We start from the raw sequence: 144,179 nt of genomic DNA, 5'->3' as shown, positions 1-144,179 counted from the left end.
TATGCTTGTGGGAAAATCACGTAGAATTACGTAGACAAATATTTTTGTAAGTATTTTTTGTAAATCTACAATACTAAAAATATATTTTTGTACTCCCGTGATTGAGTAAGATTCCAAATTCCAAATTCCTAAAAAGAACCATTAACCACTAAAAATGAACCAATTGAAAGAACCATTCATGAATTTTACGACGCAGACGGGGTGCAGACACTTATAGAATCCTAGCAATCTAAGAGTTTTGTTGATCGTCGATGCGATACCGTAGTGACGCAGCTGGGGGTGCGGACAATCTCGCGTCATTCGTCATCTAGTGACGTCATCTAGTGAGCAGCCAATTATGAATTTTGCGACGCGCAGACACATACACAATCCTGCCTATCAATGACCTCCGGTCGAATAAATAATGAATGTTGACAAGTAAACATCATAATTCCTTAAATTAGGGCAGATTTACAATGTTGTTTCAAAAGAACACATCCAATTTTAAGCTCATCCAGCAAAAAATATTATTTAGTCCAGAAATGAACATCAACATCTTTTTCCGACCGCAAATTACTGATTAATTTTATACGGACACCCTTATACATAACGGAGAGTCCATTGCAAAGTAACAATAAAAAAATCTGACAACTCCATCTATATTTTTGGCTAAAAGTTGGCAAGCCACTGACTCGCTCAAGAACCCTGATTTAAAATTGTAGCTTTGTTCTCCTACTGCTTAATGATAATGTTTTCACAATTATAAATCTTTTGTTTAAAAGCCCAATAAAACAAGAGTAAAGATCTTTTTTTCAATTTGCCTTTAAAAGGTAATAATGTAAACTCAATACAATGCATAATTTTAGATATTTGTATTTCACACCACGATTGTTATAGACTTTTAGCAGGTGTGACAACCAACCTCGTTCTACCCTACAACCACTACTGATAATTGGGACACGAATGTACCATTAGAAACTTAATTAAGTATATATCACAAACAGTACAAATAGCAATTACACATATAGAAGCATAGACTTATTTTTTAAAAAAGGAAAATGATTTGTCATTATTAATACAAATTGTGTTTGAGTTGTTGTCACAGAGCAAAAGTGCATACCATACCAGGTATAAGAATTATTATGAGACTTTCAGCAGCATATCATTGACATCACAATCATTTAAATGACTATAAAGGGTTATTCACAATCAGAATTGGAAAAAAACACAACAAAGAAAAAATGATTGAAAACGGCTATACAAAAACTGCATTAGAACCTTCTCACTCAAAAGTCAGGAATATTGCTGTTGACACTCATTTGTGCATGGGGTATTGAGTTGTGCAAATTTTTGAATTTTGAAAAAGCAGTGGTTATTTTGGCCTGACTGCGTTTTTGTTTTAATTTTCTAAGTCAGTGGTGTTCGTACTATCATTAAATTTCAGTCAGTATGCATGAAACAAGTACTGGATCCAATTATTTTTTTAAGTAGCGGTCAAATGTTTTTACATGTTTGCTATTCATTTTAATGCATTATTAAATAATTTTCTCATCATTTTCTCTCTTCTTGTTTGTTTCTCACATCTTCAATTTTCTAAGTCAGTGGTGGTTGCACGATGATCAAATGTCAGTCAGTAAGCATGAAACATGTTCTGGAACCAATGAATTTTAATATTTTTGTCAATTCTTATGACCACCGCCTGATCGAGTAAAGGTTTACTTTCCTGACTTTGGTGGGGCAGGTGTGGGCTTGGTTCCTATGATTGTGAGTGTGGATGGCCGTTTGTCTCTCTTTGTGCCCTACGACTGACTGGCGACCAGTCTTTGGTGTAGGAGGATGCGTGGTAGATGAATGAATGAATTCTTAAGAATATCCATGGTACTACAAAAACTAAGTGTTCAAATACTTTGGCTGATTTTGTGTACATTCATTTTTATGTGAATACTGCAGCATATTCAGTTATATCTAATAATTCTTCAGGTGATTATTACTTAAAACAGTTACCCAAGCAAATAATGCATTCGCTGTATTCCCTTGAGTACTTATCACAGACATTTGAGGTTACCAGGAAATGAATACAATCGCCCAAATTGGAGTTAAGCCTCTAAGTACCCTGGGTTACCACTGTGAGGGTTGGAACTCAGGTCCGACTCCATCTCCCCGGCACCTGCACCGTTTCTACCTGAAAGCCGGTCCACAGAGCGGGGTGAGTCATTGCTAGAACGTCCATGGCGGCAGCACGCAATCACGTCCGCCAGGTCAGCTCGGAAGGAAGTAGTGTAGAAGCCATAGATGATGGGGTCACAGCATGTGTTTAGATTTCCAAAGACAAAGAGTATGTGGTGCACATATTCTGGAGTGTGCTTGATCATGGCTGGTTGAAACCAGTACCAGATCCCCAGAATGTAGTAAGGGGTCCAACAGATGACAAAGGAACTGACAATCACTATTGTCATCTTGAGGGTTTTCATGCGGGCTTTCGGGATCTTATCTTTTCCACTACGTCGCAGACATCGCTCACCATCTAAAGACGTAAGAAATGAGCAATTCTTACACAAAGTATTTATCTCAACTAAGATGTTCAATACAAGTGATCAGGTGTGCGGATTTTTCTAAATATAAACTGTCAATCTGTGGATTTTGGAATTTTAGATTAGACTAAATTATATAACTTTATTCATCCCGTATTCGGGAAATTTCACAGTAGCAAGAGGGTGAGAATGCAGACACAGGAAAATACATTTTAGACATAAATAAATAGGTAATAAGTAAGTAAATAAATAATAAATAAGTGTGTTGTGTGAAATATATATATATATATATATATATATATATATATATATATATATATATATATATATATATATATATATATATATATATATATATATATATATATATATATATATATATATATATATATATATATATATATATATATATATATATATATATATATATATATATATATATATAAAGGTTCAGATATAAGTAGCAGCATTTGGGCAAACATTAAACCATTAAAAATGTTTAATTCTGCCTTTAATTTAAATCAAAATTGGAATTTCTAAGCAAACAGAAGAGAAATTCTGTTATATTTTGACGGACAATACATCAATACAGACATAAATTCTCTATCCTCTACACTACAGCGTTTTCATACCAACTGATTAAATTAATCTTGTTTTTTTTCAGTGTAATCGCTTCATTGCTATCAGGCAGTGCTTGTTTCAGAAGAAACCTCATTGGTTTCATGTGCTGGATCAGTTGGAATAAGAACCTGCACCCTTTGTGAGTAATTTGGCTCTACAAGAACATCAGAAAAAGCCATACATTGAATTCCAATTATTATAATTTTCAACAGTTTTTGTTTTACCTTTTCACTCTATTAAGAAACTGCATTTCAGAAAGGATCAAAATGCAATTCCGAAAATGTTATTATTTGAATACAAAATGATTAGCACCTTTGAAAGGCAAACATATGATAAACGATCTTTAATTTCAGCAAAGATGAAAGACTAAATTGCTCCCATTACTTCTGCGTTCTTTTCTCTGGGTACATTCTATTTAGTACTTTAATTGAATTGATCCCTGCAACTAATGAATGTCAGTCAAAATTGTCATTTGTCTTTACAATATGTACCCAAAAATTGACCATATCTTTCATTACAATCTACACATTTCTTTCAAAATTTTGAAACACATCTTAATTTCTCCCACTTACTATTTTGGATCTGAATGATTTTTAAATGAGCCAACGTTCACACACCTTTGCTCTTGTGCATCTGCCCAGTTATCTTGGTGAGGATGCGTGTGTAGCAGAAGGTCATGACAAGCAGAGGGAAGACATACAGTGTCACAAAGTGAAACATGTTGTATGCCGTCTCCTGCCAGAAATACTGGAAACTCCCATGGGTCACACATTGAGTGAAGTCCACTCCGTCCGCTTTAATGGCTCGAAAGATGAACAGCTGAGAATGAGAGTGAAAAGATGAGGGATGTGTGCAATCTCCAAAAAAACGCTATAGATCAGGGGTCCTCAACTCCAGTCTTTGAGGTCACCTATCCAGTCTATTTTCCATGTCTCCCTCCTCCAACACCCCAGAATCTAAGGATCAACTCATCACTAAACTATCCAGAAGTTTGATTATGATCCTGATTATTAATTCTTGTGTGTGGGAGGAGGGAGATGCAAAAAAAGAAAAACAGACTCAAAGGTACCCTCAAAAACTAGAATTGTTGATTCCTGCTTTAGTTGATAGTCGTTTGGTTGCAGTAAACAAATGTGACATTTGTTTATTTCATACAAATGTCAAAGAACTTTGAAATCAACAGTTCTTTGGTCCAGTATTATGCATTAAATCCCTTAATGCACCACTTAAATGGTGAACGTCTTAAATGTACAGGCACCAGGCAACAATGAAAATATGAAGAAAAAGGTAGTAAATCACAAGGTGGTACAGTGACCCTCAATATTTCAGGGGATACCCCATTGTCAATATAGAGAGACCAATATATTAAAAAATAATAGTTATTTAATAGCAACCTATGTTTTGAAACATTAATCAGTTAAACTTTATGTAATCTTTGTGAAAGCACCAGGATTGCAGAAATCAGAGAATAATTATTTAATTCTTTTCTTTTTTATCATTTCATAATGCATTAATTTTAAAAAAGTGAATATTTACTCATTGGTTTTGTGAAATAAAAAAAAGAAAATTTAAATAACAATTAAAAAACTGATATTTATAAATAATGTTTGTTAAACATACTACAGTGGTATTGAATTGAATGCTTTTATAGTTTTTTTTATTGTATAATATATCCATTGCAGATTACGAAACACTTTGTCTGTAAATAGCCCACTTCCCAACTCTTTATACTTTCATAAATAAGCTAAACTAACCTCTTCATAAGTCTTATGTTTGAACTGAGGTGTTTTCTATGTTTGTTTGGTTCGTCCTTGTGACGTCATTTTAATGGCTAAAAAAAATACTTATACTTTTGCTCTTTTTTGCATATATAAAAACATTGACATTATTTATTTTATACATATTTCGTATACTTTTGATAGGTTTGCCAATGGGCATTGCAAAATGCACGCACAAATGTAGAGAAAAGACAATCTTGTGGATTTTTCATGCAAGGAGAAATCGAACCGATCTGGTCTAGACCCCGGTTCATTCCGGCGTCACACGCTTCTTTTCCTTGTTTATTAACTTCAATGACCCTAGTTACAATGGACATCTCAACTCTCAAGGGGTGGGAAACAAAAGTGAGACGTCAAATAGTCAAAACAAATGAAGGTCATGTGCAGCCGAAGTATTTTCTCCACATTCCAGCAGCAAGTGGATTCAGCTTCCCTTTTGTTTACTGTAATTAAGGAGCAAAGCATTTTCTTTGCTGCAAGCCGGCATTGTAGATGAAGTAAGCAAAGCACTTTCTTCATTGAAAAATATATAACAATGTAAGACTAATAACCCTCAAAACTTTTGTCATTTTTTAAAGGGTTTAGGGGCGAATTATTAAAGACCGTGAGATGAATTATCCTAATTCAATACAAAGTAGGCTTCTATTTATGAAAATTCAAATTTATGAAAACACTTCTTGAACGAGCAACGTGTGGGATGTAAGAGGTGGTGTGACTGTGTGCTGGGCTTGGGTCTCAAAGCTGGGAAAAAAGTTGCTTAGGAGTCGCAGCTCAGTCGGTATAGTTGATGAGGGACTGTATTCTCTGCCACTTCGTTCGAGGGTTGTCAAGTTGCCCTGCTAATATCCCCTTGTAATCTGCTTTGGCAGACTTGGTGCCTCTCAGATTGTCGCAAGCTGCACTGTAGACTGCCCTGTCGTCGGATCTGACCAACTAGCACCAGTTTTCACAGACATTTTCAACCTATCACTAGAATAAGCCACCTAAAATCGACCACCATCATCCTTGATAGGTTCATTAGCAATTATACTTTAATATAATTATTAAAACACTGCAGGCAGACATCTGATTTAATTATTGACATTTAATTAAATAGGCATCTATGATAAGCAACTTTATAAGGGAAGATACATCAAGACTTCCTCCCGGTCTCCGAAGTATCTTCTCGAACAGTAATTTCTCGTACGGCTTTAAAGCCATAAATCAAAACAATTATACCGGGTTACTGATTAATCCAACTGCGTAAGCAAAAACAACATCGACACAACAATTCCATAAAGAAGCGAAAAGGGCGTTACGATGTAGGAACACTATCTGAGTGTTCCTGGAGGTGATTGTTGATATCCATCTGCTGGTATCAAGAGTCCTTGACGACTCTTCACTGCAAACCCAGATCAACAGCCCGGGACAGGGCGAGATGTCAGAAAAACAAATATCTGCTGATCTCACTTGGGCAGCAAACACCACAGCACTCGTCAAGAAGCCACCGCAAGGCTACATTTCCTGAGAGTACTCAGAAAAGTGCAACTCAACACCAACCTGCTGGTGACCTTCTTTAGGTCAGCCACTAAGAGTATGCTGACCTACGCTGTCACAACTGTGTGTGTGTGTCTTCCTTGTGTGTGCTGGTTGAGGGATTGTGTTTTCACCTAGTGTCCCTCCAGAATTCCCTTTCTTCTTGTAACCAGCTGTGTGAATTTGGTAATTAGCCCCTTTCTATGTATTTAAACATGTAAAGTTTCTTCCTAAGAGCCGTCATCGTACTCAACTCGGTCAATCAAGAATATCTTGCACTGCAGTAAAACTCCATAGACTGTTAACTACTTTACATGAACACTTATTCACTTATTCATGTTGACTACGACTTATTTATTATGTTGACTGTGACCTATTTATTATGTTGACTGTGACTTATTTATTATACTCCTGATTTATGTGTTACTTATTTATCAAATATTTATTTATTAGTATTATTTGTTTGTTCGTTTGTTGTTTGTTGTTATCACTATATATATATATATATATATATATATATATATATATATATATATATATATATATATATATATATATATATATATATATATATATATATATATATATATATATATATATATATATATATATATATATATATATATATATATATATATATATATATATATATATATATATATATATATATATATATATATATATATATATATATATATATATATATGAAAATGAAAAAATGAAAATCAGACATAGGCATTGTCGTCATCATTGACTTGACAAAAAGCCTAGTAGTCATCATACCCTCAGCAGCGTATGACGAAATTGTATAGTGCTTCTCCACAAGTTCGTCTTCCCAGGCCAGACACATTTATGACATTTATTTATGACATATTCATACTTGTTAGCTCTCCGCCTTGAGCGCCATTTTCCGGCGACTACAAGTTGCCTCACCGATGCCAACAAGAATAAGATGGATCACTTACCTCTGTCTTTATACTTACCCTCCCTCAGTCATCCTGTGGAAGGTAGATCTGCACCAAACAACCTTCCTATATATATATATATATATATATATATATATATATATATATATCCTATATATATCTATATATCTATATATATATATATATCTATATATATATATATATATATATATATATATATATATATATATATATATATATATATATATATATATATATATATATATATATATATATATATATATATATATATATATATATATATATATATATATATATATATATATATATATATATATATCCTATATATATATATATATATATATATATATATATATATATATATATATATATATATATATATATATATATATATATATATATATATATATATATATATATATATATATATATATATATATATATATATATATATATATATATATATATATATATATATATATGTAATTGTATATTATGGGTTTTTCTGTTAATAAAGATAACAGTAAAGTTGGATTGAAGAAGCAACAACAAATCACTGTTCTGATTATTTCTCCCTGTGTTTCAAGATAAAATGCAGGGTGCAACAATGACATTCAATTCGATTCAATTCAATAATAGATTAACACTGACTACTTCTGAAATGTCCTCTTATTTTGTCATTCTTCAGTGTAAGTCATTTGGGATCACGCCACACAGTGGGTATGTTGTTTCTGAGCGGTGCCTCTTCTGTCCTAAATGAATTAAATTAAAGACAATCACAAAGGCCTGTGACATCGCTTAACTATTGTGCTTCATGGTGGTATTTATTCACACAGACAGTAAGCCAAATGTAAACTCCTTGTCAGCTCATTATCCAGCATTCTCATCTATCAATGACGGAATCTGCCTTGGGCTTCAACAAGCTGCTCACGGTCTCTATTTTTAGCTCCTCGCATTACAGAGGTGGCTGTGGTGAACAAAGGCTGCAGAGGCGATGTGTCTTCGCTTGAACTTTTGCAGATATACACTTAGTCATCTTTCAAGTGGCTCTGGTTCAGACTTCATTTTTACAATGAATATATATTAGCGACATAAACCCAGTACACATGGAAAATTCATTGTTTCTAAAAAATTAAGCACCAAAGTACTTATTATCATACTTCGTTCATAATAATAATAATAATAATAATAATAATAATAATAATAATAATCAGACATAGGCTTTGTCAACATCATTGACTCAACAAAAGCCTAATTGTCATTATTATTATATATATCAATTGGAATTATCAATAACCTTCCGGGCGACCAAAAGACCGGCGACCAAAAGATCGGCGACCAAAAAATCGGCGACCAAAACACCGGTCGACCAATCGTCCGTGTACCAAAACCTCGACTGCAGCTATAGCCACGACACAAAAAATAATCAATAAATCAATGCACAAAAATGTGGTAAAATCCACTTTCTAGCACCATTTAATGCTTAAATACGAATACTGGAACTTTTAAGACATTACAACCGGGCCAGGGGGGTGAGTTTCCTGGGAAAACACAGCGATGAACGTCAATGGTAAACCGGCAAACATTGCCCGAAAATGGGGTAAAATCCACTTCCTAGCAGGATTTAGTGATTAAATACAAACACTGGAGCTTTTCAGATATCAGAACTTTGTCCACATTTGAAATATTATTTAGGAATATAGACATATTTTACTCACCAAAAATTCTTTTTAACTGTACACAACATCCAACCTCATTTCTCTCTTCCTTCTTTTATATCTTTATCAAAGCTAATGCTGAAAGTCGAGCCTGTCCTGTCATATTTCTGGCATAGTCTGTCATGAAAATGGCTTTAAATCAACACAATAATATATTTGATTGTGCAGCCTGCTCCAAATACAGTTTGATAGCTCTGGCTAATGACTAGCCTCACAGTTGGTGAAAGCGATGACGTATACCTCAGCCTGCAACAAGGCAATGACGTAGCCCTACGCCTGCGTCAATACATTGTGGTGTTGCCAACTCGAAATCTAATTGGTTGAAGCAACAGTCTTATCGACCTCTTGTTTAAAGCGGCAGAGCCCGCAGAACTGATTGTGAAGGCTTTGAGGCAGATTTCTGACCCTGGCAACAAATAATGGCTGAAATGTGATTGGTTAAATGTTTCAATATGAAAACACACATCTGGAAGCTGTGCAACCAGGGGGAAAGGAAGCTAACAGACAATTTGGAATCATTTAATATGTATTGATGGACAAAATATAATATATGATTCAAATATTTCTTAGGCCAGCAAAGAAGGCCTTGAAGGCCCCAATGGCCCGCCATTGCGATTATAATGATAACGATTAGCTCTCTAGGTAGATAGAAGGGCCTGCACCGTATCGCCAATAGCTCTAAATCCGGAGAGCAGTGAGTGTTAATGATCCTACTGTCGCAACACCATTTTCCCTGTTAATTATTTTGAACGATCATTTCGAAAAAGCATTCGAGTAGCGAGCGATATCGCGGCGTCAGGGATTTTCAGATGTAGCCACGTTTCCGTGATGAGAATAATGTTCCAGTTCCTAACAAAGCTGTTGGTAGCAATCTGAAGTTCCAAGTCATCCATTTTGTGGGTGATGGATCTGGCGTTGGTCAAAAAAAAAACTCGGAAGTGGTGCCCGGTGTGGTTGCTGCCTTAGCTTAGTAGCTAGGCCTGCCCGGCATCCGCACTTGTGCTTTCTTTCCCTTCGCCACCTCTGATGTACTCTGAGTGGGCTGACTATCCACGGAGATCCCAGAGGTCTCGAGATGTCCTCGGGGATATCATACGTCCGTTGGTAGTCTGTTGTGATGGATATATCGCATTTCCTTCCGAGAGTAATTAAATCCTGGCGACTGTAGAAAAAGTTCGCCTCGCAGATGTTAGTAAATAATGAATGACACCAAACTGGAGAGCATAGAGCCGCTGCACCCGTGCGCACCGCCATCTAAGTATGTTCTCCCCGGCCTGTGTGGTTTTCCTCCGAGTACTCCGGTTTCCTCCCACATTCAAAAAACATGCATGGTAGGCTGATTGAACACTCTAAATCCCCCCTAGGTATAGGTAGTGTGAATGGTGGTCTGTGTCCTTGTGCCCTGCGATCAGCTGGGTTCTACTCCAGCACCCCCCCTGACCCTAGTGAGGATAAAGCATTTCAGAAAATGAATGAATGCATGAAGTATTTTGTAGATTGTGTTCTGATAGCCAACATTACACCAATAAACGACTGATTGTAACATACCTGTGGAGAGGCCAGCAACAAGCTTAGTGTCCAGGCTACCAGCAGCATGCGCTTGTTCCTCAGGCCGGCGTCCAATGAATCCAGTGGATGAAGAATGGCACGATATCGATCGAGGCTTACTACGACCAATATGAATGCGGCTGAATGCATTGCAAATAGTTTCAGGAAACATAACAGCTTGCACATGACGTCTCCGGCGTACCACTGCACGGTGATATTCCAAATAGCATCCAATGGCATCACCACAAACGTCATCACTAAATCTGCTGATGCCAAGCTTGCAATGAGAGGGCGCAGGTGGGCTGCTAGGCGATATCCCCGACCCCAGCACACACTAATCAAGACTGACAGGTTGCTGAGGGCGGCAAAAACAAAAAGCACCAGTGTGGCAGCAACTCGGCAGCGGGCGGCGACAGTGAAGGATGGTGCTTCCCAGTGTGCAGAGGTGGCATTCAACAGCGAGGAGACAGAGCTGTTGAGTAAAGGATAGGCCGGCGACGAAAGGTTCCCGGCCATCTTGGGAGTATGACTGTGACAACAAGAATTGCATATTTTAAAATGAAATCATTTTGTGCGCCATTTTTGTGTTTTGTCTCCATGAGAGATGTGATTGTATCACATTTTTACACACTGATCATATGATAGATAATCTTACACAATAAACGATAAAGACCCACACAGATTCATAAGAGTTGAGTGCGGGATTTAGGTCAACAAAATATATGGTGCGCCAAATCTGGTTGACGCCTGGCAGAAATTGCATTCCTCACTGACTCATCTGGGAATATTTTGCATCTGAATCCTGAATTGTGGATTATTGACCTGCCTAGATACTAGTTTGTGTTCCAAATACTGCTTTGAATTTTGATAATAAACTATAACTTTAAAGTCTAAATTTTTCTTTTTATTTGCATATAAAGAAAATTTAAGAATAATATATAATCTAGTAGGGTGGCGAGAGTGTTTAGCGTGTCGGCCTCACAGTTCTGGGGTCTTGACAAAAAAATGACAAAAACAGGCAACATATTTTTTGACATTTTAATTTTTTTTCATTTTAACACATTTTTAAAATGGAAAAAAAATAAACATTGTCAGAATTCAATTTGAATTTTATCTTAGCAAGAGACACGAAGTTTGTTACATATTCTGCCTTCGTGGGTTTCTTCCGGGTACTCCGGTTACCTCCCACATTCCAAACACATGCATTGTAGGCTGATTGGACACTCTAAATTCACCCTAAGTATGGGCGTGAGTGTGCATGGTTGTCCGTCTCCTTGTGCCCTGTGATTGGCTGTTAACCGATACAGGGTGTCCCCCGCCTTTGGGCCGGTTTCGGCTGGGATAAGCTCTAACACCCCCTGCGACTCCAATGAGACTAAAGCTCTTCAAATAAGGAGATGAGATAATCTATTATTCAGTTATACATTTGAGAAGAGTTATGGGAGTTATGCTGGAGTCTATCCCAGCCAACCAAGGACATCCCAAATTTATTGCCACCCAATCGCAGGGAAGAAAAAAATCAATACAATCAATGACTCTCACAAAAACCCAGTGGAAAATGATCCGATACTGCCTACAAGAAAGTCAGGCGGAAGAACCACTGCACTATCAGGTGTCTATAATCTAATGCTATGATATTGTAATATTAGAAAACTGCATTTTCCATTTCTGCAATGTTGCAAAAATAAGACCCATCCTACCCACAATAATTCAGGCATTTGTCATGTTCAACCTTGACTATTGTTATCTATTGTTCACGTCCTGTATTGAGTATAAAAAAACCTGCAAATGATACAGAATTCGACGGCAAGGCTTTCGATGGAAACAAGAAATGTTTATTACTTCTATACATATCATGTAGTGTGGTGTGGTGTGGAGGCACGAAAACGGGGTTGGATCCAGTTGCAAGGGAAATAGGGGAGGCCAGGACGGTGGTGATAATTCAAAATGTTTCATTTAAGAGACAAAAAAATGCAGGGAATCAAAAAATATTAAGGTTAGCTAAAAGCTACAGAATCAAACATATATGTAAAGGGCTTGGATACACATCTAACACTGACATGACATTGACAAGAATGCAACCAGAAATGAACAAAAAAGGGGACTTATATACACAGACATGGGTTAACAAGACATGGAGAACAGGTGGGTCCGGCTCCTTGTGCGCTGCTAGTGGCTGGCCACCGGGTGAGGGTGTCCCTCGACTGGTGTCCGAATTTAGCTGGGAAAGGCTCCAGACGGTGGTCCGGAAAATAAATGAATAAATCAACACAAAACTCGAAAAGAACACAAACCTCAGAATACAGGGTAACTTTCATTGACTACCAATTCCTTTACGGCACAATTTCAAGGTCCTATTACCTCCTATTTATATTCAGTTGCCTTTGAATCTTGCTGACTCGTCAAGTTAGTCAGTTTTTTTGGTGACATGTTTGCCAGCCTTCTTTGTTCAGATTTCCAGAAATCTGGAACACTTTACCCATCAGTAGAAATATTCAATTATCACCTTCAAATTGGTCCATGCAATCTGGATTGTAATTAAACTCGTATGTTGGCCTTGTTCACTGCTGCTGGGTTTAAAGAACATTTGTCCCAAAAAGAAGAAACATCCATTGGGCCAACATGCCTTGTTGAGGCTGGAGATCAGAGGAGAATGATTTGAGCTGATCGAAAGCCAAAACTACTTCATATAAGCAGGTATGCAGCATCTCTGAGCACATTAAATGTATAGGCTTGAGGCAAATAATACCAGAATTTGGTCAGGCTCTCCAAATTTGGAGCATAGAAAGTTGGAAAAGCATCGCCTGGTCTCATGAGTCTCAATTTTTGGATCCAAATGCATGCCTTGTATTAACAAATCAGGGTCTTGATGGATGTGTAGTAGTCTGATAAATATTTTCTTGGCACACTTGGTGCCAATTAAACATGATTGGAACACCACAACCTGCCTGAGGATTGTTGCTGACCATGTCATCCCAGATTGTGACTTCCAGCAATATATTTTGCCTTGAATCATCTCAGATTGCATGGTTTCATGCACATGAAAATGCATTCTCAGTACTCAATTGGCAATATTGACTAAGCTATGCGAGACTAAGCAATGATGATTGCAGTACCTTGTTGAATCTATGCCATGGCGGATTTGGGCAAATCTGAAGGCAAAAGGCGGCACAACTAGGTATTAGTTAGGTGTATATAATAAAGGGACGGGGACTCGAAGAATCAACTTCTGCTTAATTGCAACACAAAGTCAATTGTCTTTCTGCAGATGGTTTTATGTTTTAAACCAGGGATGGCCAACTCCAGTCCTCGAGAACCCCTATCCAGTCTGTCCGTCCACCAACACATCGGAATCAAATAATCGGGATCGGTTTGGAGCTTCTGAATAGCTTGCTGGTGAGTTGATCATTTTATTCAGGTGTGCTAGAGGAGGGACAAATGGAAACAAACTGGATAGGGGCTGTCGAGGACCGGATTTGGCTACCCTTGTTCTAGAAATAACAAAGGTATAATAGCGCTCTCTGCTGGCAGACTGCAAGATGTCCCAATGCGCCAAAAGAAAGCACACGCAGTTTTCTGGAATGTAGCAAATGTACATGGATACGTCGATGAATCCTTGTAACAAAAAAATAGGTGCATGACACCCATGCGCTATTTAACAAACGGGAAACTATAGCCTAGGAACCGAAATGACACATTCTCCTGGTATTACCACTTTTAGGACGTATGTAAATTCAATTGTGTTAACTTACGAATCCTCATCTCGCAATCGCCAACTACCGTGGTAATAACTGAAATATTCTTACCTGTACAATTATCTTTTGGAAATTTAGTGGCGGTGAGGTGACGTGAACACCTTCGGGAATCCTATTCCAGAAAGGTGCTGTCCATGGTTCTGAAGCATCACTGTATCTATTCTCTATTATGATCGGCCAATCTGTCGGATGTAAACCACCTCTTAAATCATTCGAATGTCATTTGTGATGTTATTTTTATTGTCTTTCCCACCACCTTTGTGGTCTTGGTCGTCAAGACCGCCTTCGGGCATGCGTTGTGTCCCTTCTTGCGAATTCATCGTGAAAGAGGAGCCTGGATAGTTTCTGATTGGTTAATTGGGCTACGTGACGTGGGGACTGCTGCAGTCTGGGCAACCAATGTGACACATTAAAGATATCCAATTCCTGTATTGGGAATATCCAAGAATATTGCTGCTGTTTTTAGGTAGGACAGTAGGAAAGACTGCATCAATAATTCATTCACCCTTTTGATGTAGAGAGACAGACGGGTGCATCCAATGAGTCACTATGGAATACAGCAGTGGTCTTGAACCTATGGCCCACAAGCCAACTGAAGCCCGGCATCCAGTTATCAATGGCCCACAGCAAATTATGAAATCATCATTAAATATGGCCCACACACTAAGGTTGAGTTCAGACACCATTCGCTTGCGTTAGCCAGCTTCAACTGTGGATAGAGTCTCTTTGGACCTGCACTTTTCCCGTAGTTTGGGGGTCAAAAGCTGGCTGCGTGTTAAAATCAATGTAGGAAACCATCCAATAAGAATTTCCGTATTTTTCCCATATACTAATACAAATATAAAATAATCCATTGTCTTAAATGTGTCATATTGAGCGTTGGCTGTAGCGAAGTTGAACCCAGGATGCAGGAAAGAAAAGATGGTAAAAATTGGTGGTGAAAAAAATGGACTTTTAATGATAAAAGCTCTATATCCAAGTGAAAAATAAACAGAGGCAGGAAAGCAAACCGACAAAAAGCAAAAACATGACTTATTGGACAAGACATATAAGGTAAAGGTAGCAATACTCCCACGCCAGACGTCACCAAAAACTCTCCTCGTATACACATAAAAGGCTAATCAGAGAAACTGAACACAGCCTAACCCTAACCCAAAACTCAAACAGTATATAATACATTGACCACTACTAAAATTTTAGAAGCAGAACTAAATTACCACCTAAGTCTGTGCACAAACAGCTAAACTGATAACATTAACAGAGGTGTACAACTCAATGCAAAACAAGGACGTTAAATTTACTCATCTATGCTTATTTGAGTCCCTCAGCAGTCTGGAGCTGAAAAATAAACAGTAACAGAGTATATAACACTCCCGATGCTCCCTTTCCAGCCTGGTAAGCGCCGACAGCTCTTCCATCTTATCGGGGAGCGATCTCACTTTCAACATAATAATAGATGGAATGATTGGTTTGAAGTGTCGCTTCTTCTCCTGGCACTTTTGTCCAGTTTGGGATTTCCAGTGACATCGAGGAGTTGCTTTTTCTTCTGCGTATTGTTCACAGCTAATCCCATGTGTATGACAGCGGAAAGATGGCTGAATGGTTCCAAAAAAGAACTAGCAGAAAGAAACTAATTGTACAAAGAAAGTTCTGTTAAAGCACCTAAAGTCATGTTTTACTTTCACTGTATTTTGAACAATGTGAAATGACAGTGAATTATTGATGAGCAAGAAAAATATATGCAGTACCTTGTATTTTAATGCAGTATTTTCAAGATATTTAGTCCATCAACTTCAACACAAGTTTCGGCCTATATAAACAACAGTATGCTAGATGTAGTCGAATTTTTGTTAGAGGTAGCATTAGCAGGCTAGCGGGTGGATTTTCAGATACCGCCGCCAGCTGGTTTTGGCTCAAATCTTTCCAACTTGAATTTCAACTGAAAAGCATCAGACTATAACAGCAGTTTGTGTGTCTTTCAACACCTTTTTATTCAGGAAAAAAAGTTTAATCAGGGCGGCCCAGCGCTTTGTTTTGTTGCGCAGTAAAATATTATTATGAGGTTGATAACTGCTACTTTATTTTCTGGACGAACTTAAAGGTTTCGTTAATTTAAATTCAGGAAGCCCAATGTTGAAACAGGTTGTGACGTCACACCTAAGAAGCGTGAAAAAATCAATGTGATGAAAAAAAGCGTCGTTTTTCCTCTGTTGCCAATTTTTGGGAATATTTTTACGATTAAAATGTAATCGTTTTTAACTGCAATTTTGCTGTTTATAATATCATTGTTTGGCGCTAAACTTGAACTCGCGATCAAAGAGGATGACGACCAAAGAGCGCTCTTTGGTCTTTGATGTCAACCGGAGAAATGAACAGAAACCTCGGATGAAAATCCGTCAGATGCAGCAGTACTCACATCGGAATCAGCAGAAACTACTTGGACAAGACTTTTCTAACATGGAACAGTTAGCTTCTCAAATTATTGCCATGATTGAACGAATAGGGGGTAAGTTGAATTACACTTGCATAATTTTCCAACAACATAAATGCAGTTTAATTTATCCGAGTGACGGAGGCAAGTTCACTTTTTGTTGATGTCAGTAAATGCTACTGATGAAAAACTGACTTAGAAATGTCCAATTGAACTTGCCAAGAGAAAACGAAAAGTTTTTGCTATCTTTTCAAATTGGGCTTTTTAAAATATTTTTTCTGACAATGCATATCATATTTAGTGTGTGTGTGTACATACACACATTTACATACACACACACACATGTATTTATATATATATATGTGTGTGTGTGTGTGTATATATATGTGTATATATATATATATATATATATATATATATATATATATATATATATATATATATATATATATATATATATATATATATATATATATATATATATATATATATATATATATATATATATATATATATATATATATATATATATATATATATATATATATATATATATATATATATATATATATATATATATATATATATATATATATATATATATATATATATATATATATATATATATATATATATATATATATATATATATATATATATATATATATATATATATATATATATATATATATATATATATATATATATAGATAGATAGATATATACACATATATATACACACATATATATACACACATATATATACACATATATATATACACACATATATATACACACATATATATACACATATATATATACACATATACATACACACATATACATATATATAATTCATGATATGTTTTACTTTATTTTCTAAAGAGGACATCATAGACCCTGTTGAATCAGAAGATTATCTTGCCATAACGAAATTCGAAATGGATGTCATTCCCGACACATTCAAGATAAACACAGAACAAAAATCTGCTTCCAAAAAAAGGTATGTGGCTCATTATTCATTTGTGAATTTATTAATATAATTTAATGGGTAGGATTTTTTCTTTCTTATTGATAAAGAGATTTTATTATTTGCTGATGAATAGAAAATGATGTCATTGCCTAGAACAGGGGTAGGGAACCTATGGCTTGGGAGCCAGATGTGGCTCTTTTTTATGGGTGTATATGGCTCTGAGCTAAAATATGGAATGAAAGAGAGGAGTCCCGAATGCACCAATAGGAACGGCATGTCGGGACTGTGCCATTGATTTATTTTTTCATTAGTCTTCTGCATTCATTCTCTCATTAATACTCATCTAACTCATTGATATTCATTGATTAGCATCAACGTAAAACCATTGCCAAAAGAATTCAGAAACTTTTTGTACTTTACAAGTGATAAAAAGACTAAAAAAATACATTTTCGTGTAGTTTGACTCTTAAATTGAGTATAACATTTGAAAATATGAATTGTTTATGGCTCTCTCTTTCAATAAGGTTCCAACCCCTGCCCTAGAATAGACTTTATTTTGATTTTTAAATGTCCTCACTCGTGCAAACTTAAGCCTTCTTCATTTTTTATCATTTAGGTTTATTGTGGCAGAGCTGATTCAAACAGAGAAGACATATGTGCGAGACCTGGGCGAGTGCATTGATGTGAGTTTCTTTTCTGTTTCCATCAATTTAATTTTAGACAATCTCTAAACAAGTGAATTATTGTGATGTCATTGGTAGATTTTCACATGGGAGATGCTGACCAATAAGAGCCCTCCAGGAATCAGCAAAATGCAGCACGTCATCTTTGGGAACCTGCTGGAGATCTATGAATTCCACCAGAAGTAAGTAGACAACCTGACCGTTCACAAAAAATGAAAACTAAAACCATAAGTAGCCTTTTATGTCAAGGTTTTGAGTGTTTATGGTTTTCAAACAGAGTAGACCAATCTTAACAAATAGACTCTTCTTGGTTGATTCTTAAAACATTGCCTTTCCCGATAGAAAGTACCAAAAGTTTATTAAGATGAACGCTTTTATTTAATCAAATGAGACACATGTAAATCTTTGATGTTGACAATGTACACCATTTACTTTTTAAAACTTTTTAAAATGTATTTATCAACCATCTCTTTTTCAGCATCTTTCTCAAAGAACTGGAGAAATATGAACACATGCCTGAAGAGATTGGACACTGCTTTCTCACCTGGGTATTTATTGCTTTATCCATAACTACTATTCTGCTGAAAATTGACCCATAACAATTCCCTAACAATTTATCTTGTTTGTAGGCTGGGAAGTTTCAGTTGTATGTGGATTATTGCAAGAATCATCCACGATCCTCTAAGCTCATCATGGAGCATTCTCGGAACTACTTTGATGTTAGTTAAATGTCAAATTTATCAAAACTTGACTTCAGGACACATATTTTCATGATCTTACGTTTTTTTTCTCCTTTCTCTGTGTGTGTTCAACAGAAAATTCAGCAAAAATACCAATTGCCAAACACGATCACCTCCTACCTGTTGAAGCCTGTAAAGAGAATCTTGCAATATCCACTCCTGCTCAAGGTATGTCCAAAAAATGGTTGTAGGAATTTAGTAATATTTAGTAAACCAACATTAATTGCATTCTTAATATACTCATGTGACAATCAGCAAAACTTCCACTTCCAATGCTGTCTGATTAAAAAATAATACAGTGGTGGTACCTTGAGATACGAGCTTAATGCGATCCGGGCCGGAACTCGTATGTCGATTTACTCGTGTCTCAAATCAGCGTTTGCCATAGAAATGAACTAAAAACAAATTAATTGTTTCCAACCCTCTGAAGAAAACAGCAAAAACAGGATATTGGAATGGAAAAACATTTTTGTTTGTTCTAATTCGCCATCTATTAACAGACTAACAAATAACTAGTGGTTATAATGTTTAATAGTACTAAAATTAGACAGATTTTGCGGCGGGGAGAGAGGGACACACTGAGAGAAACTTTTTGCACGGCAACACGCTCGTAACATTACACATATTAAATGAACTTGGATACAGACACACTCAAAAATAAATTTAATCTACCCTTACACCAAACTTAATTATAATTTTATTTTAAATTGTTATACCTTTCTTCTCCCGGGTTGGCTCTATTTGCCCCTCCTCCACTCTGACTTTCAGCCAATATTTAAAAAGAATATATCAACGGTTGTTTGCTTTTGTCTTCCCTTCAAAATATTCCAAAAATTATGCACACAAATGTCCTCACAATAATATGCGCATGACCAGTTGCCAATTGGAATTAGTATACTCCTCTCATATTGGCGAGCAAGCTCCGCCAGGAAAAAAAAACACTGAAAAAATGCAATGCTCCGCCAGGAAAAAAAAACACTGAAAAAAATGCAACGCTCCGCCCAGTGCTCGTAAAGACATTTAGATGAGGGAGTTGCGACGAGATTGCCTCATAAGTAGCAGGTGTATGCTCGTATATCAAAATTCCTCGTAACTCAAGGTAAATATTTGCTCGAAATTTTACTCGTATCTCAATTTGCTCATATCTGGGGGCACTAGTATGTCAAGGTATTAATGTATTAATAAATCAAATGACTTTACTGTTTTATGAAAACAAGATTTTGAACAACATGTAGGCTTTAGTTACACATAGAAATTGGCGAACTGAGATTCTGTGGAAGCAATGTCTTAATGCTCTTTCCATTTATATAGAACCTCCTGGAAAGTTGTGAGAGCAATAGTGTGCTCCAGGAAGCCGTTGAGGTGATGCTTAGCATTCCCAAAGCAATCAATGATGCCATGCATCTCTCCTCAGTGGATGGTAAAGGAACACTTGGCAAGATGGCCACACATTTGCTTTTCATCGATGTATCATTTTCTTACATTGCCTACTTTACCCTTCTTCAGGGTTTGACGAGAGCATTAAAGAGGAGCTACTCATGGAGGAGTCCTTCAAGGTGTGGGATTCCAAGTCACCCTTCCGAATGGGCAGAAAAAGATACCTCTTTCTCCTGGAGAAGACCTTGGTTTTCTGCAAGGTGGCCAAGGGCACCAAGGGAAAGTTCAAATACATTTTCAAGAGACAATTTAATGTGAGTAATCCTTTACACCATTTTTATATGTGAATCCAATATGTGAAAATGATAATCCCATTGCCTCCTCAGCTCTCCGAAATAAAAATGATAGAGAACGTGGAAGGAAAACCCCGCAAGTTTGCACTTTTGATGGGTTGCACATTGAACAACATCATTGTTCTCAAGGTTAGATGCTCTTCTCTCTCTCTCTCTCTCTCTCTCTTTGAAAGTAAAACAGAAAACAAGTATTGTAACTCTTACAGTAATTGAAATTCCAGCGAATAGGATAGGATGCTTATGTGGTTCTCAAGAGTGGTGCAAAAGGCCACATTAACTTTTGCTTGTCTTCCAAATCAATAGGCGCCCACTATTAAAATCAAACTGGAATGGATCGGGCACATTCGAAAGCTAATCCATGAACAGACCAACTTCCTGGGGGCGGGACTGAAGAAGCCTCTTTATATTCCTAAATTCAGCACAGCCACACTCTGCAAGCACCAGAGGTATTTAATTACACTCCTTACAATATACAGGCACTTTTTGGTTTGAGTCTACACACTGGAAGTGGTGCAATGAGTCATCACTGAGTCGACTTAAGTTTTTTTTTTTTCTAAACGAGCCATTATGTTACTTTTTTTTATTCTTTCAACTTGAAATGTTAGCACAGTGTACTTGACCCAACTGGTTCCACGATAGAAAATAGTTTGGTCAAAAGTAAACAGCTCTTTAAAAACGTATGTAATGACTTGTTATAATTCCTGCATTCCAACCTATGTGTCCATTTTGGATAAGACACATTCTTAATAAAGAATTGAAGTTATTGCAGAACTGCCTATTTGCTTAAATCAAACCGGAATTGTCAAGATTTGGGACTGAGATTTTTGAGACTTGACTTCATGCTTAGAGTTTTTCTTAATCATTACAAAACCTTTTTGTAAGGATTTCTAGAGGGCCGCCCAGCGGCCTCATAGTTCTGGGATCGAAGTTTCGATCCCAGGTGGGTGCCTACTGTGTAGAATTGTTCTCCCCGGGCTTGCGTGGATTTTCTCCGGGTACCCCGATTTTGAATACTCTGAATTGCTCCTAGATATAAGTGTGTGCGTGAATGGTTGTCCGTCTCCATTTGCCCTGCAATTTAGGGTATCCCCTGCTAGGTCCCCATATTTAGCTGAGATTGCTCTAGCACCCCCCTTGACCTCTGTGGGGATAAGCTATACAGAAAACGAAATAATTATTTGTTCTAATTGTGTTTTAAGGGGTGAAGAACATTTGAGAGTCAATGTGAAAGCGGTGAACTACAGTGGCCCAGAGCAGCTCGATGAGCCCGCATCCAATAAGATTGGGGATTGCCACGAGATGACACCCAACCTAAACCTTGCATCAAGAAACAGATGCATTCTGAAAGTTAATCAACCAAACAAAGAACATTCAGAAAAAAAGAAAGTCGCCTTTAAATTGATTTAAATACATGTTTGTATTTTTCATATTGGAGACTTGTAACTTATTGCTCTTGGACAGTCACATGTTGTTAAATATATTTGAAGCATATGGAACAAAAAAAGTCACCTTTTAATTGAATATTTTTGTATTTGCTTCCCCCTATTGTACAGTTCTTATGATTGTTTACATACCTTTGTATATAGTTTGATATTTTTACAGAATTAAATGTATATTATATTCGCAGAATGTTTTGGTCTTGTTATTTATTTATTCATTCATCTTCCATACTGCCCATCCTCGAAAGGGTTGCTGGGGGACAAAAAATGACAACACTTAATGCTTGTCGGCAGTCAGTTTTATGTTACACAGAGACAAAAGTACCATCCGTGCTTTCATACAAACCGCTACTAGCAGGAATCTAACCCGCGCTTTTGTCCACTGAAGTCGGGCAAGTGAACTTCGACAACACAAGGCGGCTTCCGGGTTTAATTATTAGTTTGCAATTATTGTATTTGTTCAATCATTATGTACATAATTGTGAAATATTTTAAAAGAAATGTGGGCATGAAGTGGTAGGAAGAATGATTTTGATACTATTTGTTTTTCTTTGATGCATTTAATAAAACTTCTCCAAACTGCTGTTCGACATTCATAAAAGTGGAAGAGATAAAGACACCCTGGCTTGTCGTCCTAACAAAAGGGCATGCTCAAAATTCGAACAGAGACGACCAAGATGTGCTGGGTTACTACACAGAATATTTATTCATAATATAAAAATCCAATCCAGAGTCACTCCTGTTAGACTACAAGCCCTTATATTTGACTCTACCTGACTAACTGTATAACATTTTCTATCTATACTAAACTATAGCAGGCTTGTCGTTCTAACAAAGGGCATGTTCAAAATTCGAAGAGACCACCAAGATGCGCCGGGTTTCTCCACAGTGTATTTATTCCTCATATATAAACAATACAGAGTCGTTTCCCCACACCGCTCTGGGTCAAAAGAACAACCCCACACAAGTTACAAAGCCTTTTCAATACTTGATGTTCCGTGATGGTCCCAGGGCTCCGCCTTCTCCGGCGACCGTCCAGATGTCCCGGCAACACTGCGCTCGCGCATGTACCACTAATGCACAGGTGGACGTGCCGGCATACATCAAAGAAAACAAAGCCCCGCTTCACAAAAAAAGAACAAAAAGAACAACTCCAACACAAGTTACAGTTTTTTTTATATGCTTGATGGTCCAAGACAGTCCCAGAGCTGCGCCCTCTCCTGCGGTCGTCCAGATGTCTCAGTAACACGGTGCTCGCGCATGTACCGCGCATGTACCGCGCATGCACCAATGGCCGTGCACGCATTCATCGGTGGACCTGCACGCATGCATCAAAGGAAACACTCGCGCGTGTTACCAAAGAAGCAAAGCAAAGCACTTCCCTTGGATGATTTGTGGGCTCAGCGGAGGGTGCAAAGGGGTCAGTTTTGGGACACCCAAGCTTCACTGCAATGAACCAAACACAAGATTAAAACGTCACAGTTTTCAATATGAAATACATATATTTTTCTAGTTCATCAATGATCCACTGTCATTTCAAATTCTGGAAAATACTGTGAGAGTAACACAACGCTTTGTTGCTTTGACAGAAAATGCGTTTTTTTTGTTGCGCAATACAATATTCTTTTAAGATAATTGGCTCTTTTATTTTCCCAACGAATTCAAAGTTTCATCAATCTAAACGCAGGAAACGCAATGTCGAAGCAGGTTGTGATGTCACATTTAAGGAGCGTGAGTAATTTATTGTGATGGAAAAACATTGTTTTTATCTCTTCTGCTCCTTTTGAGAAAAAAAAATATTGAATTAATTGGAATCTTTTCTTTTTAAATTGCAACTTGACAGTTAGCAAAATCACCGTTTGGCGCTAAACCTGAACTAAAGATGAAAGAGCATGACGTCATAAAAGAGCGCTTTATGACCAACTATGTCGACAACTGAACAAGCAGAAACGAACTGGACAAGGAAGAGTTCACACGTGGAACACTTCGCTTCTAAAATGTTTGCAACGATTCCACGAATATGAGGTAAGTTGAATTACTCTTGCATTATTTTCTAACTATATTAAACGCTGTTTAGTTTAGCCAACGAGTTATTGAAGCAAGTACACCTGTTGCTGTTTGTAAATCCTCGTGATACAAAAACGGACTTTGAAATGTCCAGTTGAATGTGCTAAGAGCTAACAAAAATCCTTTGCATTCGTTTAATTGTGGGCTTTTCTAGTAAAATTAAAGAATTCTGACAATGCAGATCATTCTTTGCGTCCTTCTAAATCAGGGGTGGGGAACCTAAGACTCGGGAGCCCTTCCCTGGGATGATTTGTGGGCTCAGCGGCGGTGCAGAGGGGTCAGTTTTGGGACACAAGCTTCACTGCAATGAACCAAACACAAGATTAAAACGTCCCAGTCTTCAATACGAAATACACATTTTTCTAGTTCATCAATGATCCACTATCATTTCAAATTCTGGAAAATACTGAGAGTAACACAACGCTTTGTTGCCTTGATAGAAAATGCGTTTTTTTGTTGCGCAATACAATATTCTTTTAAGATAATTGGCTCTTTTATTTTCCCAACGAATTCAAAGTTTCATCAATCTAAACGCAGGAAACACAATGTCTAAGCAGTTTGTGATGTCACATTTAAGGAGCGTGAGTAATTTATTGTGATGGAAAAACATTGTTTTTATCTATTCTGCTCCTTTTGAGAAAAAAAATGTTGAATTAATTGGAATCTTTTTTTTTTTTTTTAAATTGCAACTTGCCAGTTAGCAAAATCATCGTTTGGCGCTAAACCTGAACAAAAGATGAAAGAGCATGACGTCATAAAAGAGCGCTCTTTGACCAATGATGTCGATAACTGAACAAGCAGAAACAAACTGAACAAGGAAGAGTTCACACGTGGAACACTTCGCTTCTAAAATGTTTGCAACGATTCAACGAATAAGAGGTAAGTTGAATTACTCTTGCATAATTATCTAACAATATTAAACGCTGTTTAGTTTAGCCAACGAGTGATTGAAGCAAGTTCACCTGTGGCATTTTGTAAATTCTCGTGACAAGAAACTGACTTTGAAATGTCCAGTTGAATGAATGTGCCAAGAGCTAACACAAATCTTTTTCTTTCGTTTAATTGTGGGCTTTTAAAAAAAAAAAAAAAAAATTCTGATAATGCAGATCATTCTTTGAGTCCTTCTAAATCAGGGGTTGGGAACTTAAGATCCGGGAGCCATAAGTGGCTCTCCACTGGCCTGTGAGGTAAAATATGGAAACCACTGGTGAGAGAGATGTGTCTCAATATTAGCAACAGCATAACAATGTTGTCAAAAGAAAAGAGACTTTTTATTCTTCAGAAGTGGTGAAATGACTACAAAAAATCCCACTTTCATGTATTTTTGCTTTTCAATTCTGAGGATGGCTCTCAAGAAATAACATTAAAGAAAAAGAATTGTTTATGGCTCCCTCTGTCCAAAAGGTACCCGATCCCTGTTCTTAATTAAGAACAAAATAGCAACTTGTTTACCCTGTCAGTAGATGCCACAGAAATCATTATACTAATTCATGATGTTTCACTTTATTTTCTGTAGAGGACATCATAGAGCACCCTGCCGAATCAGAAAGCTCTTTTGACATACCGAAATTTTAATGCGGTCAAGCTCGCGGACTCCAGCGTTTTCACGCTCAAATGAGCGGACGCTCAAACAACTCAACCCCCTTCTTGTGCTCGTAGCACAGTCAAAAAGAGCACAAAATAACCCCAGCGTTTAAATGACTAAAAATGATACAATATGCTATGATTTAAACATACACACTTGAGTTCGACTACAATATAATGTGAATCCTCCGGAACGGTGGGGCAACATCTTTGTGACACTGTAATTTAAGAAGTCTTTTTTTTTTAATTCAATCCTAGTTGTACATGTTCCCGATGACTAAGATGTAAAATTATGCAATTTCACAGGTTCGATTAAAAAGTTGCCTCATGCGTCACTGTCTTGTTCGCTCCTCTCATTTTTGTGGGAGAGTAAATAAGTGTTTTTATAGTTTCCAGACAAGGTGGGTCAATCGTAGTAGCATAACTCTCTGACTACTCCGAAACTCAAATTATGCAATATCACAGATTATAATTGGATAAAATTAGAATTAATTTTGCTATGTACAATTTGTCCAGGTTGGTCCCATTTTCCTGATCTATCATGGTAAATATCACTTCAAACTAAGATAATTAGGATTTAAATTTTAATATTTAAACAAATTTCCCCTGAAGTAAATCCTGCTTCTCTACCCCTGTCTGGGTGATTAAAAAGTTGATGAGGTCTGCTTTGATTGTTGCTCGAGCATTGCTCACCGCCATGGCCCATGTGGATTCCCTACTGTCGAGAAGGCTCATGGTATAGGCAACGTGAGCGCGGTCACTCAAAGGCGAGTGACTGCTGGTCCAAAATCAAGGACCACTGGTGCAAAAATTGTCTACACTTACCGGATTCATCGCCATAAGGGTGGGTTTGGGGTAAGGCTGGCTCCTGAATAAAACGCTTACAGGTTCAAAGGAAATGTAGTAGGCTGGCTAGGTGTTTGTGGGTTTAGTGAGTGCCCCCGCTTGCATACGGGACGCAAGTCTATGGACCTAAATAGATAAAGCGTCGATCATGTTTATCAATTTGCACTGTCAAGTTTTTGTGTAATTCCCTCAATTTTTGCCCCAACTAGAAAATGGCCCCGCTCCTCTCAATGCATGAACAACTCGTATGCTTTCTCCATTTTAGAATTTCATTGTAGTTTAGGGTGATAGGAAGTGATTAGGTTGAAAACCATAAATGAAGGTGAAACAAGGAAGGATCCATGGCAACTGTTGGGTCTTAAGTTACAGATTACCATAGTTACCAACCGTGCACAAAGGAAGAATGAGGCAAGGGACAGTGCTACAGTTTAATGCAACCGCGGCTGGGAGAGCAGGGAGACGTGAGTAGTTGACACTCGCTCGGCTCTGTGGAACTCTCTCACTTCCCAAGTAACAAGTCGCTTTTATTAAGATTCAGCATGATGTAATGTAAAAGTACAACAGTTGAACAATGACGTGTTAAAACAGAGATTATAGACAGGATGCTGTTTTGTCATCTTGAATTTGTAGGTCACAAAACCTTGCACACAACTTTTAATCCGTGTCACAGCCATGTCATAGAAACTTTCAATCCATATCACGATCAGTGTCGCACCATCATAGGTGTCACTGTCCGGCTGCATCTTTGTCATAGGGCCATGCATCTTTGTAATAGGGAATATGTATGTTCTCTGAGGTGCACATGTTATTGAGAATTCTGTTTTAAGCAACTTCACATTCCCTCCTGTTGTGGATTTAAAAGGACATTAGTAAATACTAAAACAATTAAGTCTTCTCAGTATTACTTCATTAATAGATTTACAACATTTGAGCCATTCTCAGGAAATGGCGAAAACCCGTAACTTGAAGGGGCAAAATTCATTTACTCCCCCAACCGCACGGTGACGAGAACCTTTTGGTCTGAGAATGGAACTGACTTTGAAGTTAGGGAAACACAATAAGATGAGGGTCACACCTTTGTGTCGTTCTCCACAGTGTCAACATAATCCTCTACGGCAGTGTATTTCAACCTTTTTTTGAGCCATGGCACATTTTTTACATTGGAAAAATTTGTGGCACACCACTAACCAAAATTTTACAAAATGACACTCTGTATAGTATATTTAATTACAATATAATTTCTCAATTTATTTATACTCAGTCAGTGTGAAACCTGGGCCTGTTTAGATGAACACAAAGCCGATATCCTGGCAGGAATAGCAGACACACACGTAGCTCTTCTTCAACAGCTCTCAGTCTCTCTCTGTTTTTAGTTTTTATAGCAGTTAGGTTTGAAAAGCTCAGCTCACACAGATATGTTGTGGAAAATGGGAGCAATGTCAGAACAGCTTTGTTGGCCAGAATGGGGAACTCCTTGACAGCAGTCAACCAAAAACCGTCCAAAGGAAGATCAGCAAATCTTAGTTTTAAACCACGATCCTGTTTCAGTTCAGTTAGTTCCTCCTGCTCTTGTAAAGTCATGTCCTTTCTAACAACTGATGCCGAGCCCTAACCCTAACCCAGTCAAAGCATTCAGTGGAGGCTGAAGAGAAATAAAATGACAACTTCTCCTCAAGACTTTTCAAATGTTTACCTATTACCTCAGACAGTGCAGCAGCGTTGCTTTGCCGTTTGTCTGTGAGTGTGAACATCTCCAGGTTGGCACGTTGCACATGTTGTTGCCAGAGGTGCACCTTTAAACAGAATCCATTTATTTTATCTGCTTTTAAGCAGGTTTTCATTTTGGCCCTGCATCCTTGTGTTCAGTTCATTAAGATGATGAAATATATCAGCCAGGTATCCCAACTTTGCGCACCACTCATCACTTGCAAACAGATTTTAGTAATCAGACCTCATTTGTCAGAAACATTTTAAGTTCCTCTCGCAGCTCATACACACGGGTCAGCACCTTACTGCGCGACAACCATCGGACCTCCGTATGGAGCAATAAGGCTTTATGCTCCGCTCCCATTTCCTCACACGGAGATGCGAATATACGGCTTTTCAGAGGTCGTGTCTTCACAAAGTTCACTATGCGCGCCACATCGTCCAACACAGGAACCAGTTCTACTGGTAAAGTCTTCGCAACGAGGGTCTCACGGTGCAAAAAACAGTGCGTAATAATTAGATCTGGGTTTCTTTCCTTCACTCTACTCACGAAGCCTGTGGTGTGCCCGACCATGGCTGCAGCTCCATCAGTGCACACACTTGTGCAGTTTTCCCACGTAAGTCCTCCCTGGTCAAGATATTCCGATGTGACCCGAAAAATTTCCTCTCCAGTTGTTTTTTCTGGCAGTGTCTTGCAAAATAGGAAGTTTTCTCTAATGGCATCACCATCCACAAAACGCACATTGGCCAAGAGCTGAGAATGTCCACTAATATCCGTAGACTCGTCAACTTGCAACGCAAATTTCCTACTGATGCGTATCTTTTCCAAAACATGGCTTTCGATGTCTGTAGACATGTCATCAATACGCCTGGCAATTGTGTTATCAGAGAGCGGGACTTTATCTATGTCTTTAACCGCATCAGGGCCGAGCATCTCGTTGACAATGGCTTTACAGGCAGGTAGTATTAATGTCTCTGCCACAGTGTGCGGCTTTTTTGATTTAGCAACAAGTTCGGCGACTAGGTAACTAGCTTTGAGCGCTTTCCCATTTACCTTTGTGGTTTTTCTCATAAACGTTGCCTGTTTCTCTGTGTTTACATGCAGGCGAACAAAATAGTCTATCGGCTTGTTTTGAAGCGACGGGTGTTTCGTTTAGAGATGGCGTTTAAGCTTGCTTGGCACCATGGGGCTGTTGGATAGCTTCTCGCCACACACCAGGCATAACGGAATAGGTGTCGTCTCATCCCCGGTGAAAGTAAATCCAAACGAAAGATAGCTTTCACTATATTGCCTTGAGCTCACCGTCTTTGCTTTCTTTTTCCCACCACTCATACTAGGGCCTTTATCCGGGTCAGAATCTTGTCCAGGGCCCAGTTCGGAGTGTGCAGTTGTCCTTTTTAAAAACTTCTCCATGACTGTCACCACGGCCTCTTAGGTGCATCACTAATTTTCTTGGCGGAACGAGGCAATCAACTACGTGTTGCCACACGGACAAATATTACATTACGCTGCCAGCCTTTACAGCACGGACACTGGACAATGACATCATATTTGCAGAAAACTATTAAGATATGTTAATTTAAAAAAAAAAAAAGGATATTGGATAATTTCTCACGGCACACCTGACGATCTCTCACGGCACATTAGTGTGCCACGGCACAGTGGTTGAAAATCACTGCTCTACGCGTAGTAAGTTATATTGATACATCTGAGCCACGTACATATGGGCGACTAATCTCTTAGACATTGGGACGATACAGCAGGAACAAATAATAACACAGTGAGATGAACATGATGATCACAAGGAAGGGGCCCAAAATTTTAAAGAGAACCTGGGACCAGGAACCAGAGAATAACCAGTCTAACCAGCCAGGGTAACTTGATCATCACGTGTCATGGTATCCCTAATGTTTTTCATGGTGTCTAGGACAATGGTCTCTTTGGGGAGCTAAGGCCAAATCAACTGCCATTCTAGTTTGAAAGGTCATAAGGCGAGTGGCAGAAATAACTTCATTCTGAACTTCTTCTAAAAGGATGGAGGCATTAACAAAACTTTGGAATCTGTAGTCAATGGTTTCTATTCTGAGTGTGAGTTTCTCTAGATGCCATCACAGTGTCGTAGAAAGTCCTCTGGGGTGACCTGCACACTCCAAAGGACCGTCGACTCAATAGGTAGAGGTGGCCTGGCCCCTTTTGCACAGGGTATCTGTGTTAGTGGACCAGTTTAGTTTGTTGTTGAGGTGAACTCCCAGGTACTTCAATTTACCACGATTTCGACATCTTTACCTTGGATGTTCACCTGAGTGGTCTTTTGAGGAGTCCTCCGAAAGTCGGTGACCATTTCCTTTGTCTTACTGGTGTTGATGTAGAGGTGGTTTTGCCTCCACCAGCCAACTATACTAACGTGGGGGAAACGGGGCTTGTATGATTCTGTCACAAGTTGACCAATATCTGTGCTCTATGGGGAAATAACTTCCCCAAATGGGATCATGTTCACTGGGTTTTGCTGTTACTATGTACGTGTGATCAGAGACAGGGGTACAGATGGCTGTGGCGCTGACAGGCAGTTGCATATATGCCTTTCAGCCACACATTGGATTAGATTGGATAACTTTATTCGTACCGTATTCGGGAAATTACATTGTGGCAGTAGCAAGTGGGTGATTAGACAGAACTGCAAAGCAAAAGCACAAAGTACAAAGCAAATCAAACTAAATGGAATCATTTAATCATTAAAACATAAAAGCAGCAAAAACACAAAACAAACAAGAGTGGACAGAGCTACCGTGGCTGCCGGCTGCCGCTTAAACAGCGCCATTTTGGTTGCAGTAACTGAATCGGACTCAAAAAGACCTTGTAAAGACAAAAACAAAGACAAAAAAATCCACCAGACTCTATTGCCTCGGGTGCATAACTATGTGGCACAAGTCTTCAATATCATTACAGTGAGCCAAATGAAATTTGTCTAGGGTGACTTTAAATCCTGTAGCAGACACTTGATTGAGCACAGAAAGGTGTTTGGCATTAGAAGCAAGTGAGGGGGCAAAGGTTTTGGCTATAGCTTCTAATCCGTCTGTGTGTGTAAGTGGCGTAGCGTACAAAGCTGGCTGTCCAGCTGCATGGGGTAAGAGGGAACAAACATAACAACCAGACATGTTATTCTTGTGGGCAGTCATATTGGCATATTACCACCAGGTGTTGGCTGCTAGGGGGTGTGTATGTTCACCCTGATTAAAGGGGTCCTCCCAAGCTAGGAACAGATTGATCAGATCTTTTTCTTTTACTTTAATGATGCTAACTGGGACTTGTTTATACGCATCAGGTTTGCCCCCAGTATAAGTGGGCTGTGCTTAGGGCTCTAGGATACAGAATTGAAATGGGAATGCTGGATTGTAAGAAGATTCCCATGGCACCAAAGCGAACTGGAGAAATCCTTGTTCCTTAGTTTTTACAGTTATGGTCAAATGGGTATTGTTCTTTTTTAGTTTGGGGACTTCTTCCTGGTATTGTTTTGCAGTGTCAGTGATCTTCCAGTTGATGGTAGAATAGAATAGAAGCGGTACAGGGCAGATCGTTTGTTCTTGACAGTCCGTTCTTTGAACAATTCACATAACCATTTAGTCAATGGATCTGTCTCCTGTTTTGTCTGACCATGGTTGGTTTTCCCATAAGGGGAGCTCAAAGGGTCTGCCTGTTACTGCCTCAAAGGGTGTGATCCTATGTGGGTTTGGCGTTATTATGTAATATTTTACTAGAAATAAATACTCGGGCCATAGTTTTTTGGTTTCTTCCATGGTCTTTTTGAGTCTTAGTTTAATAGTACAGTTGGTCCGTTCAACTAAGCCTGCGCTCTGTGGATGGTATGCACAATGATTTTTTTTAGGGTGATCCCTCAATGGATGTCTATATTGTCAACGAAGGTATTTACAAAATTGCTACCGTTATCACTCCACAAGACTCGTGAGATGCCATGTTCTGGTATTGTTTTAAAATGGCTTTGGCTTCTGAGGGTGTTTTGATGTTTTGAAAGAACAAGTTCAACCCAAGTTAGTGAGTCTACTAACACTTAACAGTACTTGCTGTTACGTGCTGACCACTTTTGTGTATTTCAATAAAGTCCATGTGTAAAACTTCAAATGGGTAGGAGGCCACTGGGCATTTCCCTCTCTGTGGTCTTGAGTTTTCCCTGAGCAATGTGATGAAAACATGCCATAGATGACCTAAAAAAAGTTTTAAAATAGGTTTGTAAGCCCTGTGGTATTGTCATTGTCTGTTCTACCATCGATTCAATGACTCAATGTGGCTACTGCGTGGAACAGATTGTGGGGGATGATTGGTCTTATCTTCATCTGGTACACTTTTGGATTGGATTGGATAACTTTATTCATCCCATATTCGGGAAATTTCTTTGTTGCAGTAGGAAGAGGGTGAGGATGCAGGAATAGGAAAGGCATTTTACACAAATAGGTAGTTAATAGTAAGTCAATAAATAAATACATGAATAAATATATAAATAAGTAACCGTGTTGCTGAGATATACATATTTCCTACACATACATATATATAGAAGCACATGTATACTATATGAGAATTCAGTAGGTCCTAACCCACAGCCTTTTTTTGGTTAAAGAGCCTGACAGCTGATGGGAGGAAGGATCTGCAGAAGCGCTCTTTCTTTGTCTTTTCCTTTTTTCTTTTCTTTTTTCTTTGTGTTTTATGAAATATTGGTTATATTGAACACAGATATTTTGTTGAACAATGAGTGGGGAGCTGTAAATTATTACGTATTTTCGGCAAAGTTTAATTTCCTCTACCCGGGTACACGAAAACTACACTTTTATTTAACAGGTTAAAAACTAGTCCATAATAAGTGTTATGCATCACATCTAATTAAACCAGGGGTGTCCAAACTTTTTGCAAAGAGGGCCAGATTTGGTAAGGTGAAAATGTGTGGGGGCTGACTACTTAGCCTGACATTCTTTGAACCATTAACATTAAATACAAATTAACTTTTGGGGATTTTTTTTAATTACAAATGGCATACTTTTACATTTTTTTTTTACCTTTTAGGTTTCTACCGAAATCACAAACCACAAAAAATTAAGAAAACTATCAAGGATATCTAAGTTCATGTGAAACATTACATATTATTCACTATTATATGCTCACTGGAGGAACAGTGCTGAAAACAAAACAATGATCACTGCATTTTCAAACTGTGATTTTGACCATCACAAAAAAATTAATTAACTGAGATTTAAGAATATATTCAACTCAGAGGACTTAAATATCTTGCCTGCACTAATGTGAAGGGTGATACTGGGATCTTGACTGCAGTATGTAGTCCAGGTCTGGCTCAAGAGCAGTGGTTTTGATGCGCAAGACGTCACGCAGGTGAGAGTCACTCAGTCTCGTCCTCATGCGGCTCTAGTTAATGTTCATAAAGGAGAATGTCCTCTCGCACATGTATGTGGAGCCAAACAAGCTCAGCATTTTATTAGCAAATGTCCGAATAGCTTGGAACCTGCCTTCATCCAGCTGGCGGTAGAAGTTAACAAGAGGGAGCTGTTGGTGCCGACTGCGATGCTCGGCATCACACTGCAGCTCAATGAGCTCCAGTTGCAGGTGGTCTGGAGCGTCATCAGGGTACACGGAGAAAGGAGAGGAAAAAAGCGTGATCACCTTTTCAATAGCTGCAAAGTCACGAAAGCGCTGCTGAAACTCCTCAACCAGAGATGAGATGTTGCATACTTTGTCATTTGCGCACTGATATTGATCTGTGGGAAACTTGTCACAATTTCCTGCAGCGACAGGAAATGTGCGGTATTGGGCTGCGCCTGTGACAGGTGTCTTTGGAAAAGTAGCAGCTTGGTCCGAAAGGCTTTGATGTGTGACTACAGTTGGCTTACCACTGCATTTTGCCCTTGAAGGCTTGTGTTCAGCGCATTCAGATGTCGCGTTATGTCAATTAAAAATCCCAAATCAGCCAGCCAAACAGGATCATTTGATTGTGGCATGGGTTGTCCCTTTTTAGTCAAGAATTGTCCAATTTCCTCCCTGAGAGAGAAGCGCTGCAGCGCGGATCCCTGGCTGAGCCACCTTACGTCGGTGCGATACAAAACATCTCCGTATTCAGCCTTGATGTAGAGAAGAAACTGTCTAAACTGGCGGTGGCACAGCGCTTTGGATTGGATTGGATAACTTTATTCATCCCGTATTCGGGAAATTTCTTTGTTGCAGTAGGAAAAGGGTGAGGATGCAGGAATAGGAAAGGCATTTTACACAAATAGGTATTTAATAGTAAGTCAATAAATAAATACATGAATAAATATATAAATAAGTAACCGTGTTGCTGAGATATATATATATATACATACAGTGATAATTTTACAATTGGCACACTGCGAGTCCCAGGGATTCGCTTGTCTGAAAACTGTGAGTCCCAGGAAACTTGTCACGAGTCCCAACATACTACGGATGCAAATAAAACATAAACAACGATATATAAACATTCAGATTTAATTTATTTATTATATGGTTTAGGGTTAGGGTTTATTTATCATTGTACTAGTCTTTCAGCTCGTAGATCCTCCTCTGTTGATGAAGTCACTGATGACATTTTTAAGCTGAAATTGTGACTTTGTGAGGTGAAAATTGCCCTTGAATATATCATCCACCATATCTTCTTTCAGCTTCATCAAGTGTGGGCTGTTCATCTCCTTAACAACCTCCAAGTCATTGATACATTGCTCCACCTTCACCCCAACCAAAGCAATGTCAATATTCTCTGTTTGGAAAAATTGAGACAGAATTGTGACAGGGGCCATTGCATCCATCATCATATATGTGATAGAGACAAATTTCTCGGTTGCAATCTTCCTTCGCAACCCTTCAGCCTTTGGGTCTTTAGTGAAATCAATGTCTCTGAAATAGAGCAAAAGACTCTCCAAAGTCCTGTATACTGATGTCAGGGCATTGAAATAGCTGAGCCATCTCACACAATGGACCTCTTTGATCTTCAATATGGGATCATCCAAAATCATCTGTATAACTCGTAGACTTGCCTGCCTCTTGCTGCTACCTTTAAAATAATAAAACAGGTCTGTCAATGTCTCTTGATGTTTCTTCAGAGCTGGATTGTGTTGAGCTGCTTGAGATGTGCAGAGTGCAATTTTGTGAGCAATGCAGTGAACATTATGTAAATGAGGGCTGTCTCTCTTTAAAATTGCAGCAACTCCATTTTTGTGACCTGTCATCACTGATGCTCCATCACTTCCAAAGCTCTGGACTTTTTCCATCTTGATATTCCTTGCCTCCAGTTCTTTCTTGATTGATTTTGCAATACCTTGACCTGTTGAATCTTTGCACTCAACATTTGCGATGTAATGCGTCGAAGGTTGCATCGTAACATCTATCACTTGGGCATACGGGACAAGGCGCTTTGTATTTGTAGAGTCTGTTGATTCATCAGCAAGTATCGTAACGACTGGTGAATTTTGCAACATCACTTCCTTCTCTTCTTCTATTACAGATGAAATGCTATCCAACAATTCATGAGCCGTAAAGTAAGATTCGGAATTAATTTTGTGTTTTTTCAAAATATCCAAGTCTGCGACACCAAGCTCATGCATCAGGTTTATTATGCTGCCAAACTTGCTGAACGGTATATCTTCCATGGACATCCAATGTACAACTTTCAATAAAGCTGTAACTACTTTGTCTTTTGTTGCTGATGCCTTTTGTTCGATTTTTTTGTTATTTCGCAATGTGGAAATTTCCAGTGCCAACTTGTGTCTGGGCAAAACTATGTGTCTATCCAGGGTGCATTTTTGAAAATTCGTGCATTTAGCTGCCGCAATCAATCCATTTACCTGCTTGTTATCCGTACAAACAGCACAGTACATGAAATTATTTTCCTCGTCATATCGTAACCACGCGAACAGCTGCAACCAAGTCTTTTGAAATGTGCGTATTTTTCCTTGCTTACCCCGCTTTGCTTCATGATCATCGATCGAATCTTCTGCAGTTCTTTTCTTACTAGTTGTATTTTTAACTGCGAAATAACTATCCAGACTGTTTTGCTTTTTCTGAAACATTTTTTACCTTTCTTACACTATTATGAAACTCGTGTGTTGCTATCGCTTCCTCTCCTTCGTCTGCTAGTGTCTGCTAGTCTCGTTCACGCGAGAATTATTTCATCTGTTAAGTCTCGTCACGCGAGGTTTCTCATTGCGAGAGTCAAACAACAATGGCGGACGATGTTTTGGTTTTTTTTTTTGATAAAAATTTCTTTGCGTCCGAAAAAAGCACATTACTTGAAATTGTGCGTCTGGAAGAAAAGCTGTGCGTATCAGACGCAGGACGCAGAGATAACGAGAACACTGTACATATAATATAATATATATAATATAAATATAATTAATAGTCTTTATCACCGGTTTCATAACGTTATCATACTTCATATATTTGGCACAGAGAACTTCTTGATGAATAATACAGTGGAGTTTAATAGCGCTGCCTCCTTCTTCGCTGACTTTGTCACAGACAAGGCTTGACCATCCACTCCGCTCGCCAGCCATGGCAGGTGCGCCGTCCGTAATAATCCCGGTGACTTTATTCCACTGTAGTTTCATGTCATCTACGGTGGAGCAACCGGAAACAAATAAATCCGTTCCTCTTGTTTGGCCCTTCAGACTCTGGAGGTCCAGAAGCTCTTCACTCACGCTTTGGAAATATCTGGTCTAGGGTGACTTTAAATCCTGTAGCAGACACTTGATTGAGCACAGAAAGATGTTTGGCATTAAAAGTGAGTGAGGGGGCAAAGGTTTTGGCTATGGCTTCTAATCCGTCTGTGTGTGTAAGTGGCATAGCGTACAAAGCTGGCTGTCCAGCTGCATGGGGTAAGAGGGAACTAACATAACAACCAGACATGTTATTCTTGTGTGCAGTCATATTGGCATATTACCCCCAGGTGTTGGCTGCTAGGGGGTGTGTATGTTCACCCTGATTAAAGGGGTCCTCCCAAGCTAGGAACAGATTGATCAGATCTTTTTCTTTTACTTTAATGATGCTAACGGGGACATGTTTATACGCATCAGGGTTGCCCCCAGTATAAGTGGGCTGTGCTTAGGGCTCTAGGATACAGAATTGAAATGGGAATGCTGGATTGTAAGAAGATTCCCATGGCACCAAAGCGAACTGGAGTCATCCTTGTTCCTCAGTTTTTACAGTTATGGTCAAATGGGTATTATTTTTCTTGAGTTTGGGGACTTCTTCCTGGTATTGTTCTGCAGTGTCAGTGATCTTTCAGTTGGTGGTAGAATAGAATAGAAGAGGTACAGGGCAGATCATTTGTTCTTGACACAGTCCGTTCTTTGAACAATTCAAATAACCATTTAGTCAATGGATCTGCCTCCTGTTTTGTCTGACCATGGCTGGTTTTCCCATAAGGGGAGCTCAAAGGGTCTGCCTGTTACTGCCTCAAAGGGTGTGATCCTTTGTGGGTTTGGCGTTATGTAAGTTTTTACTAGAAATAAATACTCAGGCCATAGTTTTTTGGTTTCTTCCATGGTCTTTTTGAAAATGAAAATCAGACATGGGCATTGTCGTCATCATTGACATGACAAAAAGCCTAGTAGTCATCATACCCTCGGCAGCGTATGACGAAATGGTATAGTGCTTCTCCACAAGTTCGTCTTCCCAGGCTATGACGAAATGGTATAGTGCTTCTCCACAAGTTCGTCTTCCCAGGCAAGACACATTAATGACATTTATTTATGACATTGGATTGGATAACTTTGTTCATCCCGTATTCGGGAAATTTCTTTGTTGCAGTAGGAAGAAGGTGAGGCTGCAGGAATAGGAAAGGCATTATACACAAATAGGTAGTTAATAGTAAGTCAATAAATACATGAATAAATATATAAATAGGTAACTGTGTTGCTGAGATGTATATATACATACACATACATGTATATAGAAGCACATCTATACTATATCAGAATTCAGGAGGTCCTAACCCACAGCCTTTTTTAAGTTAAAGAGCCTGACAGCTGATGGGAGGAAGGATCTGCGGAAGCGCTCCTTCCTGCAGTGAGGGTACCGCAGTCTACTGCTAAAAGAGCTTCGAAGGGACTCCACCGACTGGTGCAGGGGGTGGGAGGTGCTGTCCATGATGGACTTCATCCTGGTCAGCATCCTCCGCTCTCCCACTTCCTCCACTGAGTCCAAAGGACAGCCCAGAACAGAGCTGGCCCTCCTGATCAGCTTGTTCAGCCTGTTCCTGTCCCTCTCCGTGCTCCCACTTCCAACAGGCCACTGCATCAAACACGGTAGATGCCACCACAGTGTCATAGAAGGTCCTCAACAGTGACCTGCACACTCCACAGGTAGATATTCATACTTGTTAGCTCTCCGCCTTGAGCGCCATCAATCCGGCGACTGCAAGTTGCCTCACCGATGCCAACAAGAATAAGATGGATCACTTACCTCTCACAGTCTTTATACTTACCCTCCCTCAGTCAGCCTGTGGAAGGCAGATACGCGCCAAACAAACTTCCTGTTACTTCATTGCGACTTAATTTCATAGAAGGGATTTGTGTTGTCGTCACGTCACGTGTTGCTGCAGGTTCAGAGTCCTGATGGCTGTTGGGAAAAAGGTGTCCTTGAGCCTGTTTGTCCGTGCTTTGTAGGACCTGTAGCGTCTGCCAGATGGAAGCAACTGGAACAGGCCGTGTCCAGGATTGTATGGGTCCCCAACAATGGATCCGGCTCTTCTGAGGTACCGGGGGTTGGCAATGTCTTCAAGTGATGGCAGAGAGCAGTCGACGATCTTCTGGGCAGTGTTTATAACCCTCTGCATGTTTTTTTTGTCTGCTGCCGTGCTTCCGGCATACCACACTGTAATGCCGTAAGTCAGGATGCTCTCCACAGTGGCTCTGTAGAAGGTTGCCAGAAGCTTGGTGTCCAATTTGTCCCTTCTCAGTATCCTGAGAAAGTGTAGTCATTTCTGGGCCTTCTTCACTACCACTGTGGTGTTTGTAGACCAGGAGAGCCTATCCGTGACATGGACTCCCATATTTCTGATGTGTCGGGCCACCAACTTTTCAAAGCATTTCATGATCACAGGTGTGAGAGCAACAGTCCTGTAATCGTTCAAGCTGTCAATGGTTGGCTTTTTGGGGACAGGAATGATGGTGGCAGATTTCAGGCAGGCAGGAACGATGGATTGTCGCAAGGACCGATTGAAAATGTCCGTGAAGACTCCTGCCAGCTGTTCAGCACAGGCTTTGAGCACCTTGCCAGGTATTCCGTCTGGACCAGCAGCCTTCCTGGTGTTCACAGACTGCATTTCCAGTCTCACTTCCTGTTCCCGAAACTCCAGTGTATTGTCCCAGGGTGGTGGTGGAAGTGTTGACACTGGGTCTGATTTGTCAGTTTCAAAGCGGGCAAAGAAATGGTTCATTTCCTCCGCTAGTGAGGCATTCGCATTTACAGACATAGAATTGTTCTTGTAGTTAGTGATATGTCGTATTCCCTGCCACATCTACTTTGGATTATTTTCTTTGAAGTGCTCTTAGATTTTCTTAGTATATGCTGACTTGGCCTTCTTTATGCCTCTTTTCAGCTCTGATCTGGCAGCTCTATACTTTCTCTTGTCCCCCGATCTGTAGGCGGTGTTACGGCATTTGATAAGTGCGTGTCTCTTTGGTCATCCAGGGTTTTTGATTAGGAAAAACCTGTATCCATTTGTTTGTAGTGACGTTGTCAATGCAGTTTCTGATGTAGTAGAGTACATTTTCTGTATAGTCCAGGAGGTCGTTGCGTTCCCAGTTGGTGCGGGAAAAGCAGTCCTGCAGCTTAGAAAAAGCGTTCTCGGGCCCAGTTTTTATTGTCAGTATTTTTGGCCTTGTCTGCGTTCAAAGTGTGGTGTACGCAGGGGTTAGAGATATGCAGAGATGGTCTGATCCAGCTAGATGTGGGAGAGGATTAGCTTTATAGGCATGTTTGATGTTCAAGTAGACATGGTCGAGAATTTTGTCTTGTCTTGCATCGCATTTGACATATTGGATAAACTTGGGTAAGACAGTCTTTAAACATGCTTTGTTGAAGTCACCAGCGACAATAAAGACTCCATCAGGGTGGTCGAGCTGTTGTTTATTTACAGCCGTTAGCAGTAAGTCGAGAGCTGTGTTGACGTTAGCATTTGGAGGTATGTAGATAGCCGTTACTATGACGACCGTTAGCTCCCTCGGTAAATAGTATGGTCTGCATCGTATTGCCAATAGCTCCAAATCCGGAGAACAGTGAGTGTCAATGATCTTGCTGTCACAGCACCATTCGTTGTGTATGTACATGCATAGTCCACCGCCTTTGCTTTTTCCTGTTAAGTCTGTTGAGTCTTAGTTTAATAGTACAGTTGGTCCGTTCAACTAAGCCTGCGCTCTGTGAATGGTATGCACAATGACTTTTTAGGATGATCCCTCAATGGATGGCCATATTGTCAACGAAGGTATTTACAAAATTGCTACCGTTATCACTCCACAAGACTCGTGAGAGGCCATGTTCTGGTATTGTTTACAAATGGCTTTGGCTACTGTGAGGGTGTTTTGATGTTCTGAAGGAACAAGTTCAACCCATTTAGTTAGTGAGTCTACTAACTCTAAACCAGGGATGGGCAAACTTTTTGACTTGCGGGCCACTATGGGTTATAAAATTTGAACAAGGGGCCACAGCAGTACATTGACTGCTGGGCCAAATATAATAAAGCGATCAAAGAGCGATACAGAGAAATAGTAGGCTAAATAGATTAGAATAGAAAACTGATCTATCAACCCTGGAGATTGCATCTGTTTTAATACAATTCAATTGAAGGCACCAAGTAAAACAAATATCAAAATTTATTGAAATGTTGATGAATAAAACTTTCAACATTCAAAACATTACTACCCAACAACATAGGCGACTAACCTCAATCCTTTCTGTCCCGCTGCAGTGCGTAATTAAAAGATGCGCCCTTTCAAACTCAATTTTTTTATCACAGTAGAAAAACTCGAACTTTCAGTGGGAACAGTGTTGTTGGTCTCCCTTTTTGCCAGTGCATCAAAGTTTGGTGTTAGTTTTGTTGTGAAAAGTTTCAGGATAGATCGGAAGTGTTGGTCAGTTAACTTGGATCTGTGACGGGCTTTGTTGATGTTCATGATGCTGAACGTCTGCTCACAAACGTAGGTCGAGCCAAACAACACCAGCATCTTCTGTGCCATCCTCCGCAGGTTTGGAAACATGGCTTCATTAAGTGAAGCGTAAAAGTCATCCAGTATAGAAGAGTTAAACTTCTCCTTTGAAGTGGAATCGGACTGAAGATTGATCAGTTCCAATTGCAGCTCCGGTAGCACTGTTTCAGGGTCTTGTGATAATGGACAGGAGACCAACAGAAGTGAAGTCAATTTTTTCAAAATCTGAGAACCGACGGCAGAATTCTCTGTGCAGGTCGTCCAGTGTTTTGCAGTATTTCTTTGTTTCAGGTGGCCTATTTTAGCGTGGCTAGAGTGGGAAAATGAGAGAACAATTTGTTTGACATTTGTCTGGAGAATAAAATCAGCTTCGATTTGAAGGCTTGCACATTTGTGTACATGTTGTGTACAAATTGATCCTTCCCCTGTAGTTTCACGTTCAGCTCATTCATGTGCGAAAAAATGTCAACAGAAAAAGAAAGTCACACAGCCAGTTCACGTCTCAGCTCGGGAAACTCTTCGGATTTCCCAATTAACCTCAAAAAGCAGATGATCTCCTCTTTGAGCTCCCATACTCGTTGTAGCACTTTGCCCAAACTTAACCAGCGGACACGGGAATGGTAGAGTAAGTCCTGGTGATCCGCATCAGTTTCCTCCAAGAACGTAATGAACTGACGGTGATTAAGTCCTCTTGCGCGTATGAAATTAACAAGTTTTACAACTGGATCCACGACATGATTAAGCTGCAATACAGACTTACACTGAGACTCCTGATGAATTATGCAATGAAGGAAGATAAGATCCTGCCCAGGGTTTTGGTCTTTCACCTTATCCTGGATTCTTTTCAGCAGTCCGACGTTTTTTCCAGTTAAATTTGGCGATCCATCTGTGGTGACATTGGCAAGTTTATTCCATGGTAGTTTCATTCTCTCAACGACAGCAGACAAATGTTCATATAAGTCCTCGCCTCGCGTTTTCCCCTTCAGCGGCTCCATGCTCAAAAGTTCTTCAGTTATCTCAAAACTTTTGTTTATCCCGCAGATAAAAATGAGGAGCTGAGCAGTGTCTTTAATGTCCGTACTTTCATCAAGCGCTAATGAAAATAACTTAAAGGTTGCTGCTTTTTTGTTTAACTCGCTCACTATATCTTCATCAATGAGTTCCACATGGCGAGTTACTGTCCTGCGTGATAAGCTGATTTTTTTTTCGAACTTGCCTTTGCTCTCCGGACACAAAACACCTGCTGTATCTATCATGCATTTTTTCAAAAACTCGCTTTCGGAGAAAGGCTTGCTAGCCTATGCCAGTTTGAAGGCCAGCAAAAAGCTTGTCTTTGTGCTTGCCTCTTGAATTGCAGTTTAGCGGTGGAAAAACATTCTGCTCACTCTGCAAATTAGCCACCAATCTCTGAGCAGTAGCCGCTCGTTGTTGTGTTGACTGCTTGCTAGCGTAGTTTGCATGCTTCGTGGCAAAGTGACGGCTGATATTGTACTCTTTGAAAACAGCAATAGTTTCTTGGCATATCAGACATACAGCTGTTGATCGGACTTCAGTGAAGAAATATTTAGTTGTCCACTAAACACACGACACTCACTGTCCACTTTCCGTTTCTTTGGTCTGCTCATTTTTACAGAAGGGCTCAAATGGCAATGAGAAAATAAAGAGAGATAAATAAAGAGAAAGGCGCGACTCAACAAAGGCCTAAATGTCAGCGCGCCATCTATTGGTGAAACACGGTATTGCATGGACAAGATTTAATGAATGATTTATGAAGCATTATTATTTTATTTATTGGACAAGCTCGGCGGGCCGGATTAAATTGTCTAACGGGCCGTATACGGCCCGCGGGCCTTAGTTTGCCCATGTCGGCCCTATGGTATTGTCATTGTCTGTTCTACCATTGATTCAATGACTCAATGTGGCTACTGCACAGACTGTGGGGGCTGACTGGTCTTATCTTCTTCATCTGGTACACTTTTGGATTGGATTGGATTGGATAACTTTATTCATCCCGTATTCGGGAAATTTCTTTGTTGCAGTAGGAAGAGGGTGAGGATGCAGGAATAGGATAGGCATTTTACACAAATAGGTAGTTAAGAGTAAGTCAATAAATAAATACATGAATAAATACATAAATAAGTAACCGTGTGGCTGAGACATACATATATATATATAGAAGCACATGTATACTATGAGAATTCATTAGGTCCTAAACCCACAGCCTTTTTTTGGTTAAAGAGCCTGACAGCTGATGGGAGGAAGGATCTGCGGAAGCGCTCCTTCCTGCAGTGAGGGTACCGCAGTCTACTGCCTAAAGAGCTTCGAATCTTTGAACAATGTTTTGTGTTTTATGAAATATTAGTGATATTGAACACAGATATTTTGATGAACAATGAGTGGGGAGGTGTAAATTATTACGTATTTACGGCAACGTTTAATTTCCTCTACCCGGGCACACGAAAACTACACTTTTATTTAACAGGTTAAAAACTAGTCCATAATAAGTGTTATGCATCTCATCTAATTAAACAGTGATCCCTTTGATGTCCGGATCATATGTACCATGGGTTTTTCTATCTTATTCACGGGCCAACGCCCAAGCGCTTCTCTTGACTCTCCACTTCCTCTTTTATGTTCCTTTTGTATTTGGTGTTCCTTTTTCAAACTTTTGTGTAAATCGTGATAATTAAACAGTAAATACCTGTTAGTCCTCGATGCCGGTCTGGTTCGTGGGACCCGGTGTCCGGACGAACGGCCGGGGCCAGTGGGGGAGACCCGTCTCGCAAAAGGGAGACGCTGTCGACAGATTTTCGGTGTCCTCGGTTTCACCGGCGGTCGTCCCTCCAGATGCAGGTCCCGGGTTTCAGCACCAGTTAAATGTTGGCTCTGAAGTTACATTTCACCATAGTTACCAACCGTGCACAAAGAAAGAACGAGGCAAGAGACTGTTCTACGTTTAAATGCAACCGCGGCTGGGAGAGCAGGGAGACAGACGTGAGTAGTTGACACACGCTCGGCTCTGCTCTCTAACTTCCCAAGTAACAAGGCGATTTTAACTTTCTGCATGACGTCATGAAAAAGTACAACAGTTAAACACTAAGACGTGTTAAGACAGATTATAGACAGAATGTTCTTTGTCATAGAGGATTTGTAGGTCACGAAACCTTGCACTTAACTTTCAATCCGTGTCAGTCCTCTTACTGTTATGTTCATTCCCCATCAAAGGAATGCATCTTAGACCATCGGCATCACTGCAGATTTAAGTGTGACGCTTAAACCCAGTGAATTCAGGAGGTCAGGATACCTGCGGAAATTGGATAACTTTATTCATCCCGTATTCGGGAATTTTGTTGTCACTGTAGCAAGAGGGTGAGGATGAAGAAATAGGAAAGGCCTTTTAGACATTAATAGATAGGTAAAAAGTTAATAAATAAATACATGAATAAATATAGAAACAAATAACTTGCTGAAAGATATATACAGGGTGACACAAAAAGATGTGTACCCATGAAAATTTCTATTTTGACTTTGATTAAACAGCTATTTATTTCAAAGTACAACCACACTATTCAGTTTATGGAAGACCTTTCACCAGAGTTTCAGCTATTTCTGTCAATTTTTAGTCAATTTATGGCTTTCCCAAGATGTGTTCCAAAAGTCCACCATTCTGTTGCAAGTAAACCTGTATTCGTCTGACAAAGTTGTTACAGTGAAACCTCGCTTATCGCGGTTAATGGGGACCGGGACACCCCCGCAGAAGGGAAACCAGCACCAGGCTAATATGCTGTTCATTCAGGTGTTTTATTCCACATTAGAATGCAGGTGTTATGTTAGTGCATACAAAAAATCACTGCAAATGTAATAAATGTAAACTTTTATTCAGAAAACTCAGAAATTCAAAAACATCATACAGTCAGGATGGATCTTCTGCAGTTCTTTGGCGGCGCGTAAAAAACATTGTTATGGGGAGTTGGGAACGTGTTTTTTTTTTTGTCGGTGAGGATGCGCTTGTAAACAGCCATGACCTCATCGATGCGATTGCTGAACTCGACTGCCCTCACCATGTTATCGTCCATGTCTTTGGCCTTTCTTTGGAGGTCTTTGGCAGTATTAAAGAGGTCCTGCAAATTATGCAAAGTAAGGCCACTTTCGTCAGCAATGTCACCCTCGTCGTCTGCAGCAGGCTTCTCTTCCTCCTCACTCGCCGACTTGGTCATCTCCTGCAGGTCCTCCTCCGTCAGTGGGGCTGGGTGACAGTCGATGAGATTTGTAATCTCATCAGCCGTCATGTCCGAGAAGCCTTCAGTCTGCACCAACCGAGCCAGCCTGACAGCCTTATCGACGGCAGACTGATGGATCTCGGTAGGGGTGAAACCCGCATAGTCCTGGGTGATTTTGTCTGGCCACAATTTCCTCCAACTGGAGATGAGGGTCTGTTCTTTCATGCCCTTTAGGGCATTCTGAATGTTGGTCAGACACGTGGCTATGTTGTAGTCCTTCCAGTAATTGAATCAAGTAATTAATTTCCACACCCTGTAGGACGATGTAATTTATAATTTTAATTTAATATCTTTAAAAAAAAAAATCCTGAAAAAATCTGCGAAGCTCTGCAGGCAGCAATAAGTGGAAAGCGAAGTAGCGAGGGTCCACTGTACATTTTATTCTAAAAGTGAGTAAAAAAAATTGAGACACCCTGTATATAAACATAAAGCCCTGTGTTTAATTGAAATCATTCATCTGTAATAAAACACATGATTAAAATAAGTCAGTCTTCATAAGGCTTTAAAATACTAAAAACAAATAAAAGTGGACAGAGCTACTGCCACCGGCTGCCGCATGACGGCGGAATTTTGGGGGGGGAAAATGAATGTCACTGCGCCAGGGGAATTATAGTTAGTCGTCTGGAAGGCTTGTTATCCTTAATCGCGTCCTGCTTCAAGATAGTGTATATCGTGAAAATATTTCTCTCGTATTGCAAACTCTGTGATACGTACACTACTCATATTTTTCAATTATTTTGCATATTGATTGTCATCGTTCGCCCTTTTTGCAGAACTCTTCATTTCACCTGTTTGTTTTGGACCTATTTTGGATTGGTAATTGGATAACTTTATTCATCCCGTAATTGGGAAATTTCTTTGTTGCAATAGGAAGAGGGTGAGGATGCAGGAATAGAAAAGGCATTATACACAAGTAGGTACTTAATAGTAAGTTAATAAATAAATACATGAATAAATATATAAATAGGTAATTGTGTTGCTGAGATATATATATACATACACATACATATATATAGAAGCACATCTATACTGTATCCGAATTCAGGAGGTCCTAACCCACAGCCTTTTTTGAGTTAAAGAGCCTGACGGCTGATGGGAGGAAGGATCTGCGGAAGCGCTCCTTCCTGCAGTGAGGGTACTGCAGTCTACTGCTAAAGGAGCTTCGAAGGGACTCCACCGACTCGTGCAGGGGGTGGGAGGTGCTGTCCATGATGGACCTCATCCTGGTCAGCATCCTCCGCTCTCCCACTTCCTCCACAGAGTCCAAAGGACAGCCCAGAACAGAGCTGGCCCTCCTGATCAGCTTGTTCAGCCTGTTCCTGTCCCTCTCTGTGCTCCCACTTCCCCAACAGACCACTGCATAAAACACAGTAGATGCCACCACAGTGTCATAGAAGGTCCTCAACAGTGACCTGCACACACCAAAGGACCGTAGGCTCCTCAACAGGTAGAGGCGGCTCTGGCCCCTTCTGTTCAGGGCATCTATGTTTGTGGACCAGTCTAGTCTACTGTTGAGGTGAACACCCAGATACTTCAAGTTCTCCACGATTTCAATGTCTGTACCCTGGATGTTTAGCTGAGTGGTCTGTTGAGGTGTCCTCCGAAAGTCAACGACCATTTCCTTTGTCTTACTGGTGTTGATGTGCAGGTGGTTTTGCCTACACCAGTCGACAAAGGCTGTGATGACTCCCCTGTACTCCAGGTCGTTCCCGTCAGTCACTCGTCCAACAATGGCAGTGTCATCGGAGAATTTCTGGAGGTGGCAGGTGTCTGTATTATGTTTAAAGTCTGACGTGTAGAGGGAGAAGAGGAGTGGGGAAAGCACTGTGCCTTGTGGGGCCCCCGTGCTGCAAGTTACCACATCAGACGTACAGTCCTGGAGTCTCACATATTGTGGTCTGTTGGTGAGGAAGTCGATGATCCATGCAGCTAGGTGGTTCCTTACTCCAGCCACCTCCAGTTTCCCTCTCAGAAGGACCGGCTGAATGGTGTTGAATGCGCTGGAGAGGTCAAAAAACATCATTCTCACCGTGCTTCCCGAGTTCTCTAGGTGTGAAAGAGACCTGTGCATCAGGTAGGTGGTAGCATCTTCCACACCAATGCCTGGACGATAGGCGAACTGCAGAGGGTCCAGCTCTGCATTCATCAGGGGGCTCAGGTGGTTGAGGATGATCCTCTCCAGTGTCTTGATCAGGTGAGAGGTTAGTGCTACCGGCCTGAAGTGGTTTGGCTCCCTGGGGTTCGCAGTCTTTGGGACTGGGACCACGCAGGAAGTTTTCCACAAGGTTGGGACCTTCTGCAGACTGAGGCTGAGGTTGAAAATATGCAGAATCACTGTGCCAAGCTGATCCGCACACTCTCTCAGTAGTCTGGAGCTGAGGCCGTCCGGACCGGTAGCCTTCCTTGCCTCGATCTTCTTTAGTTGTTTTGTCACCTGATCGACAGTGATGCAGAGACCGGTGGAAGAGGGGGAGGAAGAGGAGAATGGGGGGGTAGAGTTGCTTCTGGTCTGGGGGGTCAGGGGAGCAGGGGCAGGGCTGAATCTGTTAAAGAACTGATTCAGTTCATTGGCCCACTCCCCGTCTCCGGACTCCGGGCCTCTCCCGCTGTTGCCTCCATGGCCCGAGATCGTCCTCAAGCTCCTCCAGACCTCTTTGGTGTTGCCTCTTTGGAGTTGCTTCTCTAGCCTCTTCCTGTAGCTGGTCTTTCCCCTCCTTATCTCTCTCTTCAGCTCCTTCTGGACCGTTTTGAGACTCTCCTTCTCCCCAGACCTAAAAGCCCTCTTCTTGTTCAGGAGGGCCCTTAGATCCCTGGTGACCCACGGCTTATTGTTGGAGTAACAACGGACCTTCTTGGAGGGTACGATGTTCTCCACACAGAAGTTAATGTAATCTGTGATGCAGTGGGTCAAGCTGTCGATGTCTTCCCCATGTGGTTTGCACAGCACCTCCCAGTCGGTTGTCTCAAAACAGTCCCTCAGTACCATGCTGGTCTCCTCGGTCCATCTTTGTATGATCCTCGTGGTAGGTTTTATTTTCCTCACCATAGGGATGTAGGTGGGGATCAGATGGACCAGGTTGTGGTCTGAGCGGCCCAGTGGGGGAAGGGGGACTGAGCCTCTATGCCTCCTTTGTGTTGGCACTTTGTATGATGCATTGACTAACGGGGGTAAAAACATGTTAAAATGCAACGCTCCGCCCATTTCCCGTAGATATCTGTACACACGAAAGAGATGCGGCAAAAAAGATCATAAACAGCCTCATGTCTTGGCCACTTGGCTTTGTCATATTTCAAAATTTGTCTCGTATCTCAAGGTAAATATTTGCTCGAAATTTTACTCGTATCTCAAATTCCGTGTATGTCGAGGTACCACTGTACCACAAAGTGTAAAAATGTAACCTTGAACAAAGTATGCATGTGGAATTTTTAATTCAAATTTTCTCTAAAATGTATCCATGAAATTGCAAGGATTCTGAGAATGTGAGCAGTCAGAGTGTTGTGATCCTGGTAATGGCCCCAAAGCAGGCGAGATAGATAGTCCAGTTATTAGTGCACCTTTATTGAAATAAGCTCTATCATCAACAATATTCAGTCCGTGTCCTGGTAGCTATCCTGGCAGTTCCTTCTCCTTCTATTAGTCTGTATCTTGGCGTAGTCCTTGTCCTATCCTGTCAATATTCTTGGGTCGTCCTTCTCCTATCCTGGTCTATTATCCTTGGGTCGTCCTTCTCCTATCCTGGTCTATTATCCTTGGGTCGTCCTTCTCCTTTGCTGGTCTCTGGCTTGGTGATTCCTGGGCATACAAGGGTAAATGAATTTAACATTGAACAATGGTCTATACGTGAGGTTACTTCAGCGAGCTGAAATGACGATCCGGCAGCTGGTTCAGTCTCCGGTGGCCTTATATCTTGGCAGAACGTTGATTGCCTCCACCTGGCGCCACTCTGCTCGTTGGGGCTGGGCCAGTGATTGGTCGAACTGGAACACCCAGCCACCAGTCACGTCGGAGGCCTGACACAGAGGTTTTCTCCTGGGATTGACTTCACCTTTCCTGAAAACTGAAAAAATCTGAACTTCCCTTACCACAAAAATGGGACCTGCAACCTGGGGGAAAAAAGTACGGATGTAGCATTTTTAAATTCAATTTTCTCAAAATTTAATATTCCAAACTGCATAATTTTGAGGTTGAAAGTAGTTAGAGAAGTGTACTACTAAGACTGATCTACCTTGGTTGGAAACTGAAAAAAATCTTGATTTTAAAGTAACACAAAAATGAATCCTGCAACCTTGAACAACATATGCATGTAGCAATTTTAACTTCAATTTTCTCTATTCAATTTGTGAAATTGCATAATTTTGTTTGAGTCGTCAGTGACTTTTTTTTACTAAGATTGACTGATCCACGTTGCCTGGAAACTGAATTTTTATTTATTTACAGTATCACAAAAAATGGGACCAGCCACTTTGAACAAAGTACACATGTAGGAATTTTAATTCAAATTTTATCATTTAATCCATGAAATTCCATTATTGTATGTGTGATTAGTCATGGGGGTCTACTGGGATTGAGCCACCTTGCCTGAAAATTGCAGAAAAAATCTTGATTTTACAATACTGACAATGGGAACTGCAACCTTGAACAACAAACTACGCATATATATTGCAACCCTTTCGAGGATGCGCGGTATGGAGGATGAAATGGGGGAATAAAAGAGGGATTCACATAATATTGTACTTGTGTAGGGAAGTGTGTGTTTTTTTAATCGTGACACACTTTTTAAATAATGAAAATGCTGCTTCCATATGGTGTTTTTTTTTTTTTTTTTTTTACTGGAGTGTTTTTAAAAGATAAAAAGTACTACATGCACACGGAAGTCAGCCGCTGTTTCGACACTTCTGTTTTGAATGGAATTACCGTACTGCTTGGATTCAGCTTGTGGGCTATTTAGAGCGTCCGCTCATTTGACCACAAAAACACGAATGTCCGCTGGCTTGACCGCAGTGAAATTTGAAATGGATGTCATTCCCGACACACAAGATAAACACCGGAAAAACATCTGCTTCCAACAAAAGGTATGTGGCTCATTATCCATTTCTGAATTTTGTAGTATCATTTAACAAAAAGGATTTTTTTAAAATTATTATTTACAGAGGTTTTGTTAATTGTTTCTGAATGGAAAATTTAAATGCCAAGAATATTCCTTATTTTCAATTATGAATGTCCTCACCCATGCCTACTTGTAGTACTAGTATGATCAGTAGCTGGCACATTCATGCCTTTTTAATTTTTATCAGTGGCAGATCTGATTCGAGCAGACGTATGTGCAAGACCTGGTCCAGCGCATTGATGTAAGTTTCTTTTCTGTCTCTGTTTTATTTTAGACAATCTCTAACCAAGTGATTTGTGTATCATTGGCAGAATCTCTCATGGGAGATGCAGACCAACCAATAGGGATCCCTCCAGGAATCAGCAAAATGCAACACGCCATCTTTGGGAACCTGCTGGACCTAAATGAATTCCATCACAAGTAAACAAAGTGACTTTTCACAAAAAAATGAAACCTAAAGTCTTATCTCAAAGTTTGGAGTGTTTATATTTTTTAAAGAGTTGACCAACCTTAATAAATGAGGCTGCTCTTGGTAAATTCAGATTTTTTTGTATGCATGTTCTAATTTAATTAAATAAGACTTATAAATATTTGATGTTGATATACGCCATTCACTTTTTAAAATGTATTTATTACCCATCTCTTTCAGCACCTTTCTCAAAGAACTGGACAAATATGATCACATGCCTGAGGAGTTTGGACGTTGCATGTCACATGGGTATTTAATGCTTTATCCATAAACACTATCCCGATGATATTCGACCCATAATGACTCCATGAAAATTTATCTCGTTTGTAGGCTGTGAAGTTTCAGTTCTATGTGGATTATTGCAAGAACCATCAACGATCCTCTAGGCTCAACTTGGTGCATTCTCTGAACTTCGTTGATGTAAATCAAATGTCAAACTCATCAAAACTTGACTTCAAGACACATTTTCATGATCTTAGTCCTTTCTCTCTGTGTGTTGAACAGAAAATTCAGCAGAAACACCAACTCCTACCTGGTTAAGCCTCTGCAGAGAATCTTGAAATATCCAGTCCTGGTAAAGACATGCCTAAAAATGTTGGAAAGATTTTAGTATTAGCATTGGAATTATTGTGAGCAACTCCTCCAACACTTCAAAATTGTCATCAACACCACGGACATATTGCAAGCTGGGCAGTGTCTGTGATGTCTGTGGTCTCATCAAGAGCCACTGAATATAAACTGAAGTTTTGCGCTTTCTCACAAAGTTGACCATAAATGTCACTTGACAGGTCAGAAATGCGCTCTACCACGGTGTTGGCAGAAAGGCTGATGTTGTTGAACTGACTTTTCTTTTCTGGACAGACGATATGTGCAGCCTGTAATATGCAATATGAACACCGTGTCATTCATATCCATCTTGCGGGCCGCACTGACATTAATCTTGCATATTAAGACGCGGGCCGCAAATTAGCGTCCTGCGGGGCATGAGTTTGAGACCCCTGCCCTATATGCTATTCCAGAATCATCATGTGATTTACTCCCTAGTCACTGGTATTTAGGTAAAATAGATAAAAAAGAAAATATAAGGTGTTGTTTGTTGTCATGAGGGGTGAAGAAGCAGAGGCATTCTGAAGATTAACCAACAAACAAAGAACATATGTGGAAAAAAAGAAATACACCTTTAAATTGAATTAAATACATTTTGTGTTTTTCATATTGTAGACTTGAAAATCTTATTGCTTGTAAATACTTGTATGTTGTTAAATATTAAGAGGATTTGGGACAAAGGGCACATTTAAATTGAATATTTTTGTATCCCCTATTGCACAATACATTATTGTTTTTATATTTTGTATGTTGTTTAATATTTTTACAAAAATGTCATTTTCAATGTTTTGCTTATTTATTCATTGGTAAATATTGTACTTGTTCAATGATTGTGTAATTAAATATTTCAAAAGAAATGTAGTTCTGTGGACAATAAGTGGCACAAGAAGTGAATTTGATCCTAAGATATTTTTTTCTAGTGCTTTTGATGCATTTAATAAAACTTTCACAATTATGTCCAATTTTCCCATCGACATTCATAAAATTGTGGCGAAAGTGAGGAAAGATAACGTTTTGGATATTCATGGTGAAGTGCTTGTCCCATTTCCCCAACAGCATCTTCCCCACATGGTCACTTTGTCGCAAGAAGTTGTCAAGTAACAAAGAGTCATGTGGAGAGACATTTCTAGTAAAGCATTCTACATTTGTACACAGTGTTGGAGCAAGGGTGCTCTTTCTTCCTCCGTGGGTGCAATTAATTTCGGGTCATGAGAAAATTGGTTATCAGAATGCAGGCCGGAGACGAACAGTCACTTCGAAGGTTTTATTTACAAAATATTCCAGGCACAATTGATTTACAGAGGGCTGTATCAATCACAAACTGCGCGCAGGCTAGAGATTTCCAATTACCTTTATATTGTCAAAAGGGTGGTACTAGTGGCGGGCCGTCGGGAACTTCAAGGCCTTCTCTGCTGGCCTAAGATATATCTGAATCTTTATTTTTGTCCATCAATACTTATTAAATAATTCCAAATTGTCTGTTAGCTTCCTTTCGTTGTGAAGGTTGCGCTGCTTCCAGATGTGTTTTCATATTGAAGCAACCAATCACATTTCAGCCAATATTTGTTACCAGGGTCAGAAATCTGCCCCAAGGCTATCATAATCAGGTCTGCAGTCTCTTCTGTATTAAACAAGCATCGATAAGATTTGCTTTAACCAATCAGATTTCGAGATGGCAACACCACAATGCCTTGTCGCAGGCGTAGGAACACGTCAATGCTTTCACCAACTATGATTGGGTAGTGATTAGCCACAGCTACCAAACTATCTGGAGCTATCTGCTCAAGTATATATATTGTTGTGTTGATTTAAATCCATTTACAAGGCAGACTGCCAGAAATATGACAGAACAGGTTTGACTTTCAGCATTGGCTTCGATGGTGATATAAAAGAAGGAAGAAAGGAAGATGGATATGTACACTTAAAAAGGATTTTTGGTGGGTAAAATATGGCTATATTCCTAAATATTTCAATTGTGGGCCAAGTTCTGATATCTGAAAAGCTCCAGTGTTTGTAATTAATCACTAAATGCTGCTAGGAAGTGGATTTTACCCCATTTTCGGTTAACTTGTTAAGCCCCTGACTGATGTAGCTTCCTAAAGGGACAGCGTATGTACATACAAACTCTCATACACTCACGTCGGCTCAGCGAAACAGCTCATGGCCATTGTTGGCTTTTATTGATGCGTAGACCATGTTGTTTTACCTTGTGTTGGTCGCCCATTGTTGCCGTCTGGGCGACCAAAAGACAGCGACGAAAATACCGGCGACCAATCGACTGCACACACAAGGTTTTTTTAGCCATAAAATAGGGTTGGATTCATTTGATTCGTTAAGACGCTACGAGAAAATGCACAGGCCACCACTGGGGGGGTAATGAAACTGCAAAGAATATTTTTTTCCACTTTACACAATAAGTTTATGAATCTTAGATAACGAAAATATTGCAAGAAATTCAAGGAGACATCTAGCTACAGAACAAAGTTCGAATTAGGAAATTAAATTCATGCAGTCATGTGAAAGAGAAAAAGTTTCATTTGATTGTGTCACCCACTTACCGTATTTTCACGACTATAATGCGCACTTAAAAGTTAAATTTTCTCCAAAATAGACAATGCACCTTATATATGGAAAAAACAGAAAACCAAAAATGAAAAACCACCACTGTCTGATATTAAAAAAAACACAAATGCCTGTACTGAAACAATACTGTTAAATATGCAGATGCCATCTTCTTAGTTTACAAAATCTTCCATAATATAGCTCCTCCCCCTCTGCAAGATTTTATACAAAAAAATCCAAAACATCAACAATGGCTGGTTCCTAGAGGTGACTGTGTCGTGAGTGCTTGATACCTGTAAGTCAATAGCAATTACCGTATCTTCACGACTATAAGGCACACTTAAAAGTCTTAAATTTTCTCCAAAATAGACATTGTGCCTTATAATACAGTGCGCCTTATATATGGAAAAAATGTCATTCATTGAGCGTGCGCCTTATAATGCGGTGGGCCAAATAGTCGTGAAAATATGGTATATGTTCCTGAGTTTCAAATAAATGAATGAATTGAAGCCTTGATGCATTTGTGTTGCATGTTCCAACTATTTGTTTATATGGGGTGGAGTGTTTTTTTAAATGTTAAAGTTTATAGTTACATTGTTTTACTATGAATTTATTGGAAGTAGCATTGCGTTTGGCTGTCTTCAGGATTACCAAAACCTGCAATATTTCTGTCGGTTTGAACCGTGGTAGGAAATAAGCGGTCACACTGCAACAATGAAACAGTTTACGAGAGGAAAGCAACCAAGTGGAGAACAATAACATGCATTTCTAAATAAACTAACAATATGGTGCAAACCCATTCAAGAACTCAACACCTTTAGTACTCTCAATTTTGTATTCCACAGCTCATTGGCACTTAAAAATGTAGGGAAGAAAGTTTTGTGCTTTCCAAGAGAGCAAAACAATGTAATTTGAAGTTTTAAAAAAATCCAGACAATATTAAGTTGAATCAGTACACTGCATTTTGCAATGGTGAACTATCTTTAATTTGCAAAGATCAAAACCTGGTAAATCAACATAGTAAACAAGTGTGTAACCTTGCTCTGAATAGCATCAAAAGCACTAGAAGAAATACATCATGTACCAGTTTGCATGTTCTCCCTGCGTCGGTGTGGGTTTCCTCCCACATTCCAAAGACATGCATGGTAGGCTGATTGGATACAAAATTGCACTTAGATAGGAGTGTGAGTGTGAGCGGTTGTTTGTCTCCTTGTGCTTTGCAATTGGCTGGCCACCAATTCAGGGTGTTTGCCTCTGGCCCAAGGTCAGCAGGGATAGGCTCTGGCTCCCCTGCGACCCTAGTGGGGATAAAGCGGTTCAGAAAACGAGATGAGATGTGATAATTGTTTTCCAAGCCCTGGGTTGCTCCATAGTATTTTTTTTTATTTGGAAATAATGTGTGTGTTACTTTTGTCCACACGAGGTCGCTTTCCTCTCAACCTGTTTCATTGTTGCAGTGTCAAAGTTACTTCCCATGAGACGTTGTGTGTTTTATCTTTAAATTGTGATAAAAATATTATTCGCAGTTTGGCGAATAACTGCTGTAAGCAATGCCACTGCTACTTAATACCACACTTCCAATAAATTCATCATGACTATAATTAAATATTTTAATATCTAAAGTAGGCCGGGGAGTCCACAGAAATGTTTTGTTAGTTTAAAATTTGATTCGGCATATGACAAGAAAAATGTATTGCTAAATATATTCGCAAAAAAAATGTTATTTACCCAGAGGTGGACAATATTACCGCAGGTATTTTTTTCAGATTAAGAATTTGCTATAATGCTCTAGCATGGATTTAATGTTCAAATAAAATAAACTAAAATGATGCCAGTTAGTGCGTGATATGGGGCTTCTTGGTCTCCATTGGAAATAGTGTAAAAATAAGATTTGAATGCCCTTGGATAATCGTGACGGTGCATCTGGAACGTAGCCTTGCCCCTGCGCGTGTCTCTTATTGGGGTCTTTGTCATGCACATGCGTGCATCGGGGGAAATAAATAAACAAATATTTTAACAAATGTGCTGCACCATTGCCCGCTTTCAAGGCAGCCACCACACAATATGGTAAATCTGTATCCAGATGAATCAGGTCACGCGAAAACGCAGGAAATAATAATTACAATAATTTTAACCACGAATAGTACGCACTGTCATTCGCTCCATAATAGAGGTTCAGACGCAGACAACAACATTACTATCAGCCAATCAATGGATTCGCTCGCTCCACCGCGGAAATCAAAACCCAATCAGATTACCGAAAGCCGCCACAGACACGCGCCAGACAGCCAATCAGCTGTCTACCAGATTCCGCTTCTCAAAAGGCCAACCATTCAGACGCTTGTATGGGCTTTACGGTGTGAGTGGCTGACCAATGAGTTTTCTCTCGGGATGCACAGAGGAGGCAATCGTCTGCTAGGCCCAATCATCGGCTCAGTGCCGCCTGCCGGTGCCGGGGACTGGTGGTGAGTATCCGCAGAAGTGCGTCAGGACGGGCCCGTGAACCCGGAGACGGTACACACTGAGGCGAAAGCAAGACACAGGTGAGACCGAGGATGCAAACGCGGCCTTAAGTTCGGAACTCGGAGTGTTTTCAAATGACAACAGCGGGATTCGTGTGGCTGCAGGACCGCTTGTTTTTATGTCGTTATGCTACTGGTGCTTTATGCTGATAGACAATAGAGCGGCTTTGCTTAGCTATTAATTGATGCAGCTTGTCTCTGACGTGTGGCAGTTGTCGTCGCCAACCGTATATTTTAGCAGTGATTCTCTTTGGATGTGAGATATAACATCACCGGTGTATGGTTGTGTTTTTATCCGTCCGAAAAAACGTAAAAGTGTTTTTGAGTGAATTGTCGATTGCTTTGTGATGGAAACGGAATGCCTCCAGTCCTCTTCATTGTTTGATGCTGAGTCTCTTGGGGTTAACTGGAGCCCGGATTCTGCAAATACTTCTTAATGCTCGTTTAAAGAGCACCGGGGATGAGATGAGGTGTTAGAATGGTTTTATGGAGGCAAAGCAGCTTGAAGTGGTGGATTAAACGCGCTGGGGAGGAGGCCGGTGAGTGCTGATGGCTCTCAGCAATTAGGAACGAGGGGGAAAAAATACCAAATGTATCAGCCATTTACGTAGAGACTCAACTGGGTTCATGTGCACCTAAATGGCTGCCTGGCGCCTGACAGCGTAACTAAGATCTCACTCTAAGGGGGCAAGCGATGAATGATTCGGACCGAGGGGTTGATTTGTTCCCAAAGTGGCGAATAAACTATAGTAGATGTGGCGTAAGAGACGAAAGGGGAATCAATATAAAATGTAGACAAGCCATTATTGTGCTGTTTAAGGCAGCTATTACGAAACCTTTGCTGCTGCTCCCGAACACATACCCCTTGTCATATATATGCTTATAACATGTAAGAATCACTTTATTAAACTTTCTCATTTTATTTAGAGAGCTAAAATCACAGGTTGAAGTATACATTAGTATGTTGAGGTAGTATATTTGTGTTTTTGCAAACATTTTGGTATTCTGATGTTCAAGTCAGGACTGTTGAAGGAGATAATTGTCATTTGCTTTGTCACTTCTTGTGCCCTTTGCGCTGTTTTATACAGTAGCCTATCATTTCCTACCAGCTGAAGGCTCTCCTTGACAAATTGTCACCTTCTTATCAATATAAAGCAGTCACTAAACCTTAGGTCTAGAAATAGAAGCTACCAGAACTTGATAAACTCAGTCCTTTGCTCACACTGTGATAGTGGGTTTGTATGAATGAATGGTTCCTGCTGTTGAAAGGAGTGAATGAACTGTAGTATTCTCAATGATGGAGGCTTTCCCCTTCCTTCTTCCAATCCCAAGTCCACTGGTCGCCTTAGCTTTTGCAGTATTCAAAGCATTCTGTTTTATGGTAAGTTAACAGTGACGACCACTAATATGTGATGTGTCCCTAATTTTAATTTGCAATATGAATATGCTATGAGGAATAATTTTATACAGTGGAATTTTGCAACAAAATGTCACCTGGAGATCAATTCAACAGATTCAAAGCCAAACACCACATTTGATATCAAACTCCTCAATGGATAGCAGCGCTAGTACCAAAATTTAGCTGTCAGTACCATTGTTAGGACTTGACACGTTGCTAATGCTCACTTCACAGTAAATATTTTGTGTTTTTTTTTACTGTTGGTGTTTTACTTGGATCAATTTAAGTAGAGGAAGCTGGGTTTGTGTTGATTTCATTGTTTTCTTAAAGAAATTTGTACTGTCCTTTAAGGCCAGCTTCTGGTACGTGGTGTCTCCCCTCTGTCCCCTACTGGTATGTGATGTCTCCCCACTATCCCCTACTGGTATGTGATGTCTCTCCACAGTACCCTACTGGCCCATAGCTCCCTGGAATCCATTAGTGTCAGACCTTGTTCCTTGTGATTTCTTGTCTTCTTGCATTCTTCTTTTCACTTGTTGTCTTCCCATTTACATCCCTGGTTTAGATAGCTCTTTCCTTTTTAAAGTACAAAAGTCCTAGCTGTACTAGTTAAGTACATGATGATTATTTGAACTCCATTTTTTTTTAGACTTTTGAAAGAGTCATCATGAAATAAAAAGGAAATATGGTGGCTTCTGAACTGTATTATCTTTTGTCCAAAATACAAGCAATGATTCGCATTTTATTTGAAAACTTATCGCAATTTCAGTGCACATATTTTTGTGATTAATGTTCTGCGCTCTTTTTGAAATATAAACATGAAAGATTTGTTATGAGTAAAAAAGTAATAACTTTACCAAACCTTACCAAACTTTACCAAATTTTAATTGGGTGTTAGTGATTCATAAAATAACAAATATTTCTGCTTTTGCCAATCCACACTAGAGATAGCTTAGGTAAGGGGTGTGCAAACTTTTTGGCCCGGGGGCCACATTGACTGTAAACATTTGACAGACGGGCCGGGTCAGCACAAGATACGATACATATAAAAATCTGCATCCGTTAACAGTACATATGAAATAAGCAGGAAAAAAAGGACTAAAGTATTGACATACTCATCACTCATCATTAAAGTATAAAGTACAAAGTAAAGTAAAAAGGAATGTATTAAGAAATATTAAAATGTAATTTAAAAAAAGATAGCAGGGCTGTAAAACACGAAAAACAAATAAGAGTGGACAGAGCTACTGCCACTGGCTTCTGCGTGACGGGGCCATCTTTGGGTTAAAAAAAAAATTGGACAACGTTGGCGGGCCGGATTAAAAAGGCTAACGGGCCGAGCCGTATGTGGCCGGCAGGCCGTAGTTTGCCCATGTCTGGCTTAGGCCCACTGTACATCATGATTAAAATATAGCAAATTCAAATATATTGCTATTATTATTATTTTTTACAAACAAGAAATACAAAACATGCAAATCTATGTCGTATTTTCACATCAGAATCGTAAATGACAATTACTGGAATTTATTTTTATTGCTGCAAGTAAAAAATTAACTTTAAATTGTTGAAAAAGAATAATATTTGATGTTACCCAAAAGGTTTTAGGCGTTACCCCTCCTCGCAGTGATCTTTTTTTGTTGTTTTCTCTGATAACATTGAATTAGTTTTCCATCTGCTATATTTTAAAAACCACACTGCCCCTAAATTCTTCTATTCTCTTTTTTTGTGGATGAAAAGATATTGCATACCATCATGTTTTTAGCATTGTAGATGGTCTTTTCTTCTGCATTTTATTGTCAACAAAACCACTGGAAAAAACTAGGTACTTTCTTCTTTCTCATTTCCTTACTGTGGGTGCGTTTTTCTTTTGGTTTGAATTCAGAGCTCAAACCATTAGAAGGTACAGTATTAAATATTAAAGTTTGCTGAATTGTGTATAATCCTTCGCATGCCTGTTTGGCCTGTCGGTCAAACAAGCTAAGAGAGATGTTTCGAAATGCCTTTTGAATTTTTTTCGTGACTTAGTTATGCTAGGCATAGACCGATTGCCAGTTTTAAGGTGTCCCATGGTTTTAAAACATCAAAGTACCAGATGCCACTGAAACTCGCTGCAAATTTGGTAACGAGATATTTTTGTAGGTTGTCTTTGGTGACTCACAACCTACACTCGACAAGCAGTCTTTTAATTTGCAGAGTGGTGCTGCAGCAGTTTAGGGACATTTTAGGATTTACCATTTGCTTTTTCAATACTAGCGCTGGGCGATAAAACGATAACTATAATTATTGTGAATTTTTAGTCAATGATATTAAAAACTTTTGATAAAAAAAATCAATAATGTGAAACAGCAATTACATCACCCGACCACCACTGAGAGCGCTGGCGCTGTTGCAAGACAAATTCTAGTTCCAGACTAACAATCGGGAGAAGCGGAAACATATTTTTAGCATGTTAGCAATAGAGGCTAAGACAGCATGAACGTAAAAGGACAATAACATGGCCAAAATGAGCAATTACGAGATGCAAGACAACACCGATCTGATTCACTAAAAGATCCAAGTCATTTCTACATGGCGTTTTCTTACTTTTTTGTTTTTTTAAATGTCTCGTAAGTTGTTGAAAATGTCCTTAACCCACTGTCCCCATTGGAGGACAGCCTGTAATATTTTTCTTTCTTGATATCAAGATATTTCCCCCGTTCTATCTAAATGAATTTTTTTATCGTGAATTTTTGTCATATTGCCCACCTCTACTCACTACCAATATTTACTATTGACTAGGCTAAGCAAGATAAATTTATTGTATAGTGCAATTCAACACAAGATGATGCAAAGTGCTTTGTCAAATAAAAATTAAAGAAAATTAAAATGACACAAGTCACATCAAGTAGTCAAACCTATTAAAACATCAATTTGACCCAAGAAATAGAAATTAAAATAAATTGAAAAGCAAAAGTTGTACAACAACAATTTTAATTATATGGAGAGATACGACTGAGCTGTTATAAACTATAGCATTTTTAGTCCTGACTTAAAGGAGCTTACCGTTTGAGCACACTTTAGACCACAGGGGTCAAACTGATTCCAGGCCAAGAGGGTGCAGGTTATCCTCCCTCCTGAAACCAGACAGAGAGTTAGGCCAATGAGGAGGTCTTCTGGAAGAAGCAGCACCTTACAGCAATCAATTGATTACAGTTGTAAGAGAACAGATTGGTGAAAAGGTGTCGTCTTGGTGGGTTGGAATGAAACCCTGTACCCACTCGGCCCTTTCTGGAATGACTTTGACACCTATAGAGTTTAGAGCAGGGGTGTCAAACTCCCTTTGGTCTGCGGGCCGAATACAGCTTAATTTGAGATCAAGCGGGCCGGACCAGTAAACTCATTGCAAAATTACATAGAACTAACAATAAGCCCAATTTTTTCCTTTGTATTAGTCACTAATACTAATACTACACTACACTAATACTAATACTAGTACAAAGAATGAGTAAATTATCAAAATGTTTATTAAAATAATTTTCCTTTTACATTATGAACAATATATTATGAACAAGAGAATAACATAAGAACATAAATAAATGTCAATTCATGTTGCGTGCACGTACTAAAACACTGCGCCACCTAGCGGATAATACAAGAACCACACATTTTAAAGAAAATTCATATTTTTTATACAGTGCAGCTTTCTTCCCCGGGTCGTACCAAACAACCAGACAGGCCGGATTCGGCCCGCGAGCCGTATGTTTGACACCCCTGGTTTAGAGTCTAAACTCTTACCAGGTAATTTATTCCTGAGGTCAGGAACATAGTCAATAAATGCTACCTCACACATCTTGGTTCTTCTTTTTTGAACACAGCACACATGTCCACAAATGGCGACTGCTGACTTGTTTGGGTGCACTACTCGTCCTGGTCAAAAAAGCCAGTAATTTAACAGCAAGATTTTAAACAAGTCTTATAAGCCTTTAACATCATTATTTGTTGCTGTGTCTCTTTTATGTCACATTACAATAAAGAAGTGATCGGGTTTCCATGCATTCCCCTACCGAAACTGATTACCTCTCAGAGGTGACAAAAAGTAGTATTGGTGGACCCCAAAATTTATTTTATTACAAAAGGGCCAGTAAATGCCCCAAATGGGTCGTGTCGGGCGACTCAGGGAGCTGGCGCCAGTCAACTAATCTCTTAGGGCTCCATTTTGGGTTCTTTGTCTTTACAAAGAGAGGAAAATGTAGGGGGGTGGGGGGTCCAGAATTTTATGTTATGTGAATATGTATGTATGGCGTTTTTTTTCCAAACACAGTCTTTCTATTAAGTGTTACTGCCATAACAGTAGAGCACATAACAAGCTGACATTTTTTTTAATGTACATTCAAATCTATTTCCTTTTACTCCGTATGTACCACAGTGGTGAAGGGTAACGCATGGAAACTCACCCACTTCTTTTTTGTAAAGTGTCAAAATGGCACACAACAATTAATATTTATGTCCTTGTTGCCTGAAAGGAATATCATCTCTTACTAATTCCTTAAAGACCCATTCCTCAAAATTTTCTCTCGCTGTCAAATTACCGGTGCAGCAACCCACTCTACACGGCAGTCGCCATATTTGGGCACCGAGTGAAGAGACAAGCTAAACAGATGCTGTTTTGCAGTGATTTTATGCATTTTTTCTTTGAAACCTAAGCAATTGCTGGCTTGTTATAATTCAATAGAAGGGAAAGTGATTTTAATTGTGGATTATTACTTTTGGTATTTTGTTTTATATTTTAGTTCTTATAACACAAAAGCAACAGGGATTACCAACAAGGTGCCCGCATGCATCAAGCACCTCTCGAGGACCACATAACTAATCCATCTCTGTTCTTAAAATAGCTCCCAATCCTGGGAAATGCTGATTTAAGAATTTACTGTACATTTTTTTAAACTTGAAAAAAAACTGATAATGTTTATTACTATAATAAATATTCTAGGTGGTATAATGACAATGGGAATAAAGTTGTTTTTGAACCAACATTTATGTTCAAGGTTATACTGTCAGAATCTAACACCAGCCCACGATCAGGCATGAATCCAAATCCCTTCTTTCATGTTTAAAATAAAATTGGTTTTGTGGCAATAAGATACATGCTTCTTCCACTTCTGACTGATCGTTTATCTTCAAATTGACGTGTATTTTGCTGCTGTCCAATGATGAAATCTTGTCTCTAAAAATTAGACGGATTCAACATTCAACCAGTTCTGTGCAACCTTAAAGATGTTGATTACCTAGTTATCCCAATGTTATCCAAATTGTTATGCTTTTTAAAGGAAAACCAATTCTAAAGTAAATATATCAGGAACAAATTGTACCACCTTTGGTGCCTAGTGATTTATTTGTTTCAGGCAGTGTTCCAATAGCTGCAAGATTGTCCCCAGGTGTCCTGCTGAAACTACCACTAGTCAATTTTTAAGGGATGCCGCTTTTATTAACCACAAGGAACAAATTGTATTTTTTTTCTTCATTGTTAGTAGGTGTTTGTTGGCATGCTCATAGTTTAGCTGAACAACGAATGTATCGTCAGTGCTTTCTGAAAATATAATTATATAGAATAGTATCCAAGGTAATCTATCATTTTATAATAAAGTATATCATATAAAATGTAACCTTTATATGCATAAAGTTGTTTCACACATAACTTTACTATTTTTAAAAAACAATAATGAAAGAAAATAGGACATTTTTGGTCATTTGGAGACAGATTTTGTGAGACCAACGGTACTATAGAGAGGGGGAGGTTAGAGCATGTTCATCTTATTTTGAGCCAGGCATGAGTCTGAATTAATGGGCCAAATAGCATGGTAAGAGCATCTCTTACAGCGGGAGCATCAATGAAGTTTGATGTCTACACAGTTATACCTTGACATACGAGTGTCCCAACAGACAAAGGGACGAGGAAAATTCCAAGAAAATTTTTGCCCTTAAGATACGAGGAAAATTTGAGATACAAGCATACGAGACGGTTCCGGATGCGGCCGCCAGGTGACCGAGTATGCGAGAGACTGCTTATGAGAACATCATCGCTCTGTCTTTCCCGTCGCATCTCTCTCGCATAGAGATATGTCAGAGCATCTGCCGTACAGTTTGCAATTTTTAGGTGTTTTTTTTTTTGCGATAATCAGTGCAGAATTACCGTATTTTCACGACTATTCGGCGCATCGTATTTTTAGCCACAGTGTCAATAACGAGTGCTATTTCTGTATTTTACACACATAGGACGCACCGTTCTTTTAGACGCAGTCAGGAATGGCATTTATATATTAATTATGGATGAATTGCAAACCGTAATAGCGCTGTCTGCAAAAACAGCCGCAGGCGCTATTTCCGGTGCGCAGTGACTGCTGGGATATATAGTCTTTTTGTCAAGACACCCAGGTTGACGGTTGTAATAACTTTGCACCAATGGTATCAATGTACTACTACGGTGAACACACTCATTTGGTGCTACGTGCATCAAATGCACGCTAAAAACCCGTTTTTAAAAAGACAACTGAGCAAAACTGAGTTTGGTTGTACTTTATTTAGCCATTTTACAATGTACTCACGCCATCATCACCAAAAAAACATCAAAGTCCTTATTTTCTGTGTCCGAATTGAACAATTGTCCAATAGTAGCTAGCTGGTTGCGAGCATAACTTTTCCAATAGGGCCTTCCATGCTTCGTCATGCTGTGTTGAAGTCGATGTATACAGGCCACAATACATTCGCAAATAGTAGCTAGCTGGTAGCTAGCGTAACTTTTCCAACGGTGCTTTCCATGCTTCGTGCAGCTGTATTGATGTCGATGTATACAGGCCACAATCCATTGGGTGTATTGACAAAATAAGTACTACATATCCCAGCAGTCACTGCGCAGTACTTTGTCTACGGGAAAATAGTAGAGTCGGTGTACCCTATCGACTAATTCATTTTATTTTATCGTGATAACAGTTTTAGTATTGGTCCATATATATAGCGCACTGGATTATAAGGCGCTCTGTCTATTTTGGAGAAAAGTTGAGACTTTTATGTACGCCTTATAGTCGTGAAAATACGGTAAGTGAAAAACAATGGGTCCAAAGCAGGCCGGTGCAATGAAGGGTAGTGAAAAAAAAGCGTATGATGACAATTGTTATTAAGCATGAAATTATAGCCAATGTAAAAATGAAAACTTAACTCCGATGAATTTGTAAGTTGTTATTTTCTATGGCAAACATTGATTTGAGATACGAATAAATTGACATACGAGCTTGGTCCCGAAACAAGCAGGCAGTGTCAAATGCTTCTACATAAGAAAAATATTCCGTAATAAGTACTTGAATATACGCCACATTTTTGGGGCAAAAAATGATAACTGAATTGAGGGTTCGGCATATATGCGCATAAAAAGACGACATGCACAAAACTGTATGGCGACAAAGACGATACACTAAAACGCCATGTCGCCATGACGCAAGACAATGCAACCGATATGGTCATTTATTTCAAAATAGATAAAAGGTAAACAGATAAAACGCTAAACAAAATTTATCTTGACGTCTATGAAAGAAATTCAAGAAGAAAAAAAACTTATCTTGCATAAAAGGTGAAAAAACTCAGTTGTGCTTTCAACCGCTCGCTCATGGCATCGCCAATCCACCGCAGTTATTAACGTGCTCTGACTGGCCAGGCGCGAGTAGCTTTGGCATGTGTTCTTAGCGTTTACGATGTCAGCACATCCCAATAATATTTAAGGCTGATCAAAATTGGATAGTCATACCTTGAGATACGAGCTTAATGCGTTTGTTGCTGCAATTCCAAATGTTAATTGCAGGTAAATGGTGTTCCAATGTCACAGATGGGTGGGGCCTGTCAGAAATGTCATGCTGTTTCTCAAGAGCATTCACAAGCAAACGTTTTGTTGTAAGCTAAATGCACCTGGCGGCTGCTAAAACACAAAGCATGGAGTCTGTCGCCAAAATACACAAGTAAAGTTAGTGTATGGGGTGATTATATTATCATTTTCATTTTATTATTAATTAAATCTTAACAATCTTTTAAAGCAATTCAACCCCTAAGTGGTCACAAATATAACTCTGAAAAACTTAAATTGATTTACGTAGAAGTTAATTTTGGGACAAATAGGGATCATTGCCCGTGGGAATTGCGCTGCTAGTTGCAACCATAAACATAGTCTTTCAGAATAGATGAAGGTTCTGTTTGTTTCTGAACAACTAAGCATGATGCCAATTTGCTCACAAAAATCTGTATATGAGATGCTTCGTTATTAGAGCTATATGGTCCCAAAGGGAAGAAAGTGGTTGCTTATAGTCCAAAAAAAAAAAAGCAAAAATCTAAAACTTATTATCATGGGTTCAAATGGGTTAAGTTTTTTATTTTATTTTTTGTAAATGGCCATATGTGAGGTAAATGTACACTTTCTTTTTGTGAGGCAAAAATAGTCTGCTTGCCAATTATGTTGATGTCTTCAGTTGATTATTTTATCAATTACATATTGCTCAGCATTTTTTGGTTAAAAGGCAAATTTATAAAAATAAAGAGGCCTGTCAAAATTTCTGCAGGTTTTATTCTTTACTTTTTACAGTGTATAGATGGAGTTGTCTTATTTTTATTGCACAACAGAACAACAAAAATATAAAATCATCGTAATTTAAATTCTCTTTTCCTAAAAAGTAAGGTAACAGTTACTTTCGTAATTGAATAAGGAGGAAAGTAATTTACTTACTGATTCAGAGCTTTGAAGTTTCTAATTAGAAAGAAAAGAGATATGATATTTATTGCGATAATTATGAAAATATATGTGATAATACAGACACTCCCCTACTTACGAAAGAGTTATGTTCCGAGCGCTTGTTCATAAGTTAAAATTGTTCAAATTGAAGTTGATTCAGTGCTATATTTTGTATTATAATTTATGTTTAAGGCCTATATAAGTATATCGAAGGTTTATATAAGTGTATTTGTATGTTTAGGGCTTGTATAAGTAACCAGCATTGGTTTGTACTGAAAAACACATTTAATAAAATGGAGAGAATACATACAGTACTGTATGTATACATTAGAGAGATGGAGAGATTTACTAGAAACCGGCCGAAGGAAGCCATCTAATGACGATTGCAGTTTTCTTCTTTTTTTTCATCATAAATGATACAGTGGCACTGTATGGCCTCATTCAATAGATTTGCAACCTATGTGCAACGTTCAATATTTGGGTCCTGCTGCTCGATCTTTCTGTTTAGAAATGGTACTGGCGGTCGAACGATTCAAGTTGTATTCCCGTGCAACGCTCACCACTTTCTCACACGCATCAATCTTCTTTATTATTGCCACTTTCGTTTCATATTGAATGGTTTGCCTCTTCCTTGCACCTCCCTTTCTTGAAGCCTTTCGCTTTTCACCAACCATATTGAATAATGAATGCACAAGATATTTAATGATAAAAATGAAAAAGGTTCTTTGCGCACTGGAGATACGTCACGCACTTACGCAACTACCGCACTGTGACGAACTGGGCAGAGGAAGGTGGATACTGGATGAGCTGAGCTCTCACAGCGCCAGGCGTCGGTATTAGCGGCGGAAAGAAGCACTACTCGGAAAAAGGTGCGCAATACAAAATCGTACTTACGACATTTTTTGACATAAACGCAATTTGCAGACATGTTCGTATGTACCGTTGTTCGTAACTTGAATGTTTGTGTGTACCGTTGTTCGTAACTTGAATGTTTGTAAGTAGGGGAGCGTCTGTATATGAAAATGGCAAAAGTCAGGGCAGCAGCACGCCTTCGACGTTGGAATGGGTGGCACTCAGTGCAGCAGAAGAAGCAAAATTTCGTAGAAGAGTGAGACGACGATAGTACAAACAGCGTTGTGGCTTTTCTTCGGATTACATTACATACATTTTGCATCACGCACTGTCTACGACGAGCGTCTTCCAGCATTGTAATTATTTTTCAATCGGCGTTGAAAATGTCTCTTAAACATCCTGTGGCATCTAATGCAATGTAATCAATCTACCATGCGTTACATCAAGAAGAAGTAGCAAACATTCATTAACCACAAAGAATAAAATTATCATAAAGATGTAGAATGCTCTATCGGGAGAAGATGATTCCTCTGGATAGCGACATGATAAAAACCGTAGCTTACAATAGCTTAACTCGTGATGAAGACAATGAAGATGAACCTCAGCCTCCTCGTTAAATTGAGAGGCAGTGAAAAGGTACGACAAGGAAAAGTTCCATCACATAATTCAACAGAATGCTATCTTATCAGAATCTTATTGAGCTAGTTTTTAAACAAGGATGATCTTTTTTTGGAAGAGGACCCCTTGACGGACATTCTTATTCAAAGATGAAACTGAAACTGAAAGTGCCGAAGCTCAGATGGCTCGCCTAACGCCAATCATGTGTGGGGATGCTGGCTGGCTTCATGGTAAAGACAGCCTAATCTACAAGTTTGACCGTCCTCATGCTTTAAAAAACAAAAATAAAGCTTCTGCCTGTCTACTGGATGAGTAACCGGAAAGCCTGGATTACAAAAGCATTCACAAAGGACTGGTTCTTAAACTGTTTCATCCCGAACGTGAAGCTGTACCTCGCTGCAAGTGAGTTTCATTTCAAGGTCTGGACTGTGCTGGATGACTTGGACTAAAACTCCCATTAACCATTTTTTTCTTTTCTTAGATATGGCCAGTCTCCCATGTTTTTTTCTGAAATACATCTAAATTTCTTCATTAAAAGAGGAGCAAAGAACATTGGTAAAAGCAAATTTGATTGGAAACAATATTTTCGCGTGTGACGAACAAAGTCGTCTTCCAGTCAGCAACCGTATATTTGTTTTGAAAATCTCAATTGGATCTTGCCTAAATTGATCTGTGTATTGTACTTTTTGTAGCAGATATAAGAAAGGTTTGGTCAAGTTTGACATGTTTTTGTTATTGTTCATTCTTTACCCAAACCACATTTTGATGGGTTTTAGTATGGATTCCATTTTACAGGATCATGGGGAAAGCCCAATGTAAAAGAAATAGTTGCATCTCTGCACTTGGGTGCTTGACTAGCGAATGTTGAGAGAGCACAACGTGTGGGATGTACTTGCTGAACAGCTTTCTCAGTGAGCCTTAAAAAGCTCACTAACATTGGCTGAATCTCTGTTTGTCCATCACAATGAGCAGCACCTTTCACCTTCCAAATAGAGAGAGTTTAGACTACTGTGTTTTTTTTTTTTGGGGGGGGGGGGTGATTTTGGATTAAAGAAATAAAATATTCAGTTGACATATGTTTTATGTCTTTATTAATTCATTTTTGGGAGCAGGGGTCCTTTGCTACATCACAATGTAGTTTGATTTCATGCATGATTTAAGTTCACCAGCTCTATTTTGTTGCTAAAAGATGCACTATTACCTTTTAATTTGAATGATTATTTCATATTAGTAAGAACAATTCCGGTTAATTTGCATTAACTGTTTTCTATATTAATGTAAATGCTTTTTTGTTGTTGTAGAAATGGTTCAGCAGTCAGCAGCAATGCTGCTAAGACTTATCCAGTCAGTGAATAAGTAGGGTGCAAATCATTGCTGCATTGCTGTGCAGCATTTAACCAGGTAGCGCACAAGGTGACCTAAGTGAACTTGCATCAATCGAATCCTCCTCATACACCCTTGAAACACTGGAAGACTCCAGTACAACTGTGACAAGAACATTAAATATGAAGGCTTTTTGTCTGCAGACTTTGGTAGATATGAGGGATTCTCCATGATTGTTCAAATTATTTATATTTAATCAGAAAGGGACAAGTTCATTATATTTCTGGTTGCATAGAAAAGAATAGTGAACATGAAGGATTGTTTCTAAACTATACACTCCGTTGATTCACACACACTGGTCGAAAAAGCAAGAAAATTATGTAATGTGCCTGTCAGGAAGATGACTCATGAACTCACCAAAACCCTAAATATAAATAAATGTTTAACCCACCATTTTTTTATCCACAGATACAAAACTACAGGTTACTTGTTCACCACATTGTATTATTTATATATATATATATGGATACACATAGATACACATTGATACACATTGATACACATTACACGTTGATACACATTGATACACATTACACATTGATACACATTGATACACATTGATACACATTGATACACATAGATATATAGAAGATAGAGAAAGCATGTTTCTGGAATGTGGTAGAAAACTACTACCCGGAGGAAACCTGCACAGTCCCAGGGAGAACATGCAAATTCCACTCAGGTGGACCGACCTGGATTTGAACCCACGACCACAGAGCTGTGAGGCGGTAGCGCTAACCACTCGTTCCACTGGGCCGCCCCTGTACATTTCAATTTGAGGAAAATATTTTTGAAAATGGAACTAAAAATAGACAACTGAGATGAGGTGGTTGCACAAGTGTGCCTACGCTCTTGTGAAGGGAGAGCTGTCTATTCAATCACATTAACACTCGTTTTAAAGGTAAACTCCCACGGAATTCCATTTTTGCACCTCATTGTTTGGTGTCCCGGCGATTTGACTGATTAGCATGTCAGTCTCACAACTCTGGGGTCTTGGTTTCAAATCCAGGTTGGTCCACCTGTGTGGAGTTTGCGTGTTCTCCCTGGCCCTGGATGGGTTTTCTCCGGGTACTCTGGTTTCCCCCCACATTCTAAATTGCTCCGAGGTACAGATGTCAGTGTGAATGGTTTGTCCGTCTGCTTGTGCCTGGCCACCGATACAAGGTGTCCCCCACCTCCAACCCAAAGTCAGTGGGGTAGGGTCCAGCACACTGCGACCCTGGATAAAGCGGTTCTTAAAATGAATGAATGAATTAATGTTTTGTCCTTAAATTGGACAAAAATTATTGTTTGACTTTCTATTCAATGTGGCATGTAAATTCCTTGAAATCTCTTGTAAATCTATCCTGTGCAAAGGAACTGATTTTACAATGGTAACAATGTAATGTCTCATGGCGTTTTATAATGCAAGTACCAGTCCATTTTGCTCTCAGTACATATTCACTCATGTCACGAGAGAAGAAAGCAAAGCTGCTGAAGTCAACTAAATTCATGAGTTTATAAATGATGTCAACTTCTTTTTGAAAGAAATCGCTAAGAATTTTCAGGACTAAGATTTACTGTTTTCATGGTTCTTTGATAGGCTTGCTGAGCAAGTTTCATTTTTTACTTTTCATAGTGTAAGGAGGGAGTTGTCTTATCTTTATTGCACAACAGAACAAGAAAAATACTTTAAAAATCTTTTTTTTATATTCTCTTTTCCTGTAAAGTACGGTAACAGTTACTTTCATGACTGAATAATAAGGAAAGTAATTTATTTACTTATTCACAGAAGTTTGAAGTTTCAAATTTTTAAGAAAAGTAATCTGATAATTATCGTAATCGACATTTTTTTCTCATCTTACGTATTTTTTTCTTTGTCATGTTCATATCGCAAAAGTTTGGCATTTGAACAAAGGTGTGTAGACTTTTTATACACACTAGCTGGATGTATGTGACTTTAGACTTAGATATAGTTTATATTATAGTCATAATTCAAGTTATGGATGTATTGTCTTACCCTCCGGGAGAAAAGAGAATGTTTTCCACTATTCTTTTTACCCAATATACTCTGATTGGTTCTCTTTATTTTTTATCCATTGTTTTGGTTGCTGCATTTTGCAACAACAAAAATCACAGAAATGTTTTTTCCCATCCAACATGTAAACAACAACAAAACTGACTATCAAAAATGACTTTGGTATGTGACAAGTATTGATTTCTTCTGCTAGATATAGCGATGGGATATTTCTATTTCTACGGGTTATTGATAGTCCTATTCCTAGTCCATTCTTCCTCATTTAAAGATATCTACGCTACCTTAGAGGGCCTCGCTCTGACTAAATGTCTCATGTTGCGGCTGCTTTTCTTTTTTCCCTCATTTGGCTGGTGAAACAGTGAATGCCCCACCCTGTGGTCTGAAGTACTGCTCTCCCTCCTATGTCAAAATGCCAGCTCGTCGAGGAAGATATTTTCCTCTTTCTGCTATGAAAACTCCTCCCCTTTGCCCACCCGGCCCCCACTCTTCGTTCTGTGTGACGACCTGACCACTAACAGCTACGTATTAAGAGATGATTCCATACCCTGAGGTTACAAACCGGCTCAAACTGGTTCAGTGCGTTTTGACTGCACTCTCTGTCTCTAGGCAAAAACAAATAAATTGTTTAAAAAAAATTACATCTGTATACCCCTCCTTGAGGCAATATGATAGTCTTGCCACACATACCTCTATTGTCTGACAATGTAACAACTATGGGTACTCCTGGCTGTTTTACATAAAGGTAATTGATTGTAGCAAGCTAAACCTTTATGGATTTTATATACGAGAACATTTTTTGTGCTCACATTAGCCTGTTGTTACATTTGTTTCGGCATTTGTTTCCCTCTAACTCATTACAAGTAGTAATTGGTATGTGGTAAACAATGTGACACACTGAGTTGCATAATTCATCCATTGTTGAGCTATTTTCTTGTAAGGTATTATCACCATAATGGATTATTAAGGTTTTTTTTTATAAATCGATGTTTAAATTTGGACAATTTTTTTTAATCAAATGCTGAACCATCTAGAAAAATAGACCAAAGAATGATGTAAAGTAAAAAGGAAACTTAACTTGAACCCTATGAATTCTTGAGGTGTAACATCACACATTTTATTACTCGTTAATATTGATTATATTGATATTTTGCAATACAAATTCTGAGCTGCCAACTTCTCTGGGGCTCCTGACACCCTCCTAAACTCCCGAAATCCGAAAAAAAAATGTCACTTAAATCTTCTTAAGCAACCATTTCGGGACAGTACCAAATTTCCAATTTATAAATGCCTCGAAATTCACACATTTGTACGGCTTACGCCATCTTGATTCAACTGGAAATCCAATAAAAAATGTCACTTAAATTGTTTTAAGCAACCATTTCGGGAAAGTACCAAATTTCCAATTTATAAATGCCTCGAAATTCACACATTTGTACGGCTTACGCCATCTTGATTCAACTGGAAATCCAATAAAAAATGTCACTTAAATTGTTTTAAGCAACCATTTCGGGAAAGTACCAAATTTCCAATTTATAAATGCCTCGAAATTCACACCATCACTACGGCCTCTGCCATCTTGATTCAACTGCACTATAAACCGGATGAATTTGGTAACATGAGTGCATTGTGAATCATCCGAGTTACAATTTCTGACGAATGATTTGACTTCAGTAGGGCAATCGATTCGGAATCGTTTGCATAGGTAGGTAGACTCGATAACTTAAACTTAAACTAAATCTTCATTTTCTTTCGTAAGGAAAATAAATCTAATTAAGGCTGATCAAACCACCTGTCCTGTTTTGAAGAAAAAAATATATATATATAATTTCTAAAGGAAGTACACAGGTCTGGTAAGTTTATCAATGTGCCTCCTCGGAATAAGCGCAAAATGAATTGCAATTCTGATGAAACTTTACTGCTTCTTATTCGAAGAAGTATTACATGCTGATGCCGTCTCCAAAAGGACTGACATTTGCATATTGCACAACATGCAAGTGCGGTTTAGGGACCATCTGAAAAAATGTTGTGGAATTTTGTATTTGCCAGTACATTGTCAACAAATAATACGTTGTTCACTTTTTATACTTATTTTCATTTATGAACTTTCAAAACAAAAAACGCAATGTACTGAAGCCGTGAATGTTGAAGCACCAAAGTGTTCAAGGATCACAGGAACATCTTGTTTAGAGCGAACAAAATGACAAATCAGCATTGTCATTTTTTTTATTACCGTATTTTCACGACTATAAGGCGCACCGCATTATATGGCGCACCCTCAATGAATGACATTTTTTCCATATATAAGGCGTACTGTCTATTTTGGAGAAAATGTAAGACTTAAATGCGCCTTATAGTCGTGAAAATACGGTAATTGCTATTGACTTCCAGGTATGAAGCACTCACTACACAGTCACCTCTAGAGCCAGCCATTGTTGATGTTTTGGATTTTTTTGTATAAAATCTTGCAGTGGGGGAGGAGCCATATGATGGAGGATGTTGTAAACTAAGATGGCATCTGCATATTTAACAGTATTGTTTCAGTTCAGGCGTTTGTGTTTTTTTAATATCCGACAGTGGTGGTTTTTGGTTTTCAGTTTTTTCCATATTTAAGGCGCACTGTCTATTTTGGAGAAAATTTAAGACTTTTAAGTGCGCCTTATAGTCACCTTATAGTTCAGGCGTTTGTGTTTTTTTAATATCCGACAGTGGTGGTTTTCGGTTTTCTGTTTTTCCCATATAAAAGGCGCACTGGATTATAAGGCGCACTGTCTATTTTGGAGAAAATTTAAGACTTTTAAGTGCGCCTTATAGTCGTGAAAATTCGGTATATAGATTTTTTTATACCGAGGGGCAATTTAGACTGTCCAACCAGCCTACCATGCAAGTTTTGTGGATGTGGATGCAAACCAGAGTACCCAGTAAAAGACCACATAGGCCTGGGGAGAACATGCAAACGCCTCACATTAATTACTATATTACTTTTAGTGTCTATATAAAAAATGTGTACCACAATAAAGCGTACGTTGATATTAGATGCAAGATCTTAACTAGAATCCTACAAGTGTGGACTACTGCTCACTAGTATTTAATAAAGATGGACTTGCTGGTTTTCACTTGGTGTGAAATCTTTCTGTGATGTTGTATTCAAAACACGGCTACAAGTCTCAAGATATGAGAGATTCATTTTATTTTAGTGTATAGTATTTTTATTCTTGACCTGAGGTAAAATGTTTATAGCAACAACATTGGCTGACACTAGAGACTTCACAGTCGATCACATTCCGCCAAATGCCCGCTGAATTGCCGAGTGGGCAACATCTGTCAATGCTTAGGTTGAAGTGCTTGACTGTCACACGGTTATGACAGTTTCTTTTACAAAGCACATTTACCAAATATTATAATCCTGAATTAGCAAGCACTATGCTGATTATTCAAACTTGAATTGCAGAGGTACTAGCAAAATGTGTGAAAAATGTAGTTAAGAGAAGTGTTTTTTCCGAAGTAAACGTTCACAAAGCCCCTGTGGCAAGGAGGTGGGAGTCGGGCGTGTCGAAAATGTGTGGCTTAGAAAGTCATGCTTCTTCCACCGAACTGGCCAAGAAAGCCTCGTTGGCATGGAAGATATTTTTGCGTAAGCATAGGCAATAAGTTAGTTAAAGTATCAATCGTTTTCCACATGACAACAAGTAGCGTTGCTTGATTAACAGTTGGTATTTGAGCGGTGGCTGCTTTAAGCACAGTACTTTTGCATGAAGTACCAATACTTTTTTGTGTAACGTGATGTCCCCTCGCTTGTGTCCACAGGATGGATTTGCCATTACAAAAATTAAACTTGCGTTCATAAGACCTTTATAACCTCAGCCTTTTAGATTTATCCTACATTATTACATATTACATTTATAATTTAAACACTTGTGTAAATATATGTTTGTACTTGCGTGTCAAATAGTTAACTCAAATATATTTTTCAGAGCCAAAGACAGATTGCAGGCTTTGGTTTTCTAATACTATTAAAAGAACTGGCCATTGGCAGATGGTTCCACCGTATCTAATTGTTAAAATGTCACAGCTGATCAATGAAATCAACCTTGAATGTCACAATCAATTAATCACCCAGCCCTACTGGCAATCTATAGTTCTTGTAGAACTTTCTTTGTGAATTTCTTGTTTTTATGTTTAAAACAACGACACCAAAATATTCATTGTATATACATAATGAATAATGATTTCCCAATATTTATTCGTTTCTCCTCAGATTACTTTTAACATTTGCAATCAAAGTTCTGCATATCTTTTCAGATTTATGGAAATTACATGTTGTACAATACAATCAGTGTATCACATGTTTTTCAGCACTAAATTGTGAAGGTTGTAAGTGTAAATTCAATATATGTGGTCCTATTTTTCACCTGGGCATTCTCAGGCGAAAGAGCTCTCTAAAGACCAGTAGAAACTGCAGTGAGCACAGCACATGACTGTCAGGGGAGCAGGCCTCACACATTTAGTAGTGAGGTAATGTGGCTGTGCAAGACAAGTTGTTGTGGTAATTGACTAAGTACACTGGAATTGAATTGAGTATGATGCCTTTGTTTTGTAAAGGGTTAGACTTAATATGAAGAATCCTTTTAGGAAATACTGAATACGTGAATAATACAAAAAAATAATAATAAAACACCCACCTAAATATTTGAATTACAGTAATACCTTGACATACGAGTGCCCCAACCTACGAGACAATTTTGAGATACGAGGATAGGGGGCAGACAGTCTGAGTCGACGAGAGGCTTATGATAACAACGCACTGTCCTTTTCGCCGCATTTCCCTCGTGTTAAGATATCTACTACCACTGGGCACACTGGTTGCATTTTTGTACTTGAGATAGCGTGAACGAGTAGTTAATCGGCGAAAAAGCCTGCAGAATCTACATGGATTGGAAAGCAAAGCAAGCATCTGAAAAAGACACCAGCAAAACCCTTCCGAGTCGTGACTGGTTTGATAATTGAAAAAAAAAATAAGTGGACGAAATGAACACTGGGTTCTGACTCATGGAGAAGCAGGAAGTTATGCCTCGAATGCCGTGGTGGAATACATTAACATCTTTGCCTTTGTTATTGCACAAGAAGGTTTAAATTTAGTGTAACGTAAGATTTAAAATTTATTTTTAAGGTGTGTGTATAATACCGTATATTCACGACTATATGGCGCACTTAAAAGTCTTAAATTTTCTCCAAAATAGACACTGCACCTTATAATCCAGTGCTCCTTATATATGAAAAAACAGAAAACCAAAAACGAAAAACCACCACTGTCGTATATTAAAAAAACACAAACGCCTGAACTGAAACAATACTGTTAAATATGCAGATGCCATCTTTTTAATTTACAAAATCTTCCATCAATCAGATAGCTCCTCCCCCACTGCAAGATTTTATAACAAAAAATCCAAAACATCAACAATGGCTGGCTCTGGAGGTGACTGTGTAGTGAGTGCTTCATACCTGGAAGTCAATAGCAATTACCGTATTTTCACAACTATAAGGCACACTTCAAAGTCTTAAATTTTCTCCAAAATAGACAGTGCGCCTTATAATACAGTGGGCCTTATATTACAGTGCGCCTTATATATGGAAAAAATGTCATTCATTGAGGGTGCGCCTTATAATGCGGTGCGCCTTATAGTCGTGAAAATACGGTAATCTAAGTTCATTTAAGTTGAATTTAAAGTATGTGTTTTATTACGAGCACGTCCAACAAGTCTCTCTCCTGTCCTTTCTCTCTCTCCGTGTACTCCGTTTACCGTCTGTCTGTACTGAGCAATGTCACATTTTAGTATTGAATATCCTAACCACTAGTTAGGTATTTGTTACATTGTGAGTAGCTGGTCAATTAGAACCAATACAAAGATTTTTTTCTATTGTAATATCTTGTTTTGGTTTGAAAAACGAGTAAATTGATAGACAAGCTCGGTTCCTGGAGCGCATTAAGCTCGTATCTCAAGGTATCTCTTTATTCTTAAATCCTTGAAAAGATTGTGGGGTGTGCTGGAGCCAATCCCAGCCAACTACTATGGACTGCAGGTGGTGAGACGGCTTGAACTGTCAATTGCTGTCTAAAAGGAGATAAGGCGACTATTCACTTGTACTTAAAGGCAATTTAGAGTGTTCAACCAGCCTACCATGCATGTTTTTTGGGATGTATGTGAGGAAGCTAGAGTACACAGAGAATACCCACGCAGGTCTTGGAAGAACATGCAAAACTCCATGCATTAAGGGGTGAAACCCACCGGGCATTTAACACTCGAACTGAGAACTGTGAGGCGGGCGTCCTAACAACTTACTACCAGGCTGCGAACCTAAAAAATAAAAGTCATTTTTTTTAAATAGACAAGTCCAGGGTCATATTTCAAATGTGGGTTCAAGTACAAAGTTGGCTAAACATATTGCCAAGTCAACATTCACAGTGTGGGCAGAGACACAATTGTTAGTGAGGATTAAAAAAAAAAAACATTCTCAAATTAATATGGGTTGATCTGTCTCATTGCGCAAAAGCTCTGCCTTATTCATCATTTTGGTGAATTGGATTTTGCTCTGCTTTGTGTGCAAAATTGCTAACACTGTAATGTATTATTTTAGCTCTCTAAAATTAAAATCAAGAGTGGCGCCCCCTGAGAACGTAGAAAGAAGCCTAATTGTTCACTGGCAGCGGAACCAAATGAAGGGACAACATATTGAACACGAAAATACTTAGTGTTGTTTAAGTTTTTTTTTATTTTAGTTTTTTTTTTTTTTTTTTACAAAAAGTATTTTTTAAGGATAAAAACTTGCTGTTTTTCCTGCGAGACTATGAATGCACAGCTGTCAAATATATTGGTACCATCGCCGTTAAGTTCTGAGCGCGGATTCTGCTGTTATTTCGACTTGATTTAGTGCAAAGCTGATTAGAGCCATCTGCTGTTTAGTCAACCTTAAAGTATCCCTGATAATATATTTCCTCAGTTTTAATTGTAGTTCAAAGACCTCTGCTTTTGTCTGCAACAGGACACTTATTTTCTGATCGAGATCTGATGTGCTTGTGCCAGGGGTCCGTTCAAGTTTGTTAAACTCCCACATTGGCTAGATTCACATGAACATGGGCGGTGCTAGCTTCGTTCTAAATGCAAGCCTGAGCTGAGTGATTGACACAAACTTTCTGTTTGTAGCTAAATACAGTGGTACCTCGAGATACAAGCTTAATGCTTTCCGGGACTGAGCTTGTTTGTCGATTTACTCATAACTTAAATGAACTAAAACCAAATTAATTCGTTCCAACGTTCTGAAAAAAGACGAAAAACAGGATTTTGGATTGGAAACACGCTTTTACATGTTCTAAGTTGCCATCTACATCTAACAAAGTAACAAATAACTAGTGGTTTAATAGTACTAAAATTAGACAGATTTTGCCAATGGGAGAGAGAGAGAAAGAGACTTTTTGTACGGCAAAATGCTCGTATCATAACATAAACAAATTTAAATGAATTTAAATTACGTTGCAGACAAACTCAAAAAGAAGTTTATTCTAATCTTACGCTAAACTAAATTACTTTTTTTTTTTTAAATTTTTATACCTTCTCACGGGTTGGCTGCAACCTATTGAGGGTTATTTGCTTTTGTCTTCCCTTCAAAATATTCCCAAAATGATGCACACAAATGTCCTCACAATAGGATAACGCACGACTACTTGCCAACTTGCCCGGAAAGTAGGACTCCTCTCGTACTAGCGAAAATGTTCCGCCATTCGCACTGACTAACGGAAAAAAAACACTGATGCAACACTCCGCCCAGTGCTTTTAGAAGCATTACATGATGGAGTTGCGACCAGAAAGACAGTGCCCATGATGTTCTTATGAGCAGCTTCTCACGTCTGCTGTGTACTCGTATATCAAAATGTGTCTCGTATCTCCAGATAAATATTTGCTCGAAATTTTACTCGTATCTCAAATTGCTCATATATCGAGGTAATACTATACTAAAGATTGCACATGTCTAGCATATGTACAGTATAGGTATGCCAAAATGATGCGATGCGTGATAGCAAGAAGTGCAATTTAACTGGTTTAAGATAGCTTCATTTGGCATTTTCTTTTAGGTCCGCAGTGAATGAATAATTTAAATACCGAGCAGTTTGTCACTTGATCAGTCTTTGAGTAAACAATGAACAACAAAGACGAGATCCAGGAAATAATGTTGGCGCGATCAAAACTCATTTGGAGCGAAGTGTCTATGTGAACGCGATCAAAATGGCCATCAGATTAACGGCTGCGACCAATTGATTCATAGACTGAATTATTTCAGCTGTGTCGGATTGCTATGCGGATGAAGACCTCTGCTGTGTGTCGGTATGAGATAAATCCCAGACGCTCGGTTTCTTTCACTTCCTCTGCTCTTTGTCTCCAACTTCACCATTACCCCTCCTCCTTCCCACCTTCCCTCCTCCCCTTTAGCCACTACCCCCCTTCCCCCATCAGCAACCTCACATGCATGCACGCCCCCACCCCTCAGGCGACAGCAGAGCAGGAATTGATTAGTGGCACCGCTTAAAAATAGACGACTAGTTGTCATAGCAACGCCCACAATGAGCTGTTGTCTAGTTAAATAAAGAGCATCGTTGTGTCTGAGCAGTAGGTGGAAGGTGTGCATGTGTGTGTGTGTGTGTGTGTGTGTGTGTGTCTGTGTGTGTGTGTGTGTTTGCATGGGCACAGACTGCTTTCCTTACTGCGTATATATGCCCGTGTGTATTCATCAATGGCTGCTGAAGTTAGAGGTAATTATCCTGCAGCAGTCCTGCTGGATGTGACTTATGTATGGCACCAACTCTCTGATCGCTTTGGGCAACAGGAAAACACTTCTCAACACTCATTGGCTCTAAAGCTGCATCACAATCATCAACTCCAAGCTGCATCACACAGTCCGTCGCAGCCCTTGTTGCTATGGGCGCCATTCTGATCGCCCTCATTAGTGTCAAGTACTAGACCTATGCAAATGTATAATATTGGTCATATTCCTAACAGCCGTGTCCTCAACCTCCTTCTCTGCCTAGGTGGCTGTGTAAGGGGATGTGTGTAAATATGCGTGCGTTCAGGTATTTGCCCTGGAGATGCTTTTCCAGATGTTCGACCGATGGGCGAAGCCACCGCACATTTTTAGCCCACTGGAAATAGGTTTATATATACCCCATTCCAAGTTTTCAATCACCGTCTAAAGAAGTAAGGCACCATCTGTTTGTGCTGTTTTTCCTGATAGATTGTGTACTGATGAGTGACAATGGGTTTTCACACTGCGGTAGCCCACCGTCACACCTGACCACTGGCCTTTTAGCTGTGCTCTGTTGCTGAGTCACAAAAATATCCAGCATCAATGAAGCAGAAAGCTAGTGTGACTGTATAACTTGTGTTGGATTTTTGTCAGTATGATGTTCAAGGTTCGTTTGTTTTTTGTTCTATTAACTCAGGTTTACCCGAATTAAAATGAAAATTGTAACTGCTGGTGGCTAATGTAGTATTACCTACAAACAGCCAATGATGAAGGTGATGCTGTTACTTAATTTTAAGATTCCATGACAGAGTAACTTATTGTCCAATAGCTATTTTAAACTGGAATGTATTCTCTGATGTAACTTAACAATGGTTATATTTTTATATTTTCTGTTTCCCAAAGACCAATCTTTTTGTCATTTAACCTACCATGGAGATGTACAAATATAGATATAGTTCATTTCTGGAGTGTACTAATAAAAAGTATGATTTTAACGTTTATCAATTTCGGATTAAAACACATAGATAACCTTAGGACTGACAAAATATTTTGACAAGGCATGTTTATGCCATTGAACAAAATAGTCAACAATTGTTCAATAGAAGATCTTGTTAATCTTCATACGTTTTTTTTACCACTCCAAAACTTTATCTGACTTTGACACACGCGTCTATTCGGGTTGAACCTGGTGTTTAAAAATGTAACACAGTTTAGAAAAATATCTTTGCTAGCCAGTGTAAGCAACAATGATCTTTCAATTTTAAATACAAATTGTTCATAATATTTTCTTCTCCAATACATTTTAAACCATGAGTATTGCCTTCCATTTTTTGGGAAATACTGGCGACTCAAGGAAATTGTAATTTTCTTTCTCTTCAGTTTTCACATACTTCCAAAAATGGAAGCTCATAATTGTCATATACGAGTACCCAATTCCTAATACTTGGCCTATTAGTTGTGTTTTATATATGATCTGATTAGTGAAGAAATGCAAAAGTATATCTTTAAATAATCGACTATCACAATAATAGCTTGTGACAGACATAGATAACATTTAGACTAACTTATTAAAAAGTAAAAGAATACCAGTTTTAAATGACAAAATATATACCCAGGTTAAAATAATACAATGTAATTATATACTTTATATTAGGTGTCATTTGCTTTTTTGTGTCTGCATCACGGTCCAATAAAGATGGGACAGATAAAGGTCAAATACAATGTGCTTAGGACACGAATCACCTGTTGTTGCATTTACATTATAAATATATTTTTCCATTGGCAAATAATTCAAACTGAAGGTGATGACACCACTTTGAAGTCCACTACCCAATGCAAAAATCCATAGACAATTCAATCCGTTCAGCAACACCCTTCCAGGTCTTGCTGTCATTGCCCAAATGAGCATTAAATTCCCCTAGCATGACCAGGTAGCCCCGGTGGGAGAAAGCTCCAGCAATCCCCCAGAGATTTCCAAAATGAGTGGATACTCTGAGCTGGTGCTACAGCACAAACTCCCCTTTCATCCACAGGATTGTGCATCAAATTTTGCACCAATTTGGGGGTGGTCAATACAAGTGTAGCCACATGCCATATGGGGCACTGTTTAGCAAATATCCATCTTTTTTGTCGGTACTCATAATGTTACAGTGGTACCTTGAGATACGAGCTTAATTTGTTCACGGGACTGAGCTTGTATGTCGATTTACTCATAACTCAAATGGCCGTTTCCTATAGGAATTAACTAAAAACAAATTAATTTGTCCCAAACCTTTGAAATAACACCCAAAATGGGACATTGGATTGGATTTTTTATTTTATTTGTTCTAATTCGCCCTCCATTAACAAAGTCTTAACTCTAGAGAGAGAAGGGGACTTTTTGCACGGCAACGCCCTCGTGACATAACAAACTAATTTAAATGAACTTGGATTATGATGTACACAGACTCGAAGAATAAGTTTAACCTAACCTTACACCAAACTTAATTCAAATTTTGTTTTAAATTTTGACTCCTCCCGGGTTGGCTCTATTTGCCCCACCTTCATCCTGACTTTCAGATGCCACCTATTGAGGGTTGTTTGCTTTGTATTCCCTTCAAAATATTCCCAAAATGATACACGCAAATGTACTAACAATAAGATAACGCACAACCACTTGCCAACAAAAAATAGTCTCGTATTAGCAATTGCTCCACCAACGGGAGCTAACGGGAAAAAAAACACTGAACAAATGCAACGCCCCGCCCAGTGCTCGTAGAGACATTACACGAGGGAATTGCGACCACAAAAACAGTGCCCATAGTGTTCTTATAAGCAGCCTCTCGCATCTCCTGTATGCTCGTATATCAAAATTTGTCTCTTATCTCAAGATAAATATTTGCTCAAAAATTTACTTGTATCTCAAATTGCTCGTATGTCAGAGCTCTTGTATATCGAGGTACCACTGTATTTTTCTTCCATGATTGCACTGTATTGACAAAAATATGGCAATCTTTAAACATTTTGTATTTAAAACCTTTGATAATAGAGTACGCACCATCCTTTGTACATAGAGCAAATAACCAACTGTTAATGCACTTTACCAAGTGTTAATGCACCCAATTGTATCCTTAATAGGCTCATGATGGCTTTTAAGGTGGGTGGTATTGCTTTAGGATCGAAGGTCACAAAGGTTCAGCGTTTTCACTCACTCTCTCCCTCCCTTGCTCTTACCCACTTTTGCACTTGGGTGCATTGGTTGCTTTGTCCTTAGACTGTCATGAACAAATGATTTTTGACGGTCAATAATTAGTGTGTTTTTGCCTGTTGCGCAATTGCAATAAGATGAGCAAAACTAATGTACACTGCTGAACACATAAAATGAATTCACCAGTATGCGTTCTCTTAGAAAAACTTGACTTTCATCTTAAAATGTATACTTATTATTGCATACAACACTACAAAATGTTTAAAACTACAAATGAAGACGGTTGAGAGCAAATAGATTTGGTCGTTTTTAAGAACTTGTTTTTTTTTTTTTAAATAGTGGAAAAATTTTAAAGCCAGCTTCTGAAAGGAAGAAGAAATGTTACTTCTAAGTTATTGAAAATTAAACTTAGCTCAAGATCTTGGAAAGAGTGGATTATATTCAGGTGTTAAATATGAATTTTGACGCTAAGCAAAGGCAACCTGAAATTCATACAGTGTGTCAAGTCAATGACAAAATATTTGCTGTCTTGTCACTCACTATAGAATGTAATTTAGTTAATTGTAGGTTTCTGTATTCTGAGTGGATCTTCGGCTTTAAATAAATAACAAACGTAATAATTATACATAGAATCACAAAATTTTTCAAAGGCACCTTTCCACTTTCGTCTAACTTGATCTTTCCACATGAATTCAACCAAAGTTTTAAAAGGTTTCCAGAAAAAAATGTATGTGTACACCTACACATACATGCTGTGGTCAAAAGTTTACATACACTTGTGAAGACCATAATGTCATGGCTCTCTTTATATTCCAGTTATTTCTACAACTCAGATTTTTCTCTGATAGAGCGATTGGAACAGATACTTCTTTGTCACAAAAAACATTCATGAAGTTTGGTTCCTTTATGACTTTATTATGGGTGAACAGAAAAAAAGTGATCAAATCTGCTGGTTCAAAATTATAATATTTGGTAACATGTCCCTTTGCAATTTTAACTTCAATTAGGCACTTTTGGTAGCCGTCCACAAGCTTCTGGCAAGCTTCTGGTTGGATCTTTGACCACTCCTCTTGACAGAATTGGTGCAGTTCAGTTAAATTTGATGGCTTTCTGACATGGACTTGTTTCCTCAGCATTGTCCACAAGTTCTCAATGTGGTTTAAGTCAGGACTTTGGGAAGGCCATTCGAAATTCTTAATTTTAGCCTGATTTAGTAATTCCATTACCACTTTTGATGTGTGTTTTCAGAGGGTGGGAACAAATTAATTTGTAATTAGTTGATTACTGTGAGAAACGTTGATTTGAGATACGAGTAAATCGATATACGAGCTCAGTCCCGGAGCTCATTAAGCTTGTATCTCAAGGTATGACTGTACTTCTGTGTCTGGTACCACAAAACGGAGATCTTGGAAAATGAGGCTCTCTGGGTGGGACAATAGTTATACCTTCTACTGTATAGTGCACTTGAAATGAGTCCGTTTTATCATACTGGCCACAGCACAGTGAGACCTTCCTCTCCTCTGAGCTTGCTGGAACACACACTACACAATTCAGCACTTTCGATATGTTATCACTAAAATAGCGTGCACTGAAATTGTGTGTTCAGTTACTCTAACAGACGTTGGTGGAGACAGGTGTAAAAGTGGTTGGTTGAGATCACTGTATTTGACAGAGGGTTTTCCGCTTTGCTTCAGTCTGAAAGTTTCCGCCATGACACATGATTCAAAGATCTGTGTTGTTTGTGACAGTCTTTTTTGTTTTAACCTTTACCTAAAAATAATACTCTGACCGAACCTACTTAAGATTTGCATGTCATCTCATCAACTGTTATCTGGCAAACATCCATGCAATCATCACAGGAAAAAAAGTATTGTGAATAAATGAGTTTTTGTCATTGTTAACGAAAACAACAATGATTGCAATACTACCTAGAAGAGGGAATAAACTATTATTGAGTTATTAGAAAATGCATTGCTTGCGATAATAATTTGGTGTAAACCAGCAACCACATAAAAGCCGCACCTTGTGTGATACAACATATCTCATGTGTAACCATACTATGAAAGATTTTGTTTAGTAATTGGGACAGCACATCAGGAAAAGTGAGAGAGAACCTGCCCCAATTATAACAGCAGGATGAAATGACCCAGACACGTGGATTTTATGACATTTCAAAAATGATTGCATATGCAAAAAAGTTCTTGCTGCCACCCCGTATTTTTATATTATATATATTCTGTGCAGCATTGCGCCGGCGATTCAGAATGTATTTTTTGTTAATATTTTTTTAGCCATAACTGTTTTTATTGAATTTGTTGCATTTGAACATGAACACATTTGACAGTCATAAACACCTTTATTTTGTAGAATGACTTCCACATCGGTTTGAATGCATAAAAGTATGTGTCCATTTTTACACATCTAAAAATTATTCCAATAATGCCCTTAAGGACCTTTTGGGGGTTGATCTGATTATTTAATTTTTTCAAATTATTATAAGTTTGAGGAAAAGATCACAGGACAATACAAAACATAATAGTTTGATTGTTGCATATGCTTATGCCTGACCGATTTAATAGTACTCAGGCTCACCTTTCAGGGGTTTTAGTGCCCACCAATTGTACACTGTAGCACGCAATGCTCGCACTAGACAAACAGGCCTAATTTCAGATGTCAAGAGTGCCCAGACAGAGCATGTTATGTTTCGTACAAATGTCTCCTTAGTCACCAAATAACTATAGGTTGTTAAATAGGTGTTTTTATATTTCTCTAATTGTAGAATTTACACTTTCAGTTTTGCAAAGATTACATTTGGTGTTAGGGATGTTCCTGGCCATATGAAGTCCCGGTTTAATCCCTTGGAAACGTATTAAGAAGGGAACAAAATCTATCTAAAAGCATTTCTTTCTCCCCAACAAAGCTATTATGATGATATAACACGGTTATTTTAACGAATCAAAAAAGTAAAATCACAAGTCCATTGTGCAGCACTCCCAGTCAAAATAGATTGGACGTCTCTTGCTGTCAATTGCAGCTAAAGATTTAATACTTAAAAGTAAAAATAAATACATTTTTAAAAAAAACTAAAAAAAAAAACATTTCACCACAGATCCTCTGGAAATCACATCATCAGATCGAGGACATAACTATTTAGTAGTGTTTACTTTACATGACATGCCGTTTCATCTTAAATTGAAGTATTAAATAAAATACAGAACATCGGCATTAACACAACACTTAGAAAACTCCTTCAAACACGATCATTACTTTGGCTCATTGCTTATTTGCAATGGGATAAGATGTCAAGCGAGACATCGTATCACTTATAGTTGTCGATCTATTTTTTTTCTCTGAATGTGCAAATTGCTTGCACAGAAAAAAAAATGGTAAGCTTGTGCACAGCATCTTGCTGCTCACCCAATTTGACCTCAAAGCCTGATTGTACACGCCACCTAAAGCTCCATGCTACCACAGTTGAACATGACCTATATGCCTAAAGTAAGAGTAGAGAATGTGGCTTTCAAGCTGGTCTATATGATGCTGACTGTTAATCAGAGGCTTGGAGCATATCAAGGGATTTTACTTGGATTGGATTATACTGTAGCAGCCATTTTGTACATATCGCCGCAGTCAAATTTGTCATCTTTAAAGGTCTTGTTCAAATGGAAGTCAACATCAATTAACAATTTTGTTAGGCCAAAAAATCTGTAGTTTATCTCACCTCATCTCTCATCTCATTTTCTGAACCACTTTATCCTCACTAGGGTCGGGGGTTTGTTGGAGCCTATCCTAGCTGACTTCAGGCCAGAGGCAGGGGACACCCTGAATTGGTCGCCAGCCAATCGCAGGGCACAAGGAGACAAACAACCATTCACGCTCACACTCATAACCAGAGGCAATTTAGAGTGTCAGACTACCATGCATGTTTTTGGAATGTGGGGGAAATCGGAGTACCCTGAGGAAACCCACGCAGGCCTGGTTGGAATATGCACACTCCACACAGGTGGACGTGACCTGGTTTCGAACCCAGGACCCCAGAGCTGTGAGACCAACGTGCTAATCACTCGCTCCACCGGGCTGCCCCACTGTAGTTAATGAGCCCACTATTTTATTATGAATTAGGTATATGTAATAAGTCTTCAAAATAGTCAGGAATATAGCTTTCTCCGAGGTGTCAGTCAATCTAGTGGCCTGCTGGCTGCTATCAATCTGCCTGGAATTCTAATCAGGTCCTCTCTGTCAGGCATATTTATTTTAATTCATAATTAGAGAATCATATGTTGAAAGAAATATATGCATTTACTTAAGGCTTGCCTTTATTATATCATAACATTATTTCTACATGTAAAAAAGTGCACTTAAAAATGACCGTTTCAATCAGTAGGATTACTAAAAGGTTTCAGTCAATGTGATTGAATGGACGATGTTTGTTTGTATTATGTGAATTGTCAATTGCTTTGAATGGAAGACCAATTGCATGAATGGGGACGGTGTGACAGCAGTTGCATTTAAAAGTTTTTATCTTTGGCCGCATGGTCGAAAGTCGAGTGTGATACACCTGACCTCTGCACCTAAGTGATAAGCAGGTGTGCCAGCCCATTAAAAAAAAAGTGAAACCTCTTTTTTAATGGCGTATGAATTACCAACGATAGAGGTGGTGGAGAGTCAGAAGGCGAACTAGAAGAATTGGAGTTGCATCAGCCAAATAAATTGTCATGATGCAGACCATGCGTGAAATGAGCAGCAGATTCCACATTGCAGTTGCAAATGGCCTTATTACTAATACAATCAGTCAGTTGGCACGCTGCCTGTTTGCAAACAGCATTGACCATGGTGTCGAGGTACAACAGACCAGGACAGGAAGCTGATCTTTGCTGTTTGTTTATGGTCATGTCTGAGGATGGGTGCCTGGTTCATGTGTGCAGACATTTTAGCAGGAGACATCTGATCAACAGTCAGCTCTATGCATAAAGAACGCGGTGTGTGTGAATTTGTGTGGGGGGATGGTAGGAGGGAATTAAGATTTGGCATTATGTCAGAAGAGGGCTGCCATCCCTGTCTCCCTTTTCCCCCTGTGCTCGCTCTAGCTCGCACACAAAGCCGTATGAGGACAGCATGAGCTGAAGGGGAAAAGAAACTCTTCTGTGTATATTGTGGCAGTGTCTTGCTTTTATAATTTTTAATAAAGCCCCCGCCGCCGCCACCACCAAATCTCTCCCTCCCTTTTATCCCAACACGGTGTACCACACATGCCTGTGCACACATGTCGACACAGACCCCACACTTACTCCTGATTGGCTCGTGTAAAATGAACAAATGAAGCCCTGAGCCTTGGCTTCATGTAAGGGGCCCTGAAAGTAAGCATGTGTTTATTTTTACATTGAAAGAGAGGGGGAGGAAAAGACGACTGGTTTGAGGAATTGGGGGAGGGTAGAGGAGCAGGGAGGGGTTTCTTTGTGGTACTAGACAGCTGGAACAGGAGAAGGGGTTACAAAATGCTGCCTTCTTTTGGAATGTTGTGCAGTGCGTGGAAGTCTGGAGTTTTTTTTCTCTCTGCCATTTTAAGATGGTGACCTTCTTCGTGTCTCCATTCTCTGTTGCGGCTTTAAGTAGTCCATTTTGAAGATGGAGATGTCTGCCTGGGCAGCCCGGACCTGTGATTTATGAGAAGATGAAAAAGTGTCACCATGTCTCCCCTCCGTCAAATCTTTTTACTTTTCATACTAGTGGTGTCTCCTTTCTTTTCCTTTATTGCCTTGGCCTGGCACCGTGCCCAACGCTGAAGGGGTGGGGTGAGTAGATGGCGGTGGGAGGGATTATGAGACTGGATGGGGTGGGGTTGAGGAGAAACAGGAGAAAGATTGTGGCTTGTGTAGCAGCTGACTGAAACAGTTATTATATTATGTAAAAGCAGTCGGTGGCGATGGCCGCGAGGAGGAGGAGGAGGATGGAGGGAAAGGGGTGCCAGCTACTGACGTTTAACACTAGGTTGTTTCTGATTGGCTCATCAGCACCATTTTCAGTGGCGCTCTTTGGCTCATTAAAAGTGGAGGCTCAGCAGAGCTGGGGCTTCTTGTGTTTTCTCCGAGCAAATGGAGGCGACCACTCCACTCTATCACTGCGTCACAAATTAATTAGTAACAAAGTATTAACAGGAAACACTTTGTTGTATAATCATTAAAACGACCATCTGTGCAAAAGAGAATAATGCTAATGTGGAAAGGCTATCGATGAGGACACATGGAAATAACAAGATTTTGTTTGGGTGAAAATGCCAGAAAATGGGATGTATTGATAATACTGTCATTAAAAGCAGAAGCAAATGCGTATATCATATCATCACGCCTTTAACGCACACCGAATGAAAGAGTTGTCTTAGTTGCGGGTGCAATTTCGGTTTTATGCCCACAGGAAGAGACGCTTCGGCTCAATGGACGCTCTGCAATGGTTATACTAGCATGACACATACGTTAGCATGTATGGTAGGTTATCTTTTTAAAAAAGGTAACAGGAGCAAAACTGAGTTTATTTTTAAGTTAATTGACGTAATGTGTACTCGCAGTAATATAGGTCAAAGCATTCAAACATCTACAAATCTGTCAGGCCTCATCTTCTGTTTCCGACAGAGTTTGGCTAAGTGAGCGGGTTCGCTAACAATGTGGGGTTCAATCTCATTGTCAGAGTTGTGGTGCTGTGGGGTGTCTTAACTGTGTGTCCAGCTTTGACGAAAGCTCAGACTACGGTCCTCACTTTAGCTCGGGTATCGACAATCCATTCCAAATCGTCATGTAACTCGTGCGTCACGGTCTGCCAGTCTTTGTATGGAACTACTATGTTTGCGGCAACATCCATCACTCCCAAGCCGTTCGCAATGCTGCTTCCCCCGGCTGTTCTTTCGTTTTAGACCCATGGCCTGAGTTACAAGGGTTAACACCTAAATTCTGTTGTTATTCACTTCAGGTGTTTCCTCTGTATAGCTATGAGTAGAGCTGGGCAATAAAACGATAACAATAATTATCATGATTTTTTTTTCAACAACAATAATTAAATTTCAATATTAAACTGCAATTACACCATGTGACCACCAGAGAGAATGGGGGCGCTGTTGCGAGATGAATGCTAGTTACAGACCAATGCTCAGAAGTGGAAGAGGATGAAGAGGAAACATCTTTTTTAGCATTTTATCATTAACGTAAAAAGACAATGACACGGCCAAAACAAGCGATTATGAGATGCAGGACAACACCAAGACTACCCACTAAAAATTAAAGTGAATTCTCCAGGATGTTTACTTTCTTTTTGCTTGAATGCCTCATTGAAAATGTCCTTAACCCACTCCACATTTGAGGAGAGACTATAATATATTTTCTTACTTAATATTAAGGTGTTCCTCCATTTTATAAAAGAATGAATTTGTTTTCTTTGGTTCAAATGGGTTCAGTTCATCCAACTTTTTTTATTTTTTGTAAATGGCCATATGACAGGTAAATTTACATTCTTTTTGTGAGGCTGAAAATAGTCAGTTGATTATTTTATTTTATATTGCAGAGCAACTTTTGGTTTAAATGCAAATTCATAAAAATAAAGACGCTTGTCAAAAATGTAGCTGGTTTTATTCTTTACTTTTCATAGCAAGGAGGGAGTTGTCTCATCTCTACTGCACAACAGAACAACAAAAATAATTTCATATTAGCTTTTTTTTTATAAAGTAAGACTAAAAGTTACTTTCATATTTGAATAGGGAGGGAAGTAATTTATTTACTCATTCACAGAAGTTTGAAGTTTAAACTTTGGAAAAAAAAGATGATAGGTATTGTGATTATTATTGATATAGACTGATATTTTCTTTTTTGCATGATAACAATTTTTGTCATATTGCCTAGCTCTAGCTATAAGGTGTTGTTTCTTTGATTGAGTGTTTTTGAGTGTTAGAAGTTCTACGAGCACACGGAAGTCGACTGCTTTGCCCTTGTCTGGGTTGTTTTGAATGGCTTTACCGTAATGCAAGGAGTACGTAGGCATCTTATTTTTAGTGTCAACGTCCAGTTGGTACACCGTAGTAAGTAGCATGTTGGCAAAAAATGAAAGCAGTCAGTCAAGCAGATAAGGTCCTACAAAATATTTTGAATTCAGTGCATAAACAAGGTGCACCGACTGATGGGGTGGCCCATTCATGTTAGAGAAAATTTTGGACTTTCAAGTGTGCCCTATAGGTGTGAATATACAGTATTTTAGTGTTCAGTTTTGGTATATCATTGTCAGTCAAGGTGATGCATGTTTCCATTGCTGTTTGACCTCTAATAGTATATATTGCTTTGTCATGCTTTGGATTCAGTTACCGACAGAAAATGACACGTGACTCTGAGCACTTTCAACATACAGGACAGTGAACTGTTTTAAGTATAATGATGGGCAATTAGCTATCTTCTATGGCTTTATGTCCGGCTCTAAAATGACTAATGATGACGAATCACCAAACTTTTAATGGAATGAATAAAATCTCTCGCTCTATGTTCTGAATTTGCCTTTTGATGCTCGATTGATATTTGGCTCAACAAAGTTATGTCATAGCTGATACATATATATATATATATATATATATATATATATATATATATATATATATATATATATATATATATATATATATATATATATATATATATATATATATATATATATATATATATATATATATATATATATATATATATATATATATATATATTTATATACATACATACATACATACATACACACACACACACACACACACACACACACATACATATATATATTTATATATATGTATGTATGTATGTGTATATGTATGGGTGTGTATATAGTTTTATTGACATTCAATAGTATTCTATTATAGTATGCAGTAGGCTAGCTCCTATATTACCTGAACATTTTGTTCCTATGACTGGCTGTTAAAAATGTACCGCAAGGCATCGGGTCGCTGATGTACTGTTATGACCAAGTACTTCCATTTAAACAATTAAATCAGTCATCGTCAGTCTTGAAGTGGTGAAAGTATGCAGCGAGGGATTTGTCGTCATTCTATCCACCAGCATTTCTACCTCAGTCCTGCAGCTAGTCACATGACGCACCCAATTCAGTCATAAGACCCAGCTTGCTGCCATTCTTTATTTAACTGTTTCAAATATAATCCATAGCTTCATATATGTCGATTGTTTTCTACATGTATTGGTAGAGCATCACAAGTGAGGGCATTTACCCTCGCAGCGGAAATCCCAATATTCATCACTGTCGAGTTCAGAGTTTCAAGCTATTATTAGCACACTTTATTTAAACCATTTCTGTCTGAATGATCAGATGTTCCTATTGTCTGATTAGCCATGATTTTTACTGCACTTTGTGATGCTGGAATTAGAAGTGTCACTTCCCTGAAATTTTCTATGTAAAATTCATCTTTCAAGTGTGTAATTTGTTAAAATGACTAATTACTTGTTGTTCAAATACAAGGTTAATTAATCCTTTTATTTGACAATTTTTTTCATCAGCCTATTCATCCATCTTTGGAGTGAGTATTTCTGGCACTTAAGCACCGTGTGTGGGTGTAAATTGAGATGGAACATGCCACCAAATGTGTGTAAATGTGATTGAGTCATCAATGCATTTTTAAGCATCTCTGGTTTGATTTTAGTTGCCAATAGCAAAGTACTAAGGTGGCAAATGTCACCAATATCGGTTAAAAGTAACACCGCATCAAACACTAATCTAAAAAAAAAAATTCTCTTGACTCCAGGATGGAACAGATGTCTGAGGAGGCGCTGAGGCTTAACTTGCTGAAGCGGGGTCTGGAGTCGCCCAACGAGCGAGAGGAGGCCTTGGCAAAACGTCTCAAAATGGAGGGCCACGAGGCCATGGAGCGCCTTAAGATGTTGGCGCTGCTGAAACGCAAAGATCTCGCTGACCTTGCGGCCCTGGAGGTCGCCGGTCCAATAGGAGACGGAAAGGGCCCCAGCGCTAGCGCACTCCACCATCAGAGCCTAATGGGATCTGCTTATGAGGAAAAGCTAAATGGAAGTCTCAGACTGGGAGGACATGGTGGCCATGTTGGTTCCAGTAAGAATGGGAAGGAGAACATCCTGGATGAGCCGGTAGACATGAGTGCAGGACGGAGGTGGTAAGTTCAATTTTATTAGGATAGTATCCAATGAATTATATGTTGGAATTGTGTTTCTTACTCATTTTTTTGCATTACAGTGATACCTCGAGATACAATTATGCGTTCCGGGACTTGCTCGTATGTCGATTTACTCGTAACTCAAATAAACGTTTCCCGTAGAAATGAACTAAAAACAAATTAATTTGTTCCAGTCCTCTGAAAAACAAAAACAGGGTATTGGATTATAAAAACATTTTTATTTGTTCTAATTCGCCATTTATTAACAAAGTAACAAATATGTAGTGGTTTGATAGTTCTATAATGTGTATTTGTAGATTTGGCCCTTGTTCCATACAGCAATGAAGTAACAAAACAACAAAATCTTGTCCATGTGGTATGTGGACAGAACAACAAAAGCCACCCTTTTTAGTGCGTACTAAATATTTTATGGAAATGAAAGATGCACCTATAAAGAGAAGAGGAAAAATCATATAACTTATAAATTTCATATCATCTTCAAGTCTTCAACACTTCGTCATAGATTTTTATGGTAAAAACATACAAACAAAAGAATCAAATTATATTCATCCGATGGCATCTGCCATAATGTCGCCAGTAACATTATTCAGTATGTATTTTTTGTTTTGCTGACACAATGTTATTTCGTCGATGTTGCTTTATTTTTATTCCACATTATTCTGTGTTATTTTTTGTAGGGGAAAATTATTTGAAATCTATAGCATGAAGATAGTTAGAATTGCATATTATTTTTATTACTCCATATTAGTTTTAATGCATCTGAACTATCAAATTATAATTTTCCTTCTCTGAATATGCCTTGCCACTTGGTCACCTGCTGACAACCACAAAGATGAGATGTAATGACCAGGGCTACTGATTCTCAGAGACACATTCACCACTCTGTTGGACTACAAATTCCTTCCTAAAAAACAGTGGTACTTTGAGATACGAGCTTAATGCGTTCCGGGACTGAGCTCGTATGTCGATTTTTTTCGTAACTCAAATGAATGTTTCCCATAGAAATTAACTAAAAACATATTAATTCGTTGCAACACTGAAAAAAACAGCAAAACAGGATATTGGATTGGAAAAACATTTTTATTTGTTATAAATTGTCATCTATTAACAAAGTAACAAATAACTCGTGGTTTAATAGTACTAAAATTAGACTGATTTAGCGGAGAGGGGAGAGAGGGACAGGGGGGGCTTTTTGCACGACAACATAACATGAACAAATTTAAATGAACTTGGATTACGATGCAGACACACTGAATAAATAAATTTAACCTTACACTTGTTTTAATTTTTTATACCTTTCTTCTCCCTCTGACATATTCACCACTGTTGCACTGCAAATTCCTCCTTACATCACATACAGTTGGCTCTTTTTGCCTCGCCTCCACCCTGACTTTCAGATGCAACCTATCGAGGGTTGTTTGTTTTTGTCTTCCCTTCAAAATATTCTAAAAATGATGCACACAAATGTCCTCACAATAGGATAAAGCACAACCACTTGCCAACAAGAAGTAGTATATGCTCCTCTCGTATTATCGAGCAAGCTCCTCCGCCATTCTGCACTAATGTAGGGGGAGAGGTGGGGGGGGCAGTGGAAAAAAATACAATGCTCCGCCCAGGGCTCGTAGAGACATTACACAAGGGAGTTGCGGCCAGAAAGACCGTGACCGGAAGTTTGGTCGTCTGTCTTTTGGTCCCTTTAGGTCGCCGGTCTTTTGGTCTCCGGTCAAATGTACTTAGATATTAAACAGTGCTTGGATATTAAACTCTCTCTCTCTTAGATATTAAACTCTCTCTCTTAGATATTAAACGCTCTCTCATGAATATAATTTTGAGAGCTGGCTTCAACAGTAAACTCTTACCATTTGATCGGCGACCAAAAGGGACCAAAAGACCGGCGACCAAACGTCCGAGCACCGAAAGACAGTGCCCATGATGTTCTTATGACCAGCCTCTCGTGTCCGATCTATGCTTGTATATCAAAATTTGTTTCGTATCTCAAGATAAATATTTGCTCTAAATTTTACTCGTATCTCAAATTGCTCGTATGTCAAGGTATTACTGTATTTTACATTTCTAAGACAAAATGGTCATACATTTTAAAGGTCATGGATTTTTTGTCCATAAGATTTGGTCCTCTTTTTATGGTATGCTTTCTAATAATATGCAAGTAATGATAATCTAATATTTACAGCCAATATTTAAATATACCAACCTGTTAAATGTTAACTATTATTAGTTAGATTGAAAGAAACTTGCCAAAGAGCCAAAAACTGGAATTATTCCGATTATTATTATTATTACTCAAACAGAATGCAACTTTTAATTGAAGTCAAAAAGTAATAAAACCCACCCCGGCCGGCTACAGATGGTGATAGCTGCATCAGTTATAAAAATAGCATGACATCATACTAGCGTAACACACTGAAACTCGCCAATAAATGCTACTAAGATGAATGTAATGCCGTAAACAGCAGTAAAGCCACTCAATTAGTTTAGTAGCTAACACAATCTGATCCAGGACACTAATTTGGATGGATTTTTAAAACTGTCTTTTAAAAACTTAAAAATAGGTCAAATGTGTAAGTGTAACCGCAATTTCTAGTTTTGTTACAGGTGTGACTACAGTGGTACCTCAAGATGCGAGCTTAATTCGTTCCAGGACTGAGCGAGCTCGTATATCGATTTACTCGTAACTCAAATGAACGTTTTCCCATGGAAATGAACTAAAAACAAATTAATTCGTCCCAACCCTCTGAAAAACACCCAAAGCAGGATATTGGATTGTAAATACATTTTTATTTCTTCTAACTCACCATCTATTAACAAAGTAACAAATAACTAGTGGTTTAATAGTACTAAAATGTGTTTAATAGTACTAAAATTAAACTGATTTCGTGGAAGGGTGAGAAAGACGGACAGAGATATAGGGAAGAGATTTTGCACGGCAACGTGCTCTTAACATAACAAACAAATTTAAATAAACTTGGATTACGATGCAGACCTACTCAAAAATAATTTGAATCCAACTTTACACTAAACTTAATTCAAATTTTGTTTTAAATTTTGATACCTTTCTTCTCTATTTGCCCCGCCGCCAACCTTACTTTCAGATTTCACTGTGCTGGAAAACATATTAAGCCTATAGCACTGTCTTTTCACAAACAACCATACTCGAGAGTAAAACTACGCCCACGGTCAAAGGTTTTGAGACTCTTTATAGCCCTACTCAATGGTGAAGTGTCTCAAAACCTTTGTCCGCAGGTGTACCTCAGGGATTTATCACACTCAGACTTTCTCTTGACCACAGAAACTACTGGGTCTTGTTTTTAGATGCATTGACACAACAGCAAGGTTTCCACTAAACAGGTAATTAATGACATAATGACTCCTTGGAACTTCATATATCAGTCCCAGCATTCCGCGTCTTTTTTCTTTCACTACCATCTGGTTTGAGTGTTGGATTCAAACCGCTTATTCTTTGTTTCTACCACACAAGAAAGAAGATGCTAACATTACCTATGACTTCACTGACTTTTAAACCTTGCTCCCTGTGTCTTTTGTGGTCAATTTATGGCAAGAAACCAGAATGTTCCAAATTCTTTTGCACCCTTTAAGGCATATATTTTGACATAATGTGGTCAAATTGAATTTTAATTCATGCGTTTTGGACTCCTGTATTTTGAATAAGTAAACCACCAACCACCAACTACTGTACTGTACTTTCTGTCAACAGTATTTGAGTCCGTCAAACATTTAACATGTCGCCTCTTAAATGTACCTTCCAAGTTTTTCTAGCATGTAACACAAAGTCAAGTTGTATTTTTCATTTTTATTTTTTTAACCCTTCAGTGACACAGACCACGATAGACGAACACCATCTCCGGATGTCATTATTCTGTCAGATAATGAGGCAACTAGTCCCAGAACAACTCCTCGCCCAGAAGAGCGCCTGAACCATGCAAACCTGGACATGTTTAAGGTAAAATTCTTCTCTACCATGAACACAGGACCCTCTTAGAGTGCAGAATGTTCATTGGCTAATTAGACTAGATAAGTTTGTTCTTACCGAATTCCGGAAATTTCATTGTCACAGTAGCAAGAGGGTGAGAATACAGACACAGGAAAATACATTTTAGACATAAATAAATAGGTAATAAATAAGTCAATAAATAAATAGATTAATAAAGATATAAATAAATAGGCGTGTTGTGTTACATATACATACATAAATATATGTATATATAAATATACATATATATATATATATATATATATATATATATACATACATACATACATACATACATACATACATATACATATACATATACATATACATATACATATACATATACATATATATATATATATTAATATACATATACAAACATGTATACATACAGACATTCAGATACACACATACATTCAGTCAATTAGTAATTTAGTTTGTGTTGCACATCGGTTTCAACCCTAATATACATGTAATTGGGGGCGCTCTAAGATGTTCTGACTTAATTGTTTTGGATTATATGTATAATTTATGCTGTAGTTACATATTAGCAAATTTTTCAAACTACAAATTGCATTTATTTACATGTTTTGGCGGGACCTGTTTGATACATTCAGTTTGTTCATTTTTTGATACTAACAGCCAGAAAAATTTAGGCGTCCCTTCTAGTACTTTGAAAGTTGGCAAAGTTCTTGTGACGTATTGTATTTTAATAGATTTGCTAATGACTTGGACTGAGATCGAGCCAAAGTTGCCAACCTCCGTCGACCCCATTTTAAGAGTCCCTTTTCCCATTTCTGGAGTTTAGCTGGGGTGAATGCAATTCACGCAAAATCGATACGTGCTAAATCGCACACGACAAATTATTCGTCAGAACTTGTAACTCGGATGATTCACAATGCAGGCGTTTTCCCAAATTCTTCCAGTGGTGGAAGCCGTATCAATGGTGAGAATTTCGAGGCATTTAAATTGGAAATTCCGTCCTTTTCCCAAATGGTTGCCTCAAAAAAAACTTAAGTGACAATGTTTTAAGAGTTCTGGAGTTTAGAAGGATTGTCCGGAGTGGCAGAGTTTGCATTGCATTAAACTCCTGAAATTCCGGAGTAGTGGGCAGCTTTGTCGAGCATTTAGTTATCATTTATATTTTGATGTGCAGGCTTTAATTATCGTAATATCTGTTAACATGGTAACAGGTGGGTTAGTCTGTTTTTTCCATTTCACCATTATTACTAGAATGTAAAATGTTAAAATGTTCTTGGTGTGTGATAGAATAAATTTCCCCCAAAATGTGATTTACTCCACCACTTCGCGAAATTATCATTCGTGGCTTCCGTACATGGCAGATTTTATCTTAAGGTATTGAAAAAATAATTATTCATGTCAAAATCCACGCTTAAACTCTCAAGCGGGAGACAGAAGATAAAAAATGGCACAAGTCAGGGCACTGCTTCTTCTTCGGTGCTGAAATGGGTGGCACTCAATGCAAAAGAAGAAGTGAAATCTCACTGTAGAAGAAGAATGATTTGCCGATAATACAAACTGCCAAGAAAGACGTCAGGCCTTTTCTTTGGGTTACATTACATACATTTCGCATCGCATACAGAAAGACAACGGCAAGCCCTTCCTAGCATTGTATGGATTTTGAATCGCCGTTGAAAATGCCTCTTAAACGTCCTGCATCATCGAATGCATCAATAATGAATCGAGCCTGCGTTACATCAAGAAGGAAGAAGCGAACATTCGCTAACCACAAGGAGTAGAATCATTGTTTAGATCAACAAGATGATTGCTCTGGATAGCAATATGATTAGAACCAAAGCCAAGATCTTTTTTAATAGCTTAGCTCTTGACGTAGACGATGAAGATGAACCTCAGCCTCGTTCCACTGCCACGAGTGATTCTCCTCGGGAGACCGGGAGGCAGCTAAGCGCTACTTCAAGGAAGATTTCCGTCTCATAATTCAGGAGAATGGTTGGTTATATTCCGGTGCAAGTTTTTAACATTGATGAGACTGGCCTTTTTTTAAGAGGATGCCTTCGTGGACATTCTTATTCAAAGATGAACTGAACATTCGGAATGCTGCTGGTTTCAATGGTAAAGCAAACTTTAATCTACAAGTTCAACTGTCCTCATGGTTTAAACACAAGAACAAAGCCTTGCTCCCTGTCTACTGGATGAGCAACCATGAAAGCCTTCACAAAGGACCGATTGTTAAACTGTTTCATCCTGAACATGAAGCTGCCCTTCAAGGTCTGGACTGTGCAGGAGGACTTGGACTGAAACTCCCATTAACCTGTTTTTGGGGCTTTATATCAAACGGAGAGGAACTGTAAGTACCGTATTTTCACGACTATAAGGCGCACCGCATTATAAGGCCTCAATGAATGGCATTTTTCCATATATAAGGCGCACTGTCTATTTTGGAGAAAATTTAAGACTTTTAAGTGCACCTTATAGTCGTGAAAATATGGTAATTGCTATTGACTTCCAGGTGTCAAGCACTCACTACACAGTCACCTCTAGAGCCAGCCATTGTTGATGTTTTGGATTTTTTTGTATAAAATCTTGCAGTGGGGGAGGAGCCATGTGATGGAAGATTTTGTAAACTAAGATGGCATCTGCATATTTAACAGTATTGTTTCAGTTCAGGCGTTTGTGTTTTTTTAATATCCGACAGTGGTGGTTTTTCATTTTTTTTTTCATATATAAGGCGCACTGGATTATAAGGCGCACTGTCTATTTTGGAGAAAAGTTAGGACTTTTAAGTGCCTTATAGTCGTGAAAATACGGTACAGTATTTAAAGTACTTTAAGTCTTTTGGGTCCTGGTCTTTGTTCCAACCGATCCAGTGCCGACAGTTTAAGCATTGAGGTGTCTTCTAAAATAAGTAGCACCTGACTTTAATCAACTGGTTACACTTGCAAAAGGTATCTTCTTGTTCATCGCCAGAGGCGGGGGACACCCTGGATCGGTGGCCAGCCAATGGCGGGGCACAAGGCGACACGCAGCCATGCACAATCACCCATACCTAGGGGCAATTTAGAGTGTCCAATAAGCCTGACGTGCATGTTTTTGGAATGTCGGAGCAAACCGGAGTACCCGGTGAAGACCCACGCCGGCCCGGGGAGAACATGGAAACTCCACAGAGGTGGACCTGACCTGCATTTGAACCCAGGAGCTGTGAGGTCGATGCCCTAACCGCTCATGCCACCAGGCCACAGGCAGTTAGAGTATTTCTTAATTTTTAAAATTAATCTTGTGATTTTCGAACAGTCTAGTCTGTTACAAATGTCAGATTGGTATTCATTCATCTTCCAAACCACGCAAAAGGCAAACTACACCCTAGATTGGTTGTCAGTCAGCCATGGGGTACACAGAGACACAGATACAACCATTCTCACTCACAAATATACCGCCACCAGCAAGAATCCAGCCCGTGCCTGCCAACACAAGCGAGTGAACCACTAAAGTATCAGGCGGTAAATCGGTGCAGTGGGTTAAAATAATGTAAAATCTCAAAAAGTTGCTGTATATTATGTTTGAAAGTGCTGTTGTAGGTTTGATTTATAGTCCGGACAATACAGGGCACCAATCATTAATCATCTTCATAATTTGTGCTTAACATAATGTCCACTTGTGTTTGTTTCTTTTAGGGTAAGACTGGAGAAGAGAGACAGCAGATGATCAAAGCCCTGAGAGAGGAGCTGCGTTTGGAAGAAGCTCGTCTGGTTCTGCTCAAGAAGCTGCGGCAGAGTCAAATGCAGAAGGAGAATGTGGTGCAGAAGGTCAGTAGTTTTGGAGTGAGAGATTCATTTTTGCAAATAGTTGTACTTGTGAATCACACTAGTTCAGGGTGGACCACAAAATTGTCTACTTGCTCTGTCAAAAGATGATACGAATCTGTAAAAAAGAATTGTGAAAGTTTGCTCTGCAACTATAACTATAAACCCTATTAGCATATTAGGAATTTTATAGTTTTCTTGTCATTTTTGTTCTTGCTGCAGTTTATAATAATGTAGGCAGGTGGTGGATATTAAGTCTCATAGGAACCACCGAAGCACTGTGATCCTTTTGCAGCTTCATGATATCGTAGATTTTTTTTCTGGAAAAAAAGTTCATAAAAATGTGAAAATCCATGCTGAAACTCGGAAGCTGAAGCCCCTCCCCTATCTTCCACTTGCCACATAGAAAATGTCAAAAGAGAGAGGTCTGTCACTCATCACCAAATGAGAAAATGGCAGGCAGCGGGTGGTGGCCATTATTTTCATCCAAAATGAGCGCTTTCTTAGCCTATGTGAGGGTGAATTTTTATCACAAATGCTAGACCCATGCGACCTTACTCCGTGGCGCTTATTTGGAAATAGAACTTTTCGGCGAATTGGACAGCAGAGAGCATCAGCAAAGGGAGGGTTTTTTTCAGAAATGCAAACCCCGGGCGTCTGTAGTAGCGGGGCTGACGGTGGAATGTCTCAGAAATGTAGAAAGTGCAAGCTCCGGACAACATTACGACCCAACGCCATAGGCCTTTTTCGAAAATAGAGCACTTTGGCTGCCGAGAATGGCGGGACGCCGCGGTGGAAGTTGAGATTCCATTTAAGTCCGAGCTGTGAGTGTACGTCGTTGCACTTATCCAAAAATAGAGCTCGCTGGACAGCTAATATACAGTTTTAGGAGCAAAGTGGAAGTTTAATTTCCCAGCCGGCGGTCCGGCGAGGCATGCCAGCTACGCCGGACGCCCATCCGGCGACACATGCCGGCGATGTCGGCCGGCAATCCAGCATTGCATGCCGCCAGTGAGCGGTAGGCTGGAGCCTATCCCAGCTAACTACGGGCACCAGGAGAGGAAAAGTCTGATTCTATGGCCAATCAATTGGAGTGCACAAAGAGATGGACAACCATTGATGCTGATACTCATACCTAGGGGTAATTTAGAGTGTTCAACCAGCTTATCCTACATGTTTTGGGGATGTGAGAGGAAACGGGAGTACCTGAAGAAAACCCACGCAAGCCTGTGGAGAACATGCAAACTCCACACAGTGAGAACCCACCTGAGATCAAACCCTCGACCCCAAAACTGTGAAGCCAATGTGCTAACCACTTCCCTGCCGGGCTGCCTTCATAGTTTTTTTTTTTTGTGTTCTCTGTTCATAGAACACAGTCTTCTTTGGTGCTTGAAAGAAGAGGATGTCTTGTTAAAAATGACTGCGAGTGAATCATTTAAGAGATGGTTTTGTATTTTCTCTAACACTGATTGCGAAATTTGAGGGAGCAGCTCAAAATGAATTTCAAGTATTGGATTTGGAGTTTAGAAGTTTTAGTGGAAGAGATAAACACAATCAGTAAAAGAAGAGTAATAACCAAGGTACATTTTGCATCTGAAAGCAAATAAATAAAAGCCATGTTTTGTTCAATGAAATTTAACAATGGGATTTGGATTACCTGTGCATCCCCTGTAACTTTGCTGTTAATAATTGTGGCAGTACACCTGAAAAATAATGCTGTGTTCAGACCGGCCTGGCTTTGTCGCGCGACAGCAGGTCGCTCACACTATGCCCGCCGCCAAATGCCGTTTTGTGTTTGGACTGACCTTTATGTCGGACAACAATTCACACTCGTACCAAGGGAAAAAAATAGTGTTCAACCAGCCTTCCATTCATGTTTTTGGGGTGTGGCTGGAGTACCCGAAGGAATCCCACAACTGTGAGGTTTACGCGCTAACCATTAGAGGACAAATTACTGTAAATATGTTTTATTTTAAATTATAATAATAAGTATAATAATGATTATGATAATATTAGTAATAACAACAATAGCATAATGGTAATGGTAATAATAACGTTGATGACGATGATGATAATAGTAGTAAAAATAATAATAGCAGTAATGATAATGATAATAATGGTAATAATAATGATAATATTGATAATAATAATAGCAGTAATGATAATGATGGTAATAATAGTGATAGGGATAATGATGATGATAATAATAATAATTATAGCAGTAATGATAATGATGTTAATAATAATGATAGTGATAGTGTTAATGATGATGATAATAATAATAATAAAAGCAGTAATGATAATGATGGTAATAATATTGATAGGGATAATGATGATAATATTAATAATAATAATAACAAATGGTTTTATACTGATACTAATGGTAATTATGATAATGATAATGATGATAATAATAATAATAATAATAATAATAATAATAATAATAATAATAATAATAATAATAATAATAATAATAATAATAATAATAATAATAATAATAATAATAATAATAATAATAATAATAATAATAATAATAATAATAATAATAATAATAATAATAATAATAATAATAATAATAATAATAATAATAATAATAATAATAATAATAATAATAATAATAATAATAATAATAATAATAATAATAATAATAATTATAGCAGTAATGATAATGATGGTAATAATATTGATAGTGATAGGGATAATGATGATGATAATATTAATAATAATAATAACAAATGGTTTTATACTGATGATATAAACGAAACGGTTGCATATGCTAAATTGATCCACATTAATAAAGGCTAACTATTTTATCAAAATATTTTTTTTAAAAATACAAGAATATTTACATTTGATCTCAGTCTTTTTGGAAATTGTGTGATAATATCTGGTCATGTTTTTCTTCTCATCATAAAAAGGTTATAGTCACTGGGTTGTATGCATGTGTACAGTTTACAAATTCATTAATTTATTCTTTTGCTGTGCTGCTTATCCTCAAAAGTGTCAAAGGGTGCTGGAGCTTATCATAGCCAACTGACCAGTAAATGGGGGACACACCCTGAATTGTTTGCCAGGGGACCATGAGATGAACAATCATTCATGCACACATTTATACATGGGGACAATTTGGTTGTTCACCCAGCCTAACGTGAATTATTTTAAGGCTTTTAGGGTACTTTTATTTTGAAGTAGTTTTTCTTAGGTTTGTTTTATTATTACAGTGTTCCCCGCTACTTTGCAGTTCAGCTGTCGCGGACTCAGAGCTTCGCAGGTTTTTTGGGGGGGGGGGGAAATACATTGAAACAACATATTTTACAGTTGTTTTTTTGTTATAACATGAATTTTACTCTCTCTACCTGTATTCTATATGGTGTACTGTATACAGGGGGGTAAAAAAATTAATGAATTAAATTTTTTTTTTTTAAAAATTTGGGGAATTAAAATCAAATTAAGCATTTTTGAAGGGGAAACCCTACTTTGCGGAAATACACCCCATTAACCGCGATAAGCGAGGGAACACTGTATTATTTTGACTCAGTAAGAGTAAATTGACTCAGAAACTGCAGTTTTAGAAGTTAGTTTGGGGAATATTAAAAATTTGAGTAGTCCTCCAATGTAATGTTTAAAGTTCACTATCTTCAACAAGAACCACGTCCTTATTTCATTCAGAATCTATAAAATCCAGTTATTGAAGAGAAGGTCATTTTTATTTTTGTTCTAGATCTAAAATGTTTACACAAGCAGAAAACTCCATTTTTCCTGCCGCATCTCACTTTGCCTCTATGCCTGCCGTTCAGGCATGGTATTTAAAGATGCCAAATCAGCCACCGCAATTGGTCTCAGATTTGATTAATCACATTACGTGTGCTAAATTAATCTGTTTGAATATAGTCCTCACTGAATCTGCAAATCAAGTGTGCAAAGACGCTGGGAGAACACAGTAGTAGATCAGCTTCCACATCCGTTTGAATGGGCAATCAACTAAACCAAAAAGTCGGGGCCAAAGTCTATTACCGTATTTTCACGACTATAAGGTGCACCGCATTATAAGGCGCACCCTCAATGAATGACATTTTTTCCATATATAATTTGCACTGTATTATAAGGCGCACTGTCTATTTTGGAGAAAATGTAAGACTTTTAAGTGCGCCTTATAGTCGTGAAAATACGGTACTTGAATCATTTGATCTGAATCATTATGTTCAAATATTTTTCTTTCCATTTTATTGGTAAAGGAAAAGGTCTATCTGGAAAAATGAATGCTTTGTTTCATTTGTATATCAAAATCTGATGTTAACTAACTGTCAACTGTAAATTAAGAAAATAAAACTCTCTTACATTTTGGGTTGGTATAATAATCAAAATCCTTTGTTGTAATGTTATGATGCTAAACAATTAATCAATTGTAATTTGATTAAACAAAGTGACACTCGGGACGGCCTGGCGTATTAAGTGGTTAGCGCATTGGCCTCACAGCACTGGGGTCCTTGGTTTAAATCCACGTTGGTCCGCCTGTGTGGAGTTTGCATGTTCTCCCCAGGCCTGCGTGGGTTTTCTCTGGGTACTCCGGTTTCCTCCCACATTCCAAAGACATGCGTGGTAGGCTGATTGGACACTCTAAATTGCCCTTAGTTGTGAGTTTGAGCGTGAACGATTGTTTGTCTTGTGCCCTGCGATTTGTTGGCCACCGATTCAGGGTCTAAACCTTTATTTCATTTTTTTTTTCATAATATCCTTTAAAACGTATTCTCATCTTCACTCTCCTGTGGTCTTTCGGTCTCACTAATAGATGGCGCAAAATGATGTCACAGCACAATGCCTTTGCTTTGGGTCTTATGGAATAATTATTCAAATGATACATTCCACAAGATGGCGCAACAGACATTGCCAATGTTGTGAAGGACGCATTTTTCCAACAATACAAATTGGTTTCAGGCTAAGATTGTTGGAGCGAAGCTAAATTTAATATGGTATATTTATTTATTTGTTCGTATTTATTATTCCTGCAATTGTTAGTGTCTTTAATGTGTTCAGTGTTTGGTTCACCGCTGTGGTTGTTTCTATGGTGTCTCTGTTTTATGGTACAGTGTTCCCTCGCTTATCACGGTAATGGGGACCGGGAACACCCGCGATAAGTGCATTTCCGCGTAGTAGGGATTCCCCTTCCAAAATGCTTAATTTGAATTTAACTCCAATTTGTTTTTGTTTTTTATTATTTATTTTTATTTTATTTTTTTACCCCCCTGTATACAGTACACCATATAGAATACGGGTAGAGAGAGTGAAATTCATGTTATAACAAAAAAACTGTAAAATATGTTGTTTCAATGTAATATTTGTATTTTTTTTTCCCCAAAAAATCCGCGAAGCTCTGCGTCCATGTTAAATGAAGCGTGAAGTAGCGGGGGAACACAGTATTCACAAATGTAGCTGCATAGAAAGTGTTGAAAGAGAAGGAGAGAGAAATAAGGGGACAGAAATATGATTTAAGGTATTCTACAGTCTTAGTAGAGTAGTAGTAGCATTGAAAACTTGATTATTACTACCCTTCTAACTATTAACAGCAAGAGGGAAGAGAGTGCGCAAGCAGTACTAGTGTTAAGACATCCTAAATTTGACAGTGTGCTTGCTACAGCTGGGCTATATGACAAAAATTGTTATCAAAAATAAAAATCAGTCTTTCGATAATTATCACGACAACTATCACATCTTTTTTGTTTCAAATTTGAAACCTCAAACTTCTTTGAATAAGTAAATAAATTACTTTCCTATGTAGTTATGTCTTGTGATACCTATACAGGCATGTAACCACTTCTAACTAGAGGTCTAATTTTTGTCATTTGAATTATGTGCAGGTATCAGTGGTTCAGAATGCGGCCTCTTCTGGGCAACCTTCTTCCATCCACGGCTCCCCTGGATTGGGGAAGCTCCCAGTAAGGCCAGGCATGCATAACCCGGAGCCCCAGAACCTACGAACTGCACAGGTTGGTACATATTTATTAATGTGTATGCTGGAATTTTAGGTTTTTGGGGTTATATTCATTTAACAACATTCATAGCATGAACTTTCAACAATGTACTGCTTTTTAATCACAGCAGATAGAAATACAATGGTGTGTCAGCTTTAGACATATATTACATTCCTGTGAGAGAGCTAATGAGCCTATCTCCTTTAAGAAGCCTTTGTTCTTGTAATATGTAGCTCTCTTCCTCCATTATATGTTGAGATTGTATTAAATATTCAGTGTGTGTGTGTGATTGTCGAGATGGGGGATGCCTTCTTTTCGCCTCATTTTTTATTAACTGTAATGCACTGCTGGTTTGTTAGTTCATGCAGTAACCCTCGACTTCCCTCTGCTGGTGTTATTGTATATAGCAGCACCTTATACCAATTTAAAACGTTTGTTCCTCTGTCTAGTCAACCATCATTGATATTGCATACCAGTCAACCTCAGCCAATTGCTACCCTTATTAAGCAATTTAATAAAAACGTACAAATGCAATGCAGCACGTTTACTCACATAGGGTGGACTTAGAAGTCTCAAATTTTCTCCAAAGAGGACGAGGTGCCCAATCAGTATGCATTAAATTCAAAATTGTGTGAATGTCACTGTATGACACTGACAGCTTGTCTGTCTGGTTACATTGCTTGCTGACATGCTATATTTATATAGTGAAAAGGCGGACGTGTGAAAGGGGAATACGTGTCAAGTTATCCGGTATATTTAGCTTTTTAAGTAAATGAACTTCGGGTAATACAAATTTGCATCAAGCTGTAGTACAATCTTACTTTATTAAAATTTCAGCATTATTAAGAAATAAATGACAAACACCAAAATTATCCTCCTCTATATCAAGCCCTTTGACGATATTTATCATCGTATTGCCTGCACTAGCAGACCCTCAAAACTGCTAATTGCCATTCAATTTGATGTACCGTATTTTCTCGACTATAAGGCGCACCCTCAATGTATGTCATTTTTCCATATATAAGGTGCACTGTATTATAAGGCGCACTGTATTGTAAGGCGCACTGTCAATTTTGGAGAATATTTAAGACTTTTAAGTGCGCCGTATAGTCGTGAAAATACAGTATTTGCTATTGACTGCTGGTATGAAGCACTCACTATACAGTCACCTCTAGAGCCAGCCATTGTTGATGTTTTGGATTTTTTTGTATAAAATCTTGCAGTGGAGGAGGAGCTTTATGATGGAAGATTTTGTAAACTACAATGGCATCTGCATATTTAACAGTATTGTTTCAGTTCAGGCGTTTGTGTTTTTTTTAAATCCAACAGTGGTGGTTTTTCGTTTTTGGTTTTCTGTTTTTTCCATATATAAGGCGCACTCTCTATTTTGGAGAATATTTAAGACTTTTAAGTGCGCCTTATAGTCGTGAAAATACGGTATGTCAATTGATTCAATGTTATTCAAAAAATTAGTCCAGAGATGGCCAACTCCAGTCCTCAAGAGCCGCTATCCTCTACCACACCTCAGTCAAATGATCAACTAACTCATCCCGATTTATTTAATTCAGGTGTGTTGGTGGAGGGAGGTATGGAAAACAGACTGGATAACGGGTCTCGAGGACCAGGGTTGGCCACTCTTAAACTAGTTCAGAGTTGCCAACCTCTGTCCACCCCATTTCAGGAGTACCCTTGTCTCATTTCCAGAGTGAATGCGAGTGGCGCAAAATTGATATGGGGCAAAGTCGCACAAGACGAATAATTCGTCAGAACTTGTCAATCGGATGAATTACAATGCACACTTGTTACCGAATTCTTCAATTTTACAGTGCAGTTGAATCAAGATGGCAGAAGTCGTAGCGATGGTGTGAATTTCGTGGCATTAAAATTGGAAATTTGATACATTTCTGAATTGGTTGCTTCAAAAATATATATAAGTGACAATTTTTGGGGATTTCCGGAGTTTAGAGAGGTTGTCCGGAGACCCAGAGTTTGTGTTGCATTTCCGGGTAAACTCCTGAAATTCCGGAGTAATTGGCAGCTCTGCTAGTCTATGATGTATATTTTTTGGAATTAACATTATCTAAACCTCTATGCTTTTTTCCTCGCCCTCTGCAGGGTCACACTGTTATCAGGTCAGGAGCCAATGCCAACCTGCCACCCATGCTCATGTCCCAGCGGGTAATAGCCCCCAATCCCGCCACAATGCAAGGCCACCGACTCTCCAAACCTGGAATGGCTCGCTCCAGCATGGGCAACGCTGTAAGCTACCAGCAGGTAATTTTGAAATTTAAGATCCCAACGAATTGTCTTTTTTTTAATTGCACAGAGATCCGGTTATCAATTTTATATAAGCCCTCAAAGGACTATGGGTAAAAAGGACTCATTATTTGTGAGCGCCTGTGTCCTTGATCCCTCAATTTGAAATGAGGAAGCAAGTGGATACCTTGAGGAGTGAAGAGGAAAAATGTTGGGAGAAATAGGATGTTTTTTGCCTATAATGGTCAGTTAAAAAAGAAAATAATATCCACGTCTAAATTATCTTCACTGCTGTAACATTTGTCGTTGACAGTTTTGTGTTCACGTGGAATTTTAGTCTGTTCACTAAAGTTATATAGGTAAGTTACTGAGACATGATAAAACAGAGCAACTTATAAATCATGTCCTTCCATTTTACCTTGTGTGTGCAGCACATTAACAAGTATAATTATGTATATATTAATTCAAAACCCACCTTTTTTTTTTAATTCTGGGTTTAAATATATAGTTAATGTATTAATGCACAAACTTGTTTAGAACCAAAAGACAGTCTAGAAGAAATTCTCTTTTAAAAATAGGTTAGATGAGAAAATTTCAGTTACACGCATAGCACATATAAACTCTGCTTTCAGCTTTAACAAATGAAAGATTGAATTTACAAACTTGGAGAAGGTAAAGAAATTAAATCGTCTATTTGGATCTGACAGCCGTTTCTGGCCACCATAAAAAACATTCAACTCTCTACGATGTACGGTTTGGACAAACGCAGCGAGAGAATCCTAACATAACCACACACACACACACACACATCCATAAATCAACCTTCATAAGGATTATATCTTTATTTTCAGAGCTGTTTTAACTTTTTTAATCACAATACAAGTTAAAACAAGAAGAAAAGGCAATAACTATTTAGACTCCTAGTATTCACCAGTGGAATAGAAAAAATATATCATTTGGTAATAACAGCTGGTATTGCCTAAGTCTTTTATGCTATCAAGACAACAACTTTGCTGGTCAACTGAACTAACAAAAATAATTCTTATACACAGGCAAGCCAGCAGGTGGCAGCCTCCCAGCGATCAGGCTCTAGTGCCATGTACATGAACCTTGCCCACATGCAGGCGGCTGCAGGAGCCAGCGGCGTGGCAGGCAGCTTGGGTGGCGCCTCAGCCGTGAGCCCATCCACTCTGTCCGGCTCAGCCAGCGGTGGCGTGAACTCCATCGCGGACCAAGCCAGCAGCCAAGCTGCAGCAAAGCTTGCCCTGAGAAAGCAGCTGGAGAAAACCCTGTTGGAGATTCCCCCGCCCAAACCTCCTGCCCCACTCCTCCACTTCCTGCCATCAGCTGCGAACAGCGAGTTCATTTACATGGTGGGCCTTGAGGAGGTGGTACAGAGTGTTCTGGACAGTCAGGGTAAGCATGCACATCCCCAAATCTGGATTTAAAAAAAAAAAATTAATTTAGGCATTTTTGTACAAGCTTCAAAAGAAAAATGCAGCACATTAACAGTGATTGTTAATGTCCAGATAGTTAAACAAACACTGTAGATAGGACATGTGATAATTTTATACATAAATTCCAAGGCAGTCTGACATCTATTGTGTATTTGGAAAATTATCACCTCGAAATAACCTATTGAGAAAGTAAGTTCAATCTTCTTTTGCCCAAAAAAAAGAGCCTAGTTTAGGTAGAATTTTTAGATATGGCCTTCATAAAATGAAATATTTTTTGTCAATTCATTCTCGTCTTGATTTGTTTGATTATTGTTTATGATGGTTTGGTTTAATTTGACAAAGTGTTGCGCCAAAACTATCACTATTACTTTTTAAACAAAGTTTAAACTTTACAAAATTGCATTGCTAGTAACCATAGTACATTGAATATTTTTTGGTAGTTGTTTTAAAATAAATTGTAGGTTATTTTCTGCCAACTTTTTCGGTTAATTATAGATTTGATATTTATTCTTTATTCTTACTGAGGTTCACTACTGCTATATCTCGTTTAAGCCCAAAATACATTTTGCATGTTACCCAGATTATGTCACTGAACTTTTAAGATTTCCACTAGTCAGATGACAGAAATTCCAGATGAATATTACCCACCTGTCGAATATAGAAAAAAAGGATGGAGTAAATATTGTTATCAGTCTGCAAGTAATTCTTCCCTCCTCTTTGATCAACAGGTAAACTACGAGGCACGCTTTCCCGCATGGAGCCTTTCTTCTGTGCTCAGTGCAGAACTGATTTTACACCACACTGGAAGCAGGAGAAGAGTGGGCGAATCCTGTGTGAGCAGTGCATGATGTCCAATCAGAAAAAAGCTCTTAAGGCAGAACATACTAACAGGCTGAAGAATGCCTTTGTGAAGGCCCTGCAGCAGGAGCAGGTCAGTATCAGAGCATTTTCTAATACAATCCGAATTATACGTAAAAGTCTTCCTGCTATAGTGACTGTTTAATGTATGGTTGTTTCGGAAATTATTTTAGTCGTATTTTTGACCTACGACTTATAAAATAAAACTTGCTACAAAAAAAGCAAGCGGTTTGATGATAGCCCAACAGGGTTGAATTGTAATACAGTGTTCCCTCGCTACTTCGCGCTTCAGCTATCGCGGCCTCAGAGATTCGCGGATGTTTTTCAGGAAAATAAAAATAAAAAATTTAAAGATATTTAGATAGATAGTAAATGCTACGTCTGGGCAGGGAAATTACATTGCATGTAGGATCCTGACCTTAAGATGACAGAGCTTTGTTTGATACAAATTACAGCAGAAACTGAAAACCCACGCCTTCTCATTCAACATTTGTATCATCACAAATTGCTTCTGGGGAAAACGGTTCACATAAACAAACCTCTAAAACTTGGAGAAAAGCTTCCCAGAATAGCTAGAGTTGTTGTAGGTACAAAAAGCAGAGTATGTGTATCTCTTAACATCACAGAAACACTTTGTCTGTTATAATAAATGGCGAAAAAATTCCTCTTGGTGGTTCTCCTATTTTTTTTCCCTTTCTGTACTGTGAACACTTATATGGTATTTCAAATAGTGTTCCCTCGCTACTTCGCGCTTTAGCTTTCGCGGACTCAGAGCTTCGCAGATTTTTTTCAGGAAAAAATTAAAAATTTAAAGATATTAAGTTAAAATTATAAATTACATCATTTTACAAGAGGTGGAAACAATATTCAATAAGAATTAGTAATTGCATCAAAAAAAGGCCAAAAAAAATGGTCAATAACATGGTGAAAGTTCAGGAATGGCATTGATGGCGTCATGGCTGTTTACAGGCGCATCTTCACCGCCCAAAAAAACAATGTTCACAACTCCCAATAACGATGTTTCTTACGTGCAAAAAAACTGCAGAAGATCCTCCATCCGTACTACTATGATGTTTTTGCTTGGTGGTGCTTTCGTACACGCGTTATACGTTTCTTTAAGCATTTTTGAAGGGGCCCGCCTACTTCGCGGATACACAAGGTGACGCAGCTATTGCGGGGGCGTCCGGTCCCCATTAACCGCGATAAGCGAGGGAACACTGTAATAATAGGAACTAAACATTTAAGCATAATAATTAAGTGGTTTTACAGAGGGATCCATGTACTTCCACATGCCACTAATGCTAAATCTGGGTATCATAGGTTTGCACATGGTTTAAAGAGTGATTGTAGTATACTACGTTCTCCCTAACGTGACTGTTTCCATTTCAGGAGATTGAGCAGAGGCTGCAACAGGCTGCCCTTTCGCCAAGCTCAGCCCCCAGCGGCCCCAACGCCTCCAAGACTGACTCTTTGATCCGACATCATGCTTTGCGCCAGGTACACAATTATAAAACGTAAACCTTTGGCTCTTTGACTATTGCAAAAACTAACCTTAAAACTTAATTCTCATGTGGAATGTACCACATTTTCACGACTATAAGGTGCACCGCATTGTAAGGCGCACCCTGAATGAATGACATTTTTTCCATATATAAGGCACACTGTGTTATAAGGCGCACTGTCTATTTTGGAGAAAATTTAAGACTTTTAAGTGCGCGTTATAGTCGTGAAAATACGGTAATTGCTATTGACTTCCAGGTATGAAGCACTCACTACTTTACAGTCCCTTCTAGAGCCAGCCATTGTTGATGTTTTGAATTTTTTTGTATAAAATCTTGCAGTGGGGGAGGAGCTATATGATGGAAGATTTTGTAAACGAAGATGGCATCTGCATATTTAACAGTATTGTTTCAGTTCAGGCGTTTGTGTTTTTTTTTAATATCCGACAGTGGTGGTTTATCGTTTTTGGTTTTATTTTTTTCCATATATAAGGCACACTGGATTATAAGGCGCACTGTCTATTTTGGAGAAAATTTAAGACTTTTAAGAGCGCCTTATAGTCGTAAAAATACGGTAGATATCTTTTATAAGGGCACTCATATTATGACCGCTTAATGTCTCTGGTTCAAAACCACAACTTCCCTTCTCTAAAGTTGTTTTTTTAATATATATATAGTATCTGAACGTCCGCGCCAATAGCATGAGAGAACATGCAGGATGAGCTTTGTTAGTAAAACAATTTTGATTCACGTCATTGCGGCTCGGCTGGTTAGATCCAGTTTGTACTCACTTGAGCAGGTTCAGTGTTATGTTAGAGAACTGTTAGTCATCGTAACACCCGGGACAGCCGAGCAGGCGGTTTTGTCTGGTTTAAACTCACCTGTGCAAGTCAAAGGGAATGTCACAATGCTGTTTGTAATAGGGAAGCCTGAGGCAACAGAGAAGGCACTTTACTCCGGTTTATTCTCACCTGAGCAAGTTAGATGTGTTCTGACAATGTTAGTCATAATGAAGCCATTCCGCAAAGCACGTGCTTTATTTTTAAACCAACTTGGGCAATTTAAGAATGATCAGACTGAAAAACTGAAGCCCAGGGGAACAGAGCAGGCAATTTCAATTATGATATAAATTCTATAAACTGATTACAGTCTTCCCTCGATTATCGTGAATATCATGATTTTTTTTTAAGTTCATAAAAATGTGAAAATCCATGCTGAAACTCGTAAGCGGGAGCCGCTCCCCTGTCTTCAGCTTGCTAAATTAATAGCAGTATGTATGTGTATGCATTTGTGTGTGTATGCATGCGTGTGTGTGTATGCATGTGTGTGTATGCATGTGTGTATGTATGTGTATATATATATATATATATATGTGTGTGTGTGTGTGTGTACATACACACACACATATATACATATTTATTTATTTATTTTATTTTTATTTTTTTACTTCAGTGCTGAGTCCTAGTTTGTCAGATTTTTTTGAATTTACAAAAAAAATTATTAAAGAAATGTTTCCCCAAGGAAAAAAAACGCAATGTGGTGAAACCACAATAGTTGAAGCCGCGATATTTGAGAGATTACTGTATTGGTCATATTAAAGGTTGGGAGAAAAAGTAGATGATTTACTCTACACTACATTTACCTGAGTTAAGCATAAGGCTATTGCCCTCTTTCATCATCGTAGTTACCCCGAGCAATTTAATTTCTTCTCAGGCTCCTCAACCTCAGGCTTCTATGCAGAGAGGTCTGTCGAACTCGGCGCGGGGTGTCCTGTCTAACTTTGCCCAGGCCTCACAGCTGTCAGTGGCCAGCAGCCTCATGGGGATGAGCGGTGCTAAGCATTGTGGCAGCAGTGGAGGCGGCGGCAGTAGCAGCGGCAGACTGCAGCATGATAGCCGTCGCCAGATCTACAACATCCCAGGTACTTTAACCACATATTGGCCTTCTACTTAGGATTTCATAGGACTGGAAAATTTCCAGTACAGTTTTATCTCAAGATACGAGCTTAATTTGTTCGTTTGGAGAGAACCTTAAAATGTGTGGATAATGTGATTGAAGTAATTAAAAGCCCCACTATTATTTCGTTTCAACGAAAACTTGAAAATATTTTGGAAATTAAATTTAAATTATTTTGTCAATAACAGACAAATTGTCAACTAGAATTTCCCATTAACTAAGCGAGTCTCAACGGCAGGAATCCCCACTTTCTTCGGAATAGTCGGTGTTCTCTCATAGTACCTACCATACTTTGTCACAGAAGCATAGCTAAATGTTTATACAGCAGAGCTGCAAACTTCTCCGGAGTTTACCTGGACAAGTAAGGCAAACTCTGGGACTCCGGACAGCCTCCCTAAACTTCGGAAATCCCGAAAAATTGTCCCTTAAATTTTCTTTTCGGCAACCATTTTGGAAAAGTACGGAATTTCCAATTTAAATGCGTCAAAATTTACACCATCGCTACGGCTTCCGCTCCTGACCTGATAACAGTGTGACCCTGCAGAGGGCGAAGAAAAAAGCACAGGGGTTAAGATAATGTTAATTCCAAATATGTTTATCAAAAATATACATCATAGACTAGCAGAACTGCCAATTACTCCGGAATTTCAGGAGTTTACCCGGAAATGCAACCCAAACTCTGGGTCTCCGGACAGCCTCTCTAATCCCCAACCATTGTCACTTTAATTTTTTTTTGAAGCAACCAATTCAGGAATGTACCAAATTTCCAATTTTAATGCCTCGAAATTCACACCATCGCTACGACTTCCGCCATCTTGATTCAACTGCACTGTAAACCAAATGAATTCGGTTACGACTGCATTCTGAATCATCCGAGTTACTAGTTTTGACAAATGATTCGTCTTGTGCCACTTCAGTGTGACAACCAATTCAGAATCTATTGCATAGGAAGCCTCTATCGCTTTAACTTTTTTTTTAATAAGTATTATTTAGGCTGACTAAACCACTAGTTTTTTTGTTCCCATATCTCCCTCCACCAACACACCTGAATCAAATAATCGAGACCAGTATCAAGCATCTGGGCAGCTTGCTTATCAGTTGATCAATTGATTCAGGTGTGGTAAAGGAGGCAGATATGGAAAACAAACCAGATAGCAGCTCTCGAGGCCCAGAGTTGGCCACTCCTGGCATTGTGGCTTGCAGGTATTCACAATTCAAAGACTCAAGGTAAATCTATTTGTTTTCCTGTACATTAATGTATCTATCTACCTTTCCCCACAGGGTTAAATATTGCCTATTTGAACCCAGCGGCAGTTGGCAGCCATAAGAGCTCCAGCTTAGCAGATCGGCAGAGAGAGTACCTGTTGGACATGATCCCGCCCCGATCCATATCGCAGTCCATCACTGGGCAGAAATGAGGTCTGAATATCCCTATGGCCCATTTGAAGACACCCCACGCTGGGGCCTAATGTCCTACCCCACATGAAGCACTCCAAAAAAACCAGCCAATATAACCCCCGCCCTTCCCGAGACCCCACCCATCGCATGCAGTGCCTGTCCATGTGCCTCCCTTAAACTAATCTGTTGAAAAACCATCAAGTCACACAAAGACAATAAAATGACAGACCATCTCAAATTGAATTAGCATTGTTGATAATTCTAATTCCCATTATTGTCACCATATTTTAAATCAAACTACCCTTTTTTGCCTCTGGTACTATGATCTTTTTTAAAAAAAAATATCATTTAATGTTTCTCTACTGTCATTCCTTTTACTCGAAGAAGTGACAGTTAATAAATTGTTGTTTGCGTCACTTTAGACATTTTTTTTTAAGTTCTCCTCTCATATATATAAAGCTTAAGTTGAAGTATTGCTAGTAACAGAAGATCAATCGGGTGCGTGTTCTGGTTACTATGCAACTTTCAGAATTTGCAGCAAATGCTCTCTGGAAATTTTAAAGAGGAAAAAAAACTAGCCCGGACAATTTCTTCTAAAGTTGTTCTTCAAAAGAAGATGAGGAGTCGTCTGCTCTTAAAAGAGTATTATTTTAGGGGCACATGACACTGCGGACAGAGCCTCCATGTTGTCATCATTTCATCCAAGTGACACAGTTAAGGGCATCCCAAGTATTACAGCCCCCCTTTCACTCCATAAAAGCTAATGAACAGAAAATGACTGACAGAAGGGTGCTGGCCTCTCAAAAAGAAAATCCAACCTGATCAAACATTTTCCTTTTTGCTCATCGGCTTCAGCCATGATTCCCCCCGTCACGCGTCTCCGCTTTGCTTATTTCCTGAGTTCCACGGCTGTCTCCTACTCCAGTCTTAATGGATGTACACAGAACGCTAGTTCTACAAATCAGGACTGAGCAACCTAGCTCCGGCAGAACAATTTACTCCAGAGGAGGAGAGAGGTCTGTTAGCTTGGCCATATTTGCAATTCTACCAGAGGATATTAGCAAGAATCGTATCCAGGATTCAGAAGAAAGAACAAGGCTTTACAAAAGCGAATGTGATGACTCTCCTACTTCCATCCTACCCAATTCCATCACCCTTAACTACCTTTTGTTATGCACAGACTGGACCCTTTATACCCAGCAACTCTTGTTTCACATCACATGTTCTATCAATGTGAAAAGGACTTCACTCTTGAAAGTGGAAGCACACTTTGTGCACTCAAACCAGAGTCTGTACTTACAAATCTTGAATTCTGGTTCATTTACTTATGTTTGGGGAATATATTTTCTGATTCTTATCCCTCGCCAACCCGATACCTTTCCCAGCCCTGTATTCCCTTTTTTTTTTCTTTCTTCTTTTTTTTTTTGCGGCGTCTCTTCCTGAAACGTTGGCGAACCTGAAAGGTATTAGCCTTCGGGAGACGATAATAATCATCAAAGCTAAAAACAAAAACAAAAAAAAATATCTGTAAGGATTATGTATAGATACCTAGCGCCAGAGGGACAAAACAAAGGATGTGGATTATATCTTTTATGGGAGAGACATGGATCAATCATTGTGTGCATGTTGTGCGCACAAGTTGCCTCACTCCAGAGGAGCACTTTGCATATTTCCAATTGGAAATTTGTTTTTTTTGTTTGTTTGTTTTTCTTTTTTTTTTTTTTTTTTTTTTTTACAAAATAGAAAAGAAAAAAGGGGGAGGAATGTTACAATTAAGAGTCTCTTAAGGTCTGGAAGCTGGCTTATGGCCTATCAGAGTCACAGGTATTATGGTTTACTTCTACTGTTCTTTGGTGATGTTGTTCTTGGAATGTTGGACCTCAAGTTGCATGTCACTTCTCCCTGTTGAGGTGTGGTAGACCCCGCCAACGGGAAAGCTACTTTGAGCTAAGTTAGAAGCATGTGTACACTCGCCCAAATCGATCCGAGTCCAATTCTGATGGACCCTAGACCAAAGCTGATCCACAATAAGAATCCATTCAAAATGTCATGGTTTTGCAAAAGTTGAGTTTGGCTTGTGAATTCACACCGTGTCTCTTTTCAACTCACATGTCTCAGCTATACTAACATTTTCTTAGCTAGTTGAAATGGGTCCTTTTCAGTTTCAAAGTTTCACATTGGCTTTTCTACCGGTATTGCTTTAGCAGGCTCTGAACTTGAATTGCTAAGGCAATTATATTGGCGAGTATCTTGAGCTGTTAGCATAGCATACTGCTAAAAAGGCCTTGTGAAATTAGTGACTTGATTTCAGGAACAATGTGGCCCGGTGGGCGAGTGGTTAGCACGTTAGCCTCATAGTTATTGGAGCGAGGGTTTGATCCCAGGTCAGTTCTCACTGTGTGGAGTTTGTTCTCCCTGGGCTTGCATGGGTTTTCTCTGGGTACTGTGGTTTCCTCCCACATCCCAAAACCATGCAAAGTAGGCTGGTTGGACACTAAATAGCCCCTAGGTCAGAGTGTCATCATGTATGGATGTCCCTGCGATTGGCCGGCCACTTCATTCAGGATGTCCCCCCTCCTGGTGCCCATCGTTAGCTGGGATAGGCTCCAGCACTCCCCGCAGCCCTCGTGAGAATACGCGGTTCATAAAATTAATCAATGAATTTCAGGAACAACTGCAAGACCAATATGTTTTTTGTTTAGTATTCATTTTCACTTATTCCAATCCGCCTCCATGTACATGTACAAAACACAAACTTAAACCTATTGTTTTGTCTTTTTCAAACAAGCAGTCATGTGAACGTAATCAAAGCAGTGAATTTCAATTTAACAGTATTTGATGTTAAGTCATCAAGTTCAAAACTTGCGCAAAAAACATTAACCTTTAATTGTCAAAGAGAATAAGGAAGGGTCTGTCTCTAGAAGGCTAAACCAATTAGCACAGTTTAAGTAGGCTTTTCTGAGGCAGCGCATTCTAAACTCAGACACCTGTCAAAGCATGATAATTGCTTGTGTTGAAAATATTTAAACTCTTCAGACCTCATTTTTGTTTTTATTCCCTCAGGCCAACAATACATAGTACTATATGTTATATAGAACTTACAATGTTGAGTCCCCACACTCTTGTGTGGTCTTCAGGTTTAGGAAGTTGCTCTAAATCTTTTATATTGGCATATTACTAATTTACCATGTACTCACTGATCTTTAGAAAAAATAAAAAGAACTTTATGGTACAGTAGAGTTGCAATCAGTGTTCAGAGAAACAGCAGTATTCTTCTTGGGATACAATTAGATTGAGGTATTATGTATCAGGGGAATGACAGAGACATTTCATGGGAACTTTTAAGAGTTCCTTTAATTTTGTGATCCAAAGCTAATATTCAACAAAGGTTTTATTGATATCAGACAAGTTCTTATTGATATATCAACCAGAAAGAGCACAGTTTCAGTGGGGAAAACAAGACTAGTTTGTTACCAAGAGAGACAATGCTGAACTTTAAACAAAGTCTACCTTCAGGCTTGAGCAGATATGACAAATGAGATTGAAAGAGGTGTGTCGTTCAATGGCAAAACGTAGTCCGTTTTATTGGTTTTCTGATATTATGTATGGTACGCATTTTTTTTCCAAAGCATTTTCATAGCACAAAAGTAACATGCTTTCTATAGCACCAACACTGATACGATAGCTTAAGAAGTGACGCCGGACATACCGCCCTCTGTGACTGTGGTCACTTTTGTAGGAAATAGTACAAAGTACAAAGCTTCCTCTAATACCGGGGTGTCAAACTCCCTTCGGTCTGCGGGCCGAATACAGCTTAATTTGAGATCAAGCGGGCCGGACCAGTAAACTCATTGCAAAATTACATAGAACTAACAATAAGCCCACTTTTTTCCTTTGTATTAGTCACTAATACTAATAATTAGTGCAAAGAATGAGTAAATTATCAAAATGTTTACTAAAAGAATTTTCCTTTTACATCATGAACAAGAGAATAACATAAGAACATAAATAAATGTCAATTCATGTTGTCTGCACGTACTAAAACACTGCGTCTCCTAGCTGATAATACAAGAACTACAATTTTTTAAGAAAATTCATATTTTTTATACAATGCAGCTTTCTTCCCCGGGCCGTACCAAATCACCAGACGGGCCGGATCCGGCCCGCGGGCCGTAAGTTTGACACCCCTGTCTTAGAGGGAACATTGGTTCACACCAAACTTTTTGGTCTCCAAAAGTTTAAGTTCGCCCACACCACTCAAGTTCAAGTATAAAAAATTATGGGGACTTTAATCTCATAAATTGATTACTTCTTTTTTTCCTGATTTAAATCTCCTTAATACTACACCAAAAGTAATTCAGACCTTAGTTCCCATTAAGTAAAAATAACCACCAAAATGACTTATCTCGTGACATTATGAGAGTAATCTTAACCCCATGACTAATTTCACGATTTAAGGACTTTAATCTTGTTCTATTTAGATTTTTCTTTTGTATCTTTACAACGTATGACTTCCTTTGCAATCATATCTTTTTTTTTTCTTTTTTTTGGACTTTTGTTGACTAGATTTTGAGGAAGTTTCCGACTATGGCGAAAACCTGTTGCAAAATTTTAACACCACATCTGACACAGGCAATTTGGACAAACTGTCGACATAGCGTCCCCCCCCTTGTTGCAAAGCCGCCTTTCGCCCTTCCACGAACAATTTCATCGTATTTGTATGCAAACCCATGGCACAGCAAGAAAAAAAATTGCAGCCTATCTGAACACAGCAATAAACTCACAACAGTTTTGCATCTTGCCTATGCATTGCTCTTTAGTTTGTATTCGTGGCACATTTCAAAACCAACTAAGTTGTTTTTGTTGTTTCTCTATTTCAAGCCATGCTAGACCGTTGTGATCCAACAATTAATTTGTTCAGAGAACATGCCAGACACACCTAATTAAACAAACCGCAAAGTATGTAATTATCATCTCGGATTTAATTTTAATGCAACCAAGCCCTGTCAGGTGTGAACACACCCATTAGTATTTCCTGGCATTAAAACATATTATGTTGGTGCATTTCTTTAATTGTGAGGCTGAAAAGTGGTTTCATTTTCATTCACATATTGTACATGATTCATTGAAACAAATTAGGATTTTTTTTAATTATTTAAATAGAGTTTTAATTAAAACTTGTGCTGGTTGTGAGAAAGTAAAACCAAACCACTAAACATTTCTAAAGAAATAATAATTATAATTTGTTTTAATAATTAGTAGAACTAACCATATGCAAATATTCAAAAAGCCATCTTTTTATAGAAGGCTTGCAGTTGACGCTTGGATAAATCAAGCACTACTTTCAAACTTTTGTTGTAAAGAGCTAAATATTTCTTGTTTCATTTAAACAGGAAGAAAAAAATATGAGCACTTTTTTTTCCTTGTGTATGCAGTGCTCTGCAGTCATTTTTTTATTTAAGCTAGAGAGTCATGGGCGTGTAATAGCCGATTTAGCCAAGCTAAATCATAAAATGATAATTTCTAATCGTTATTTTCGAGAATTCGTCCAGGCTATATTGAAAGAATATAATCCACAACACTTTGATGTGTATATGTGTCATAACTACCTTTTAATTTTAATGGGGCAACTAACAGAAAATTACTTACACTTTTGCTTTCATTGTCATGACTGACATTTAATCTCCACGGGGTTTTCCGTACATTTAATTTCGTGGGAATGCAAAAGTGCTCAAATTATTATTGCTGGTCCAACTTAGTTTATGTTGATCTAACAAAAGTAAATTCTACTGCAATAGCCTCTTTTGCCTGCCTCAGCCAGATTTCAACAAATTAACAGTGTTTAAATTACGCGTCAATGAACTGATTGTTTGAATATATTTTATTTTACATGCATAAATACTCAAGCAAATCATTGCGGTTTTTTTTACCCATGTATGATATTTTTACAGTTGCTTTCGATATTAAAATGCACTCAACCCTTCACTATGCCCATGCCTAAGTTCTACACCTTTCCATTGGTCTCCATGTGTCATTACGGTTGCCAGTTGTTTGAGTTTTTCCAGTCAAATAAGTAACCAGAAGGGTTTGGGGGGTGACAATGATGATGAGGATGATGATGATAAAAATAATGAACATGATGCTTGAACAATCCACGCCGTGACTAGGTCACTGACTGCATTTGATCGAGAGGAAAGTCTTAGGCCAAGACTCCGAAACTACCTAAAACAGTGGTCTCAAACCGGTCCTCAAAGGGCCGCAGTGGGTGCACGTTTTCATTCCAACTCAACAAGGATACCTTTTGCAAGTGCAATCAGTTAATTAGAGTCAGGTGCTACTTATTTTAAAGACACCTGATTGGTTAAAATGTCGGCACTGGATCGGTTGGAACAAAAAAACAGGACCCACTGCGGCCCTATGTGGAACCGGTTTGAGACCACTGACCTAAAAGAAGCAATGTAAACTCAAGTTTACACTTGACACTTCTTTTTTCGCTTCCAAAATTACCAATATTTAATTTTATCAGACGCTTTTTCTTTTTTTTTTTTCTCCTTTTGGAGTTGTTTGCGGCTATTTGGTTTGGAAATTATTTTCATGCAAACGAAATTTAATACTGAAAAGAAGCTCCTGTCTCTCTCTCTGGATTTCTCTTTCTTTGCATCCACACCTTTGTATTTTGACTGCAGATTATTTTGAATGTCTTTTTTTTCCTCCAAAAGTCTTTATTTCTGGCGACTGAAGAATTGCTCTTCTGAGTTCTCTTTACTTTTTGTTGCCATTCTAAAAAAAAATAAAAAATAAACAAATGTACTGACTATGAGATAAATGACACGATATTTGCTAGGTTGACGTAATAATGACTTATTGTACATAAGCATTTTCCTCCCTTGTACTGAAAAAAAAATTAAATGGTTGTATATTGTGTAGAAAAGCAAACAAAAAGCCATGAATATTGTGAAGCTTGTCATTTCGTTTTGTGATCACTGTGTATTATTGTGTAACAAATGTGCAAAATGTTTCGGATTCTTTTTTTTTTTTTTTATACACTCCCAAATTTTACCTCTGCTTCTCAAAATGGACTTCCTGGGTGCATTTGGTTATTATAATTTTTTTCATCCGGTTAGCAGGAAGGTGCTCAATAGTTTGGACTGGTCACCAACTCCTTGAGAGTACCTATCCAGCCTATTTTCCCTTGTCTCTCTCCTCAAACACTAAAATCAAATCAGGCTGCTTTCCAGGCTTCTGTACAGCTTGGGTTGATGAGTTGATCATTTGATTCCGGTGTGATAGAGGAGTGAGATATGGAAAAACAGACTGAATAGGGACCCCAGTGTTGGTGCCCACTGGTTTAGATTAACACTAACTCTTATACTTTATTTCTTGAAGCGGCAATTCTTGAAAAAAGTTGGTTTAAAAGATCTGTGTGAACGACACACTGGGTGCTTATTTTAATTTTCATAAGTTTCCTATCTTTAAGCACTCCTGTGTGTTTGTGCATTTAGGCATATATTCTTTTTTTACTTAATTCCAAAACCTGATTTGTGCGAATCAGCTTGAAAGAGTGATTCTTCATATTTAACCTTACTCAGTCTGCAGAAGGTCCCCCACTTTGTGGCTCCAGTTTTTTTACCTAGGTCTACAATGTCTTCTGTGTCTGTCTAGCTCAGGGGTGTCAAAGTCCCTTTGGTCTGCGGGCCGAATACAGCTTAATTTGAGATCAAGTGGGCCGGACCAGTAAACTGATTTCAAAATTACATAGAACTAACAATAAGCCCACTTTTTTCCTTTGTATTAGTCACTAATACTAATAATTAGTGCAAAGAATGAGTAAATTATCAAAATGTTTATTAACAGAATTTTCCTTTTACATTATGAACAATATATTATGAAATTATTATTTTAAAAAATCATATTTTTTTATACAATGCAGCTTTCTTCCCCGGGCCGTACCAAACCACCAAACGGGCCGGATCCGGCCCGCGGGCCGTATGTTTGACACCCTTGGTCTAGCTACTGCAACCAATTTCCAGACTACGGGATAAAATAAAATTCTAATCTAATAACATCTGAAATTAGTAGTAAATTGTCTTCTATCTAAAAAGATGGGAACCAATTCTAACTGCATTACATCACTGTTTATACGGTGTAGAAAATATAAAAGGAGTTAAATATTCAGATATTGCTGCCTCTTTTGTTCATCCCTTTAATAAAAAGACTATAACAAATTTATTTTTAAGTGCAAAGATTTGTCAGGATTTGTTGTGAATGTGCCAAGGCACCCTAATATGCGCCTGCAGGCATTAAATTGTGCTTTTAAAGCTTCAAAAATGGTGTTTGCGAACTTTGCACCATAGCCAACCAAGCATGTATTTGTTGATGAAATTTAACTGTACCGTAACTCATCTTTTTCTTTTATCCATGACCCAAGTTTTAACTCGCTTTCAGGGAAATGTTGGGTTCAGATTTATTTCTTAATCAAATTGTATTGCTGCAAAACATCTGGGAAGTGAGACAAATTACGACATGAAGCAGAGGTTATTTTACGTCCTTTTTTTTGTTGTTGTTTGTTTGCTGACATCAATCCTGACCTTTTGCACATACTTGATATTTAATGGTCTTCAAAAAACAAAAAAGTCAATGAAAATAAATGCTGTTTGAATACTGCCAATTGATTGACAATTATGCATTGATTAAAAAAAATAAGCTAATTTTGGAGGAAATAACTTTGTAATATTTATCTTGCAAGCTATGTTTAATAAAGGTTGAAACAATTTGCTTCCAAGTTTGACTTAAAACTTTCACTGGCCAGAGAAGAGGAGAGGAAAAAGTTGGGTGGGGTCGGAAAGAACGTTGATTGGTTTAGATTGTACTACCAATACCTGTCAACCTCTGCCGATAACTGCCCTTATAAATGATTAGGATTCCCCGTACAAACACCCCAAAAAACGTACAAACACCGTACGACGCATGTTTACTCGTGGTAACTCGTTTTTTACTAGGTGGCTCCTCCATGCTTGCTTCCATGATATTTACTCTATGTATATCTACGCATGCGCATGTCATCCTTTATCGATATTATCTTGCGCACCGCTAAAAAAAATACATACGATTGAGGATAATTTTTGCTGGTATACCGTGACAATAGTAACGATCGATGACAGCAGCGGCGCGTCGTTGGCTAACAGCCTACGAGATCTGGATTTTAGCAAAAACAGTCTTGTTGAGATCGGTTTTCATATATATTGCCAATTTTTTTTAAACAAAAATTTTCCCCGTACAAAAGTCGGTGTACGGCGTACATGATTTGAAATGGTAAAAAAACATAAAATACGTGTAAAACGTACAAGTTGACCGGTATGATAATATTTGAGAACTGTGCTTGCAAAACTACAAACAGGATTAGAAGAAATATCTCATCAGTGGCTAAACTGTGACCTAAAAAATGTTCTTAAATTGATCATTACTCTTTATTTTTAAATTTGTATTTCTTGCTATAATATCTCTTCAAGTGGTGACTGAAGCAATGAGTTTTAATTTTTTTTTTTTTTTAACGTTTGAAGTAACATTGTGATTTATAGGTTGGCTGGTTACATTGATGCCAGAGTGATGTAATTACAGCTATTAAAACTAGTCTTAATTGGCCGCAATGATTTCTGTGAAAAGAGATCATTTATAATAAATAGAAGAAAACACAGACCAGACAATAATACACAGTTTTGATATCTGCTTTTCTTTAGAATGATATGGGTGTAACAATAACAAAACCAGATAACTTTGGCAATACTAATGTGTCTACACCTGCATAATTTGTCCTTTTGCAAGTGTTTCTCTTTACTTCAATGCAGCTAGATGGCAGGCTGTGACCTGTCCAGCTTATTTAGGACACAAGTACATGCGATACACCGTCTTAAGTTGTCCTATAGTCGTAAATGAAAAACATTGAGAGCATACAGGTCATTCATTCTATTTGTCAACCACTTATCCCCACAAGGGTAAACTTCTATTTCAGACAAAATGCTAATTTTAGTACTAATTTGCATCCCTGTTTCTGTGACCACACAATATATATGTCTCACCTCACTTTCCGAATCATTTTATCCTCACTAGGGTTGCAGGAGGTGCTGGAGCCTATCCCAGCTGACCTCGGGCCGAGGGTAAGGAACATCCTGAATTGGGGGCAATCCAATCACAGAAGGGGACAAACAACCACTCAAACTCATTCTCATACCTACGGGCAATTTAGAATGCAAGTCTTTGGAATGTGGGACGAAACCCCAACACAGGCGGGGTCGAACAAGCAACTCCACACAGGTGGACCGACCTGGATTTTAACCCAAGTCCCACACTGTCAGGGCCGACACGCTAAACACTCACCCACCGGGTCGCTTACTATTTAATGTAAATACTGCAGAAAATGACATATTTTACTTATTCTTTTTATTGTAGCTGTTTCATTTTAATATTACTACTGCAAGATTAAACTCTTGTTCTTAACTCAATTACAATATGAACAAAAGGCTCTGTCTGAGATTCTTCTTTTGAGGTTGGATTCATGCTGATAAGGAGACAGATGGTCTGGATGATGTGGATTCAAGGATGGAGAGTGTGGAGTCCGGAGAAGACACCCCTCTCGGCAGTCGTGGACCAGTCTGCATAATTGTCAACCAGCGAATGAATATGCATTTTTGTAATACTATAACTGGGCAAATGAGGGTCTGGGCGATTTTTTTTCTTTTCTCATCCTCCACTGGGGACAGCGACACTCGGCGGGCTTATTCTTTGGGAGGAAATTTAAGAAAATTGTAATTTCTGTTATTAGAAAGCATCAAGTTCTCAAGATAAACTTATTTCTTTTCTAAAATTGAATAATTTGATATTTTGCATTTACAAAGACAGGCATATTAACTTCCTTATGATATTGACCCTAATAATTTGCTTTTGTTTCATACAGTAACTCAGAAAAACCACTTGTGATGATTTTTCATAAGATTTTCCCTTCAAAGTAACACATTTGTACTCCCTATTAAAACCATGAATATGGAGGGGAAAATTGGGAAATTTCAAGTTTCCGGGTGCACCTTATACACGCAGGTGGCTTATATGCAAATAATTACGGTATGACAAATTTCTTTCTGTTTTTTCAATTGATCATCAATAACCAATATTACATGCACCTGTGTTTGTGAGTGTGCATGCACGTGTGTGTGGAAATATACTTATGCCTGCGTATCTGGGTGTGTATGAGCTGCTTGTGATTTTCCTCTGGCATTGTGTTTGAATTGGCTGCCATTGTGACTTCAATTTGTAAATGTCACACTTACTTTGTATGTTGTTTTGGAATGTAAAAGGCAATTATTTTGATTCTCCCGGCTGCTTTTTCTCACAAGGCTCACGGAGGGTGCTGGAGCCTATCCCAACCAACTATGGGCACCAAAGTAGAGAACACCCTCATTTAGTGGAAATGCAATTGCAGGATGTTAAAGCAATAAAAAAATAATTTGAATTATATTAAGAACAATGTTTATCTCTGGATTTAAGTGCTTACAATAAATCCAGTATCATTCGACCTTGCACCCCCCCCCCCCCCCCCCCCCCCCGTGTCTCTGAATTATTCTGCCTTTTTGGGCATAGACAAAATTTACAGATTAACAAACCCTGCTATTTCTACCCTTGGATCATAGTTGGACTCCTTATCTGGATTATTTGATGACTTGGCAGGATTTGTCATCATTTCTCTCTTATCACCATTTCCTGACCATGATGTCATTTCCTTCAACCACCAAACAATGAGCATCAGTCCAGTTTTCACCCTTCAATTCCCATATGTCCCTAATATATCTTCATGAGTTTATAGACCCACATTAAAAGATAGAATGTCGACAAAGAGGGCGGCCTGGACAGATGAGTGCTTAGCACGTCGGCCTCACAGTGGGGGATCTGGGTTCAAATCCAGATCGGTCCACCTGTGTGGAGTTAGCATGTTCTAATTGGGTACTCTGGTTTTCTCCCATATTCCAAAGACATGCATGGTAGGCTGATTGGTGTTTTGAATTATTTGCTATAAAAATGAACTTAAAGGTTTATGTACCAAAGTGAGAGTCACTAATTTGATCATTGAATCTTCATAACAATGTGTGGAAAAACAGCAGGTAACCCTGGGTTTTTGCTGTATAAACAATTTAGCTTTTGTAACACTTTTACTATTTTGATCATTCCTGACCTGTCTTGACATCCTCAACAAATGTTTAGGGCACATGTGTCAAAGTGGCGGCCCGGTGGCCAAATCTGCTCCGCTGAATCATTTTGTGTGGCCCGGGAAAGTAAATCATGAGTGCCAACTTTATGTTTTAGGATCAAATTAAAATGAAGAGTATATGTGTATATTACATTTCCTGATTTTCACCCTTTTAAATCAATAATTGTATTTTTTAATCCATTTTTTCTGTTTTTTTTAGTTAAAAATCCTTTTGTAAAATCTAAAAGATTATATAAAAAAGCTCAAATAAACATTGTTTTAGATTTATAAAAACTTAATATTCAGGGATTTTAATCCAGTTCTTTTAATCCATTTATTAAAATAAACGTGAACGGTTGTTTGTCTCCTTGTACCCTGTGATTGGCTGGCCACCTATTCAGGCTGTGTCCCCCGCCTCTGGCTCGAAGTCAGCAGGGATAGACTCCAGCACCCCCATGTCCCTATTGAGGATAAGCGGTTCTGTAAATGAGCTGAGAAATTAGATGAAAATGTAATGTTTGAGAAAAACAATTTTATAAAAGCCTAATTCCTATTTGGGGCCTTTTTCGGTATCTATCTGGGTGCAACAATAATATTTTTATACCATTGCATTACTCCTCAAGCACGCACATTAGACTTAATTCCCCGAAAACTGAGCGCAGTGTCACTTTTGCACATTTTCATCACATCAAAACAAAATGATATAACCATCATACTTCAGATTCAAAGATTGTTGTTAACCGTGTTTGGATCTTGAACAAGTGTGTACGTGCAGACAGCCAGCATATGTGCCAGTGCGAAAGTGTGGTATCAACAAAGGGAGTGTGAAATGTCCCGTGGTACCTTCCACAAACAGACTGCCAAAACAAGTTCCACCTTGCGTAAAGAACAACCCCTACTTGACCTGAGTTTTTGCCCTTCCTTCCAACCGTTCTGTTGTTTGTCTCAATGTATTGATACCACTATGTTGTGTTTGAAAACACTGTAATTCCATAGAGGCTATGTCAACTTGAAGTGAACTTTTAATGGAATTTGAATAAAATGGCAAGGTAAACTGGAATCTATCAATGGAGAGCTTTGACTGCCTGTAAAACTGATGACCATAACATTTTAAATACAGTTTTGTGACCAAGCCTACATCGACTGAACAGACAGACAATAGACGAAAACTTCTCAAGGCCTTTTGCCATGCATGTCTAAAATTGTCCACAACATGTCCTTCACATAGACATGTGGTAAACAGGCGTCATGTTCCAAGCCACACCTCCTGCTAACACATTGTTTCGTAGTACGGAACACGATTCTTAGAACTAAGCATGACTAACAAAGCAATTGCATAATATGTTTTCCTTCACAGAGAGAAGCTTCAAAGTGGTTTTGTCTTCCAAGTGCTTTCAGTAAATATAGCTAAATGAGGGCACAACAGTTTCATGTACTTAGTGTGAAATTAAAAGTGGGGTTTAACACACTTTAGTAAAAATTATACTAGACGTACATGTCATGTAATTCTAATACAGTGTTCCCTCGCTTATCGCGGTTAATGGGGACCGGGACCACTCGCGATAAGTGCATTTCAGCGAAGTAGGGATTCCCCTTCCAAAATGCTTAATTTGAATTTAACTCCAATTTTTTTTTTTAAAAATTTACCCCCCTGTATACAGGACACCATTAGGAATACGGGTAGAGAGAGTGAAATTCATGTTATAACAAAAAAAATCGGAAAATATGTTGTTTCAATGTAATATTTGTATTTTTTTTTTCCAAAAAAAATCTGCGAAGCTCTGCGTCCGCGTTAACTGAAGCGCGAAGTAGCGGGGGAACACTGTATTGCATAAATGTGCAGTATATATTGTCAGTCATTTAAGAACCTAAAACTCATTCATTCATTCTCTGAACCGTTTATCCTCACAAGGGTTACGGGGAATGCTGGAGCCTGTTGCAGGTAACAACGGGCACTGGGTGGGGGGACACTGAATCGGTGGCCACCCAATCGCAGGGCACAAGGAGACGGACAACCATTCAAATCAATTTTTCCCATAGAAAATAAGTGAATACAAATAAATCCTCCTAACCCTCAGAAAAACATCAAAAACAGGATATTACAATGGAAAAACATCTTTTTATTTGATCGAATTCACCACCTACTCACAAAGTAACAAATAATTAACTCGACGTTATGATCTTCAATACTAAAATGCAGCATTATTCAGTACAGATAGACAATAGCACATGGAAGTGAGAGAGATTTGAAGTAACGTAACAAACTTTAAATTTAACATAAATGACTATACACAAAAATAAAAGCTTTAATCTTACGTTATACTAAATTTAAACCTTCTTGTGCTATAACCAAGGCAAAGATGTTAATGTCTTGATTCTCCATTGCTCAGAACCGAGTGTTTGTTTCGCCCAGTTCGTTTTTTAAAATTATTGAACCAGCTACGACTCTCTTTGAAGGATTTCGCTGCTGTCTTTTTCAGATGCTTGCTTTGCTTTCAAGTCCAAGTAGATTCTGCTGGCTTTTTCGCAGATTATTGACTTGGTCACACTATCTCCGGCTACTGTCTATCTATCTTTTAACCGTGCTAAACAAAGGCTCTCCATCTCGTTATGAATGTCACTGCACAATTTGGAAATGATGGTTAGCGTTTTGTTGCACTGGCTTGCTGTGGACACATTGCTTTTCCTTTAATTTATCACTAATTAATAACAAAAAAATGCAACATGTATGGCAGGTGGTAGTAGATATCTTCACATGAGGGAGATGCGGGTAGAAAGACAGAGCGATGGTATTCTCACATGATCGGCTACTTGGCCGCTGCATCAGGAACCATCTTGTATGCTCATATCTCAAATTTGTCATGTATCTCAAGACAAAAATGTACTCGGAATTTCTCGTATGTTGGTACACTCATATGTCAAGGTATTACTGCATGTGGGGAAACCCCAAGAAAAGCAAACTCCACACAGTGAGAACCGACCTGGGATCGAACCCAGAACTGTGAGGCCAGCATGCTAACCACTCGGACGAGCCGCCTAACCTAAAACTGATACATCATATGGATGGATCATCATCACTACACAAATTGAAGTGTTTTTGGCCTATCTTCTTTGCATTACATTCATTCATATTCTGAATTATTCATTCTCATAAGGGTTGTGAGGTTTGCTCAAGCCTATGCCAGTCAACTATGAGCACCTGTCAGGAGACACTTTGAATCAGTGGTCAGCCAATATCAGATGATCAAAATGTACAAATAAACTTCATATGTAGTATTTTAAATAGAAATGTAAATGCCTTGGGGAAATTTTCCTTTATGGGCTCACATCCCGACCAGCTACATTTCAAGAAAAGTAGTCATTATAACGGAGATCTATTTTAAAGTTTAAAAATCATTCGCTCAACTCATTCACGCCCAGTCACAAGTTATGTGTTGTGTTGGTTAGTAAAAGAGGGAAATTGAATTAGGTAGACAACCAGTCCATTTAAACTGGGAAAGATTAAATTATGACTTCATGCCTCAGCTGGTTAAAATGGATTGGTTGTCTATCCCGGCCAATTGCAGCCAAAGAGTTCAGGTATGTCACTTCAAATAAATGAATAAAATTTCCAAAGTCAAATACACACGGCCCAGACCCGTTTGAATTTATAATCCCCCTCTCGCATGCCGATTTTTATTACAATTGTTTTAAATGCATGTTTGAAATAGTACTTTTAAAAATATATATCTTTAGATATGTATTTTATTACTCACATACAGGTGCCCATACTTGTTTAGAACCACAAGACAGTTGTTGCACTATAAAAAAAAATATTTTGAAAAATGGAATTAGATGATAAAGGAAAATTTCAGTTGCACACATAGCACGGCAAACGTGTGCAGTGTTCCCTCGCTACTTCGCGGTTCAGCTACCGCCGACTCAGAGCTTTGCGGATTTTTTTTGGAAAAGAAAATACAAATATTACATTGAAACAACATATTTTACAGTTTTTATTGTTGTAACATGAATTTCACTCTCTCTACCTGTATTCTATATGGTGTACTGCATACAGGGGGGTAAAAATAAAAATAAAATAAATAAATAAATAAACAAAAAATTAAAAAAAATTGAATTAAATTCAAATTAAGCATTTTTGGAGGGGAATCCCTACTTCGCGGAAATTCACTTATCGCGGGTGGGTCCGGTCCCCATTAACCGGGATAACCGAGGGAATACTGTAAACAATTATGTGCAAATATTTCTTTTGAGAAAAAGTAAGGAAAACTGAGGGTCAATTTCAAAAGAAAGGATTCCAAATTTGACCTATTTAAGCAATGTTTGCGTGTTATTTTCGTTAAAACATTGTAAACCAAAGGGAAAATATGACTGAGAGAAAAACTCACAAAATAGCGGTGCTGTTGCGTAGTCCATGCAACTAACTTCAAGCGGAATTGACTAAGCGGAAGCACTGCAATGTGCACTGAATAAAATAAGGATTTTTATAATCTGCAGAGTGTAATACTTAAAACTACCTCAAAAGGACCGCAAGTTAACATATTTTTGGTCCGGCATACTCATCGATAATCCTTGCAATTTCGCAAAAGCTTTAGTTTACATTAAAGGTAATTAAATTCAATCACACGTGTCTGGCCACCATAAAAAAACACGGCTTACAATGTCTACATTGCACGGTTTGAACAAACATAGCGTGAGAATGTTAACATAAAACATCCACCCATCCATAAATCACACTTTATTCTATTCTTTTTTGTGGTTGACTTCACTCTCAACATACTTTCTTGATTTACTTTGAGATTGTGCTTTAGTCAAATGGTTAAACAGGTTTTGTCTACCCTATCCAAGCTTGGCTGACTCAAATTCTTCTCTTACCTTCACTTTCATCTTATCTGATGAAAGAAGTTGGAAGGTAAAATAATTAGACACGTCTCCACGTCATTCGAAAGCATAATCTTGACAAGAATGTGGAGATAGGCCTATCTATGCCCAAACCAACACATAAAAAAACCTGAGGCCATAAATAATAATAATACAGTGTTCCCTGGCTTATCAGGGGCCCCTTCAAAAATGCTTAGAGAAACGTGTAATACAAAAGCACTACCAAGCAAAAACATCGTAGTAGTCCGGATGGAGGATCATCTGCAGTTTTTTTGCACGTATGAAACATCGTTATTGGGAGTTGTGAACATTGTTTTTTTGGGCGGTGAAGATGCGCCTGTAAACAGCCATGACGTCATCAATGCGATTCCTGAACTCTCACCATGTTATTGACCATTTCTTTGGCCTTTTTTTGATGCAATTACTAATTCTTATTGAATATTTTGTTTCCACCTCTTGTAAAATGATGTAATTTATAATTTTAACTTAATATCTTTAAATTTTTTATTATTTTTTTCCTGAAAAAAATCTGCGAAGCTCTGAGTCCGCGATAGCTGAAGCGCGAAGTAGCGAGGGAACACTGTAATAGTAATCAGACATAGGCTTTGTCATCATCATTGACTCGACAAAAGCCTAATTGTCATCATACCCAGCTGAATATGACGAAATTGGTGGTGCTTCTCCACAAAGTGCGCTTTCCTGGCAAAAGGCACAATTAAGTGATAATTTCAGATTCATTGGCACTCTGCCGTGTTGGATATATCGCATCACCCCCTGAGCGCAACCAAATCTCACAGCTGCCAGTGTACTCTCCCCAGACACTTTTTCCACGGACCCCTACCTGGGTTCCCGTTTGGCCATTTATGTATAGTGTACCTCCGCGGGGGACCCCAGGTAGCAGTTTTAACCACCATCTTCTAATAACTGGCTGCCAACCTCCGTCGACCCCATTTCAGGAGTACCTTTGTCCCATTTCCGGAGTTTATCCGGAGTGAATGCAATTCACGCTTCCCTCAGATTGTAGTTTAAATATATTTTCCGTTAAAGTTTTGGCGAACAAGTTAGACACTAGGAGCAAAAATTTCAAACTGTGAGAGTCAAAGAGCCACACCTTACGTCAGAAGCAGCAAAAAAAATTAAATTTGCTAAAATATTTTTTTTAATATCATTTATTATTTGTGGTTTAATGGACCCTGATGAATTTGGGTGTGGTTAAATTTTGCACATTATACTTGAATAAATACGATATTTAGGAGCTTAGACTACCGTATTTTCACGACTATAAGGCGCACTGCATTATGAGGCGCACCCTCATTGAATGATATTTTTTTCAATATATAAGGCACACTGTATCATAAGGCGCACTGTATTATAAGGCGCATTGTCAATTTTGGAGAAAATTTAAGACTTTTAAGTGCGCCTTGTAGTCGTGAAAATATGGTAATTGCTATTGACTTCCAGGTATGAAGCACTCACTACTTTACAGTCCCCTCTAGAGCCAGCCATTGTTGATGTTTTTGATTTTTTTTGTATAAAATCTTGCAGTGGGGGAGGAGCTATATGATGGAAGATTTTGCAAACTAAGATGGCATCTGCATATTTAACAATATTGTTTCAGTTCAGGCGTTTGCTTTTTTTTAATATCCGACAGTGTTGGTTTTTGGTTTTCAGTTTTTTCCATATATAAGGCGCACTGTATTATAAGGCGCACTGTCTATTTTGGAGACAATTTAAGACTTTTAAGTGCGCCTTATAGTCGTGAAAATACGATAATTTCCTTCTCACCCACCAAAGACACCAGGTTGATATCGATGTTTTATTTGCCAGCGCAATTCAAAACATGTTTACACAGTTCACTGCATTTGTCTCTAAAATGTTTCTAAAATTCCATTAACATGTACAGCACATGCCCGGAATTCCGGACTAACCTCGAGAATACAGTCTGTCCCGAAAAAAATTAAAAGCATGAGTCATGTGGATTTTCTATGAATTGGGCTCGTCTGTAGAGGAACTTAAGGTTCGTGATCAGGCTTGTACCCATGACGAATCATCATCAAGATAACAAAGACCGGAAGTCATTATAGGCAGGAAGGAAAATGATTGCCTGGGGAGTGGCAATGCAACCATTGAATACAACCTTCTGTGAACAACAGCTTTGCCCAAAGAGGATCCGCATGCACAAGCAGTCTTAGCCAATCATAGAGTAGGCGAGACATGCCGGTGTGACGTCACCATTTTACAACTGTTGATTGATATTAAAAGAAGCGAACGTCAAACGTATGATTAGAAATAATAACCGGTTAAATGCGGATGAAGCAAAAGCTGCAAACCACTTTATTCCAGTTTAGTAAAGAGACAGTGTGTCAGTAAATTCCTCTAACGTGCTCGTAAAGGATACTGAACGCAACATTTAAAAATGAGGTCAGTAGGGGAAAGGTTATCGGAGAGGTTTTATTTCAGGCCCATCTAAATGCAATATTGAATTTAATCGCTTCCAAGCAATCTACTCAAACTTTTCTAATATTTGCCTCCTTTTAAATGTCAACAAGCAGAATTAATGCAATATCAATGCTATAATGGTTTTTTTCTATTGTCAAAAATGTACAGTTCACAAACATTACATTATGTCTTTACCTTTGGTAAATGATTATTAGGACAGAGCTGTTAAGTCTACAAACATGACAATAGTCTATGTTTGTTTATCCCAGTCATTTCTCGCTTGGTTTTTCTTTTCCCACACAAATCAATGTTGAATGAGCTCAGATCAAGGTTTCCCACAAAGCTTTATTAGCCTGGTATTTATTGCCAGGTTAAAATAGTGCAACAAAAAATTTGAAGTGTAAAAAGTATCCAAATTTTAACCACATTTTAACAGCGTCTGGTGATACAATTGAAAAATGGCTAAAAAAAAAAAAAATTGGTCCAACAAACTTGTTCCAGCTCTCTGCTATTGCCCCTGCAATCTATTTTTGTTTGTTTGTTAAAACAATTTTAACAATCTAAATAAGTCTCAAGGTCACACATTTTTTACATGGTAGAATCTTGTTAAACTATTTAAAAAGATAACATTCGTGTAAGGATTTAGATAGATCCATAATAAAAGAAATTGTACAAAAATAATGTATGTAACGTTACCTCTGCATAATAGAAATCAATAGTGTTGTCAAATGTACGGAATAAAGTAGCAGGCTGAATACTTCATGGAAAACAGTTGTCGTGATTGGTCCTTATCGTGGGAGAAGTTGGAATACAAAACTAGAGAAATTAAGTTACTGAAGAAAATAATTATTGATTTGGGGAGATATTTACATACAGTTTCAAACTAAAAGCAGAATTACCATAACATGGTGCAAGTGATTGCGAGAGGAAAAAAATGATTTTTTTACCGGTCCACTTTTGGCCAAAAACGCCAGCCAAATCCTTTGTTGATTCTCTTCCAATGTTATTTTTAACTACTATTGACAACTCCTTATTGTAATTTGGTCAAAGCAGTGTTCATTACAATTTTTTGATCGATACAAAAAATACTAACGAGCTTGTTAACTGTTCAATCAGCTCATCACTTTTATCACAGGGCCGATAAGTTAATTTTTATCTATGATCCTTATAAAGTGTAGTTTATGTGTGTATGAGTGTGTGTGTGTATGTTAAGATTCTCTCGCTATCTTGTCCAAGCTGTGCAACGTAGAGAGTTGGATTTTCTTATGGTGGCCAGAAACGACTGTCGGAACCTAATAGACGATTGAATTTCTTCACCGTCTCTAAGTGTCTAAACTCAATCTTTTATTTGTTAAAAAATCATTTTTCAAAAGAGAGTTTTTTTTAAATAGCGCAACATTTGTCTTTTGGTCTAAACAAGCAGCTGCTTGTAGAAAATAATTCATAAGTCTCTTGTGGCTAGAAATTCCAAGTGAAAGTCATTTTACTGGTATAGTCCCTGAACAGTGGGTTTTCCTTGAGCCAACAGATATCTTCATTGAGAAGCACAGTTACGGCCAAAATAAGAGTCACAACATGCCTGTAAGCTGACCTTGTGCTGGGGCAGTTTTGTCAGCTGTTTTAGTCAGGAATGAAAACATTAAGTGTTCCAAATAACTTAGACTACAGTGGTGGTGTAGACTATAAAAATGAAGAACAAATAACAATCTTGTTTAGCAATATTTAACCCTTTCATGCACAAATGATTATTTTTTTTAACCCTTACAGATCACTCATTGGGTACCATTGACAGTGCTTGGTGTCCAATAATATTTAACTGGGAACGATAAATGAACATTCATTTATAGGTCAGTTGGTATTTCAAATATTTTGCTAGCTATCATAACATATACTCTGTGATCATTCAATTTCTTCCAGCCCCTTTGGGTTACATTGGTTTGGACGTCTATTTTCATAAGTTGACTGATGACAAAATGGCCGTGTGCACGGGTGCAACAGCTCAATGCTCTCCAGTTTGGTGTTTTGTTTTCGCAATTTTATCGTTATTTACTAACATCTGCGAGGCAAACTTTTTCTACAGTCGCCAGGATTTAATAGGGAGAAGATGCGATACACCCTTCACAACAGATTACCAACGGACCTACAATATCCCTGAGAACCTCTCGATACCACCGGGATCTCTGTGGATAGTCAGCCCACTTGGAGTACGACGGAGGCGGTTAAGGGAAAGAAAGCAAAAGCGCGGATGCCGGGCGGGCCTAGCTGCTAGGCTAAGGAAGCAACCACACCTTGTGGAGAAGCACTACCAATTTCGTCATACCCTTTGCTGGGTATGATGACTATTAGACTTTTGTCGAGTCAATGATGATGACAAAGCCTATGTCTGATTATTATTATTATTATTGTTATTATTATTATTATCAAGGACAGACAAAGTATTAAGATATGTGAGGTCGGTCGTGAGATATACAAGACAAAACAAAACAACATAAATAAACAGTTGTATGAATTTGTCTTTATTCCTCTTCTTTTTCAGTTTCTTGCCATTTGTTTGATTTTTCAGTTTTTTTAATTAATGTTATTCTATTTAGATTTATTTATATTTTTTAATTACTCTTGGTTTTTATGTGTTTTTTAAATTGTTTTTTTATTTAATATAAATGAAAATCAATACTTTGATTAATTCATTCATTTCATTTAAAATTATTTAGATATTTTTTATTGGCCATTGTAAAATACATACAGACAATTCTAATACTATAATTGGATGAGACATTTTGCTGCAAAATTGGGTCCAAATTGAATACTAGGCCGCAAGTTTGAAACCCCTGTCCTATATGAATGTAATCAAATCATTTAAGCTAGCTTTTGCAGTTGAAATGGTTTTCATGTTTTCAACTGTAGATGGCATTGAGTGGGTCATCACATAAGCCAAACCTGAGGATTAGCCACTCTTAAAACTGCCTTAAAATCATTGAATTTTACAATTTCCTGTATATAAGCCACCCTTTGATTCAAAATGTTCACCTCCATATTTATGGTTTTAATAGGGAGTACAAATGCTTTACTTTGAAGGGAAAATCTTAAGAAAAATCAACGCACGTGGTATTTCTGAGATACTGTATGTATCAAAACCACATTATTATGGTCAATATCATAAGGAGGTTAGTAATCCATCCAGTAATGGTTGTTTTCTTACTACAAAACAGAAAATAACAGATAACATTAAACAGTAAATGTTAATTTGCTACTGGTGTAAGTAAGTCTTGTGCGTCGTACCCTCAAATCAGTCATTTTTTTGTGACAAATACAACTTATATGCGAGCAAATACGGTTATCTAGAGGCATATGAATATTTTAAAATATATGCAGTTTTTATCTTTGTACTACTGAAATAAAAACATTGCAGAAAGAGAAATTGCACAGTGTAAGCATAACATCATCAAAATCACAATCAAGACAGCTCAAATGATCAATTTGGATTTTTTTATGTAACTATATTTAAATCAAAATTCTAAAATGTTACTCTTTCCTTGAGTTACTTCAAAATGTCAGCTTTTGATCCAGCTCCATGTAGTTTTAAAACTGAAAAGTTTAATGGGTGTAGGCTGAATTTAGGCTTAATGTGGGGTTCAATGTTCAAGAATATTTTCATAATATGTTGGAGGTCAATAAAAAACAGGCAGGGGGCTATATAGTTTGGACACCCTCGGTTAAAGGTCTTAAGTGTGCCCCCATTTATTTTTGATACCAAAAGTAGTCACTCGCTCTATAAATGTCTTAAGTGTCGATGTTATAATAGCTGCACACTGTCCTTGAAAGGGCTAACTCATTTTATACTGCTTCTCACTGCGATTCCGTTATGAAACGATGAAATGTTTTTAATTTCCGATAAGTCAATTAACAAGGCGCAACAACAGTTCCCTGTAACCTTTATTCCAGTTGGCAATAATGCCCCTGATGCGTCATCGATCAAACAGCGACTGCCCCATCTCTGTTTACTTCGAATGTACTTTCGGTATCTGGCAACCCTCGTCAACTTCCTGTGCTCATGAGCTGAGCACGCCTCAGCCATCATCAGAGCACGCGGTGTCCACGCGTCGACTCCGGTCGCTGATTGGCTGAAAGAGGGAAAACACTCTATTTGCACCAATTGCAGCGCTGTACACGCGTGTTCACGCTCGCTCCGCATGGACAGCTGGGGCGAGTGGCTACAAACCTGCAAGCCTTGTTTACACCACGCTCAAAAAGACGAGGCTGCTGCTACTTTGAGTTACTCTGCAAGAAACGCTACTCTTATCTTATTCTCGTCAGCTATCCTAACGCCCAAACATGGTGGCGATGCTGAAGCGAGTGAAATTGTTCCAGATCGTTTTGTCTGATACAAAGACTTTTTATTGCGGCGGGGACACGCTGTCCGGCCGAGTAGAAGTGGAAGTGAACGAAGTTACCCGAGTGTCAGCAATTAGGCTGCTCGGTTTAGGATGCGCCAAAGTGGAATACGCCAAAGGGAAGCAACGTTGTCGACAGGAGGCCGAATACCTCAGACATGAAGCAGTTTTATCTCGTCAGGATCAACCTACAGGTACTGATAACACTTTGAAGCTTTTATGCATTATATATGTTTGTTAAAAGATGTACTGTATACTTTCATTGACATTAGCTGAGAAAACAGCCGTTTTGAACTGCATTTTCTCGTTTATAAGCACCTTAAAATTGCCTTAAAATCATTGAATAGTACAATTTCTCGCGTATAAGTCCCCCGTGATTCACATTTTTTACCTCCATATTCATGGTTTTAATAGCGAGCACACGTGATACTTTGAAGTGGTATTTCTAAGATACTGTATAAATCAAAAGCACAGGGTCAATATCAAAATGATGATGGCTGTTTTCTTACTGCAAAACAGAAAATAACCAACAGATAGTTACACGTTAATTTGCCGACATCTACTGGGGGAAAAAAGAGTACATATAGCAACGCTGTAAGTCTTGTGCGCATATAAGCCGTACCTTTGATTCAGTCATCCTTTTTTCGTTACAAATATGGCTCATGCGAGAAAATGTGCTATATTTTTTTTATTAGTAAACTCGAGATCTGATATAACAGATGCTTATACACATTATTTTTTCTTCTTTTCAGACTCCGATGGCTCCGTTGTTTTGAGACCTGGCAACAAATACGAGTACACCTTCAGTTTCGAGCTCCCCCAACATGGGTAAGTGTTATTTTTATGTTGTCGTTGAAGCTAACATAGTTCACCAGTGTTATCCAGAAATTGTCACATTTAAATTCACGAAATGATCTATAACCAACATCTCTTGAATTATTCACGTATCTAACGATACAGACTGCAATGTAAGCCTACTTGGTTGTTGTCATGAAAGACAACAAGTGGACGCAGAACCCTTTCTAGAGTAATTAACGCCATTTTTGATCAATATAAAAACGTCAATTAACCATTTTAAGAATGTATAGGGCCACCATTGTCAACTATGCATTAAGATCTGGTAAACAAGTATGGCCTCCTCGACTTGAAAAACATGCCAGCTCTGAATTATAATTATTTTTTGTTAATATTAATCATGGTTGTATTTTTTAAGATTTCCTTTCATCGATACAAATGAGTAATGATAATAAAAATTAATCATTTAAAACCAGTAATACCCTATAAGATTTGGTCCCAAAAAAAACTTTTTATTAGTGGTTACCTCATTTCCTGCCACTAACAATGTTGGATTGCCTCCCACTCAAATGTGTTTGGACACTTAGCGCCATCAATGGCTGCCAGTGATGTGCCTATGAAGGGTTATACACTGATTACACTTACCAAATTGTGGGAGAAAAGTTGATTGTTAAAAATAAATCAGTCTATTAATTGTTTAACCATTGTGATATCAGACTGTCCTAACATTCATGTTTACTATATTTTCTGTATTTTTTACAGAAAACTTGTGTCATCTTACAAAGGAAAGTTTGGCTATGTCCACTATTTTGTAAAGGCTAAACTGGAAAGACCTCAGCAGCCTACACTTGAATGCAAGAAACACTTTGAAGTGGAAGAACCCCTCGATGTTAACACGCCAGACCTGCTGGTAAATTCACTAATAAAATTCCAAAAAATTAGCTAGCAACGTTGCCTTTTTTTTAACCAGTAACGTGTCTTTGCAGTGTCCCACTGGTGGAATGAAAGAGAAGAAGGTCACCTGCATGTTCATCCCAGATGGTCAGGTGTCGCTCAATGCCAAAATAGACCGACGTGGGTTCTGCGAGGGCGAAGACATTTACATCAATGCCAAGTTCGAGAACACGTGCTCGCGTATCGTGGTTCCTAAGGCCGCCATCATTGCCAAGCACACTTACCAAGCCAATGGCCGCACTAAAGTCTTCCGCCAGAAGCTCTCGTCGGTACGAGGGAATCACATCATCTCAGGAATGTGCGACGCCTGGCAGGGTAAAAGCATTCGAGTTCCAAAGATCAAACCATCAAAACTGGACTGTGACTTAATCAGGATGGAGTACGCATTAATGGTAAGATTCTTTTGAAAGAGTATGTTTAAAAAAAAAATACACGTTGAATACAGTGTTCCCTCGCTACTTCACGATTCAGCTATCGCGGACTCGGAGCTTAGCAGATTTTTTGGGGGGAAAATAAATAAATAAATACAAATATTACATTGAAACACCATATTTTACACGTTTTTTTTTTGTTATAAATAAATTTCACTCTCTTGACCCGTATTCCTTATGGTGTACTGTATACAGGGGGGTAAAAAAAGAAAATAAAATAAAAAAAATTGAATTAAATTCAAATTAAGCATTTTTGAAGGTGAATCCCTACTTCGCGGAAATTCACTTATCGAGGGTGGTCCCGGATCCCTATTAACCACGATAAGTGAGGGAA

At 38.5% G+C, this 144,179-nt stretch overlaps 6 protein-coding genes and 3 long non-coding RNA genes across 11 annotated transcripts in view; 5 read left to right on the top strand and 4 right to left on the bottom strand.

Moving 5' to 3' along the window:
- Positions 1–1,485: 1,485 nt before the first annotated feature.
- gnrhr1 (gonadotropin releasing hormone receptor 1) lies at positions 1,486–14,724 on the bottom strand. 2 transcript variants are annotated; one of them, XM_077743656.1, is made up of 4 exons: positions 14,444–14,724; positions 10,638–11,166; positions 3,749–3,950; positions 1,486–2,503 (listed from the first exon to the last, which is right to left on the bottom strand). In XM_077743656.1, the coding sequence occupies exons 2-4, from the start codon at positions 11,151–11,153 to the stop codon at positions 2,076–2,078; spliced, it is 1,146 nt and encodes a 381-aa protein (XP_077599782.1). In that variant the 5' UTR covers positions 11,154–11,166; positions 14,444–14,724; the 3' UTR covers positions 1,486–2,075. The 2 variants fall into 2 exon arrangements, with proteins under 2 accessions (XP_077599782.1, XP_077599783.1); XM_077743657.1 differs by having other exon boundaries at positions 10,638–11,109.
- Positions 14,725–16,558: 1,834 nt separating this feature from the next.
- Positions 16,559–22,553, top strand: LOC144214918 (triple functional domain protein-like). Its single transcript, XM_077743655.1, has 12 exons — positions 16,559–16,898; positions 17,709–17,826; positions 18,413–18,479; positions 18,558–18,661; positions 18,958–19,027; positions 19,109–19,198; positions 19,295–19,387; positions 20,531–20,639; positions 20,726–20,910; positions 20,983–21,078; positions 21,253–21,395; positions 22,149–22,553. The coding sequence occupies exons 1-12, from the start codon at positions 16,715–16,717 to the stop codon at positions 22,354–22,356; spliced, it is 1,467 nt and encodes a 488-aa protein (XP_077599781.1). The 5' UTR covers positions 16,559–16,714; the 3' UTR covers positions 22,357–22,553.
- A 1,226-nt stretch (positions 22,554–23,779) lies between these two features.
- Positions 23,780–44,932, bottom strand: LOC144215284 (uncharacterized). Its single transcript, XR_013330381.1, has 3 exons — positions 44,527–44,932; positions 37,051–37,231; positions 23,780–23,834 (listed from the first exon to the last, which is right to left on the bottom strand). It is a non-coding gene; the product is annotated as an uncharacterized LOC144215284 (long non-coding RNA).
- LOC144215283 (uncharacterized) lies at positions 24,105–36,318 on the top strand. The gene is made up of 4 exons (XR_013330380.1): positions 24,105–24,119; positions 24,232–24,413; positions 25,153–25,334; positions 36,125–36,318. It is a non-coding gene; the product is annotated as an uncharacterized LOC144215283 (long non-coding RNA).
- On the bottom strand, positions 40,453–42,820 carry LOC144214737 (general transcription factor II-I repeat domain-containing protein 2A-like). The gene is given in 4 exon segments (XM_077743366.1): positions 40,453–40,564; positions 41,761–41,998; positions 42,063–42,121; positions 42,171–42,820. Coding segments are annotated over 4 exon segments (1,059 nt in total).
- On the top strand, positions 42,093–53,245 carry LOC144215282 (proto-oncogene DBL-like). 2 transcript variants are annotated; one of them, XM_077744143.1, is made up of 5 exons: positions 42,093–51,178; positions 51,407–51,454; positions 51,525–51,633; positions 51,863–51,931; positions 52,187–53,245. In XM_077744143.1, the coding sequence occupies exons 3-5, from the start codon at positions 51,533–51,535 to the stop codon at positions 52,290–52,292; spliced, it is 276 nt and encodes a 91-aa protein (XP_077600269.1). In that variant the 5' UTR covers positions 42,093–51,178; positions 51,407–51,454; positions 51,525–51,532; the 3' UTR covers positions 52,293–53,245. The 2 variants fall into 2 exon arrangements, with proteins under 2 accessions (XP_077600269.1, XP_077600268.1); XM_077744142.1 differs by having other exon boundaries at positions 42,094–51,178; positions 51,401–51,454.
- A 3,967-nt stretch (positions 53,246–57,212) lies between these two features.
- Positions 57,213–122,523, top strand: gatad2b (GATA zinc finger domain containing 2B). The gene is made up of 11 exons (XM_077743309.1): positions 57,213–57,393; positions 94,137–94,517; positions 98,388–98,517; positions 102,201–102,332; positions 108,185–108,313; positions 110,414–110,572; positions 111,607–111,970; positions 112,740–112,942; positions 114,259–114,366; positions 116,082–116,289; positions 117,606–122,523. Exons 2-11 carry the CDS (start codon positions 94,138–94,140, stop codon positions 117,740–117,742), a joined length of 1,950 nt encoding a protein of 649 aa, XP_077599435.1. The 5' UTR covers positions 57,213–57,393; position 94,137; the 3' UTR covers positions 117,743–122,523.
- LOC144214703 (uncharacterized) lies at positions 111,364–112,837 on the bottom strand. The gene is made up of 2 exons (XR_013330273.1): positions 112,660–112,837; positions 111,364–111,992 (listed from the first exon to the last, which is right to left on the bottom strand). It is a non-coding gene; the product is annotated as an uncharacterized LOC144214703 (long non-coding RNA).
- An 18,944-nt stretch (positions 122,524–141,467) lies between the features above and the next one.
- Positions 141,468–144,179, top strand: part of txnipa (thioredoxin interacting protein a) — a 4,179-nt gene continuing 1,467 nt past the window's right edge. The window contains exons 1-4 of the mRNA XM_077743762.1: positions 141,468–141,859; positions 142,418–142,493; positions 143,223–143,370; positions 143,447–143,806. Of these exons, the coding sequence (XP_077599888.1) occupies positions 141,607–141,859; positions 142,418–142,493; positions 143,223–143,370; positions 143,447–143,806 (837 nt within the window). The 5' untranslated portion in view covers positions 141,468–141,606. The remainder of the gene's footprint in view (positions 141,860–142,417; positions 142,494–143,222; positions 143,371–143,446; positions 143,807–144,179) is intronic.

Source organism: Stigmatopora nigra, chromosome 21 (genome assembly GCF_051989575.1).
Source record: "Stigmatopora nigra isolate UIUO_SnigA chromosome 21, RoL_Snig_1.1, whole genome shotgun sequence".
NCBI classification, from domain to species: Eukaryota; Metazoa; Chordata; class Actinopteri; order Syngnathiformes; family Syngnathidae; genus Stigmatopora; species Stigmatopora nigra.
This window is presented reverse-complemented; position numbering and strand designations above follow the sequence as displayed.

Bases quoted from the DNA above. Each gene is read 5' to 3' on its own strand.
- gatad2b (XM_077743309.1), top strand. From the start codon at position 94,138: ATGGAACAGATGTCTGAGGAGGCGCTGAGGCTTAACTTGCTGAAGCGG. The intron at 102,333-108,184 runs GTCAGTAGTTTT...AATTATGTGCAG, and splicing joins AGGAGAATGTGGTGCAGAAG to GTATCAGTGGTTCAGAATGC. The intron at 110,573-111,606 runs GTAATTTTGAAA...TCTTATACACAG, and splicing joins ACGCTGTAAGCTACCAGCAG to GCAAGCCAGCAGGTGGCAGC.
- LOC144215282 (XM_077744143.1), top strand. From the start codon at position 51,533: ATGGGAGATGCAGACCAACCAATAGGGATCCCTCCAGGAATCAGCAAA. The intron at 51,634-51,862 runs GTAAACAAAGTG...CATCTCTTTCAG, and splicing joins CTAAATGAATTCCATCACAA to CACCTTTCTCAAAGAACTGG. The intron at 51,932-52,186 runs GTATTTAATGCT...TGTGTTGAACAG, and splicing joins GGACGTTGCATGTCACATGG to AAAATTCAGCAGAAACACCA.
- LOC144214918 (XM_077743655.1), top strand. From the start codon at position 16,715: ATGACGACCAAAGAGCGCTCTTTGGTCTTTGATGTCAACCGGAGAAAT. The intron at 16,899-17,708 runs GTAAGTTGAATT...TATTTTCTAAAG, and splicing joins CATGATTGAACGAATAGGGG to AGGACATCATAGACCCTGTT. The intron at 20,640-20,725 runs GTAAAGGAACAC...ACCCTTCTTCAG, and splicing joins GCATCTCTCCTCAGTGGATG to GGTTTGACGAGAGCATTAAA.
- gnrhr1 (XM_077743656.1), bottom strand. From the start codon at position 11,153: ATGGCCGGGAACCTTTCGTCGCCGGCCTATCCTTTACTCAACAGCTCT. The intron at 3,951-10,637 runs GTATGTTACAAT...TCTCATTCTCAG, and splicing joins TGTTGCTGGCCTCTCCACAG to CTGTTCATCTTTCGAGCCAT. The intron at 2,504-3,748 runs GTGTGTGAACGT...TTACGTCTTTAG, and splicing joins GCAGATGCACAAGAGCAAAG to ATGGTGAGCGATGTCTGCGA.